Source organism: Sarcophilus harrisii, chromosome 2 (genome assembly GCF_902635505.1).
Source record: "Sarcophilus harrisii chromosome 2, mSarHar1.11, whole genome shotgun sequence".
In the NCBI taxonomy this organism is placed as follows: Eukaryota; Metazoa; Chordata; class Mammalia; order Dasyuromorphia; family Dasyuridae; genus Sarcophilus; species Sarcophilus harrisii.
In genome coordinates, this window is record NC_045427.1 from 103,003,085 (window position 1) to 103,147,263 (window position 144,179).

The window sequence follows — 144,179 nt, forward strand, 5'->3', positions numbered from 1 at the left end:
CCCATCCTCATACCAACCATTTTTCCTGTAACTACTCCAGGTACAGATTATATTACATTACAAATACAGCCCTTTTGCCCCAAATAAAACAAAATACAAGTGAACAATAAGAATGTATGAATTTCCAATCTGCAGCTCATCTCCATTTTCTTGAACAACTGTTTCAAGATGCTAAATCATATAGATCTATTATTCTGGCACTTGCAATCAATGTGGGCTTCCATTAATGGGGAAAGTGCATTTTTTTCCTCTAAATTTCCACTCTCAAAGAACTCATACAAAGAAATTACCACATTTGCACTCCACTCACTGCCCGCTATGAGGTCCCTTCTATTTGGGGTAAAAGATCTACCAGTCTCCATTTTCTGCTGGAAATCATCATTCAACAAGACTTAAGTCACTGGTATCATTGAAACGATGAGCCCCAGAGGCTTAACCATGGCAAAGTAGGTCATATTCCTTTGCATAGTCTAGGTTCATCAAAACATCTCCAAAGTTCTACAGCTATCCCAACCTTCAGTAAACAAACAGGCCACTCTGGACCCTCTCCCTTCATCTGCCCAACACTCCCAAGGAATAGTACAAGATGAAAGGGGGCAGAAAATCTAGCTTCCTGCTCTGCCTGCATGGTATTTTCTCTTCACAAACCCACCTCCAAGTGTCTGAACTCCACAGAGATTTCTTTAGTTTTCCTAGGGGGTCTCTCTCAGATTCTGATTAAAGCTGAGCTTCTAAGGAGGGCAAACGAGGTGGGGGCACATGGGAAGCTTTGGCTGTATGGAGACATGTAGCATTTTAGCCGCAGGATCGGCTTCCACCACCCACTCTGCTATATGACCCCGCCAGCACTCATGATGCATTGTCCCGTCACCTTCACCGTTTACAGCAAAAAAGCTATTTAGCTAGTGCCTGCAACCCTTTAGCCTGCAATGCCTTGACAGCAGAGGTTATAGAAAGAGAGAGAGAGAGAGAGAGAGAGAGAGAGAGAGAGAGAGAGAGAGAGAGAGAGAGAGAGAGAGGAGGGTAAGAGAGGGAGAGAGACAGAGAGACAGGAGAGGGAGAGCAAGAGAGGGAGAACAATGTGCAATCGGCCCTGCATTAGAGATGGAAAAAGTACTTAAAGCCTGCAACATTCATCAAGACTGAATACATAAATGCCACATTTTGAATAAGCCAAGCAAAAGACAATGACAAAGGAAAGGCGCATTCCTTCAGGAATCTCTATCATTTTCATTTGCTGCTGTCAGGAACCTGTTTTTTGCCTCTCACTCTATCAGCCATTATAGCATTAATGAAGTAACCTCACATAGTTATTGACTGGCTTGTCAGAGTCCCTGCCTGATCCCTTAATAGAAACCATTGGTCTTCAGTTAAAAATGGGGTGAGTTGGGAGGTACTGTGGGCATGTGCTGAATTTCAAGTGCACTCCTGAGGTTATCAAAAGCCATGAAATGCAAATTATTATATTTTTTAAACACACAGATTTCATGCAACTGAGCATATAAAATTGACTAATATTGTACTTTATGCATGCCTAATAATGTTTTCAAATATGCTCTGCATATGTTCTTCTCCCAGAAAGTTGTGGGTGGTATTTGAATAAGCAGAGGTGGGCCTAGTTTTATTTGGTGCCTCAAGTAGCTTCCTGCTTGTTGTTAAGCTTGCTCTTCTTTCTAATCTAGAGTCGTGTTGATGCACTGTCTGCTCAAACAATGCTACTAATCCTTTGTCTGAATTTCAGACTCAGATCAAAATCATTTTTCTTTCATGACTCTTTTTCCTTCTAAAAGCATCCCAGTCTCCAAATCAGTGTAACATCCTTTCCTAGTAACTGTAGGTTGGCAGTTGTTCTAGGAACGAAATCCTCTCCTGTAAGGGGATAAATCGGGAAGAGTAATTTTAGACATAAACTTTTTAATTCCAATAGTACTTCACTCCAGAATGGATATGTTAAAAACATACACAAACAATAAAACAGGAAAACTGAGGAGTGGGAAGGGGTGGGAGGGCATAGCAGGAAAGAGAAAGAAAAAGGGAAATTGGCAACAATGCCAGACTGAGAGAGACAGTGGCAAGAGCTGGAAGCATTGGCAAGGAGCTGGACCAACAAAATCCCAACCTTCAAATTTTGCTCATATAAGCAAGACTCACATATGGCATGTGGGGGCTCAGTACTTGGTATGTTTTTGGTTCCTCTTCATGGTAAAAACTTTGACCTTTTGACTTCCAGGGAGAAAATTTGATGTCTATGATCCACTCACTGGTTTCATTACAGCTCCTCAAACTGGCTCCTACTAAATGCTGGGTTATGTGCACTTTTCACATTTTGGAAACGCCAAAAATTTGAAATAAGAACAAAATTTCTTTTCTGAATATTTTATAAACAGCCTTGCTGCCATTCTGTGCCATTAGAGCTATTTCAGCTGAACTGCTTTTTCACATGGACAGGGAGTCCTAGATCCATGGAAATACATTACAACATTTTCTCATTTAGGAAGGAAATTAAAGACCTAGGACTCAGTTACCATATAAATATTGATGGTTCAACTTCAAAAGGTTCAACTTAGTTGAGAGAAGTATTGACCAGTTCCTATTTTAGCCTACTGCATTCAAACTACGATTTAATTAGCTAGGAGATTCTGTGAAAATGGGTTTTTGGGGAAATTTTTCTATTTTTGACTAGGCCCAAATACTTCAAGAACAATATTTCTCCCAGTTATTTCTACATTTCTGCTCCTAGTGAGGATCAGACATTTTAAAACCTCAAAGCCTAAAATTTCAAAGGCTCCATAAGCTGAATGACCTGCAAAATTACCAATGGCCCTTTCACTCTTGCTATAGAAAAGAATTGATCAATTGGTATGTGGCACTGAGCTCCATGTTTTTCAGAGTAAATTCTACCAATAGGGCCCCCAGGCATCTACTACACTATTTGACCAGAAGTGCCACTGAGCTGTATTTTGCTGTATGAGTTAAGTTTCAAAAATGACTTTCATTCCGTGTCTATAGGGCATATCTTCAGAGATGCATCTTTACGAAGTTATGGGATGTTCTAGAACTGAAAGCCATTTCAGATTATCATCATCATCATTAACATTTGTTACATTTTAAATTTTTCAAAGTACTTTGCACACATTATATCATATTTCAATATCCCCAAAATATTTTCAGGTAATGGGGATAAAATTATTCAGGTAAGGAAATTGATGTCCAGAAAGGTTAGATGATTTGTCCTTAATCATACAGCTAGTGAGTATTTGAAGGGAAAATTGTATCCAGCATTTCCTGACTCCAAGATTACTAAGAACAGAGTATGTATGCTTTAATGCCCCACATTACACAACCATGAAAACAACTCAGTTACTTTAAGTCATAAATCATCTATTATATCACCTTGGATTGAATTGCTTCTTAGGAAATGATGTTTTAAAAACTATTTGGTATTGGTACCATCATTTCAGAAGCTGATTCTTCTAGGCTCCTTATGACCACTGATGTTTTTCTTATACCCCAGTGGTATTTGGGGCACTTTTGTATCTTTAAGGATAGAATGTCTAAGAAAACTTTCTCAAAGAATATATTCTAAAGTTTTAGATCCTCTAGATTTAGATCCTTCATTCTATATGACCTGTTGTTTCTGGTGGACTCCAGGTTTCCTGGTTTTCAAGATTCAAGGTTCATTTTTCTCATCTTCATTTCTGGTTTCTAACCACAATTGTAGGTCACATCGAACTCCATTCTAGATCCCTTAAAGAAACAAACATTGAACTCTTTGGCAATGAGGGTTTTAATATCTTCATACACAGACTCCCATATACAACTAATATCTGTTGGCCTTAGTTTTTCTGATCTGTAAAATGAAGAGATTAGACTCAATAATATCTAAGACCTCCACCAGTCTAAAGTTCTATTTCCTAATGTGGTTGAACCTACACAAAGAGCTGAATTATTTTTGACAGACTAAATAAATTAGTGGAATCTACAACAGGGAAATGGAAATCTGAGCCTTATTAGGACGAGAAAAAAAGAAGAAAGACTTCAGAGGAGAGAGAAAAACTCAGACCCAGAGAGACAGAACCTACTGAGAAATTCATAGGCAACATTTCTTGATATATGGTTTGGGTCAAGAAGATAGAAACTGCCTTAACAGACTTTACTGGACATAGGATAAAACTGATACTTGATCTGGAAAATAGACAATGGCTGTGATTCCTTGTGGTTTGATATTATAAGCTGTGTTTCCCTTGTTTATTTTTCTTAATGTGCTGTCAGCAGGATATTGCCAAGTGTTCTCCCTGTAATGACACTATTGCCCACAGCTCTTTGCTTTATAAGAGCAGAATAATGAGTGGCCCGAATAGTGCTGTTCGGCTTGGGCCCATAATTTATGCCTTTTAAAATGTGCTTAATGAGAGGCATGCCCATTTGTGGAAAGGCTGCAAAGCAGTCATGGGTACACTTGGGTCTTCCATTTTAATGAGATGCTTATTCTAAAAGAAACATGGATTTTCATTCCTTTCTCCTAACTTTTTGGGATCAAATGTTTTCCCTGGTCTCGTTTAACTGTTATTTCATGATGTAAAGATGGCTTTCAGTCTGCAGTGGTGTTAACACAGACAAGATGCTGAAAGTGTCCTAAGCCCTCAAGGTACCAAGACTCTTTGGTCTTAGAGGCTCTCGTGTCAAAGCATGACTATACAGCCCGGACACATCCCAGATACCCAGGAAATGTTGCTGACTCCCTTGTCTGGGACTCCAGAGACCTCTCTCAGGGAATTCTAGGATTTTCTTGCATAGTATATATTCCATCACGTAAGTCTCCCAAGGAAAAAGTAAACCAAATCCCTAGTGGCACTCAGCGATGTGGAAGGGGCACAGTGTCAGTTCGTATCTCTCTCAAGCAATGGTTCAGCATATTTTTAACATGCAAAAGGGGTCCCTTAGTTTTATTATTTTTCTTAAGGATTCAGCATGTATTTGTGAGAAGCGATCCTAATTAGCATTCACTTAGCCCAGCAGGGCATCAGTTTAAACTTTTACAAGAAGTCAAAGAGTATGGTGCTACCTTGGCAATAACTTTTTCCTACAAAGGGGATACAATTTGGAATATCCAAATGTTTCAAGTCTTTGAATCTAGACTCTGGGTTATTTGAAACTCTAATAGGTATGCACATATGCACATTCACACAAACACACGCACACACACACACACACACACACACACACTACTGTGGGGAAATTACTTAATTTGTCTCAGGATTTATTGCTATTGTGTTCTGTATACCAGGTTAAAATAGCATGCCTTGGAGAGGTCTCTCTGGGTCGGGAGAGCAATACTCCTTGCAAGTATTTCATAGCTTATTACAAAGTTTTTGACCATGCCTTTAATCCTCAAAAATCATTAAATCCTATGTTCGTACTGATATGCATATAAAAACATTCTACCAAATGAATCTGCTTTACATCCCCCTCAAAATATTGCCACAATGCAGAAAAGGGTATGTAACTGAAACATTCTATGGCTCACAGGGGGACAGTTTATCAAAAGGTGAAGGCGAGTTTGTGTAAAGAAGAAAAGAAACTATTGTGTTGGATTGATTTAAGACTAAATGCAGGCTGTCAGAAAAATAGATTTTTCACCTGTCAGGCAGTCATTTTTACAAATGTATGACATGGGTACTGATTAGTGAAAATGCTCTTTTCTCAGTGAATTGTAACATAGCCTTTGCTTTGCTGCTGTGCGTCTCGGAGTTCCCTCTTTGTGATACTCACTTGTACACAGCTTCAGTTTCCAGGTAAAAGGTTAAGAGATATTCATTGCATAGGAGAGATGCTCTTTGTATATTGTCATGTGGGCTTACAATGAAAAGAGGAGGACAGTTCTCAGTGAAAACAATGAAACTTACACTTGGCAATGAAGCTGTCGGTCTGCAGCACACAAAATTCCCTGTTTTTTAAATATAAAAAGCTCCTTAAAAAAAAGGTTTTCCCTAAAATAGGAACTAGTATTTGGTTTCTCTTTATTTCTTATGGTGTCATCAGTCACCACATCATAATTTATAAGCCTTAAAAACACTTTATTATACATATCTTTTTCCTTAACGGGGGAAGGAAGTGGCTTTTGTCTTACATCAGATTCTTAACCTGAAGTCTGTGGATTTAAAAAATATTTTGATAACTGTATTTCAATATAACTGGCTTGCTTTGTAATCCTATGACTGTTATGATTAAAAAAAACATTCTGAGAAGGGGCCCATTGGCTTCATCAGACATCCACACACGATCTATAATATACACCAAAGATTCAGAACCTATGTCCTTAGACAAAAGTACAACTGTATCGAGAAAAACTCAGATTTGCAAGCCCAAGGAAAGGAAGAGAGCAGGAAAAGAGCTGGGAATAAAATCAAAAAGGAGCTCTGCATTTTGCCGGTTAAAGATATTCAATCGCCAGAAATTCAAACGGATAGCAAAAACTATGGCAAATATATTGACAGCACTCTCAAAAGCATACAGTGTGAATAATGATGGGTTTTTTTTAAGCAATTTGTTTTCATGACACTTTTTTCACCTTACAGAAATTAACAACAACAACAACAAAATCAAGGGCTATTGACATCTCAAAACTGAAAAGCATAAGCTGGCATCATTTTGCAACCTTGCTTTCCTTGGTTACATGCAGAGTAAAAATAAAATATATCTGGCAGTTGAGAAATAGCAGGGTGATCTCTGGAAATTGTATTATAGATTATTTACCAAATGAATTGTTTCTCTATATTAAGATGTGAAATCGGGTGAAGGAAAGCAGTCTAGATATAATCTAAAACAAAGATGTTGACCCCCAAAATCAAGCCAAATTACTTCTGAAAACCCAAGTTGTAGAGCTGCATTTTTGGTAATTCCCCCTAACTGCATTTGAACATAACCAATGACCAATGTCTAAAGGTCTCTTTATAATTGTAGAAAGTTGGAATGAAGATGTTTAAGAAATCTGGAGAGAAAATGTGATCATTCCCCACCCTGTTGCAGACTAAAAAGTCTGTTGATCATTATCTGATGTTTGGGGGGAATACAATCCAAGTTCCTAGAAAAGAGACAAAAAGTCAGAGAAATGAATTCTATTCATTTGCCCAATAAGAGACTGAAAATTATGAGAAACTACAATGCGAAATTTGTTTAGGATACTGTCCAGTTCTTCTTATCCCCAAATGATGGTAAAAGTGAACTTTTCAGAAAATCCTATAGAAACAGAGACTGCATGATACTAAAAGTGGAGGATACTTTCAACCTAAGATGATTTAAAAAGAGGTCAAAATGAAGAAGAGAGGAGAATGTAGCTTCCCATGTAGTGCTGATGGCTCAGGAAAAATTTAGGGATGGAAGGACTGGAAATCACAATAAGGATGAAGAGCAGATTTAGGTATTGTATGTAATAGGATGGAATAGAATAATGAAAGATGATAATCAGGTAAAGGCATTTCAGATTCATCTAAAAGAGCTGAGTAATAACAAAAGTAGAATTTGTAACCTAGGTCTTCCTTCTAAATCCTCCACTCCCTGCTCTGTCATTTAGCAGTTATACATATAGCCCAGTCCAAATAGCAAAGGGATGGATAATTGAAATGGATTATTTCTAAGGTTCCTTTCATCACTATTATTCTATGATATCTAGGCATTTTTGCAATTCAAATGAACATGGAAACATGGTGATTGAATGACCATGGCTTTTTGTTTATGTTTCTAAAACAAAAGATTTTTTGCATTTCTGATGATTAGATTGATTGCAGAATTCTTTGAATTTATAGGATCTGGTTAGAGCTGGAAGAGGCCTGAAAACCAATCCAATCCAATCCAATCCCTCCATTTTATAGATGAATAACTGATTCTCGAAACTTTGTCTGTGGTCTCACAGATAGTAAATGATAGAGAAAGGACATGACTTAAGATTACTGAAACCAATGTTTTCTGCTATACTATACTATACTATACCAAATCAAGAGCCCTGGGATTACCATTTCTCATCTTTTATGCTATTGTTGTGTACATATCACTACAATTACTTATTTTCAAGCAGTCCCAGTACCCTATTTAAACCTTGACCCATTCCTAAAGGATAGAGATGTGTCAACCTTCACATTAATAATATCTGAGAAAGTCAGAAGGAAAAGAAACAATGAACAACCATACTATTTAGATAGCTAACAGTAATTTGTTTAAAAACACCATCCTCAAACCAAAAGATCTGAAGAAAAAAAAATAGTCTATTTTAAGAGAATGCAGAATAATAGGACACCTTCAAAGAACCCAAAGTGAATTAGGAAATAAAGAGAAGGAACAATGGCAAGAGCATATCAGAAAGAGGTCAATGAAACAAAAGATCTCATTAGACTGTAGGTGGTGAGATATACAATGATAGCAACAGTGATCAAGGTAGGAAAACATTCATCATGGAACAGGAGACATCTGCAATGAGTGTTACTGAACACATATACCTCTGCCTGTCCTTCCAAGTTCACATTTCATATAGGTAGTCCAGTGCTGCTGTCTATAGAGAAAGGGAGCAAGAGGATCCATGAAAGTAGAGGATTATTAAGCAGCCATTTGAATCCAGGGGCCTATAAAGTCATTCTAAGTCATATTTTTGCTTTTTTTAATTAAAAAGGCTTTAACTCTCTTCTCATCACTTTGGGGCTGAATTGGTTTGATCCAGAGAGGTAGTTATGCATAAGAGCAACCACTCTATATTGAATTAAGGGATCTCTCATGCAACACATCTCACCAATTACAAGGTAAGGATGCAATTCTATGATTTATAATACATTATACTGTTAAGTAATATAACATTATAGATACAATTTGTACCTATCTCTCTGCAGATTAGAGAGGTGGCACATGAAAAGGGGATCATTAAACAGCAGAGCGAGGGCAAGGGCCAGACACTTCTGTTTAACAAGCTGCTCCAAGTACCACCTCACTAATCCACAGAGACACAAGAATAAATTGTTCCTGAAACTTATTATAAATCACTCTCTTTGGGTTTGGGAGGAGATATATAAATGGATGTACATATGGATATGTATGTGTGTGTATGTATGTATGTATAAACATAGATATGTGTATGTTATATATAATTATATGAGCAAATTGCCTATGTATTCATAAATATACATCTATAAATATAAAAATTTTCTGTTTACATCTTTCTTTATTTTCAGATTCTCTTTTTTTTTTTTTCAGGATCCTGGGAACAATAGCTTTAGATTTATCAGTCATCCAATGAGAAAGAAATCACTTTAGTAGATGTAGATGTAATAGGATATAATTATACTCCCTGAGAATTTTCAGGCTTCCACAGATCTTTAGTTATAGCTTCTCATTTGATCCCCACAACAATACTGTCGGGTAGGTAGTATTATCCCCATTTTATAGATGAGGAAAGTGAGGTTGAGAAAGATTAAATAACTTATCCAGGATACACAGTTATGAAGTATTTGAGTTAGGATTTGAATGCAGGCCTTCCTGACTTTTAAGTCCAGCACTCTATCCGCTATGTCACATAGCTCTCCTACTTAGGCACACAGTAATGCATTTTAGACACACATGCAATAAGTGTATTGCTAGCAGAGCATGAGTTTAGATGGGGCCCAGTATAGCTGAAGCCAAATATTGAGCTTTGATTCTCAAAGAGAAGGGGGAAATAATTTTCATTTATTTCCAATAATTCTGGTAGCCTTTGTGATTTTCCCCTGAAGCAATGTTTCTCTCCACTGCAACTCTTGCTAGGTTTTTTGTTTTGTTTTTTTTTCCTCTCTTCCTGGATTTTTATTTAAGCCCTTCCATTCATATAAGCAGGAGTCCTGTTGAGGACAGTGCTGATAAAAAGGTATTTCAAAATACTGAGTATAACCTTTCCCAGTTCCATGGAGATCTAGGTTCCAGCTGCTGAAAAGGTGAGCTCTTTGACCTCTATCTCTTCTGTCTATATTACCTTTCTAAGGTCAATAAATGTGGACACAAATATCAACCTCGACAGACAATCCAGCCTATTCTTATTAGAAGAGACACTTTACAACCTTCTTTTCTGTAAAAGGGCTCAGAACCACCAGAGCTCCCAGCTTTAATAAACTCCTTTAGACTCACCTTTGTTATGACAACACCCCTTTATAACACTAAAACTGCTTAATGCTGCCGAATGGCAGTACAATGGGGCTAGGCTGAAGATATAAGGACATTGTTAGGCGGCCTCATAAACCCTAACTTGTCACGGGACAAGTCATTGATTTCTATTGGCAATCTCATTGTAATGTCAGACTGTAACTTGAATTCATTCTTCACTCATCTCACTGGTAAACAATGGACTCAAATGGTACAATTCGGCGGGAGTGAAACACTGCAATTACTCTAAGAAATAATTGGGTAACCTGACCCTTCTGGTACCTGGGAAAGTATAGGTCAAATGGGCACAGAACCATACCTGAACTAATTGCCCGCAAATCATTACCTGTCTTTGGATCATGAAATAATGTCATTCAAGCACATGACTAGAGCAATACACTCTTGCAAGGAAAAGGTGAGAGGGGAATGATTTGGGAAATAAAAGGGAAATGTAAGTTCATTATTATTTCCAGAATTCCTTGCCTTACTCCATCCTCCTCTCCACACACACCCACGTCCTGTCTGACTGCAATACTAATTGATCACCTTGCTTAATTTTCTCCTCTTGAGTAACCCACTTCAGTTTTTTTTATTGTTTTTTTTGGGGGGAAGGGGAGTTGTAGAGGGTAAACTCTTAGAAAACTTCATTAATTGTTTTTAGGTTACTGGGGTTTCATTCAGCATTATTCAAAAAAAACTTTGTTTATGATTATTTTATATAAGAGACCAATTCCCTAAAATCAGTTCCGAATGAAAATAGCTGATATCACCATTAGCATCACTATTCCCACCATTGTGGGGCATTTATATAGCATTTTAATGTTTGCAAAGCCAAAACACTTCACATAAATTATCTCACAGAAGTTAATGATCACACAACTAGTAACTAAGGTAGAGCTTGAACACAGGTTTTTCTAATTTCAAGGACAGCACACTTTATTTTCTCTAATCAAAACTTCTCTAACAACTTTTGGGATTCTCATCTATTCTAGATTCCTAAAAGTATTTGCATGCTTTTGTAAGAATATAATTAACCTATTTTCTAAATCACTTCAAAGTTGGACAAATTTTTTCCCTCTCCCCGCCTCCTATTTCCCTTCAACATATAGGAATCATTTATTAAATGTCTATTACATACATAGTCTTGTATTAAGTGCTGGGAAAGATTTAGAGAAATTTATAAAAAAAAACAATAAAAAAAGAAAAAAAAAGAATATAATTAACCTTCATATTTAGGTAATTATTTGCTGGACTTTTGTGGCACAATTTTCTCCTGGTTTTTATCTTCTGAATAGTCCTTCTCTGCGTCTTTTCATCATCATATCACTTTATTTCTTCTTTCTGTTCAATTCTAGATCAATCTATCTAAGATACAAATACATACACATTTTTATATGCCAAATGAGGAGCTGTTAAGATTATATAACCAACTGCATCTATACATACATTCTTCATCTCTTTATCTTTTTTTTTTTGTTTGTTTTTCCTCAATGGATACTTAGGTCAATTTCTTTTGAGTGATTATGGATTTATTTAAAAGGCTTTGCATTACTCCTAAATACAATATGGCTAACACAATGCCTTTTGCAAAAGGGAGCATTCAGGGGATTTCACCATTTATGAAAATTCTTTAAGTTGGAAATTGAAATAAATTTCCTATATGACAATAATGAACTCCATTGCTGTACCCCTGTACACCGCATGTATTATGCCTTACTTTATGTTAAAGACCATAAACTTGAATGAACTTGGTTCTCTTTCTTATTATAACTTCATATGAAGTCATTTAAAGTACCTAATCCTAATTAAAATGTTCTGCTACTTTTACTAGGTGAGAACACCTCCTCTATTGAGCTAAGGAATCAATCAATTAAAGGTATAACTATGTGTGAACAATTCTCAGACTCATCTGCTGGAATCAATCAATCCAACTGTAAACTAAGTTGGAGGAGTAAAGAATTTTGAACCATTGAATAAACTCAGATGATGACATATATTGAGATTGGTTAAAATATTTAAGCAAACACTTTGACCCAGTGTGGAGGTTTAGCCAAGGGTTTTGGAGTTAGAAAGCAGTTAACCTCTGGAGTACTTTGAGGAGTTAATCTTTATATCTATAATCAAAGAACTGTAAGGGGGCACTAAGGGGAAGAGTGAGCTCCGAGGGAGTGTAATTCCCCTATCTTCCAACTGATCTTTTTATTGGAGAGATTTCACCAGTAAAGTTTTAGGCAAGATCTGAGGGAAGACAAATTCAATATGCTAAAGAAAGGCAACCTCAGGGAGTATTATCTCTTTAGGGTAAAGAAAAATATAGCATTAGAGATCCTACACTCAAGGCCCAGCACAGACCTCTACACAACTCAAAGAAGAAAAGGAATTCCATCCAACCAAGAGCTGTTGTTACCCATCTGCCACATGTATTTTCTAAGCTTGAGTTCACTTGTTATTGGCTCTGAACTTACTTGTGTGAGCATATGTCCCAAATTTTTGAGGTGATGTTTCTATACCAAATTTTCTTACTATATCACATTAGTAAATATCTCTGGTTAAAAACTGTTTAGTAACAGAGTGTCTAATAATTAATAGGGACCATAGTGGGCTCATGAATAACAACAGTGCCTTAGGATTACCTCTAAAAACTCAAAAGGAAGAAAAAACTAATCATCTTCTAGATTCTGTCCTGCCAATGTGAAAGTGAATCAAACATTGGTATAAAATGTTTTATTTTGTTTTATTTCTTTAATTTTCAAAATGCCTTTTTTCCTATTTCCAAGTTTTCTTCTTATCACACATTTTCCTTCCTTATTAAGATTAACTACTTAAAAAAATAGCTTTGGACACAGAATTGAGGATCTGTAGAGTTTAGAATGGATTAGCAACAAGGTGCAGCAGGTTTCCATGAGGCAGCCTTGTGAGAGTTATTCTGACCATGGTGCCATACTTCTTCACCAGGACACTTGAGTCTTTTTGCAATTGTTCCTTGACCTGATTGTTGTAGGAATCTATTGGAGACTATAAGCCTTTGTGTATAGGAGGTTGAAGCTAATTCTTTTGCTTGACTTTTCATTATTTCCTTGGCTATCCTGTCCCAATTAAATTATTATTATTGAGGGTGGAAAGGAAGAAAGATTAACTGCTTCAAGACTAATTAATTCTTTTTCTCATAGGCAATTTGTACAAAGAAACAATGCTGCTTACTAAATCATACATTCACAGCAATGCTTTTATTCAACTGAATTGACAGATTTTGATTAAATACCTTCTATGTAATACACTCTGCTAGGCACTAGGAAAGAAAAGCATGAAAAATAAAAACATTCCTGCCATCAGAAAGCTTATAATCTGTTAAGATGGACCATCAAGAAAAGCTAACAAAAGGAAATAAGAAGACTTTGATCCAGAATCATGAATTATAGACTTAATATAAGCATAGCTCTATAAAATTGTCTGTACTTGGATATTTGAATTTTATCAGTGTAAAAATTGCTTTCAAATTTGTATTTAAACTATCTCTACAACTGGAAAATAAATATGTCAGGGGGAGAAATAGACACGCATGTATGTGCACATGTATACATATACATAGAAGCATATGTATGTAGATATATATGTGTATGTTATATGCAGACATGCATGTACATATGTGTAAATATGTGTACATGTGTGTAAATAATAGCTATAAAATAAATCCTATTTCTTTCCCAACATTGATGATCACCTGATATTTTTAACTGAGAAATATTGAATTTTTTTGTTTTAAATTTTTTAAAAATCATTTTAAAATGTCATAAAGTCACTACTTTTTGGTTATGTTTCCAAGGAGACATTTGTTCAGGAAGAAGTTGAAATACACAGCCTCTAAGGACCCTTCCACCTCTGTAAGTATGTGAAATGCTCCACTCCAAGATGGTTAAGAAAACAGTATGGTTTAATGAAGAGAAACCCATTCGGGAAGCTTAGAGATTTTGTTTCTAATCCTAACTTTTCTGCTTCACATAGTACCAGGGAGATCATGGACAAAGCACTGTATCACTCTGAACCTCAGTGTGTTTCTTTACCTTCAGAATGAAAGGGTAAGAAAAAAAAATAATACCTAAGTTACCTTGAAGTGCTAAAATATCATGAATCTCAAAGGAGCTTTTTCACTGCTTAATTTTAATTAGAAAATAAAGACTAAATATTTAAAATTTCCTAAGCTAATCATAGACTGTTAAAATTGGGAAGAATTCTAGAAGCAGCAAAATAAGTAAATAAACAAATTGATATGGAGAGTTGATAGAGAGAGTTAGATAAAGATAGAGAAAGAGAGTTAGAGATAGATGATAGGAAAAATGAATACATAGATAAAGAGAGATGATAGAAAGAGAAAGAAAGGGAATTAAAAATAGATTGAGAAGGAGATTCTTGTCATATAGAGGCATTAATAAATATTCCTGGATGGTAACCAAGAAATATGTTGGATCTCAACAAGCATTGATATCATTCTACTAAAAGAGAACCCTAACCATCCCAAAGCCTCTGGGTTTTTTTTTTTCCATAAGGGTGGGGTAAGGATTGGCAGCTAAGGGTTGATAGCCATTACATGATATTCAGATTTGATTCAGAGAGATGACAAAATAAATTCCCAAATGATTGTGATCATTAATATCTGCTCTAATATGCTCACATATAATTAGGCAAATCAGAAATCCTGCCCAAGCCTGTCTCTTTATTTGGAGCAAAAGCTTAAAAAAAACAGACAGGAAAACAAAATCATTATGCTTATTCTTACTTTACTTGACATTTGCCTTGTCTTTAATTGCTTCATTATTGGAATCTGTCTCTGGACCTGTACCTGACCTTTCCCCATATTGACAATAAGCAAACCTGATCCAAAACATGACTAAAGTGTTTTTTAGATTGCCAAAGCAAAGATAAGACACAGGTACAAAACCACAAATACAGTCCCAATACCCATAGGTTTGTAGTCTCATAGATAAAAAAAGTTGGAAGAGACCTTTGAGACCAGCTGGAATTACTCCCCCCATTTTATAGACAGAGAAACTGAGGTCTTCAAAAATTATATTAGTTACTCAAGATCACAAATCCTATCAGAACAAGAACTAAAACTCACATCTTTTGAGTCCAAACCCAGAAAAATTTTTGATACCATCCTGACTTGATACCAAGTATGATCTGGAAAAAGGACAGGTTGGATTGAAGAGAAGTAATAGGGTACCTTCACCTCCTAAGAGTCCAGTTCCTCTCAATATAATTTCTTCACATTTCCTTCAAAATTTAAAGGAACTATCCTGAACATTTCCCTTTTAAGAGCTGCCAATGTGACCCTCCTCTATTACCCCTTCTAGCACCATTCCCATGGCTTCACTTGGCTATGATCATCAAGAGGGAATGGGGGGAGGGTATCTGAAATGATGCATCCTCCTAGTCCTTCCTGTGGTTTTCCCTTCACAAAGGCCCAACAAAAACAAAATGGCTCCTGGCACTGCCACTCAGCTCCTAAGAGAACAGGAAACAAAGAGAACTGGTTTCTGAGGCCAAGGGAATTTGGATGAAAGCTTCCTGTGGGGCATGTCAGTGATGGAAACCTATTCTTTCTCCTTCCTTTCAATCCAGAAACTAGATTGTCTAAACCACTTTTACATGTGGAGACCCCAGAAATATTCTTCAGTTCAGACTAGCCTTATGAAAATCTCTCATTGTCAGAGATCACTATTAGTGCAGTTGTGAAGATTTGACATAAGGATGAACAGAAGGGCTGTTACTGGCTAGCAAGAGGAGAGAAGCTTTTAGTCCAAAGGGAAAAAAATGTCTATCCTACGGCAAAATGCTGAGGGAAGGGAGCTCTCCTCTCTGTGTGAAGTGAAACCCACAAAATAAAAAACAGAAGAAAATTGTAGAATGTCTCCACATTGAAGCTTTCCAAAATGCATGCCTTATAAAAAGCCAGTAGCCATGCTAGTTATCTACTGAGAAATGGTCAACTCTTGGTCACACTAGCATTTGGGGGTACAAAGAAAGTCTGTTATGGTCTCCTTCTGATGCTTTACTCTATTTCTAGATGGAAATCCCTTAGCTGTCGCACCTAATAAACATGGAAAATGCTTGTTTGGTCTCTGAGATATGACTTAGGAATAAATCACATAGAGCCTAAAAAGGAGAGAAGAAAAAAAAGATGGGGACAGTTGGAAGATTTCATAGCTGAGCTCAAAAGCATACTGCCCAATTGGTATCATTATAAGAAAGTCACAACTCAAATAATGACAACTGATAGGAGGCCAAAACAAAGGACCTCTCATAAAAAAAATCAAATTCTAAGCATTTTCTAGAAGTTAAATTAATAAATAAACATCATGACCTTCTAGGTTTGATAATATTGCATTAATAGTAATAACAATAATAAAGCTGACATGAGCTCACAACCTGTAATTTATAATATTTAGCTTCATACTTTAAGTAGCACTGTTAAAGTATATTTTCATTAATAGGAATGCAAATTACATTTTCTCCTCTCCCTCCCCTCACCCAGTTAAGATTAACTACTTGACCACCTAATCCCAGCTCTTAAATCTGAAGTGGTGCTTTTTATTTTTTTAATTGGCCAGACTGATGATTTCATTGACACAGGGAACTCCTCATAAGGAAATTCTTCTTCCAGATGCAGATAGGCAACTGTTCTGAAATCCTTAGCCTTACAGTGTTTTCCAGAGCACTGAGAGATTAAATAAAAGTAGAATATGAACTCAGATCTTCCTGATTCAAAGTCAAGCTCTCTACCAGTACACCAGTCTTACTGTACAGTACAGCAGTCTTACTGATGTTAAGATCACAGGATCTAAGAGATGTTCCTGAAATCTACATAAGACTATCTAGATTAACCTATGCCTTAACTGAATTATCCTCTACAACACCTGATAAATGTTCTTTAGTCTTTGTTTTCTTCAGTGATAGGGAATCTACTGTCACTAGAAGCATTCTATTACATTTGTAGTCATATTTGTTCAGAAGTAATTATTTTTTTCTTTTTATTTAATACTTAAATCTACCTCCTATAACTTCCAACTATTTCTACCCTCAGGGGTCAACTAAAATAAGTTTAATTCACTTTAATACAATCCCCCCAAATGTCTGAAGAAATAAATTATGTCCTTCCTTTCCCCCAATTCTTTGCCATGCTAAACATTTTTGGTTCTTTGAATTCACTGTTGTATGACATAATTAGCAATCCTTTGATGATCCTGCTTGCTCTCCTTAGGACATATTGTATATAACTTGTCAATGACCTTCCTGAAATGAGTATACAAAACTGAAAAAAAAAAACTCAGATGTTATTTGACTATTCATCCTCTATTATCTGTCCTTATTTTCATCCTCTATCTTTTTAAAAAATCTAAGTTGGTTGATGTTGTTAATTTATTTAGCTAGTTTCTTTTTTATTAAGAGTTTGTGTTTTTTTTTTAGGATTCACGTTTTTAAAGCTTCTTTATGCCTCTTGTACTTTTGAGAAGTTGAAATCTTTGATTCAAAGGTTTCAACTTTCTGTTTTCATTGTAATTTATTCTCTGTATTCATTGTAATTTATTCTCCCAATATCTAAAATTCATAATGGACTATATCTGAATTCCCTGTCCTTTTCTATCACAGTATCCAATATAGAATGGGTCACTTGTGCACAAGGAACACTTGTTCCTCCTTGTTGATCATAATCAAGTCAAAAGTATAATTCTCAGAACATTTTTCCTTTAATGAATGAAATTTTGATTAAGGGAAACCAAAACTATATCAGCTATTCTGCTTTTGGTGAAGACAGAACTCTAGCTGATGTCTAATAGTTGAAGTGCTCCATCACTTCTATGTCATACTTGTGACATTTTTGTGATTTGCTTCTAACTCATCTATTTCTTCTTTCTATCCCAGGGTTCTGTTTTTCCATAACATTATTGTTTCTGATCGATTTGCTGTTGATTCTTACCCAAATTATCTTTACTATGAGTTCTCTCTTTGATCCCTGGATTTCCAGGAATAAAGAAAGACTTAAATGGGATATATGATTTCATCAACGTGAGTACTTCCTCCAACATACTAAAATTCAACCTATCTGCATTTTATTCTGTGTGAATGTTGTCCATAATCTCTTAAATGCCAAGATTACTTCCATACTGGAATGAGTCATAAGAATGACTAGTTTATGGATGCCTCACATGAATGTAGAGACTTAATATGCAATGCTATTCTTGCTATTTTATCTATTAATTAATAAATATTCATTAAATATCTACTATGTTTCAGGCACTATGTATACAAAAAGAGGCAAGAATCAATCCATACTGTCAAAGAGCTTAAAAATCTAATGGGAAGACAATATACAAACAAATATATAACAAAAAGGTATACACAGAACACATAGGAAATAATATTCCATTCATTTTTAACCTACTCATAGCTAAATTTTCATTAGTCACATCCCACCAAGATAAAATTTGACACTTTACATTATGGTAACTAGTTCACCCTGTAACATATCCATATTTTGTGTATTTCTACTACTACAAAATTTGAGTCTGTAGCTCTTATTGTTGATTCTCTTCCTTGATATTTTTCCTATAAGTTAGTTATTTGGTCTACTAATATTCTTGTTCCCATATTATGTCTAGTATTCCCACTTGTGTCTGACATATGAGTAATTTTCTTCCTATTTCTCTGGTGTAATTAGGCCTTGATCAGATATACAAGACTAAGCAAGTATTTTTTTATCATTCCTTATTAGGTATCCTCCATTCCTGGTTAACATATTATTCATATCACTAAGTGTTAAGGTGTGAGCAAGATATCATGTACCTACTCTTATTCAGCAACTGATTTCTGAATCCACAATTGTTTTTTTTCCTTCTGAGGTTACTCCATGCAATTGAAAACAATGACAGCAACAATATTGACTATTCTACTAAGGTAGGTTTTTTCTTTTAGCCAAGAGTCCCAAAAGGGTCAGTAGATAGATTTTAATGGATTTATTAGTTTTGTTTTTTAAAAAATATTTGGATAATTGTATTTTAATGTAATTTATTATCTTTATAATCCTATGTATTTTATTTTTTCATTTTTGCTAAGCCGAGGTTCATAGACTTCAGCAGTCTGGCAAAGAAGTTCATGACATTGAAAAGAGATTAAAAAATAATACTGTCCTAAAGTTTTCAACTTCTTGCTCATAATTTTATACTCCTTTAAAATGTTTTTAGTTCCTTCTGTCCCTCCCTAAATAACCAGGTATGAGAAGGAGATAGTCATTATTAGGCTTGCCCTGTTTGAAATGTTTTCCACCCTGTTCCACATATAAAATCTACAGGATTAATGACAGTAGTCATTCTGGAGTCAGAACACCTAGGTTCATATTTTCCTGTGTGATTTCTTGGAAGTCACAACCTCTCAATGTCTCTGTCCTTCAACAAATAAGGAGATTGTTCTATGTGTCCCTTCGAGGTCTATTCTGGACATAAATCCAGAACATCACTGAAAACAACTGAACAACAAAATCATCATTCTTATAACATTTTATCATATGAAGAAGATAGCTTTTCATAACAGATGATTTCTCCCACTTTTATTTTATGAAGATGTCATGTCAGGCTGACCAGAGGCTAAACAGCCCTTAGAAGGCAATCAAAAACCACTCCTTTTCATCTCATCTTTCCCTGACCATGTCTCTCCTAGTGTCATCCATAGATCTACCTCATTTCTGAAGCTCAGGAAACTACTTCCTCATCAAATGGTCCAACTCCATCCTCCTCAGATTGAGCCTTATACCTATAATTTATTGACAACTATTCAGGAGTCTTTTGTTCTTCTCTTCCTTCTCTGTGTCATAGTCCATCATTTTCCAACTTTCTAACACAGATTAGAATTTTCCTCTGTCTCTTTAAACTCTTAAACCTTTTTCTCTTTGCATTATTTCTTCTAATCTTTTAAGAATCCTCCCTGAAAACCTGGATTTTGGAGACATGCACTTCTACCCCAGTGATTCAAATAGATATGGGAGTCATTAAACCATACATAAGGATCTGTGTAAGCAAATCGACTTAGGAAACCTCATTATCTGTCTTCTGATGTATTTTTATTTAATTTGTGAAATAGTTCTCAATTATACTTTAATCTGGTAGGGGCGACATTCAGGAGTGCTGTGCCTCAAATGCAACCTAGAGTGTCAGGCCTATATAACATATTTGATACTTCTGTTCTACCTTTTACTATTCTCTCACTGGGAGACCAGTCTTATACTTTCTATTCATGTCATTATTACTTTTGGCTGGCAGAAATACAAACATTGTGTATTCTCTGCTGATCGCTGCCAAATTCCTTTTGCCCTCCATACTTATTGGAATCATGATTCTCTATGTTCCATCATTCTTGTCGGTAACTCTCTTGAATAATTATCTTTTTAAAAAATTTTAATACTATTTTATTTTTCTAATTACATGTACTGAAGAATTCTCATAACAAGCTTCTTATTTCCCAACACCATAACCCTTCTTGCCCCTTCTCCATTCCAGTTCATCTGTTCCCCAGATCTTAGGTAGTACTTCACAGGAGTTCCTCAAGTCTCATTTAACCAAATCTATAGGTGTAGCCTTTGGCAAAGAAGCAATGAAGCAGGACAAGGAATGATGACAGGGAGAATGGTCCTTTCAAATAACAGAAAGAAAAAAAGTTATGACTAGATATGGCTATTCCATCACCTAGCTCATGTCAATTTTCAAAAAAGGAATTGATTCTCAACAGTCTTAAAAAGCAGTCTTTTTCATCCCCCAAATTTTGACCCTTATTTGGCCAAAATTGGAGAAGAGAAGAAGAGGTGAGAGTTAGAGATCCAGCCTATCTAAAGACAGATGGCTGATGGTGAATTACAGCTCTCAAGAGCTGGTCACTAAGATTCCATCATCCAGTGGTTTCATGCATATGGACAAAAGTGGAAAAATTAACACAAAGACCTACCAATAAACTCCATAATGTTTGCATATCTTATATACACGGAAGAGTTAGATAAATGTCTAGTAAAAAAATGAATTCAGCTATTAAGCAGCTATAAAATGTTTTGCTCTCTTCCTATTTCAAAAGCTTCCATAGTATAAATAGTGGTCAAAAGTTCAGTGAACTGTCTCATAGTGCGGTGCTCCATTCAAACGGGGCTATTTTCAGAGAGTCTCCTGACACCGTATCTAATTTCCAAAATGAATATGCTTTAATTTTCCTTCTTCATGCATTGTGCTTTTTCCTCATTTAAAACAGCAACAGCCTCTGGCAGTAAAGGACATCACATTTCTGTGTGAGATGAAGCTTTTTTTCCCTATATGCAGGGGAATGGTATGGGTCAGGGGAGAAAAAATATATGCAAAAAACATCACACCCCACTGACCCCGGTATATTTTACATTACAATTTTGCCATTTCCAATATAGGTTCATTTTGCAATGGACCATATCAACCATATTTCACGATTTAAAAAAAAGGCAGTACCCAAAGCATATTCTGCATACAGTATGTCCTAGTACAATGCCCAGATTGTATTATTAGAGTGTAAAGTCACCTACAGAGAACATAGCCACACACAAAGCAGCTCCAGCTATTCTGTAAATAGTATATTTATAAAACATCTACCACATGTGTATCCTGCCAATTAAAGAATACATTAGGGGACATCTATGCAAATGTATATCTGAGAAGAGATAACTGTTTCTGATGACACGGTTGCTACATTTAGTGTTCCACAAGATTGCTTGAATGCATGTCTAACCAATTGGAAGTCTTTCCAATTTTTTTTTTGGTATTCTCTCCTTGAGGGCAGATGCTACCTACTCTGCTAGACCCAGAGTGGGCTGAAGAGTTAATTCTGAGAGATCCCAAAATGAAGAGTCTTACAACATTCACTAAGTTGATCTGTGCATTACATGAAGATACTTGCCAGGGCTGACTTACAAGAGTTCCCAGTTAAGGAAAAGAGACAGAAGGAAGTTAGCAAAATGACTGTTTTTATGCCTTGACCAGAATTTGGCTGGTTCCTCTCCATAGAGCTGAATAAAAATAGGGCAGAGATAAATATTTCTCAGTAGATCATTATTTGTCATGGATAATTATTGTTGTATAATTGTCATGGCTCTATATTGCCAAAGGCTCCTTTAGTCAATCGACTAACAAGCATCTGTTGAGCTTACTATGTGTCCAGCCCTGGGCTTGGTGCTAAAGAAGTTAACAAAGAAATGCAAGAGAGAGAATCTGTTTGAGAAGGCAATATACAAAATGGATGAAAACAATTACTAAACTCAGTGCTATGCACAGACCAGACAGCTCCATTTTTGTGGACTTCAACAAACTACATTGTACAAAATAATTTTATTTTATTATGAATGATTTCTATCTCCAGAAATTAATATACAAAACAAGAAATAAAATTTTGAATTAAATTGTTAAAAGTTCAGAAAGTAAAATTAAATTGAAATTCTGCTACCTCTCAGCTTTATTTTTTTCTTTCTCTTTCCTTCTTTCTTTTTTTATTCATTGTTTTTATCATCATTTTTCATTTTCTCCTTTTTTCTATATTTTCTTTTCTTCTTTCTTTTTTCCTTTATTCTTTTCCCTTGATTATTTCTTTATTGCAATCCCTTTCCTACTTCCTATCTTCTTTCTTTTTTTCTTCCCTTCTCTTTCTACCTCTCCTTGTTTTAACAAGAATAGGGCTAATTGTATATTGTATAAATGAGGCATATCTTCACAGAGTTATTCATACTGATCAGGTAACTTATCCCATCTGGAATAAATCAAAGGAGAAGGATAGGAAGAAAAGATAGATTTGTGAATTTTTTTAATATCTAGCAATTAAGAGGCTTTCCACTCTATCACTCTCACCCATTTCACTTGAATTTTTAGGCAATACATGAATTTTATTGTAAAAGGCATTTGGAGGTTCCCTTTCAGTCCTCAATTTTAGAAGACTCCACAATTTGATTTCCCTACCAGAAAAATATTCAAATTCTCCTTAATTCTTAGGACCCAACCTAAAGTACAGAATGTGCACATATCTGATTAGAGATATTACTGAATTGGCAGTCACTCTTTCATTTTCTTCTTGTTCCACAATTAAGCCAAAGAATTGTCAAAATAGCTTTCCACCCAAAGTCCGGCATCATTTTGAGTAGCCTCTGCAAGGGGAAGAGAGATTGTAAACATATTATGGGCAGAGGTCATATACACAATATATACTCTGAGCTATGATGATAATTGGTGTTCCACAGGGTTTGCATACCATTTCATATATAGTACATGTGCAAAAATATTTATTGATAGATTGAAAGAATGACATCAACTCTGTCACTGGATAACAGACTTTAATTAGTAGGAGACACTTGCCCTGACAGTTATATTGCAGCAACTACACATATGGCTGCACAGAACATATACTCTTCTATTTCTCTATCCTATGCCCCTCTTGAACTTTAAAAAAAACAATTAAAATGTTTATTTACTCCTAACATCTCTCCAGGCCACAAGCAACAATGAATATTTTAATGCCTTACCCATGTAAATGATATGAAGAAAACAAAAGCTTACCTTTCTGGAAGGGAGCTAAACAAGTATATAATTTAGAAGAAAAGTAATATAAATACTGAAAAAAAACCCAAAAATGAAACATTTACCCCAAAGCCTACCCTATTTCTAATTTTCTAATTACTGTCAAGGTCATCATGATCTTCCTAGTCGTCCAAGCTCATAAACTGTGTGTAGCCTTTAACTCCTCCCTCTTATCTTTCCACCCCTTCCATCTGTGGTTGTGTAGTCAATTCTATCTTTAAAACATCTTTTCTCTCCTCTGACATTGTCACTAATTTCATATAGGCTCTCAATATCTCATACCCAGACTATCACAATGTCTCTCCTGTTTCAGGTAAACAAGTCAGTTAGCAATCAGTCAATAAAAAGTTATTAAGTGCCTACTATATACCAGGTACCATGATGAGCTAGGGTTCAAAGATAAAGACAGCACTTGCTCTCAAGAGGTCCACAGTCTAATGATGCAGCATGCAATCATTTATGTACAAATAAAACATATGCATGACAAATTGGAGATAAATCAATGAAGGAGAACACTATCATTAAGGCGAACTAGAAAATGCTTCTTGAAATACAATTTTAGCAAAGGAAACTAGAGAAGCTACTCCATCCTGTTCTCTAGCCAGCTATCAAAGAAGTCTTCCTAAAATACAGATGATCCCTGTCCCCACCATCATCCTCAATCAACTCAAGTGGCTTCCTATTATTTCTAGAATCAAAATCAAATAGAATATTCAGAAGCTGCCCATCAATAAATCAAGAGTGTGCCCATCAATTGGGAAATGACTGAACAAATAATGTAATATGATTGTTATGGAAACTTACTGGGCTATAGGAAATGACAAGCTATCTGATTTCAGAAAAATGTGGAAAGATTTACATGAACTGATACCCAGTGAAGTGAGTAGAAACAGAAGAACATTGTACACAGTAATAGCAATATCTTTCAGGGGACTTAGCTAGTCTCAGCAATACAATGATCCAAGATAATCTCAAAAAAACTCATGATCAAGATGCACTTTCAGAGAAAGAACTGATACAGACTGAAGCTTACTGTTTTTCCTCTCTTTTTCTTCGTTCTTTCCTCCCTCCTTTCCTGCTCATTCATTGTCTGTCTCTGTCTCTCTCTGTCTCTCTCTCTCTCTCTCTCTCTCTCTCTGTCTCTCTCTCTCTCTGTCTCTCTGTCTCTCTCTCTCTCTCTCTCTCTCTCTCTCTCTCTCTTTTTCACTTTCTTTCTTACTCTTTTTTTTAGTGATATTCAATAATGTAACAACTCAATTCAAAAGTCTTCTGAGCTCATTTTATGACCTAGAGAATAGCTTATTGGTGCATAGAGTTAGAGTGACGACAATTATAGTTCATTGAGTTAAATCACCTCATTTTATAGCTGAAGAAATAGAAGCTGAAAATGATTTCATGACTTGACCAAAATCATCCAGGAACTAGCTGGAAACATTGGGGTTTGATTCTAGATCCTCAGTTTCCAAATTTAGTACTCTTTCTACTACAACATGCTTGCCATTTATTACCACTGAGCACATGGTTCTTTATAGGAAACATTTTAAAGGGAAAGGTTGAAGTAGGAGCTGGGAGAATTAACAAAAAAACAAAACAACTCTAAAAAACTCAGGTAGTGAGTGCTATTGCTCATAAACTGATAAAAATAGGTTTGTTTAGTTTTTTCAAAACCATCCCAAAAAGTGAAATCACACAAGGAATTATGGGTTCTTTTAGGTAAGTCAATGAACAACAACAAGCATTTATGAAGCACCTACTATTTGACATGCACTGTGCTAAGCAATGGAATTACCTTAATAATAAAAAATAAAGAACAGATGCTTCAATTAAGTAATATGAATCTTTTGGGTTGGGCATTAAATAGAATATCAGAAACTAGCTATTGGCAGTCATTCATCAAATACTGAGTCCAAAGATAGATAATGCAAAATAAGACCAGGCAACAAGACCTAAAAATATTACATAGCTAGATCTTTCTCCCCTAATTCTTCAAGTCTGCATTCATTTTACCCATGATGCCCCATCAATTTGCAATTTAAATTGTGATATCTGTAGCACATTTATCGCACCTATTGCTTATTCACATATAAATCTATTTTAGAGCTGAGCACTAAGTTAGAAAGATTTGTTATAAATGTCTTATTTTAATATTTTATGCATGTACTGTAATTTGATTCAAAGTGCTGTTTGTCTAAAATACATAACGATGTGTTCTGTGATCCTGCTTCTGTTCTTGAGGAAATATATTTAAGGCAAAACAATTAACTCATCTGTACAGAACACACTCAGAGTCTGCTTATGCTCTGAATCATTCTAACACACATTCATCTTCCATTCCATCCTCTATGGAATTTAGTTGTCATAAGTTAGCGAACAGGTACATCACTTGTCTCAAATGTGGCTAAGAGTCCTTCAACTTTCACCCTGAATATCCTTTTCTTTGGTAAAACCTCCAATGGAAGTCAGTGTAAGTCAAAAAGTTAGATGTTAATGAATGACCCCCTCTCCCTCAGTGACCTCATCCCTCACAAAAGATAAATCAGGCATGCAGAGAGTTTCTTTCATTGTGTGAGGTCAAGTGTGATTTTTAAAGTCCAATGATTTTGTGGGTTTGTGATGAGATGGAACTCTTAAATCATCTATTTATAAGTATATTTCAAAAAAAGTATCTTTCATAATGCTTTAATACATTATCATTTGTTTCCAAAAATAACAATAGCAATCGGCATTTATAGGTTATAATCCTAGGATGATAACCATGTATTCAGATATGCAATTAAGTAAAACATAACATATAGGAACATATATAATAAAAAATCAAACTCAAATGCTTATCTTACATAATATGGCATATAGTAATATAATATGACAATAATATATGTTAAATGTTATGTAGTATATAAATTATACAATATATACAATAATCAGCCAAATGACAATGTTAAATGATATATAGTTATATAGTATATGTTAAATATTATATAGTATATAAATTATATATTATATACAATATATGATAATCACTTAAATGATCTATTTCTATGTTTTTCAATGTATATATGTGTGTAATATTTATGTGCCACCTTTATATAGTGTCTTCTATGTGTCAGGAACTGTGCTAAGTTCTTTACAATTAGTATCTCACCTGCTCCTCACAGCAACCCTGGGAAGTAGGTTCCATTATTATTGTCATTTTACAGATGAGAACACAGAGGCAAACAACAGGAAAATAAATTGCCAGCCTAACACAGCTAGTAAATCTCTGAGGCCAAATTTTAATTCAATTTTTCTCTGATTCCAGGCCTATTTTCTGCACTGCACCCCTTAGCTGTCCTATAGTTTTATAGCACATGTTTTGTTATACTATGGTGTGCTATACCATATTAAGTCATGTGTGTCATCAATGGTGTGTTTATGAGTGTATATTAAGTAAGTTATACTGGTAAAAAGTAAGTTTCTTGAGTTTTTGTATCACTGAGGTCTACTATGAATTTGGACACATAGAATTAAAGTTACTGTTACAAAATCATAGAATTTGAGAATTATAAGGGACATCAGTGGATCATCATCATAATAGAATCTTAATAAATTCAAGTCATAATAAGAATCTTAAATGCTTATTGATTGATTATAAAGTACTTTCTAGACATGACCTTATTTGGGCATCTTAAATGTCCCCCTCAGGTAAATACTTCCCATATTATCCCCATTACAAATGAGGGAAAAGACTCAGAAAGTTAAAATGATCTCCTCATTGAATAAAGCCATTTCACTAATAAGGATCAGATGGAGGATGTGAACTTTAGACTCTCCTGATGCCAAATCCCACAGGCCTTCCTTTATAATAATAATATTTATAGCAACAGTAATAGTAGTAAGAGGAGGAGGAGGAAGAAGAGGAAGAAGAGAAAAAAGAAGAATCAAACTATTTATATAATGTTTTAAGGTTTGCAAAATGCTTTACAAATATCTCATTTCAGATTCATAATGACCCTAAGATGTAGGCACTATTATCAGTCTCATTTTACAAAGAAAGAGGGACAAGCAATTAAATGGCTTACACAGGCCATACAGCTAATAATAATTTGATTTGAACTCCATGATGCCTTATGATATGCATTCTGTGATAGCCCATATGGTTTCCTGTGCCCCGGGACTTCAATGAAGAAGTCATCTTTTGCAATATAGATTTCTACTTTGTTTTCTGACAGTGAATTGCAATTTTGATATTGGTTCCTGTACTTCTCCACAATATGGTTCTGATAAGGAAGTTTTGGATTCCATTAACAATATTGCCAAGACCTATGCTAAACACTGTAGGAAATCCAAGAGATTGGTGTGGATGGGGACCCTTTTCTGTAATGGTTTTCCTCCTTAGTAATGGCTGCAAGGAAGGTGGGCTTTTGGCCTGGGAAGTACTATTAAAGAGCAAAGTTAAAGGGTTCATTCAAAACCCAAACCGGTAAACTTCAATTTAAGTAGGTTGAAAAGTTATGAGTGCAAAGTCATAGATTTCATCTTGGTGAGAAACCCATTTTTCTTGCTACATCACCATAGACTCTACTCTTAGCCTTGGTCTCATTTGTCTGTCTGACTTGACTAGGAGAGGAACCTAAATTACAATGTTTGCTTCAACAACCCATCTTCTTTTCTCACTGCTGATCAATTCTGGACAAGTGGAATTGAGTAAGAAATGAGAAAAATGAAGGGCAACCTTTGAAGAGAAAAAGATAGTCCCCCAAGAGCAGAAAGGGTACAGGTGTGGGAGGGAGTGTTGCCTTGGGCTCTAGGAAGGGAACATGGGAGTTTCTCGTTGTAGATGGGACCTGGAACTTGATTTCAGCACAAGCTAGCCAGAGCCACCTCTCTCCCCTAGCCAGCTGCCTCCTTGAATCACTGCCCAGTAGCCTGGTTCCTGCAACAGTGGTGGGAATAAAAGTGGGCCTCAGGCAATAGCCCTGATTCCCCCATACCCTAAAGGCAGCTCTGGCAGAGTGCATGCCTGCAAGCTAAAACAGAACACAGCAAGTGTTAGGGATTGAGATCACTGGGAACATTTCAAACAGGGCCATATTTACCTGGGTGTTTCTCATCAAATGCTGGAACAATGCCGTACTACTCAGTTTATTAAAAGATTGTTCTAAGGAAACCAAAGTCACCGGATTTATTCTCCTGTGTTTCTCCTTCTTCCGTTGCCACGTTCTGTACTCTTAACCCTGACTTTGTTACACAGATGAATGCCAGACAGAGTAAACCTTGCTGGAGTTCAAAAATGAATGGATGTTTTGCCTTCCTGGGAGAACAGGGCCAACTCCAGTCCAACTTTCTCCATATTCCCTTCCCCCACCATCTGACACGAATTCTTCCTGCCATTTTCAGAGGTCTGGTAAAGCCTACTTGAAGCCACTCATTTGTGGCTATGAACATACTGTGTTTATCCTTACAAAAAAAATCTCTTTTAACTGTTCTATTGGACACATCCTTTCTTTTTAATCACAGTATAAGCTTTTCAAAGGCAAAAGTTGAGTTTTTATCTTTAAATAACTTTATTTTGCCCAACAGCATCTAGCCCATAATTGATGCTCAATAAATAAATGTTCCCTCTCTTCATCATACTAGTAGCTATCCTGTATCCATTTAACATAAATACTTATTTATTTCTTTTCATGGATGAGTCCCATGTGGTATCATGTAAACAATCAACCTTAAAAAAAATAAGTCTGGTTCATATCCTGATTTGGGTACTTATCACCTGTGTGATTTGAAGTATGTCACTTAATCTCTCCGTACCTCAGTTTCCTCAACTGGGAATGAGGACAAAGGTTCCCAGTTCCCTCTTCTAATACAGATTAACTGTTCTGAAACATTTTTATGGAGTTGCCTAAATCACAGAGATTCAGCGAATTGTCCTGAGTCATATAGACAGTTTATATCAGAAGCAGAACTTGACCCCTGGTGTTTCTGATTCTGAGATTTACTTTCTAAACACATTTCTAAAGTTCTATAGAACTTTATGCTCTTTACTGTGATTATTTGTATATTTTTTCATTTGGTTTTCACAAGCCTTCAAGATGGGACAGATTTCTTTACACATGGGAAAATGAGAGTCAAAGACAAGAAATTGGATTCAACTTCAAATATACAAATTTCAGCACAGTGAACTTGAGTGATTCTTGATAAAATTCTAGAACATAGTATTATTGAACAGATGGTCAAAAAAAAGCAGGGCTTACAAAGTTAGCTTCAGCATGATAGGGTTTGATAAACTAGATCAGGAGACCATAGGTTTATCTTGTCTAGATTTTTGCAAATCATTTCCTAATGTTACTTTTTTTGTAGAAAATATAAGAGAAAAAGAAGCAATATGGGAATTGGACTTACAATCAATTGACTAATATGACTGGAAGTATAATAATTGCAACATAGAAGGGGGTCTTCAGTTTCCCATAGAATACCAAGTGATCTATACTTGTTTCTATGTTACTTAATATTTTTATCAATGATTTGAATATAGGTATAAATGACCTGCTTCTAAAATTTATGTACAATTCAAAGATACAAGATATAGCTACCACAGTGGAAGATAAGAATCTAGATCTAAAAGGATTTTGACAGGATGGAACATTGGGTTGCATCTACTAAGATGAAATTTAATAGGAATAAATGTGAAGTCCTCCATTTGGCTAAAATGATCAACTTTACATGAATAAGATGGGAGAGGTATGACTAGACAGTAATTCATCTGAAAAAGTTCCAAGAGTCTTAATGGACTGCAAGCCCAATATGACAGTGGGTTGACAGCATAATGGCAGCCAAGAGAGTTGATTCATTCAGAGAAGAGAGAATTCATGAATAAGGAAATAATTGCTTGGCATATAGGCAGCTATAGTCAGACTATAGCTGGATTCTTGTATTCGTTTCTGGACTTTATATTTTAGAAAAATACATTAATAAAACTGAAGAGTATCTGGAGAAAGGTAACCAAAATGGTTAAGGATCTTGAGTTCCTATCTTATGAAGGTTATAATATATTCATATGTATTATATATCACATTCATGTTATATATGGGTTGTTGAAGGGAAATTGAACTGTATAACTAAGAAAAGGAGGATTTAGAACATGATAGCAGTCTTCATATAATTAAAAGACTGTCATGTAAAAGAGAAATTAGACTTCTTCTACTTGGCTCCATTCTGGGAACAATAGGCAGAAGTTTAAAAAAAGACAAATGTAATCTTATAAGAAGAAAAAAAAATCCTTCCTTGCAATTAAAACTATCCAAAAGTGTATTAGGCTGCCTGGGAAAACCCATAGGATCATAGATGAGATCTAGATCTCATCTATCTAGTCCAACTCTTCCATCTAACAGGAGTAACTGAGGCACAGAAAGAATAAATGACTTGACTTAGACCATACAGATAGGAAATGTTAAAAGCAGATAGGTTACTTTTTCCCTCACTGTAGGTTTTCTCAGCCAAATCTGGATGATCATATCACAGATTTGTGATTCTTGAGGAGATTCTTGTTCATCTTTGGGTTTGACTAAATGACTTTTTAGTTCTCTTTCAACTCTAAAGTCTGTAATTATACTAAGTCTCCTGACTGACAACCTGAGGTAACTGGATGAGAGAAATCCAATTTATTTCCAGTGATATCTGGCCACAGTGGGAAAAATACTTCAGTATTTGTGGAAAGGACTTGGAGTAAGATATCATCACAGTTTGCAAAATTTGAGCCTCTTGGCATAGAAGCTGAGAGCCCTAAGCTCTGGCAGAAAAGATTAAGGAGACAGTTTTATTTGCCAATTTTTGCCTTCAGTCTTCATCCCCTATCATGCCAAATTGGCAAGATAGTATAGTAGTTCACATTTGCTGGTCTACAAAGCCCAAGCTCTTCATTTAGAAAAGATTATAGTTCCTCCATGAAAGCCTATTGCAATTCTACTCTTTCCATTTGAATTGCATGTGAATTACTTTCACTCATTCAGTTATTGATTTCTTTGGCAGAAGTCACTACTACCTACTGAGACAGCCATTTATTCTCTTTGGACCCCAGAATACTTTTAAAAATCACCTTCAAACCTTGGTATATATATCATACATTAAATGATGGATCATTAAATCTGCAAGTGACCTTAGAGATAATATAGTTCAAATAACTCATTTTATATCTGAAAAAAAAACCAAGGTCAAAAGAAAGGAAATTACTAGTGCAAGATCATACAGCAAGTTAGCTGAAAAGATAAATTATGTTTGGGTCAAAAAAAAATTTTAAACGCCTATATCAAACTCTGGGCAAGATATGCCAGCTATCTGGCATTTGATTTCCTAATTTCCAAAATAAGGATTAGATTAATTCCAAATTCTCTCCCAGGTATAAAATTTCCATAAGTTTCTATATTCTATAGGAGTTTGAGTAAATCTAAATTGAAACTCATTCCAAATAGCATGGTAGGTCAATTCATTAGGCAGATTTTTTTTAACGAAACACCAGTTCTTAAAATTCTATCTCCTCTTTTGACTAACAAAATTTTCCCAAGCACACAGTTTGATACATTGGACACATTTTACCAGAGATGGTATTTAATGAGGACTTATCAAAAAAAAAAAACAAACAAAAAACCCCCCCCAAAAAAAACATATTTGACCTTGGAAAGAGAGGACCTGGGTCAGTGTGATAGTAGTATGCAACCATTTAAATATCTATCAAATGAATTATGGGACTCATTCTTCTCAGCAGACAAAAATGAAAATAAATAGAGAGATAAATTTAGGTTTAATGAAAAGAAATACTTCCTAATAATCAGAGCTGTTTCAAGGTGGAATGGATATCCCACAAAGTAGTAAGTTCCCAATAAGTGACTATCTTCAAATAGAAGCTAGATGATAACTTCTAAGGGAAGTTGTTCTGGGAGTTCCTTTTCAGATATAGGTTGGACAAAATGATCTCTGAACCTTTTTCCAACTCTCAGAATTCTGATAATATTGACATTAGATCAATGGCCTAGTGCCCTTCAAACTTAACATTTTGGAGAGGCTGTCAGGGGAGTTGTTGTCCTACCTTCTCCAACGGAAGTTTTACTTGATACTAGTCCTATAGTTATGAAGTTATTCATAAAACCTTGAAGAAAAGGAAGTTACTGATTGAGGCTATTAGTTTGGCATCCTAGGAAAAGACTCCAGAGGAGCTATTTAGTGACAGAATATTCCATGCTCAATAAATTCCAATGCTTCATAATTGCAATCTAGTGCTTTGCTTAGTCCCTTTTCTATTCTCTAGATTTCCCTTTGCTTATATAGTTATTGGTTTGGTACCTATTGGGTGTTTATTCCTGTTATTTGATGTTCTTAAAGGTATAGTAGCAATCGGTATGCTTCCTCACAGATTTATGATTAGTTCGAGGGTTGTCTATCTCTAGAAAGAAACTATGGCATTTTAATGTAAAGCAATAACAGTAATGCAGAATGTTATTTCCTGTCCTCAACATGAATGCATAATTCTATCAAAATGATGGTTATTGGAAAGTGTAACCACTGAATAGCAAATAATTTCTTTAAAAGATAGATTATCTTTTAAAAAAAGAAAGAAATTGGCATCCTGGATTTCTCTTCTGAATGAAAAAGTTCAACAAACTTTTAAAAATGCTTATACCATCTTCATTGCCAGGGATACATTAATGAAGAGAGAGAGAGACAGAGAGGGAGAGAGATAAAGACAGAGACAGAGACAGAGAAAGACAGAGAGAGAGAGACAGAGACAGAGAGACAGAGAGAGAGAGAGAGAGAGAGACAGAGACAGAGAGAGACTGAGACAGAAAGACAGAGAGACTGAGACAGAGACAGAGAGAGATAGAGAGACAGAGACAGAGAGAAAGAGAGACAGAGAGAGAGATAGAGAGAGACACATACAGAGAGAGACAAAGACAGAGACAGAGAGACACAGAGAGAGAGACACACACACACAGAGAGACAGAGACAGAGAGAAGAAAAGAGAAGAGGACAGAAAAGAGAGAAAGGAGAGAAAAGAAGAGAGGGAGAAAAGAGATAAAGAAGGAAAAGAGGAAAGGAGAGGAGAGGTTTGAGATATGTACACACAGTTATAAAACTGTTTAAACACAAATTTAAAATGGTGAAATATGTGGCAGGTAAAATAAATAATAACAACAACAAAAAGTAGGCTGAAATATTGAATGAGAGAAAGATCACTTTTAATGGAAGGAGAAAAGAGAAGGGGATCAAGAAAGGAGAGTAGAAGAGGTTGCACCTGAATTGGTCCTTAACGTTTTCAGTTTTTATTGTTTATTCTGCAGTTCATTAAGACATCTGTCTAGAACATAGTTTTATAAAGACCAACATTTCAGCTTTTAGCCCTACATAGATCAAATAATACTGAGCCCAATGATCAGATTATAGATCAACCAGCTGTTAGATATGAGAAAGACAATGTGAAAATAATAATGATTCCGTTTAAATTCATCCCTCCTATGTAGGGGAGAAAACCCAGAAAATGTTGATGATCATTAGTTACCTTTATATACAAAGAGTAATATATCTTGCAGGCCATAAATAGAAATATAGTGTCTGTCCTTGAAGATTGGAATAGAATATAAACTTATCAAGGACAGAGACTATGTTTTCCTTTTGTCTTCTAATCCACAGCATTTAACACAGTGACTTCCATAGAGGCGACCATTAAGAAATGCTTGTTGGATTCAAAACTGTATTTAAGAATTATGAAGCTAGTTTGTCTTATAGAGTTGTTTCTAGATGGATAAATGATTAAATGCTACTGGAGTCAAGCATTTCAGTTCCCTCCTCTATTTTGTTCTTAATCTATTTCCAACACTTTGAATATGAATAACATTTATAGAATGTTGCCCTGCTGATCTGTTCTGCAGTAAAGTAACCTCTTCCTAAGCAATATTTCAATGGTGGTGTTTTGAACTAGTTTGTTTATCTCACAACAGAAAACTCCACTCAGAGTACTTTGCATGGTGTCAACAGATCCTTCCCTGTTATGTTTCTACCAGTCATGTTGCTATTCATAACTTTCTTGGAATAAACTCAAGTTTAGGAAAACAAACACATTTTCCCTATATTTCTTCTCCTTTCCTTTCATCCAGCTATAGAGTGTAAGGATTCAGAAGGGTGAGAATACATCTCACAAGTGAATGAGTAATTCCTCTGCTATTATTGTCTCTTTCCCCAACCCCTTAGACATGAGCATCTACAAACAGTCCATAACTTCACATTTTGTGTATTTAAAGAAGGAAATATTTTTTATACATTCAAGGCATTATGTCTATACATATGCCAAAAAGTCATGTGGGCCAACTCATAAACTCAGCATCTGAACACAATTATACTAACCTTTAAAGAAATTAGGCTGAGAGCAAAATGGGATTTGGGAAATTCTAGTATTATGTGCTTATGCTTACTGTAATCACATTATGTTTGGAAGGGACTGATAAAAATTCCAAAAAATCAAATATCGGGCCCCTTTAAATTATGGAATCATAATGATTGCATGATGTCAGAGTTGGAAGAAAACTAGAAGGTCATCTGGCATGACCTCCTTGTTTTACTGATCAGGAAACCAAGGCCCAGAGGGGAAAGTTCTTTGCCAAACATAATGAAGCTAGTAAATGGCAAAGCCAGGATTCTCATCCAGATCTTATGACTTAAATCCCAATAAATGTTCTTTTTCTTTTCTTTCTCTCTTTCCTTTTTTCTTCTTTTTCTTTCATTTCTTTTCCTCTGTTTCTTCATCCCTTACTCCTTTGCTCCTTCCTTCCTTCCTTCCCTCTTTCCTTCCTTTCTCCATCTTTCCCTCCTTCCCTCCCTCTCCCTCTCTCTTTCTCCTTCTTCCTTTCTTCTTTCTTTCCTTCCTCCCTTCCTTCCTTCCTTTCTTTTTTCTTTCTTTCTTTTTTCTTTCTTCCTTCCTTCCTTCCTTTCTTTCTTTCTTCCTTCCTTTCTTTTTTCTTTCTTTCATTCTTTCATTCTCTCTTTCTCTCTCTCTCTTTATTTCTTTCTCCTTTCTTTCTTTTGGTCTCTTTCTTTCTTTCTTTCTCTCACTCTCTTTTTCCTCTCTCTTTTTTCTTCCTTTCTTTCTTTCCTCCCTTCCTTCCCTTGTCTCTTTCTTCTTTCCTTCCTTTCTTCCTTCCTCTCATCTTAAAATAACTTTTATTTATGTGCTTTGTTTATATCACAGTCATTTTCAGGAAACAACCTATCCCATAAGCCTTAGTATATTTTTAAGTTTTAATAAGTTAAGTAACTCACACTCCAAAGCTTTAATAGCTTAAAACTGCATTAGATTTCTAGGATGTCCTCCTTCCACTGGAGTTGCATCTTTCCTTTTAATAATAAAAGTGCTTAAGAAAAATAATTAATACAAGTCATTCTATCTGAGGTTTTATTATCCATATATCTCCATAAAAATAATAGCTGCTAAAATCATTTTTAATTAAAAAAAACTTTACCTATGTAATCTTATTTGATTCTTTAACAATTAAGTAGTGTTGTCCCTACAGATATTATTGTCACCAGTTTTCAGATAACAAAGATGATGATGCTATTGATGACAATGATGATGAGGACAAGGATAATGACAATACAATTTTAAAATTAGGAAAGCTTTTATATACATTATTTCATTTTGTCGTCATCACAATCCTGGAATAATTTATTATCCCAAATTTATAAATAAGGAAACTGAGGCAAAAAGAGGTTAAATTATTTGCTGAGGGTCACAAAGCTAAATATCTGAAGTTGGATTTGAATTCAGATCTTTCTCATTCCAGACTCAGAGCTCCATCCACTGTGCCTCGTAGTGGTCAGAACAAAAGTGATTCTCAAAGACATTAAGCAATTCGTTGTGGCAACTTAAAAAGGAAATGTTGGAAGTCAGTACCTTCTAAAACCAGTCCAATGAAATTTCTACTCTACTATTTCCTCCTTGAAAGAAAAAAAAATTTTTAAAAGTTGTCTATGATCCATGATGTTTGCATATGCACCTGCCAACATACTCTTGAGGGATCTTTGAAGTCTTGCATTCTGTATATTTTTAAGCTATAACCAAATTTTAAGTACCTCCAATAAAAATAGAAGTACCTCCAAAAAATACCTCCACTGTCCCTTAACGTACATGGCATGAGCCTCCTTCCACCTTCATACAATTGAAATGAACATGTTTCACCTTTTCGCTACAGTGAAATGTCTTGCAGCTGACAAGTTTGGGAGCCTGCTGGCTTTGTCTTTTGCTGCAGAGCAGGTTAAGTCTGGCCTTAGTGTTTGCCCCCTATTAACTGCAGATTTTACCAGAGGGGGATCGCTTTGCTAATGTGTAGCCATTCCAGCAGTATTCTGGTCTTGCCAGTACTTAGAGAGTCTTAGCCTGGCAAAAACAGAGACAATACTCAACTTAGGGCCTCCAATGAAAAAGGAACAAGAATGCTGATCTCTCCCACCCCCAAAGATTTCCCTGGCATGCCCTCCTCACATTCATTTTCAAAGATTTTTATTTCACCCTCTTGATAAACAAAAACAGATTTCTGGGGGGAAAAATAGCATAACAACTTTTTTTTTTCCAGAAAGCCACTTTCACGGCAGATGGAACTCAGCATGCTATCTCCCAAATCTTTAGCAAACCTGAAACTCGGAGTCCCTTACACCAAGAGGCCATATATCTTCCCAGTCTCTGTCTCTTTAACTGACATTTTGAACTAGTGAACACTTCTTTAATCTGGCCCTATTATCATCCTAATAATACCTCCCGATATTCATAAATGCCTAGCAAGACTTTCAGCTATTTTGCACGAAGGAGAAATATCCAGCTAAATTGAGAAGATTACCACATCACCACATAAATCAGTGACAGGCTGTGTGCTATTACAGTTGATTTTTGTTGACAGTTGGCTGTAGGCAGTTGTGTTTCAAATGCCTTTTTTCACTGGGAAATTAAACAAAATCCCATGCAAAATGCAGGCCCCCAGTTCAAAAACTGTAAATCCCAAATTAGCATTTCATACTTTAAAAGGTAGCACGGCACAATTTTCCATTGAAAGGTCTGTGCCGTTGACACAAATGGGTGCTTCAGACATGACACTAATGCTACTGATGCCTTTTAAGAAAGCCACCTTCCCTGGATATTATTTCCTGTGCTCAATAATCTGCATAGACTATGTCGCTCTGCCCTATGGAAAAAAAGAGAAAGACTAAAGAAAGCTCACTAACCATTCTGAGAAAATTATGTTCTCAGCAATTTCCAACAGATAGGTTAAATTAGTGGGGAAATGGGTTAATTGAAATCTCAACAATCAGAATAAAGGAAAGCCAGGCACTGAAAGGTTAATAGTCCATTATTCCATTTGAATATAATCCAAAATCACCAAGAAAAGACTCATTCTATAAACTAGAGAGTCACCTGTGCAAAGGATAGACTTGATGTTAGGTTCTTCCAACTTAAAAAAAAAATCAAGAGTCCTATTTTCCAAAGCCATTTTGCTCAAAATGAAAGGCTCAGGGATAAAACCAACTGAAGCTGTCCAATGTTCAAGTCAAGAAGGCCTAGTTCTAGGAAGCTTCCAGAACAACAGCATTCAAAATAATGCCTCTGATTTATTCATATTCGTATAGAATTGTACCCTCTTGACCAAAGTACAAAAATCGCGTCCCTTTCATCTATGCCACATTTCAAAGTGATGCCCATTTCATCCTTGATGAGATTCAAAAAATGATGTCCCTACGTCATCCAGACAGAGGGCCAAAACACTAGCTTGCTTTCACAATTCACTTCACTGAGAAACAGAAGAAAAAAAAAAGGTTGTCAGTTGGCTATGAAGAATGCCATATATTTAGAAAAAGAAATGTAATGTTTATTTCTGAACTAAGGAACAGGCATGAAATACCAGCCAGGAGATTTCATTCTGATCCCTTTAAAAATTCTTCACTGGCAGTAACTTGGCAGTTGTCCATATACAGGCCAATGCCCAGTGGTCCGTCCTATTATGTTGAAGTCAAAGATTGGTGAGTACTCTCAGGCTTTCTTCTTGAAACATTTCTATTGTGAGTACTGTTCACTCTTAAAAATCAGAGTTTATACATCATATCAACATTCATGACCAAATGAAAAGAATCAATTCTCTGAATGTTGATTCTTTTATAAGGAAGAAAATATGCAATGTAGAACAGTGTAGAGAAACTCCAACTACAAGGCAGGCATAGTGTAGAATGAATAAACTATGGATTTGGAGTCAGGGGTATGTGACTGAATTCTGTCTCTGTCACTTAATCCCTTGTCAGTTAATCTTTCTCAACCTCAGTTTCCATAACTATCAAATGGGGATTGTAAAAGATGACCTTGAAGGTTTCCTCAAAATTTCGATCATAAGTTACTTCTTAGGATTTAAATCCTTATCCTAGGTCAGTCACTGATTTGGTCTATGATGCTGTATAAATCTTTTGATACAATGTAAGACTCCTTTGGAGAATTGGTTTACATTTTAGCATCTGTGAAATAAAAGAGATAATCAGTAGTGTCAAATTTAAATAGAAACAGATCCCTACAGGCTACATATTGACTTAGAAAACCACAAATGATTATTTTGTATGTTTTATTGTATTTTAATATGTTTTGTTAAACATTTCTCAATTACATATTAATGTAGTTTGATCTACTGGTGTTTTAAAACTGTCAACCCTATTCCAAAGGTCTATAATTCTGCTTTGAAATTATCTTCTGCAACTAAATTTGTGCTAGTTTAATTAATTTATGTAACTAGTTCTTCTGGTAAATGGAACATTTATTTCCAAGAAGCTAAAAATATTAGCTTCATAGATAGAAATTGTCTTTGGTCAAGTAGTTCTATTGTGGAATTCATTCCAACTTTTAAATTCCTGATTACTTAGAAGGACAAGAATTTTGAAGTAAGTATGTTCAACTGCTCTGGCCCCCATAAACCAGTCCAGGAAACAAATCAGCATTGATCCTCAGAGGACACAGAGAAGACACATAAAAATTGTAGACTAGGGTAAAAGGTTTAGCATGGAATTTAGAAAGAGAGAAACCAATTTTGAAGTAATGCATATATTTGGAATGATTTTTAGATATATCAAACTTTTTTTTCAATCCAGCTGTCTGTCTACATACTCAGACACTAATTTCACTAGGTGTCAAGAGGCAGAGTAGGAAATGTATCTGAGATTAGGAGCACATCAAGTTGTGGATGGGATAACTGTGTGGAAGACTTCATCTACTCGATTGGCTATACTCAAAGTCAACTGATCAATTGAATAATTATTGTGAAAGGTTTTCTAAAGAGAGTTCCCCAAGGCTCTGGTCTTTTCTTCTCACACATTCTTAGCAATTATACTTGACCAAAGATAAAGATACTGTTGATTATCAAATTCAAATGGCAAAAAGTTGAAAAGGATAACTAACATCTTGGAGAAGAGCTTTCAGATTTGAAAAAAAAATAAGTTGAAGCCAATAAGATGAAAGGTGTTGCTGTGGTTCAGTTATTTTTCAAATGTGCCTGCCTCTTTGTGATCCTATTTGAGGTTTTCTTGGTGAAGATATTTGTTTTCCATCTTCAGATCATTTTGCAGATGAGAAAAATGAGACTTGAGTATCTGAAGTTAATTTGAACTCAGGAAGATGAGATTCCTGACTATAGATATGGCATTCTATCTATTGTACCAAATACATATAGCTTCCCAAGATGAACAGCACTATGGATTAAAAATAAGGTCTGCCACTTAATGTTCAAATAGACAAGTATAAAAACACAACATTGAGGAAATGTTTCTAGAAAGTATTTCATAAGAAAAAGGCCTAAAAGTCTAATGGATGTAGGCTCAATATATCAATAGTTGTTATAGAGTATCTTTTAAAAAGTGATGCAATTTTAGGTTATGTTTTAAAAAGTGTACTGTCAAGAATGAGAGAGGTTGTAGTTCAGCTGTACTATTTCTCACTCAGATCATTATCTGGAAGAATTGAACCCAATTCTGGACACCAATCTTATGAGGGACATTGAAAAGAGGATTCATATGCAGTTAAAATGGAGAAAAGAACAATGGGTAAGGATATTTAAATGTCTTCAAATATTTGAAAGGCTATCATGTAAGAAAGATTTGTTCAACTTGACTCTAGAGGGCAGGATTAGACTGAATGGGCAAAAATAACAGGTAAACACATTTCGATTCAGTAAATAGAAAGGTTTTTTAATAAATAGAAATCTCTAAAAATGAAGCTAATTCTCATGGGGAGCAATGAGTTCTCTCCCATTGAAAATCTTCAAGTAAAGATTGAGTGACCACTCTGGGGCATAGAATGTTACCTCTTGCCAAAGCTTCACTAACACAATGTAGCAAATACGGTACAAGGCTCCTACAACGGCAGTGGGAAGGGAGACTTTAGGAAGGAATTATAAAAACAATAATTTTTGTAGAAATCAATGTGGCAAACACTCATTTTGTAGACCTTTCTGATAACATGATTCTTGATCTTCATAGTCTTCCATGGCTTGAAACCCTAATATCACTTCTAAATTTCTCAATCTTAGGAATTGCTGGATAGGATAGTGAATAAAATGCTTTATCTGGAGTCAGTAAGACTGGAGCTCAAATATAATCTTGGATATTTACTAATTCTGTGACGCTGGGCAAATCATTTAACTTGTTTGCCCTAGTTTTCTCATCTATAAAATGGATACTATTTTAGCACCTACCTCCTAAAGTATTTTGAGGATCAAATGAAATAATTGTAAAATGCTTATAACAGTGTCTGACACATAGTAAATATTCTATAAATGTTAGCTATTGCTGCTTTTGCTGCTGCTGTAAATACTAATAGTACTACTACTGCTGTTACTGCTACTACAGCTGCTGGTATTACCATTACTACTACTATTGTTACTCTCCTACTACTCCTAACCTAGAATTCCAGATTTGATATTTCATGAAAACTCTAATCTCTTATTAAGATCAAGTTTTACTTTATGCATATATTTTGGACTTAACCATTCTTTCTCCTGGAGATTTTTATTATACATTTAGATTATACATTTTCAGTTGACTTCATGTTTACCTTACTAATGAGTGAGGATAGGTCAAGTACAATCCTTTTGTACTTCTCATGGAGAAGGAAACTACCCTAAATCCTAACACAATCACACCTATTTCTTCCTTGACAATAGTTTGTCCCCTTGAGGAGTCACTAAAAAAAAAATTAGCATATAGATCTATGCTTTATAATGACTAATGCTTTTACCCTAATCATTGGCACAAGATGCCCTTTTTCCAAGGATTATAATAAATATTCTAAAAGGCATTCATGATTTGGTTAAAAGATTAGACTAGAATAGATGACCTCAAAGGCGCATCTAGTGTAGAGCTTTTCTTTTTATCTTCTCTCATCTTATGGAGAAGGGATTTGTTTTATTCTTCTTGTTCAATCCTTCTCCTGCACTCTTTAGATGTTTTCATGGCACATGCTTTTATTTAAGTCAATATTTTATTCATTAGTTATAATGAGATTTTCTTTCTTTCATTCAAAAATGAAGTTATAAGTTCTTATCAAATGAATTGTATATTCCCTGCATCTATTCAGTCAATGATTTTATATTTTTTTCTCTGATAATGTCAAAATGAAGAAAGGATAGCATGCCAGACTTGTCTTAGGAATTCAAGACCTGACAAGATTCCTCATGAGGACATTTCAATCTCATGAACAGCTGGTCCACATTGGTAAGTGCAGTTCTATTTGGATATGAATCCATTTAAAGAAGAATTGAATTTAATGTCTAACATAGATGGTTGTCTATTTCAGAAATGAAATCCAGAAACTACTGTTCAACATGAACTTGGAATCCAATGGGTGGTACTCACTTAACTCAGAAAAGGTGTTTTTGGAGCTTTTATATTCTTTCCCCCCAAAAAATTCTAGAAATATCTCACCTAAGATTCTGGTGGTAGACTTCTATAGATATGAACTCCTATGAATGAAACCTTCCAAAATTTTGGATAGTTGTCATATATCATTTTTGTCCTTTCAACTCGGAAACCATAAGCTTAATTTGGTAAAGAAATCAGGTCATCTTAATGCTGTAATTCACATGCTATTTCCTTGTTTGATACGTGACCAGGAATAAGTGATTGTCAAAGGAGAATTTTTAGACACACTGTCCTTATGAAATGTCATTCTCTAGCTCTAGGCAAGTACCATAATTTGATTCAAAGAAGAATTTCTAAGTATTTTTGCCAGCCACAGTCTTTTCTCAAGAACAAAACAAGGAATTCTATACCATGAGTAACATGATAACTCATTTTTGTAATGGAGCAGAATCTAGATTTTATTTGGTCTAGATGATATACATGTTAAATAAGAATGTTTTTTGTTTGTTTGTTTGTTTCATTTGCAAATGCTGATTTTAGGTTGAGACAAAGAAAGAAGTAGCAGGGCTGTAACTATGGATGCGATACTCAATGGACAAAAGCACCATCTACCCTCCTATCACTGAGTATTCATTTTCATTCTGAGAATTTAGGAACCATTAATAGCAGATTATAATAGCACATTGCAGATATCATGACATCAACATTACTTTCATGTAGAAGAGTAAATGAAATTCATTTCTGGACTCTTTCTGTTAGATTATACATTTCAGGATTGACTTCATCCTTGGGTCTGATTAGCACTACTAACCAACCAATGAGAGAGTATAGGTCAAGCATCACTTTTTACTATTCAACAAGACAAGAGCTGTCCCAGGTGCTAAAAGCATTCACCCATTTCTTTCTTAACAACATTTTGTTCCATTGAGGAGTCATTGAAAAATGATAGGAAATCTATTTATTCCTTGGAGTTTTCTTCAAAGTTCAAAAATATACATCTGGCATTCTTACAAGACTACATTAGATCACATTACATCTAAGAATGGGTATTAGTTTCATGCTCTGGTTTCCTTGTACAATCCCAAGAAGAAACCCACAGAATTTTATAACCAAACATGTATCTTAACCCTCTGAACATTTTCCCCAACAAACTCAAACTCAATGAAGGATAAAAACAATCATATCTAATACTTTAATTATTATTATTACTAATATCATTGTTGTTGTCTCTACCACTCTATTGTACAGAAATGCTACATAAATTCTGGATTTTCTTGTGTAGCACTTTGGTACAATAGAATATATATATATATGTATACATATATATAATATGTATATATATGTACATATATACACACACATATATATATATTGTACTCCAATGTAAAATGTATGGTGAATCTATTTTGTAAAGGAACAATTCTTTTTAATGCAAATAACAAATCAGAATATGACTCTTGTAATCATTATTGTTTTCTGTATCATTCTAAGTCCAATCTTCCAATGCAGAGGAAATTTTATTTTAGATGTATAACAAGCATTTTTACTTTGTATTGTACTTGTTCTGTACTCCAGAATGCACCAACAAATGTTGCAGTTACAGAGAGAAAATCCAAGAAAACTTTCTTCTTCTTCTTCTTCTTCTTCTTCTTCTTCTTCTTCTTCTTCTTCTTCTTCTTCTTCCTTCTTCTTTTTCTTCTTTTTCTACTTCTTCCTTCTTCCTTCTTCTTTTTCCTTCTTCTTCTTCTTCTGCTTCTTCTTCCTTCTTCTTCTTCTTCTTCTTCTTCGCCTTCTTCCTTCTTCTTTTTCTTCTTCTTCTACTTCTTCTTCCTTCTTCCTTCTTCTTTCTTCTTTCTTCTTCTTCTTCTGCTTCTTCCTTCTTCTGCTTCCTTCTTCTTCTTCTTTCTTCTTCTTCCTTCTTATTCTTGTTCTTGTTCTTCTTCCTTCTCTCTTCTTCTTCTTCTTCTTCTAGCTGTATCTTTTCTTAGACTCAAGAAAAAGTATTCCCATATTTCATTTACTGGGGACCATGTAGCTGTGATAACCTTCTTTTTCCCTTTAAGGGGCTGGAAAAAAAGAGGTTAATATGAAGATTTAGAGACCCTTGGAATACAGATTTCTAACTACTCTGGAGTTCCCAAACTAAGAGAAAATGTATTCCATATCTATTCTAGGCATTACAAATATCTAGTTTTGTTATACATCTGAAATGAAATTTCCTCTGTGGGTTTTCTGGCATCTGACTTATACATTGGACGATTGCACTTAGAATAATACAGAAAACAATAATGATTCATATTCTGATTTATTATTTACATTAAAAAGAATTATTTCCTTTACAAAATAGATTCACCATACATTTTATATCTTTTCTCTCTTTTTTCCTCCATTCCTTTCTCCCTTCCTCCCTTTCTTCTTTCTTCTTTCTTCTTTCCTTCCTTCCATCCTGTCTAACTTCCTGCTCTTAGTATATTTTGGGCACAAAACACTATCCTAGGTACTTGGGTTTGTGTACAATGCAGATAAAATGAGATAAGATAAGATAAGGAAACTGAACTTCTGCCAAGTTTGTAGTCTAAGAGCCAGAATCAACTAAGATAAAATACAAGTATACCAAAATATCACTTGATTTTAGCATTAAAGATATACAAATATGTGTGTATGCATACCTACACATAGATAAGAGGCAACTAGATAATTCAGTGAATAGAGAGCTGAACCTGGAGCCAGGAAGATTTGAGTTCAAATCCAATTTCAGACACTTACTAAATGGTGTGAACCTGGGCAAGTTACTTAATCTCTGCTGCCTTAATCTACTGAAGAAGGAAATGGCAAAAACCATTCCAAAATTTTTGCCAAGGAAACTTCATAGACACTATGGTCTGTGGGAACACAAAGAGTCAGACACAACCAAATGACTGAATGACAAATACATAGATACATCTTTATCTTTGTCTAGTCAGAAGAAGGAGAACTTTGCTGATAAGGGGGAAATTAGGAAAGATTTCCATAAAGAAGTGGCATTTGATTTGGGTTAGAAAGAGGTGAAGGAAGGACATCCCTGGAATAGAAAGCAGTATCAGTCAAGGCATGGAAGATGAAAACAGTCCATTTGGAAGCAAAATACCTCTGGTGCATTTAAAATAGGCTTTAAAATTAATAGATGATTAGTCTTTCAAGACATTTATTTTATTGTGATGTACAACTATGTATATGTGCGTGTGGTTTGTATGTTCTTCTTAACACATTAAATATAACCATATTTTTGTTCCAAAACAGCTTATTAAAGTTCATACAAATGATGTCATTTTATGTCAATAACATTCCATGAGATAGGCAAGGGACAAATAGCATCATTCCCATTATATACATGATAAAACTACACTTCAGATTTTACTGAATTTTTTCAACAAATTGGTAGAAAAAAAAAGTCCATACCTTGAGTGTCCAATTTCCATTTGTAGAAAAATTTTACCAGGAAAATACCATTTGTCTTTATGCTTATCTATATAAAATGTTGGGCCTGGACTCAAGAAGATCTGAGTTCAACTCTGGTTAAACTTAGAATTTAACTTGGAATTAAACTCTGTCTTCCTCAATTTCTTCAATAATAAAATTGGGATAATAATAACACCAACTTCCTAGGATTACTGCAAGGATCAAATGAGAAAATATTTGTAAAATGAGGAAATATTTGGCTGGTCCATAGCAAATAATAAATGCTTGCTTCCTTCCCATCCCCCACCTAGAAATAGAACAAAGACAACTCTCTATTGGTACATAGCTATTTATACGTTTCAAAAAATATTTATAATGTAGTAATTTATTTGATTGCTGTAATAACCGAGATTGATAGAGAAGATAATATAATTCCTATTTGCCTAATGAAGAAACTAAAGTTCAAATATATTATATTTGCCCTTAGACTATGCCAAAATAACCCAGAGTACCATTTTCTTTTCTAAGACATTGAATACTTGTTAGATCCAGTATTAGAATTTAAGACTCCTTATTTCTAGTTCAGTGTTTATCTAATTAAGTCATACTACCTGTTCAACAGCTTGTCAAGAGATTTTCATATGTATCTATGTATGTATGTATACACATATATTTGTATGTATACATACACATACATATATATATATATACATATATATGTGATTGTCAAAGAAAGCTTATATGTATACATATATATACACACATATAAGCTTTCTTTAATCTCTTAAAATGTCTCTATATTCTAGGTATAGCAGTTATTATTGTTCCTGTTTTATAGATGCAGAAAAAAAGACTCAGAATTCATTTTAGTTGCTGACGCTCATTGAGCTAAAAAAAGTGGCAGAGCTCAGATTAAAATTTGTGTTTCTGAATTCTCCTTCAGAGTTCTTTCCATTGTACAACACCACCTTTTATCATGATAAGACATAACATATTTTCATCATTCCTTCTGAACAGTTGGCCACTATTACTAATCATTCTATGAATGAAATCACTAATTATTTAACTAGAAAAATCAAAGTGCTGTTTCTAAGAGGAGAAAACCCTAATACTGAAAAACAATGTCAAAACACACAAATAATATTCAACTTCATGCAAAAATCATATACCTGAGTTGGGTCCACATTTACAGAAAATATTAGCTAAAAACAATCAAAATTCAGAGAATGTATTTGTGACTTTTGAGAATAATAACTTTGTTACTGCACTGCATTCCAAACCTGTTATCTCCCTCATAGATGGGGAAATGGCTTTTGCTGATTTGGGCAAGGTGCTTTTGGGTAATAAACAATTTAACTAGAAGTGCCTCTCCTCTCTCCTAGTGAAACTCAAGTTCCTTCTGCCACTGATGCTCCTGCAATTCAGAGGGGCTAAAATTTAACCACACTCCCTTTCAATTAGTCAGTTTTCTGTTTGCTTACGCTGTCCATGGTTATAGCCTTCCCTCATGGACCTAAGATCACTGTTTTCCTTTCTCTTTATGCTTTGTGAGCATCAAGTATCATGGGGCATGCGTGTAATTGTCATTCAGTGTGAAAAAGCCAGCTGGAGGTATTGCAATCATGTCAATATACCATTCAGTAATGCAAGAAAACCTCCAAGCTGATTTTCTGTTTCTGGAATTTGGATATAATATCTCAGATAGAAAATTGCTTCTTCTGCAAACCCCTGAGTGAGATAACTATGTTTTTCATACTTTGGTACAATCAACTAATGGGGGATAAAAATCTGTTTAAAACTGGCACCACATAAAATAGAAGCCATCCTATGCACGATACATATGCTAAAATGTGAAATGATTTAATTGCTAAGAACTTGTCATTGCATGTTAGAATGCTAATGCTGAGAATGACCTTGAAAGGTCATTGGTCCAACTCTCCCCCTTCAGGCAGAACTATAATTAAATCAATCCCAGAGAAATCACTGACTATCCTATTATGAAAAATCCAGCCTTGGAGATCTTCCTTTGGTAGCACACACCCAATACCTTACAATCTTCCCAGCAAGAAATTTATCACTTAAGCTATTAATTCTTGGCTTCTCAGTGGAAACAGAGCAGAGCCTTGGTTGGAAATTCAGAAATGAATTTCAGAGATATTGGGGCTTTATAATCTCTTCAGAGAGGTGTTAGTTGAAGCTATAGGAATGGATTCCAGACATGAGATTGTAGAGCAAAGAGAAGAGGACTAAAGACAATTTGGGGAATGATCTACATTCTGAAGGCATGGAAGAGGGAAGTAGAGGTGAACAGGAAGCCAAATAAATATGTAGGTAGCAGAACTCAGATGATACAGTACTATAGAAGTTAAGAGAAGGTAGAGTTCCAAGGAGAAAAAGAATGGATGGAGATCACCCAATACCAACAAAGAGTGGTTGAAGACTGAGACCACAGGATTTTATAATTAGAAGATCTTTGGGAAAGCAGTATAAAGTGGAATCACAATAGCTCACTAAGCAAGTTATAGAGAATCTAAAAGTAACTGAGAACTGAGAACAAAATGTGAACAACTATTTTGAATTTGGTGCTAACAAAGAGAAAAAAAGAGGCACATAGATAAAGAAACAGAGACAGACAGACACAGAGAAAGGCAGAGACGGAGACAAAAACAAAGACAGGAAGACAAAACCAGAGAAACAGAAAGACAAAGACAGAGAAAAAGATTCAGACAGTGACAGAGACAAAGACAAGCAGAGAGAAGTAGACACAAGAAGAGAAAGAATGATATTTGGAAGGTAGCAGGATCAAGAGGAGCTGTTGTTATCATTGAAACTTGAAGCTGGCATGATATGAACCAAATCAGTTCCAATGGAGCAGTAATGAACTGAACCAGCTACACCCAGTAAAAGACCTTTGGGAGATGACTAAGAACCATTACATAGAATTCCCAATCCCTATATTTTTATCCGCCTGCATTTTTTATTTCCTTCACAGGCTAATTGTACACTATTTCAGAGTTTGATCCTTTTTGTACAGCAAAATAATGGTTTGGATATGTATACTTATTTAGTATTTAATTTATACTTTAACATATTTAACATGTATTGGTCATCCTGCCATCTAGGGGAGGGGGTGGAGGGGGAAGGAGGGGAAAAATTGCAACAAAAGGTTTGGGAATTATCGATGCTATAAAATTACCCATGCATATAACTTGTAAATAAAAAGCTATTTAAAAAATGAAAAAAAAAAAGAAACTTGAAGCTGGTTTGTAGGTAGAAAGAAAAGAACCATTGTAGAGAGAAGATTGAAAAAAAAAAAGGACATAATTAATGGACTAAGATCCTGAAGAAGGGAGGAACCAATGGGAGCATATAGAATTTATATTCTATTCAACAAACATTAATGATATGTCCATTTAAAAATTATTTTAAAATAATATTTCCCAGTTACATGTCAAGAAAAAATATTAGCATTCATTTTCACAAGATTTGGAGCTCCAAATTTATCTTCTTCCCTCCTCTTCCTTCTTCTGAAGATAGTAGGCAGTCTGATATAGTTTATACATGTGTTATCATGCGAAATATATTTCCATATTAGTCACAGTTGTGAAGGAAAAAAGAGATGAAAAGAAAAAAATACGAGAAAGATTAAAATGAAAAAATATGCTTCATTCTGCAGTCCATCAGTTCTTTTTCTCCTTATACATAGTATTTTCCTTCCTAAATCATTTGTACTTGGATCATTGTATTGCTGAGAACTATTGGGTCATTCATAGTTGATCATAACACAATGTTGCTGATACTGTGAACAATGTTTTCATGGTTCTGTTCATTTCTATTTGTATCCATTCATATAAGTCTTTCCAGGTTTTTTTCCTAAAAATTTCCTGTTTATCATTTCTTATTGCAGCGTAGTATGCCATTACATTTATATTCATGGTTTGTACAGCCATTCCCCAATTGATTGCCAATATTTTACCACAACAAAAGAGCTATTATAAATACTTTTGCACATGTAGGTTCTTTTCCCTTTTTATGATGTCTTTCAGATACAGACCTATTACTGGTATTGCTGGGACAAAGGGTATGCTCTGTTTGGATGACTTTTGGGCTTAGTTCCAAACTATTCTCCAGAATGTTTTGATTAGTTCACAACTCCACCAAGAATGTATTAGTGTTCCAATTTTCCCACATCCTCTCCAACATTTATCACTTACCTTTTTTAATATATATTTGTCAGTTTAATAGATATGAAGCAGTACCTCAAGGTTGCTTTAATTTGCATTTTTCAGGTTAAAAGATTTATTCATGTGTCTGTAGATAGTTTTGATTTCTTTATTTGAAAACTGCCTGTTCATTCCCTTTGACCATTTATCAATTGCATATGGATTGTATTCTCATAGATTTGACTCATTTCTCTATATATTTGAGAAATGAAGTCTTTATAAGAAACATGAAGTGTCCATTTATGCGCCAGACTCTGTGCTATATTGGAAATAGAAAGATAAAAATGAAACATCTCCTCACCTAAAAGACATTACATTCTATTAGAGAAATTCAACAAGTAAGGAAGAGAATATTAACAGCCAAGCAATTAACCATTGTCTACATATGCACTAGATTCTGACAAAAGCAAAGAGTATGGAAGAATATTGTACTAAAGGGGAAGGGAACAAGCATTTAATAAATACCTACTATATACCAGACCCTTTATAAGTCTTATCTAATTTGACCCTGGATTTGGCTCCAGAAATAATTCTAAGTCATAGAAAAGTATACATAACAATATAAACCTGTATAGATGTATAGATGATTTACAAATTTAAGAGCATAATTTCCCCATATAGAATAAAAATCAATTGTTTACTAAAAAATATAAAGCCCATATACATATACATATATATAAGCCCATAATACATAGAATTTTTTAAAAATTGAAATGGTATATTAGATCCTTTCTTAGCTGTCCCAGTTATATTTGCTTTAGTCTTCTTCCTTCACTCACTAAATTACCTCAGGTCCCTTCACATTTTTTAACCTAGTCCCGGCTGATTTTTTATTGTTAAGTAAAATATTAAATATTCCACTAATACATTGTTCCCAGTAAGTATCATAATAGTATTAGTGGAATATTTAATATTTTACCATGTTTCTTAAGACCACTTCTCTTCTTTCACATTAATCTTTTTATTTATGCATTTATTTTTGCTTAGTGTTCAACTTTGTTCAGGCTTTTGGAATAATTTCTTCTGTCTTCTTTAATCTAGCTTCTGGTCCTCCTCTAAAAAATATCATTGAAGCTTCATTATGATGCAGTGATGGACACACGATTTTAAAATGTCTTGCCAAGGATGCAGAGATTCTAGCCAGTTCAATAAATCTAGAAAATTTGAGTCTTGGTTAGGCCATAGATTACATTTACCATCAAAGAAAGGATCTGCTTGATGAAATACTTGATGACTCATCACCAAGAATTGGTCAGAAGATTTTTTTTCCTTTTATAATTATCTATTAATTGGACAAAATACAAAACAGTCTTCAGTCTCCTACAATAGTCTTCTTCTTAAGTGACTTTGGTTAAGTAGGAAAAAAGGCATTCTGGGGTGTGATTATTAGTATTTGGGAAGAATCAAGAAAGATATCATGCAAAAGAGTATACCTAAGTTAAAGGTATAAAAGAGACAGATAGAGAAAGAGACAGGCAGAAACAGAAAGAGAGAAACTCTAAGAGGTAGTAATAATTAGGGAGTGCTTTTTAAGTTTGGCACAGACTAGTTATGTGACTAAGGGAAAATCATCTAACTTTCAGATCTCTAGGAAGCTGTTGAGGGACCAATGATTACAGAATGAATCAGTGAAAGAAGTTTCCATATTAGATGTTCCCTACACTGACAAAATCTTAGGTCTAGAATAATATCATTTATTTTATCTACTGCTCAATCTATCTCGAATATCTTTCAAGTGAACCAAAAGCAAGTGGATGACTATATTTCTCTATTTTATTCAATTATCAAAAATTGATTATTTTATACATCAATATAATAATTTGCAGAATATTAAATTTTAAAAATAATAGTTTGATAGCTATTTGTCACGGGACCATTTATATCTGAATTCTCAAAAAAGAAAAGGATATGATTTCTAAGAAGGATTGTGATGTTTATGATAATGGTAATAATAATAATAATGCACTTAAGTGACATAATGGACAGAGCATTAGGTCTAAAGTCAGAGACTTGAGTTCAAATGTGACCTCAGAAATGTACTAACTGTGTTATCCTAGACAAGTCATTTATCCTCTGTTTGCCTCAGATTACTTATTGGCAAAATGATGATAATAATAGCACTTCCCTTCCAAGATGGTTGTGAGGACTGAATGAGATAATGATTGTAAAGGACTTAATGCAGTACTAGTTACTATCAGTTATCATCATAGTCATCCTCAATAATAACATCTTTGAGAATAATCATCATGCTAATCCTTAAACTAAAATAACAAATTTAGAGCTGGAAGAGATCTGGAAAGCCACTGAATGCAATCTCTTTATTTATACCTGAGGAAATTGAAGCATGAAACTTCAATGATTTGTCAAGGTCACACAGGCAAGTATCTGAGTCTGGGTCTTGCTGATTCAAAGTGCTGTTCTGTATTCCCTATACCACATTCTATATTATATGACTCCAGATGGCTAAGTCTCCAAACTATCCATGAGATTTCTGAAATAAATAATCTATACTGGATCTGGACCATTATCATAAAACTATTGTGAACACAGAGGATAGTACAGAACACAAGCCAGTTCAGTAGGAAACAGTGAAAAGAAATTCTGTTTCAGAAAAAGGGAAACTTAATATACATTTGTAGAATTAATCTGCATAGTTAACTCTGTGCAGGGAACTATCTTTCAAAATTCAGGGTAAGAAGACTGAAAATTTGCATCTTCAAGGATCTATCTATGTGACATTAGAAGGAGGAGTATCTAAAAGTAGCAACCAGGAAAAAGACCTTCAAATACAATAAAAATTATATTTGGATAACACAAGACTATTCTACATTCATGTGAAACTGAAGAAAGGAATGGAATAGTGTATTACAAAAATTAAAGTATTTAAGTTGCAACCCAAAATTATATACCTGAAAACATTAGTTTAATCAGTCATCAATGATAAAAGATAAACAGTAAACAAACAAACAAAAAAACAAATTGAAGCATTCTTAGGGGAGAAGGGAACAGAAATAAAGAGATAATTTACTTACTTGTAAACATCATAAGTGACAGAAGCACTAGAAGGTAAATAAGTACAATTATTAAGAAAAAATATGCACTGAAATTAATTACCTGAGGTTTGTAGAGTTGTCTTGTTTTATGAGAAAGACTAAATTATGTGGTAAGAGAAAAAAACAAAGGTGAAATGTAGCAGGACAAAAAATACATAAGGGACTAAATATTTTTTAAAAAATTAAAGAATCATTAAAAGTGAAACTGGAAGACTTGAACATTATGGACTTTATTCCCAAATCAGAAGAAGATAGTGGTGAAGTAGATATAATTCTGGGACTAGAGTCAGGAAAATCTAAATTTAAATATGACCTCAGATACTCATGAGCTGTGTGACACTAGAATAGTCATTTACATTCTGTTTGTCTCAATATTCCCTAATGTAAATGGGGATATGCCATATCACTATTGTGCAGAGCAAATGAAATAATATTTTGGAGGAAAAAAAAAACACTTAGCCCAGAGCCTACCACATAGCAGCCATGAAAAAAATGATTATTCCCTCCCTTCCAAATAAATATATTTTTATGAGAGGCAACAGCAGAGATATTACATAAATGAAGAAAAAGGAGACAGAAGACAGAGGAGAGATAATAATATAACCCTGCCAAACCAATAGGTGAAAAGTGAAGGAACTGCAGCATTTTAGTCTTATCAAGAAGGAGGTGCTACAAGAGAACAAGATGGAAGATATTAAAAGGAGGAACTAGGACAAGAAGATTGATCTTGGGGATCAATCTTGCAGGAGGTCAGGAGACACAAGTGAAAACATTTTTATAGGTTTTTGAATAGGTATGTATCTGTTACAGGAAATAATTTATGTGATAGTTTTCATCTAGCAAGAGTTTGTTCATATATACCTAGTGTGATGCAGTGAAGCTAAATCAAGTTATGGGATGCCATAGTCTTTAGAATAAAGACTGATTATGGTTAGAACCAGTTGTCACTACAAGGTAAATACAATGTGAGCTTAGATAAGTCTTCCCTCATGAATTAATATACTTAAAAGTGAGCATAGCAGAGAATAAAAGAAGAAAGAGTAAGAGCTATAAGAGCAATAATACAAAAATTAAAAGGAAAATCAAAGCTTCTATTTCAGAAGGACACAGAAAGAAAAGAGAAGCATATAGTCCATTAAGAAGAGTGGAAGGACATACTAGAAATTGGTAGATGAGAGAGATGACAATAGATAGATAGATAGATAGATAGATCAGATAAAACATCAGATTCTGTTGAAACAAGGGCATAGGAAGTATCAATAGGCACATCAAGTATGTTTACCCTTAACTTAATTAGGTCCCTTAATTAAGTTTACCCTTAACTTCTTTAGAGAAAAGGAAAGGAAAAGGGAAGGGGAAATGGGAAGTAACTGAAAGAAAAAAAGTCCTTATTCACATGAATGGTGTTACATCCTAATAGTGAAGGATAACATAAAATTGGGGTAAGGAGGAAGGTAGCTGATATGGAGATATAGTAGACCTGACAAGGGCCTGGAAGGGAAATTAGCATAGTGTCTGGGACTTAGGTTGGTATGCTGATTCCCTCAGCAAAAATCAAGTTGTTCTCAAAGTGGAGCCATTCTTAAGGCAATAAGGAGGGGGAGTTTGAGGGTGAGGCAGAGGCAGTGATATGGAGATTATGATACTTTCCTTATAGCAGCTCTATAAAACAAATAGTATCAATATCACTTGGTAATTCCCATTTTATAGATGAGATGAATGAAACTAAAATCATTTTATAAGGTGACACAAAACAAATTTTGAAGTCTTTTCATTGTCATGACTCTTTCCGCTAAGCAGAACTTATGGAAAAGGTGGGGCCTGTAGAAAAATTTGTTCTAGAAGAAGTATAGATTCCATGGGACAGTGAAGAAAAGAAAGGCTTAGTGGAGGAGCAGGATGAATGAGCCTGAGAAAGCTTAGGGCTGAGCTGAATAGAAATAAGACCAGGGAGGAGATAGCTTGGGGGAGGGGTTTGCACTTAGGGCAGTAAATGTGGATCACTCTTTTTACTGATACCCATTGTCAAGACTGAAGGGTGCAATGTGGAAGAAAGCTACTTAATTCATCAACCTAAGGAAGGACTATCTGGAGTTTGAAGGGCGAATTATGTTTTTCATCTCTTTTCAGTAGCTCAGAGAAAAAAATGTAGGACAATAGAAGAGACATTTTTTGGTTTTATTACTATTGGCCACCTGCACAGTACACAAGGAAGGCAGCAAGAGTGGCCAAATCACAGCAGTACAAACTTGTTGCATTTTAAAATCCTGGATCCAAATTTACTATGCCAGATTTTCTCTAAAGAGCAGAAACTCCCTGTCCTTCTCTTAAACAACTAGCCCACAGTGAAGCCATCCTGGTCATAAAGCCTGCTTGAGCTTGGGAACTGACAAAGGAGCCAAAAATGGGGGCCATAATGGAGAGAAACTTGATCCTTAATAAGGCTCTTTAGTCCCTTTCTTGTCCATAGCTACATGCACGGCACCCCATGCAACTAGGGTAGCTAAAATCAGAATGAAAAACAAAGACAAAAAATAAGACATAAATGAGAAGTCCTTGTGATTTAAAAGAAGATTTTTAAAAGGGCAAATCTTGTTGAATATCAGCCCCTTGGCAACTCTACCTGTAGCTGGGAATGGGTTAAGACAAGCTCTGTGGAAGCCATAGCTAATCCATCATGAAAAAGGAGGCAAACTCTACTTAGACAATAGTGTTACATGTTTCCAAGGTTTCTACAAATGCCAAAGGCAAAATAAAGTCTATTAATTGGTGACTAGATAGTGAACCAACAGAAGATGCTCAACCAACCTTCTGTCCTGATGGGTATTGGGAGTGAAATGCTCATGAAATCCAAATCCTCCATATACCCAAAAAAGAAAAAGGCATAGACCCTGGAGCTTCGGTACCATCCTCTGTCTCACAGCTGCCTTCATGCACAAACCCTTCTTCCCATACATTAAAGCCACGCTGAGGCCAGCTTCCAGGACTGCACAAAAGACTATTGAGTGTCATCCAAAAAGTTCTAGCTCTCCAGGAATCTTAATGGAGCAGGCCCACAGTGACAGCACACAGGGCCTGCACAATGGCTGAGTGAAAGCTTCAGTAGCCTGCCATCTAATCTGCCAGGGTGTCTGTGACCTCACTCTGTCCAGCCACACAAAGCACTGTTCTTTTGATAGTGATGTGACTCTCCTAGGAAGCAGGGGAGGTCCTCTTCCCCACCCCCACAACTGCCTTCCCCACCATCACACCACCTGCAATACTTAGACTTACTCCTCCTTGTCACCAGCCATGAAATGGACTCCTTCCCAAGAAACCAGGGCTCTCAGCTCTGCTCTCCACGCAGACCAAGTAGAACATGGTGTGCCCCAACCAGCCTTTGGCTCTTGCTACATCAAGGCGAGGCTACCCCAGATGCACCTGTAGAATTCCCTTCCTAAGTATCATGGGGGCCATCATCCCTCACTGAAGGATTTATCAATCTGCCAGGATTATTAAGAGTTGAGTGTTTTTCAGTAAGAAGGAGAGGAAGCAGAAGGTTGTGTGTGTGTGTGTGTGTGTGTGTGTGTGTGTAGGGGGGGAAGCATAGGAAATCACTGACACCAGAGGAGATGAACATTTAAAGAAATGGATTAAAAGCTATTTTGCCTCAGGCAGGATTTTACTAATTTAGTTTTCTTCTCTTTTTTTTGGTTCAAGAAAATGGTTCTCACAAATTTTGTGCATTTGTGCCTACATTAAAAGAGAGGTAGGGAAGAAGGCTTGAGACAAAACATTCATAAGAGGAGACCGTTTCCAGGTGCCATTGGCAGGAGAAAGTTCCAAGCATTTGAGCAATCCCATCCAGTCAAACTCAGTCCATTTTGTATTCAGGGGAAAATCCACAGTGATGCTGGTGAACTGTTCATTTTAGACCTCTAAGCAGTCAGTGCAGGTCACCACACTATCAGATTTTCTGCGGTAAACGGAATGAATTGATTATTCTTGCCCCAGTCCTGTGGAGTAGGAGTAACTAGAGATAACCTTGGTTTTCCAGAGGCCATTCTAAATCTGCTACTCCTGAAGGTTTCCCTGTCAGACGCTTCCCTTTTTGAAGTCAAACTTCAATTCCTGATTTAGAAGTTTTTGTTATTTGTCTTTGTATCATCAGCTCAATTATTTAGGGGCCAATTACCTTATTCATGAACTATGTAAGCCTGTTGCTTCCTTTCCTCATCTGCCTTTTCCCTTCACTCATTGTGAGAAAAAGATTAGAGTGTCCTTTTGAGAATCCAATGGTGACTGAAATCTTTGGGAAACAGTATAGTACATAGTAGGAAGAGCACTAGCTAGGAGGTTGAAGGACTGGGTATAAAAATTCAATTCTGACACTTAGAGGTGACCTTTGGTAAGACAATTAACCATTGTAAATTTCAATTTCCTCCCTTGTGAAATCCAAACCAAGAAGTCGTTGGACTAGTTGGCCTTTGAGTTCCATTCTTGCTTTGGATTTATGATTCTATAATACTATGAAGTTTTTAGCCATTTTCTGGGAAAAATACCTTCTATCTATAAGTAGATGGGGCAGGGAAATTCATACCATTCAATTAGTTAATTTGATAGCTATTCTGGTGAAAGAGTTTTATAAGAAACAACAGGAATAGGATTTATTTTTAGTTAAAAGATATAATGGAAGTCTTCTAACACTATTTTTCTAGCCCATATGAAACTTTATTTAATTCAGGTTAAAGAAATTTTTAGGTAGCACCTAGGTGGCACAGTGGGAAAAGAGTTGGATTTGGAAACAGGAATGCATGTGTTCAAATCCTGTCTCAGAGACTTAATAGCTGTGTGATCTTGGACAAGGTATTTAACTTCTCTCAGACTCAGTTTTATCATCGATAAAATGGGAGAAATAGTAGCAATCACCTCATAGTGTTATTGTGATGATCAAATAATTTGCCAACCTTAAGGCACTATACAGACTTTTGCTATGATAATTATTGTTATTAATCTGAGATTTTATATATAATGATAACAGATTATATCAGTGTTCCTCAAACATTTCCAATGATAGGCAACTTGTAATATAAGCTCATGAGATACCTTATTTCAGAACTTCTCCTTTTTTGTAATTTCTATTCCATTGGTCTTAGTTTCTGCCTTCTGGAGACACTAGACTAAAGCATAGAAGAAAGGACGTTGGCCTTAGAGTCAGGAAGGCCTGTTTCCAAATCCCATCTTGGACACTTAAAGGCTAAGTAACCCTGGGGTCCACCTTTCACCTTTCTAATCATTATAAATAGAAGCATTGGAGTAGATGGTTTCTAAGTTCTCTTCCAGTTCTAAATCTATCATCCTGTCATACTCATCCCTCATCTAAATTACATTTCTTTAAGTATTTGAGCACTTGTCTCCAGCAGCCATCCTATCTCTAGGTTTAGTATAGCCAGTTACTTTAACTAATCGCCCTTTATATAGTCATCTGCTCTACCAGACACATTACAGTTTATCAACATCCTTCCTATAATGTAATATAATATTCTTGATATGATTTTGACCAGCTCCAGAGTAAAACTGTCATTCCCATTGTTCTACATATTAATGTGGAACATTATTCTATTAATTCAGTCTAACATTACTCCAAATAAATCTGTGACTTCTTTGATCCTTCCAAGGAGGTACAGACCATCATCATGACTGACTATTCTATGCAAGTCTTTTCAGTAATATCCCATAAGTTCATGACAGGGGATGTACTTCACATGCTGGCATCCTTCTAATTCTTGGTGAAGAAGACAATGCCAAGTGTCACTGGCCAAGACTGGCCAGTGTTTGTCTCTCACTCTTGATATATCACTGCCTGTAGTACCTTCTTTGATGATTCTGTATTTTATAGCAAGAATGTCAAGCTTTCACATAATTCTTCCAACAGTTTAACCATTTATTGGTCATGGGACAAGGATCTCCAATTTGATATACTTAGGTTATGGTTTATAGATAATCTAAAAATTATATGATTCTTAATGACATCTCTTCTCCTTTCAGCCACTATGTCACTGTAAATAAAAGAAACAAAAGGCATAGAAGGGGCCTACAATGTACGAGACAGTGTTATATTTTTATTTTTCCAGGAGTTGACATGATCAAAAAATTAATTACAACATTATTAGTCTTCTGATTTTGATCCTTTCTATATTTAGCTAGGCTAGTTCTCAGAAAACATCCACAGTCTATTACCAGCATCATACTTGAAGCCTTCTAAGCATGATGAAATCTTCTGAAATTTACAGTCTATTAGTATACCTTTCAGGACCTAGGGTTACTTCCAATTAACATTGAAGCACTAGAGCAGAATCCTTTGAAGATTCCTAACATAGGATCTTAAAATCAGAGAATTAGAAGTAGAACAGAGCTCAGAAGACACCTTATTCCCCTCATTTTAAAAATGAAGCAACTGAAGTCAATGGAAATTAAATAGTTTGTCCAAGATCATAGTGAGTGAATATCAGGGGCAGAATTTGAGCCTGATCCTTGACAATTCAGTATCAGTGCTATTTTTATGATACACTGTCTCCCCAACAACTATAGTGGGGGGCTTATTTGTTTGTTTGTTTTTTAGCAGTTGGCACATTACACTCTTAATTCATCAAGAGCTAATATGTCCCTGACAAAATTCTTCAAGGTATTAAATATATGATATGTGAGTGCTTGGAAAACAGTGATTAGCAGAAGCAAGCATGGATTCACTAATGACTGACACCAAATTAATTTTATTTCATTCTTTTAATAAAATGGGTGAATTGTACAACAGGAAAAATATTTTAGATATAATTTGTGTTCTTTTCAGCAAAGGGGTTGAAAAATTATCTCAAAATATTCCTTAGAAAAAGTTTAGAACTAACTGTAGGCTGGAGCATAGTAAAGTTACATAATTTCAGAATCAAGCATCTGATTTGAAATTATGCTGAATAATGAATCAACCTGGAAGATTTTATGTTAAGGGCTTTGCCCTCAGACTTATCTTGTTCAATATTTAGATCAGCAGCTAAGATGGAATTTATCTAATCAAACTTCTTCATTTGGAACATTTAAACAATATTTGCCTATATTAAATCCCATGGTGCCTGTCCTCAGTTTCTTAAATATTCCAGATATCAGTTCAGAAATCACATGCTGAAATTCTTACAATATCTGGAAATGTATTTTATCTGGTTAAATGATTTAAAATAATTTGGGAGATCTAGGTCTTCATTTGCTAGTTGTGAAATTTAAAAGCTGAAAGGAATCTTCATGCCCAAGTAGTCTTAATTCCTTCACTTTTGACCAAGAGACTGGCATCTAAAGATGTTAACTGATATATATATATATATATGCATAGCAGTAGTCAGTACCACATTATCTATCTTGGATTTAAATTTCCTAAGAGCTATTTCAATTTCATCTTTCTTATATTCTAATTATTCTTGACAGGAAAGATGGAAGGAAAATAGACATTCAAAAAGTTAGCTTTGCCTTTATCATCCATGTGGATGAGGGATCTGATATGTTCTTGACCACAGAAAGTAGAACCAGAATCAATGGGTAGGTTTGGCAAAAAGCAAGCTTAGGTTTGAAGGAAGAAAAAATTTCCTAAATGAGCTATAATGAAATGGCATGAGTTATTTCTGAGGTTGAAGTGTTTTTCCTCATTTAATGTCTGTAAACAGATGTTAGATGACCTCTTTATTTTAGAGGAGATTCTTCTTCAGTCATAGGTTAGACCAAATGGCCTCTGGAATCCCTATAATTTCTGAGATTCTTTGAATAACATGTCATCTACCTCAAAAAGCAAGACTGTTCATTTCTTTATCTTCTACTTGCCTTGAACATAACTTGAACGTAGCATAACCTATCTTTATTTTTCCTAAACTTGGACTGTGCAACATTTCAAAAGGAGCGTGTCAGATTCTGGCCGACCACATTATAAATATCATAATAGGAAAGAACTTCAATAGCATGACTATAAAAGAAACTCCTGTGTAATATGACTTACATGTGACCATTCAGCCTCTACTGGAATATCTAAACTATTAAAAAAAACCACTACCTCCCAAGGAAGAACTCTACCCACTACCTCTCATACCTTTTTCTTTCCTTTCATTACTTTTCTTTCCTTTTTCTTTTCCTTTTCTTTCCTTCTTTCCTTAAATTTTCCTCTTTGCAACTTTCACTCATTGTTCCTAGTTCTACTCTCTGTTACATCCAAGGAGAAGTTTTATCCTTCGTGAAGGATTCAGTTTTTCTATTTGACACTTTAATATGACTACCAACACCCTTCTAGATCTTCTCTTCTCCATGATAAACCACTCCTGTTCCACTAAAAGATTAGAAATTCTACTGCAAAAAACTTACTCCAAGAAAGTTAGTGACAAACTGGAAGTTTTCATATACATCAAAATATTTATAGCATCACTTTTTGTATTAATGGAGACTTAACAACAAAGTAGATTACCATCAATTGAAAAATGGATCAACAAATTATATATAAACAAAATAGAATATTACTGTACTATAAGAAATGGTGACTCTGATAATAGAGGAACACAGATAGACTTAGATGAACTGATACAAAGTAACATCAGCAGAAACAGAAAAGAATAGGAATGATGAATAAAATAATGTAAAAGAAAAGAACAACCATATTGTGAAATTATAAAGAACAAACTCATCCCAAAATAAGAGATACAAGATAACGATTTCCTTCCCCCTCCCCCTCCCACACACTTCTACTACCTTTTTTTAAAAGTCAGTCAACACTGAAGCTATTATAATGTTGCACCCCAGGTCAGGGATTTTTTTAATGTGCTGGGCAATTTTGTTAATTGTTTTTTTCTGCTCTCACACCTTTCTCTTTTTAAAAAATTTCCCTATTACAAAAGAACAAAGAAAGAAGCTCCTGGAAGGAAATTGGGCAAGAAATACAGAATGAAATCTGGGTTATATAAAAACAAAAGATAGCAATCAAATTTGTTTTTAAAAAACAGCTTGGGGGGGAGCTAGGGGGAACAGTGGATAGACCATCAGCCCTGAAGTCAGGAAGACCTGAGTTCAAATTTGACTTCAGACACTTAACACTTCCTAGCTGTGTGACTCTAGGGAAGTCCCTTAACCTCAATTACCTCAGCAAAAACAAAAACAAAAAACAGTCTAGTTTATTTACTCAACCTTTTTAAGGCACAAACCAAAGACCTATGATGTCATGGATTCCCTCTTTTGGATAATTCTATAATTTCTCAAAATGTGGCTTTTAGGACACATCCACATATCAGACAATAGACCAGATGTGCTAGTATAAGCTAAGTGAACATTCCTGTTGGTCCTACTTTTCCCCTGAGGAGGCCACTAGAAATATTTCCCTTAACCCTGAGGAGAAGGACAAATGAGAATAACAACTTTCACTCCACACCCACCTCCAGGTATAGCAGTACAATTAAGCATGCCTCTGTTCTGGGGGATTATATTTTAATAGACATTAATTATCTATAGAATAGCTAGGAAACTATGTCCCCAAATAAAACACAATACACCAAGGATGGTACCAATGTTCATCATGAGCTAACTCACCTGAGGACAGGTAGGGTACAGTATTATCAATAGTCTTATGTACATACCATAACAATCACCCTATATATTTCATTTGTGGGAATGCCCTAAATTGCTAACTTCTGGCTAAAGTGAATTTTTTGTATTAATGTTTCCACCTCTTATGTCACTGATTTCTTGCACTAGTCATGCTAATACACTCCATGAATGTGTCCTTTTCTCTAACCCCTCCCCTCATCCCCCCCTATATATATATATATATATATGTGTGTGTGTGTGTGTGTGTGTGTGTGTGTGTGTGCGTGTGTGTGTGTGTATACTTATGTCTGTTTGGTTTAGATGAATTCTCTACAGACCTAGACACTGGGACATCTATCTTTTCACACATCCCTGCCTGGGAGAGCTTATACTCTCACTTCTTTTCTCATGATCTACAGTAATAGGATCAAAAGGGCAGAAACTTGGTTCCAGCCTCCCTGATGCTTTGGCTCACCCTCATAAAAAGTTATTGGTGTCAGAGCTGCTCTAGCAATTGACTTTCCCCCACCCCTGCTTCTATAATTTCCCTTCCCCCGGCTGTACTGTACAATAAACTCTAATGAGCTCCCACATTCCCTCACCATCTACTTCCACCTCTGAGTCAAACGGGTAAAGAAAAATAACTTCCTACAGAAAACTTGAATGACCATGAAGTTCTAAGCAACTTAATCAATTTACTTAGAGAATGTTTAGACATTAAATTTCACAGAAATGGAACTTCAATGAATACAGTGAGGTTTGGAAACATAATTTCTGTTAATGGACAATTTGAAACAAAAAAAGTGAATCTCTGGTTGAAAATGCTTCTTCAATGTTTTATCCTGAAATAAGAGATATTTTATTTGTTGATCCAGAAGAACTAATTATTCTAAAGACATTTACAGTTTTTTCCCAGAGTATAATATTAAGATATTTCTGATTTTTTCTTTCATGCAATTACAAGGTTATGTTGTTAGTTCAATATTTTGATCTTTGTGACTATGTTTGTGTGGATGTGTTTGTATGTATATCCACTTGTCTACATAGAAAGTCGGCCGCAGATTCAAGAACACTTGCGTTCAAACCCCAGCTTCTAGCCACTAACAGTGTCATCCTAGGTAAGTCACTTAAACCCTGAATTTAAATTGCATGTAAAACTAAATTGCAAAATACTTATCTGTCTGCTTTGATGAGTTACTTCGACAATTGTTCCCTTCAGTAAAGAACTATTAATTAATCCAGACCTGGATATGTCCATGAGTATGAATATATATGTATGTATGTGTATGTCTGTTAGTGAGTGTGTGTATAATTATGAATATATGTATGTATATGGATGTGTATGGATGGATTATTATACATATATATGTATATGCATACATGTATAAATTCTTACTGAAGATTGAAGCTTTAATGTGCATATAAAACCTTATATAAAATGTCTTCGTACTTTATGATTAATCACCCAGCTCCCCACTTTATCACACCAACAAAAAGCACCATCTCCCTCAATGAGAAATAATTAAGTGAATCCAATAAAGTTGGTTTTAAGAATTTTGTAACACCCCTTTGAGATAACTAGAAATGCCTACAATTTTATGGGACCAAGAGCAGGGAAAATTTGGATTAGAGGCATGAACACTATAAATTTCAAATATGTTATTTTCACTTTGTCAAAGTCTAAGTCTTCTCCTATTGTAAGCTTTAGGTGTTACTGAAGATTCCTGAGAGTCCTTTGGATTGCCAAAGAAAGCAAGTTTGGGCTCCTTATCTCACCTTTACGTGATCTTTTTCAGTTACTGCTTTAATTGAAGTAAGTGGAGATGTCATAGCAAAAGACACCAGGAAAAAATGGAATAGTTTACTTGAACTTCATCTAAAATCATCAGTCTGGTTTAATTTTACTTATCAGAATAAAGTAAATCTTAGTGAGATCCTCCCTTGATTTCCTTTCACTTCACCTTTAGAATTTGATAACCCTCTCCTAGGTCGTCTCCTGGTCTTCAGATCATTCCCCACTTCAGTTTATCTGGCCACTGTCAGATAAATATTGAAACAATACTTTATACAAGTCACTCTTCATCAACAATAATCTTCGATAGCTCCCTATAACTTTAAAAAATAATGATCAAATTTCTTAGTACCCTGGCACTTAAGACTCTACATCTTCCACTGCTTCCAATTGATCTTTCTAGCCTTGTTTGTCTCTAATTTCCTGTTTGATTTTCTGTGATAGTGAAAATCATCTCTTCTGGCCTCAATATGCCTTATACTTCTTGTTTCCTCTCCCTAAATTTCCCTCATTTCTCTGTTTTTCACCATTACAAATGTTTCCCATCCTACAAAATACAACACAGTATTCATTTCTTCCATGAAGTTTTTTATGACTCCTCTAGCTAAAATTGATCTCTCCCTCCTCTTACCTCTTTTAGTCTCTTCACCCTCCTTTTTAATCTATATTTCTCATTTAGTTCTATCTTATTGCTTGGCAATGCTTTGCATATAATAGGTGCTCAGCTGCTTAATTAAAATATGGAAAGTGCAGAAATGTAAATGGTTAAGTTGTCCCCTTTTTGTCATTTTTGGTTTCTAGTTTAGTTTTCTTTTCAATGGAATTTTGTAGTTTAATTGAACTTCCAAAGTACCTGAGCCCTGAAAAATGAAAATCTTTACTGTCAGAATGGCTTATGAAAAATAAATTTTGCCTGAGAACTCATAAAACAAAATGACAAGTGGGTACACTTGCCTGTTTCCATGTGTCTGTCTATAAGCATTCTCCCAGGCTCAATATTTTTAGCAAAAAAGGAAGATGCTTTTTATAGGACATAAACCATTGTTTTTAACTTGCAATGAAAAAATGGGTAGTCTTGTACAACTCAAGTAATGTTTATATGTGCATACGAATTGAGTGTATATATATATGTATGTATATATGTGTGTATATATGTAGAGAGAGATATTTTTATAAATGTGAATGCATATATATAATGCATGTGTAAATGCATATGTTTTATATATGTCTATTTGTATGCATTTATTTGTATGTATATGATTCTCTGATGAGAAGTATAGCCTTCCAAGCTTTGAAACAGTACACAGAGATTGAATTGCTACACTACATGAAAGTGAACCAGCTTGCCTTAAAGCAGACTGTCTATAATTCCCATTTTCATAGAAATTTATAATGCCACTTGAATCCTGGTGGTGTAATAGCTACCACCGTCTTCCTTCCATTTCACACTGGAGTTACATTTTGCTTCTTTCTTTGGGGAGAGGTAAATTTGAGAGGAGTATTCACTGTTTACAGTAAAAGGCTGTTACAGAATTCTTCAGATAAAAAAAAGAAAGAAAAGAAAAGAAAAAGAAAACGTTATAAGCGGGGAAAGTGATGAATGCAAGAAATATTGTACCTTGGGGATCTTCACTAGGATTTTCAGAATTGAACAGTGTCCTTGGGAAAACATAAAGTGTAGGACCAAAACAATGAGGCTTCATTCTACTTCTGGTTAATAGAATAAAGATAGCCATGAGGGCCATGACTGGTATTAGGAGATTGTACCATGATCCATGGACATTTATTTAAGCTTTATATTGTGCTAGATATTAGTTATACTGTTCTCAGTTAGATATTTACTTGAGAACTCTGCTCTCCAGGCTGTGTTCATTGTCTGGACCAATGGAATCAATTAGATGTCCTCAAGTCAAGTCCACTACTAACCCTGAACCAACCTTCATCTTATCAGTATTCATAATAATAGTATTCTTAGTCAAATCAAGTCAACAGATCTTTTATAAATGTTAACTATGTACCAGGCACTATGCTAATTGATGGGAATATAAGGATCCCCTGTTTTCAAGGAGTTCACAAACTTATTGGGGAGATAACATATAGATAACTTTGTATGTACAAGTTACATAGAGAGTGAATCTCAGAGGATATGTACTAGCATTTGGGACTAGGAAAGGACTCTTTCAGAGAGTTTGAGCTAAGTCTTTAAGGAAGCCAGGAGATAGAGGTGAAAAGGGAAAACATTCAATTAGTGAAAAGATGTATCAGATATAATGACTGAACAACAATTTATGAACCTCGCTCTGTAAAGTGCTGTTCCAGCCCAGGTGGAACATACTTTGGCATGTGGCTCCAAGGTTACCTTGGAGAACCCGAAAACTTTGCCAGTAAGGCTACATGTTTACAAGTAACTCTAATGTAAGATAGTCAATGCTAAATGGGTAGTACAAATGGTAACTGCTTTAGGAACACAGGGAAAGTAGAAACTACTCCCAGCTAGAGAAATCAGGGAAGTCTTCAAGGAGGAGGTAAAATTAGTTAGATTTGGGCATGAGTTTCCTCATCAAGAAAATGAAGGCGCTGGACTAAGTGACATCTAAAGGTCCCTCTCAGCCCTAAATCTTGAATATTGTGATTTATACTAGCAATTTCGCAAGCTTCTATAGCCAGTGGGTCTTCCAGGGTATTATATAGTTCAATTATGAAGACAGCCATTGCCCATCTGAAGTGAGTGTATCATGATTATAAGTTATTAAGCATTTCTAGCTGATATCAAGCAGATAGATCCACTTTGTACTCAAAGCCCATCCCCTCAAAGTGAAATTTGTGTCATTACCTAAAACACTACGTTCATCACACCAGCTGCTTCTGGCTCAGTGAACCTGTGAGACTGGTGAAAGAAAGGTTTTTAAACATCGACAGGTACTGATTATTAGTTAACCCTCTGTTTGCAGACAGGAGTGCTTTACCCTCGGGTATAACAGAGACTAAGGATATACCTAGTGCCAGCATAATCAAGAGAAAACACCATGCAGATTAACCCTTTTAATTCATGGGAATATAACAAGAGTTAGTTCATATATAGAGAACCTTAACCACATTAACATATACTATGTCATCTGATCTTCCCAATAATGTTATGAAGTAAAAACTATTATTTTCCCCATCTTGCAGATAAAGAAACTTTCAGAATAGTCAAACAAGCTAGTAGTGGCTAAAGCAGGAATTGAACCCAGGTTTTCCTGACACCTTGTTCATATCCCTTATTCATTGTAGCACAGGTCCAATCAAGTATGGATCCCATATGGTCTCCTAATTGAATTACTTAATGCTATCTTCATTTTATTTTACTTTTTTTTTTGTAGCATCCACATAATTCCATAGTCGTGGATGGTCCAGGTCTTTGTCTTTCATTTGTTAGGCTCCTTTTTAAAACATTATGTTTTATTTAAAAGGGATGAAGGCCCTCAGAATTGGCTCAGACATTTGCTGGAGGTCATTAAGGGGCTACAAAATAGAGCATACTTAATTCTGCTATTCCTTTAGTTTTATTGGGCTTGTTATGTTTTGTTCAGTTTCAAATTCCCTGTTTTCTCTCATGCACAGAAGACAATCAAGACTTAATTAAATTTTGCAATTGCTCCTGAAAAATTCTAGCCTTTCCAAGATGCAGGAGAAGTGTTTTCCTCCATATCCCCTAGAGAGTTTGCAAACAAAGGTGTGCAGAGACAGCAAAGTGTAGACACCTGCTGGCGACTATGTAAATGGTTTCAAAGGCTATTGTCAACTGTTTAAACGTGGTATATCACAAAATGGCTGAGATCCCTCTCAGAGGTTATCTAATATGAGACCCTCTATTTAAAGATGAGGAAACTGAGACCGGCAAAGACTGAATCTCCAGCTGTAGGAGATAGAGTTAGTACAGGGAAGCACCCAAGCCAGCATCCAGATCTCTCATTTCTCAATCCAGCATTCTTTTCACTGTGTAAGTTCAATAAGCATAATGATATTGCTATCAATATTCACATTAGAGTCCAATTAGCATGAATATTAATGCCAACTAGAATTAAAAACCCTAGGGAGTCGCTGCCAACCCCAGTTTGATACTCTACACATCCTGTGGCAGCTAGTTGGGTTGACTTTTAAAAAGTTCCCTGACTCTGGAATCCATGAAGAGAGAAAGAATTCATAGCAGGCAATTTAGAATATGTCTTGTCGTGAAACAATTCCCTGGCCAGTGCTGGGTCTGTCAGTCCTAGGGAGCTCTGCCTATCTCTCTGGAAAGGCAGCATGGAAATATGGATTTTTGTTTTTAAGATATGGAAGACAATATCCCATTAAGGAATATTTCTTTACATTGAGTTAGAAGGCGTTTATCAAAGTAAGACAGCACCAACAATCAGTCCCAGACTCCTTATTAATGAAGAGGAAGGTATAATTTTTAATCTGTCTGAAATCTCTTATCAATTGATCTCACTTGATTTACTGTGGGTTTTATTCTATAAGAATTATGAATCCTGTCTGTGCCTGCAGAAACCAAGGATTTTTATTGTGAACCATTGTTACTGACACTGTGCCTCTCCATCTTAACATCATACCATTCTCTGTATAAAGGGCTGATTTTGTTTTCTTTTATCTAGACACTCTAATCCTGTCTCCATGGACCTTCACAGGTTCTGTCATGAAGTCATTTGATGAATTAAAGTAAATAGGGAATTACAATCTTAGTGAAAACATTATGAAGGAAAACAACTAGATGTGATCTGTAGACCTAGGGAGAAAGGAGATTGGGGTAGCAAACACTGGGAATGCCAAAAAGAACCTGGCTCCTTAGTATAGAATTTTTAATGAATGGCAAGTGTATACATCTAAGCTCTGATCCATTTCTACTTAAGGACACTGAAAATTTTTTTAATAAAGGACATTTTGTATGAAATTATTATCATTAATAATAGGTAAACTTTAAGATTTGAAAAGAACATTACCAAAATAATTTCATTTTAAGCTTATTAACAACCCTCATAGGTAAGTGCTATTATTATTCCATTTTACAGATAAGGAAAATGAGGCAAACAGAAGTTAAATGACTTACTTATAGTCTTACTCTGGTAATCCTGATTCCAAATCCAGCATTTTATCCACTGTGCCTCTTGGCTGTCTCATATCTTGTATTCCTGTCCTATAACAATATAGGATATATAATTCACAACCCCTTGCCAACCCTTACACCTACAAACACATGTACATATACATTCTTTCATTCTTGATCAGCATCCACTAGTCATAAATAAAACTTCTCAGTGTTTATTTAAATAAAATGAAGTATTAATTCTAATAATGCAGTCAGAAGTCTTAAGTATTAATGCCAGGCTCCTTAATGGGCTTTGTCTTTGCTCATATTGGACCTCTCAGTCCATCCAAACCCTCCCCTATCCCTCAAGGCCCAGCTCAATCCCACCTGATGAGAAGTATTTCTATATGTCTCTGACATAAATCCATCTCTAGTCTGAATTCCACTAGTACTTAAACTCAAATCCAAACTCAAGTACTTGGGCATGTATAAGTTTTGCCTGTATTTGCTCCCTCTATGTGCCTTGCCTTCCCCTTTTGAATTTCAGTGCCACATAGGCTCGGCCTGTGAGTAAAATTCAGTTTGCATCCTCTGTAATTCCTAGTCAGTTGACAGGTTTTAGTAAGCACTTAGTATGTATCAGTCATATGCTAAGCACTTGGGGGAAAAGAAATGCACAGAGTTGCTGAACTAAAGGAACTTATATCCTACTTAGGAGACAACATACAAACCACTATGGACATTCAAAATATACATAGGTTAAATGAAAGTGTTGGATACAAGGTAAGTGTTTCATAAATACATCTTGATTGAACTGACAGTGGAACTGGGAGTGATATGGAATATGGAATGAATAGTAACATTTTTCAAAATCCCTCCCTTTCTTTTCTCAAGAAGCTGTGGGATTGTCATCATCTTGATCATCTCTCTCCTTTTCCACAAGATAGGTCTGAGCCCTTTCCAAAGATACTAAAATGATATGTTGGAGAACATCTTCTTTACTTCAACTCAACAAAAACAGGTTAAATGAGCAAATGCAATCTCCTAGTTATCAAATGAAAGTCTGCAAGTTCTAACTCCCAGAAGTCCAAGCAACCTGGGTGGTGATTTAGCCTCTCTTCCAACCTTTTCCCAGTATATTACATTTAATGGAGCAGCAATATCTTTGCCTGGTTCCATTTTCCAAAGAGAGTTTGCTTCTCCATGAAGCACCCTGAAATAGGGAGCCAGTTCTGTGAAAGTGAGCAAAGTAGCCTGACCCTCAAAAGAGTTTGGCTTTCTTGGTGAAGAATATGGAAAGAAACAAGCTGAAACTGAACTGACATTTTTGTAGACATTTCTCATCTCTTACAGGATCCAAATTCTCAAGGAGAAGAGCCTTCTCCAAACTCTATCTGCTCTCACGTGAGGGTGTGTTATGTCATGTTATGATGCCTAGATTTGTATATACTCTAGTTTATGAGTTTCTAGAGCATCAGAATGCCAAGGAAAATGTCAGAAACAAGAAGCAACATGTTAGAAAAGTGCTACTCCAAAATAAAGCCCTGCTTTTATTGGAGAACAGATCTGCTAAAAGCTGTTATTTGAAATATCTGTAGATACTTTGGATCTGTGAATAATTGCTATCTGCACATCTCAAATTCTTTACAGTTTTCTGTTCGACATATCTGTGTGAGGCTATAAATAGGGAAGCACTGTCGCTCACTGTATAATACAGTCTCTCTGCTTTTACAACTCATCATGAACTTCTATGTAATTTATTTTTTATTGAAGAATTCCAATTAATGGCTTCCTGGTGATTTTAAAGCCTCAAATTATCAGTCTCTGAAAACAAAGCAGAGAACATAATTATCATAAACCGAGAATTTTTCATTTTGAAGCTTATCTGTTTGTGCTAAGTATCTTGTCTGTAAGTAATTAGTGCCTTTATTTTTTTTCAGTAAAAATAATGACCATTCTATGCTACACATCCAAATTTTGTTAACTGCTAGATGTACTGTATATATTATATTTGAAAATGCACCACCTTGGACTAGTTTTAAAGTATTTCATCAAAAGATAATGGCAACAACAAAATCCATCTGTTTGTCAGAATAAATTATGTGGCATGTATTTTAAAAACCTATTATATCTCTTTGCTTTCTTTCTAAGAATAAAAGCTGCACAAAAATATGTACATGCTATTTATTACTATGGCGGCATAAGAAAAGACCAGTTTTATCAGCCATTTATAATTCCTAACTGCTAATCAAATTGACCAACCAATCATTGAGTTGTAGAGGGCCTTTCATCTGATCATTTCAGAATGCTTGACTATAGATAGAACTAAGAGTCAAGGAAATTAAGCCAATTTGGCTAAAATAACACAAGCCAAATGTTCTCCTATATTCATGCCAGACTCAACCTGAACCATGTTATAAAAGACCAGGATTGTCCTGATAAAATGGGGAGAGATAGAAGTGATTACCTTTAGACATATATACAAACATTCTTCACATCAAGGAAAGAGAAAGAAAAAAGGACTTATTCTGCTTTTTTTCCCCTTCCCTTTATCCCATCAAACTGGACAGAATTCTCCTTTTAAAAAGACTGTAATGTCAATTCATATATTCATCTAAATGTACACTTGAGAGCAGGGACTATTTTTTGCCTGTATCTCCAGAATTTAGTATAATACCTGAACCATAGTAAATGCTTAAAAAATGTTTCCTGTTTACCTAAACACTGTCCAAACAAGTTAACAAAGGGGGTTGCATGTATGTGTGTGTGTAATTTCAAGGAAAAGATGAGCATGAAAGGACAACTGTTTGAAATATATTTGAATTTGGAAAATATCTATCTTGTCACTGTACATGTTCCTTTGAACAAACAAATCATAGTCCATTTGTGCCTGCCCACCCATTGTGATTCTTATCTATGTTTTCCCACAAGTTCACCACTGGGGGCTCCAAATGACATGCTAGGATTTCCCCCCACCTTCTCCTGGCATCATAGGTATATAAGTATATATATATATAAACATAAATATAAATATAAATATAAATATATTAGTTCTTCTTCCCTCACTCTTGCCATGTAAGCTATAAAGATCACAGTCTATCAGCTTTTTGATCTCATTTGTTTAATGACATCCTTTCCCCCCAGTTATTCTTTGTAGCTAAGCATTGTAAATACTGACACCAAATAAGAAAGTAGTAAAACTTAAAAAGTACTCGACATTGTGCTAAGCACTTTACAAATATTATCTCATTTTGTCCTCACAACTTCACAACTGGAAGTAAAATGGTATTATTATTCTCATTTTACAGATAAAGATATTGAAGCAGACAGAGGATACCTGCCCTGGGGCTACACAGATAGCTGAGGCCAGATGTGAACTTAGAACTTTTAGTTTCCAGACCCAGTGCTCTATCCACATTCACCTCCCTTTCTCTATTTTCCCCTCTGAGTGTAATAGTTTTAATTCTCTGAGACTTTAATGTTCCATGATTCTCAAACATGCAATAAGACTGAAAAGGTATTGCTATTAAAACATGGGTTTTGTATTCAGGAAGACTTTGGAGGTCATTAAGGAAATTGGACATTTTCCAAATGCAATTTGGCCTATTCACTCCACTTCCTTTTAAATTTTGGGCCTAACTTATTGCCTATTTGTCTTGTAGTCATTGTTCAGTTATTTCATGATCCCATTTGGGGTTTGGGTAGGTAAAGATATTGGCGTGGTTTTCCACTTCCCCAACTCATTTTACAGATGAAGAAAATGAGGCAAAAAAAAAAATCCTTTCCCAGGATCATACAGCTAATAAGTATCTGAAGTCAGACGTCACATTTGTCCATTTGTATTATCTCTCTAAGATATTCAGGTAACAATGGTTTTTTTTAATAACTTTTTATTGACAGAAGTCATGCCAGGGTAATTTTTTACAACATTATCCCTTACACTCACTTCTGTTCCGATTTTTCCCCTCCCTCCCTCCACCTCCTCCCCCAGATGGCAAGCAGTCCTAGACATGTTAAATAGGTTACAGTATATCCTAATTATAATATATGTGTGCAGAATGGAACAGTTCTCTTGTTGCTCAGGGAGAATTTGATTCAGAAGGTATAAATAACCCGAGAAGAAAAACAAGAATGCAAGCAGTTTACATTCATTTCCCAGTATTCTTTCTTTGGGTGTAGCTGCTTCTGTCCATCCTTGATCAACTGAAACTGAGTTAGATCTTTTTGTCGAAGAAACCCACTTCCATCAGAATATATCCTCATACAGTATCGTTGTTGAAGTATATAATGATTTCCTGGTTCTGCTCATTTCACTTAGCATCAGTTCATGTAAGTTTCGCCAATCCTCTCTATATTCATCCTGCTGGTCATTTATTACAGAACAATAATATTCCATAACATTCGTATACCACAATTTATCCAACCATTCTCCAATTGATGGGCATCCATTCATTTTCCAGCCTCTAGCCACTAAAATCAGGGCTGCCACAAACATTTTGGCATACAGGTCCTTTTCCCTTCTTTAGTATCTCTTTGGGGTATAAGCCCAATAGAAACACTGCTGGATCAAAGGGTACGTACAGTTTGATAACTTTTTGAGCATAGTTCCAAATTGCTCTCCAGAATGGCTGGCTGTGTTCACAATTCCACCAACAATGTATCAGTGTCCCTGTTTTCCCACATCCCCTCCAACATTCTGGATTATCTTTCCCTGTCATTCTAGCCAATCTGACAGGTATGTAGTGGTATCTCAGAGTTATCTTAATTTGCATTTCTCTGATTAATAATGATTTGGAGAATATTTTCATATGGCTAGAAATTGTTTCAATTTCTTTGTCTGAGAATTGTCTGTTCATATCCTTTGACCATTTATCAATTGGAGAATGGCTTGATTTCTTATAAATTAGAGTCAATTCTCTATATATTTTGGAAATGAGGCCTTTATCAGAACCTTTGACTATAAAAATGTTTTCCCAGTTTATTATTTCCCTTCTAATCTTGTTTGCATTAGTTTTGTTTGTACAAAAACTTTTTAATTTGATATAATCAAAATTTTCTATTTTGTAGTCAAAGTGATCTCCATAAATTCCTTCCTCCTCCACATTTCTGAGAGGTAAACTATCCTATGCTCTTCCAATTTATTTATAATCTCATTCTTTATGCCTAGGTCATGAACCCATTTTGACCTTATCTTGGTGTAGGGTGTTAAGTGTGGGTCAGTGCCTAATTTCTGCCATACTAATTTCCAATTTTCCCAACAAGTTTTGTCAAATAATGCATTCTTATCCCAAAAACTGGGGTTTGGGGGTTTGTCAAACACTAGATCATTAAAGTTATTGACTGTTTTGTCCTTTGAACCTAATCTATTCCATTGATCAACTAGTCTATTTCTTAGCCAATACCAGATGGTTTTAGTAACCACTGCTTTATAATATAATTTTAGTTCTAGTACAGCTAGTCCACCACTCATTTGATTTTTTTTTCATTAATTCCCTTGAAATTCTTGACCTTTTGTTTTTCCATATGAACTTTGTTGTTATTTTTTCTAGGTCATCAAAATAGTTTTTTGGGAGTCTGATTGGTATAGCGTTAAATAAATAGATTAGTTTAGGTAGTATTGTCATCTTTATTATATTTGCTCGCCCAATCCAAAAGCATTTAGTATTTTTCCAGTTGGTTAGATCAGACTTAATTTGTGTGGAAAGTGTTTTGTAATTTTGCTCATAAAGTTTCTGATTTTCCCTTGACAGATAGATTCCTAAATATTTTATAAAATCAGTAGTTACTTTAAATGGAATTTCTCTTTGTAACTCTAACTGTTGGGTTTTGTTAGTGATATATAAGAATGCTGATGACTTTTGTGGGTTTATTTTGTATCCTGCAACTTTGCTAAAGGTGTGGATTGTTTCTAATAACTTTTTAGTAGAATCTCTGGGGTTCTCTAAGTATACCATCATATCATCAGCAAAGAGTGATAATTTGGTTTCCTCATTACCTATTCTTATTCCTTTAATCTCTTTCTCAACTCTTATTGCCAAAGCTATCATTTCTAATACAATATTAAATAGTTTTTTAAAATTTATTTATTTATTAATAGCCTTTTATTTACAGGTTATATGCATGGGTAACTTTACAGCATTAACAATTGCCAAACCTCTTGTTCCAATTTTTCACTTCTTACCCCCTACCTCCTCCCCCAGATGGCAGGATGACCAGTAGATGTTAAATATATTAAAATATAAATTAGATACACAATAAGTATACATGACCAAACCGTTATTTTGCTGTGCAAAAAGAATCAGACTCTGAAATTACAATATTAAATAGTAACGGCAATAGTGGGCAACCTTGTTTCACTCGGGATCTTATTGGGAACGGTTGCAGTTTGTCCCCATTACATATGATGTTTACTGATGGTTTTAAATAGATGCTGCTGATTATTTTAAGGAAAAGCCCATTTATTCCTATACTCTCAAGTGTTTTTAATAGGAATGGATGTTGGATTTTATCAAATGCCTTTTCTGCATCTATTTGAGATGATCATATTTTTTTGTTAATTTGCTTATTAATATGGCCAATTATACTGATAATTTGCCTAATATTGAACCAGCCCTGCATTCCTGGTATAAATCCTACTTGATCATGGTGTATTATCCTGGGGATGATTTTCTGTAGTCTTTTTGCTAATATCTTATTTAAGATTTTAGCATCAATATTCATTAGAAAGATTGGTCTATAATTTTCTTTCTCTGTTTTCAACCTACCTGGTTTAAGTATCAGTACCATGTCTGTGTCATAAAAGGAATTTGGTAGGACTCCTTCATTCCCTATTTTTTCAAATAGTTTATAAAACATTGGGGCTAATTGTTCTTTAAATTTTTGGTAGAATTCACATGTAAATCCATCTGGTCCTGGGGATTTTTTTTTTAGGAAGTTGATTAATAGCTTGTTCTATTTCTTTTTCTGAAATGGGACTATTTAAGCAATTTACTTCCTCCTCTGTTAATCTGGGAAGCCTATATTTTTGGAGGTAGTCATCCAGCCAGTGGACAATGTTAAGCTGAGCTTACATTCTGAACAATAGGCTTTCTTTAACTACTTGATTTTTCTGTGTACATAGTCAGATCAAATTAGTTTAGGGACTTATGGCCTTCCTCTAGGAGGCTCCATAGTGTTCTAGAACTTGATGCAGAATTGTCCACAAACAGGAGCATCTGGAAACCTCATCATCCACAGGAAAACAGTTTTACATTTGGAGCATATACTGGATATTCTCTATGACATTGGTTAACAAGTTTGGGGAAAATAACTCTTTGCTTCATATCTTCCAAGATATATGTTCTCAGAGAGTTATGGAAGACACCTGTTGGAATGAAAGTTTTGAGGAAGTATTTTTGCAGCACTGAAACCATTTTTGTTAAATATTTAATAATCAGAAAACAGTAAATGTGGTAAGATCTTGAATTCTCTTTATCTGTTAGTCAAGATGAAAATGGGAGGAAAAAGTAAAAAATGGACATGATATGCTACATTTTTACATTTTTCATCATCAAATTATTATAATGTAAATCATCTAATAAGTGATCATATAATATCTGATCAAATAACTCTAATAAAAGAAGACCCTCTCACCACTAGAACCATTCCATTCCATTTCAGAAAAGATCTTACCTCAAACCTAAATTTGTTTTATTTGTTTGTTTTTGCAATTTCTACTTATTGCTTCTGCTTCTGCCCTCTGAGGCCAAATAAAGTAAATCTAGTGTCTCCTCTACAATTGCACAAATACTTAAGAACAGCCATCACCTACCAATTCCAGTCTTCTATAATCTAAACATCTCCAATTTCTTCCAACAATCCTCATACATTATAGATTCGAGTCCTTTGGACTTCTCTGTCTTCCCTTCCTTCACCAAGAATCTTCCCTTCCATGTGTTGTCTTTGTCTATTAGACTGTAGGCTCTGGTAAGAACTGTCTTTCTTTTTTTATATGTGTATCTAGCAGTGCTTAGCACAGTGTCTAGTCCATAGAAAGCACTTAATAAATATTTATTCACTGATTAGCTGATGAAACTAACTCTTAACTCCTATGAGCCATTCTTTCAATTAGCTACTATTCCATTTTTTCTTCAATTTTTTCATTGTAGTGAAAATATTAAGATGCATCTTGTTGATGATGATGATACTTATAATAATGATAATAATATAGCTAGCATTTATATAATATAAGGTTTGCAAAACACTTCAAATATTCAATCTTATTTTATCTTCACAACAACCCTGGAAGGTAGGTAGTTATTATCACAATTTTATAGCTGAGGAAACTGTGGCAACTAGAAGTTAAGTCTCTTGCCCAAATTCACATAGTTAGGAAGTTTCGAAGGCATGATTTAAAGCCAAGTATTCCTGACTCAACCAGTGGTCTATCTCCTGGGCCACTTATCTGCTTCTAGGTAATCCAGTTCATCCCATAATAAGTTTGTTCAGGTCATTAGACAAGGCTCTCATATTTGAAGGAGTAACAGTTAAGTTGATTGTTAAGGTTGAAGTTAATAGGTTGTTCAAAAATTATGTGATTTTTGGTGTCATCCACTATCATTTTTATGACTCTGCTATTGTTGCCATAGAAGTAGAAAAGGGTTATATAGTGAGGGCATTTTGTATTTTTTTTTTTATTTCCTAGGTTGACATGGCCAAGGAATTAGCCATAAAAAGCCATTCTAGTGTCATGAGTCTCACCAAACTGAAGAGAGATTGTCCCTTGAAAAGCAGAATCAAGTGCCAGAATTGTACACTAAGCCTATCCAATGCAGTCAAACCTTCAGCCCTCACACTCTGTGAAATTCAACATATATGCACACTATGAGGAAGTGTCCTAAATAATTTCATGGATATTGAATAGGTACAGATTCTACAGCTTGTCAACAGGGAAGCAAAAAGTATGTTGAAAAATAGAATTCATGATTAAGAAATGAAAGAAACCAAAAGTATATAGATTATTATTCATAAAGTTTTTGTCTATATCTTTTAAGCTTTTATTTTGAGAAGGAACAACATTTAGTGAGTCTAACAACTAAAAAATATTATAAAAAATGAGAATGACTATATCTTAATATACAAGAAATGGGTGGTTAATGGTCATGGGAGTAATTTCTGAATTAGTTGTCTATGTCCAGTCATAATTACCTAGTTACAGAAAATCAGTACCAAATTAGAAGAAAAATTAAAGATGAGGAGACACTGCATGTAATTATAACAACTCCCAGGTGACCCAGTCAAGCTAGTTATTGAAACTGAACAAAGGAAAATGGACAAATTTGAAGACAATAATAGATTATCACTATTTCTTATAAAAGATTAACTAGTATAAATGTGATCAGATGATTCTTTATCGACTGATTTCTCCTGACTTAGTAAAATTATAGAATTTAAGTGGCAGCTATCAGAGGCAAGGAGATGGAAGGGTCATTCCAATCAGATTTTTAAGTGGTTCATTTGCATCTTGTAAAAGATGTGTGGCTAGTGTAAAGCAGGTGTCATGAAGTGCTTATATTTCTTGACTTAAGGAAGTATGAAGCTGTTTAGTCAGTTTGATGGAATTAAAACAGAGACTAGTCATTGAATAGCTGAAGATAAACCTATGGATTAAAACAAAAAAGTAAATTCTAAGAAGTCACTTCAGAAAGGAGTTACGGGAATTGAGAAATCAGATATCTCTGAAGACTGAAATCAACTATTGAGCACTTACTTGCTCCTCATTTGCCCCCTCATTCTTGTTAGAGAGTAAAGAGAATGGAAATGAATCTCTCTCTCTCTCTCTCTCTCTCTCTCTCTCTCTCTCTCTCTCTCTTTATGTGTGTGTGTCTCTCTGTTTCTGTCTCTCTCTGTCTCTATCTCTCTCTGTTTCCCTTCCTCTTGGCAATGACATTTTGCAGAAGCACATAGCCATAAGAAATGCGTCATCTAAATGAGAATAGACACAAGAGTTGAGCTGTTGAGTGGAACAGACTCAGAAAACCAGTTGAGTATTCTGTCCAGCAAGTGATCCCCCAGCAGGGGATCAATGTGAGATTAAAACAAGAAGATAAAAGTTATCAGGATACTAAACTGGTAGAGACAAAAACTGTACTGACCATGTGTGTTTCCCAAGGATGTATCATGAATAGCTATGTATCTATGAGTGGTTCTAGTCTTTCCACTGATGCTATGCATATTTGCTAGAGAAGGTTTTCCAGGTTTATAAGGCAAATGTTGCTACTGTTCACACTATGCCAGTTCAGTAAATGGCTTTTTGTTAATTTTTCTCTCTAGCTAATTAGAATAAAGGAAAATACTTTGGTGGGTGTTTGTGAATTATAGAAGTGAGGATCCATAGAGCACTTTGAACCTTGAACATCCCTGAGAGAGCTCAACAAGCAAGTGTAATCTGAGGATGGATAACTTACAAGGATTGCTATATGAAAGAATTATTGTAGAAAAGGTCAAAAGATCCCTGAAACCACAGCATCTAAGCCAAGATGATGATTTTCCAAGAAAAACACAACATTAGTTACAATAATAATAATGATGATTGATAATAATAGTCAACATTTTTATAGTGCTTCAAAATTTGCATATATTTTCTCATTTTTAGAGAGTGAATTAATTTGTAAAATATTAAGGAGGAGAATTGTGGAAGATTATGAGGCTTATCTCACAAAATAGTGAAAAGCATTAGAGGGGAAAACAAGTCTAAATAAAGATCAATGTGGCACCCAACTGTGACAAAGCATCAGGGTGAAAAAAAACACTTATATTTAGAAAATCTGAAGGAGAACAACAAATAGACCCTCCAAATGAACATATCTGTCAGCATTTCAATATTTTATCATTTATGGCAGTGAAGCTACCACATTTGCATTCATATGCCTTAATATATGATGTGCTATGTGACAAAGTAGAAATGGCATCTAAAGTAAGAAAAACTAATGGTACTAGACTGAATACCTATAGAAAAAATCCATGGTGTAGGCAACCCCATTTAAGAGAAGTAAAGTATTGACTTTCAAGATTATCTCAAAGGGAAAAATATCACATTATCCATTACACAATTGACTGCAAGTGAAATGTATATAGAATCCTGCTATGTTTATTCTTTGTTCATTATAAAAAAAATAATTTGGTTTGGTACATCAAAATAAATCAAATAAATGAGCTCCCCCCAAAAGATTCTGCATGTGGTATCTCCTTGATTCCAACTTGCTCCCAGAAGGAGCAAGTGCCTTGGGAAGTCTTTCCCCAAGTCTTCATTTCAAAGTCCTTTCTTTTCTCTCTTTTGAATGATCTCTGACCTCCCTATTCATACTTCCATGGGAGGAAACCCAGAGTTCTTACTATACTGCAATTTCTGGATACATTTACCCCTTCTCAGCATCTGTGAGATCTTGCAACATCCCACCTCACCTCATGTAGGGCAGGCAGACATGCTGCTTGTACAACTTAGATAAACAAGGAATCACCCACTACAAACTTTCTGGTAAAATGAAGGATGACTCGGCCTTACCATCTCACCCTGTCACTGAACATTAAGGTCTACTGGGCTTTTCCATTAACCTTGCAACTGAACTCTCCTGCATTTTTTATTTCCCAATTAGAACATGATTTTCTTAAGAGAAGAAAGTGACTTTTCTATTTGTATAGCTACAGTGCTTGGCTCACAATGAGCTATTAAAAAATACTTTTTAAAATTCATTCATTCCTAGTTCTCATTTCTAATCTTTGTTTCAATTTGGTGCTGATTTTTACCTTTGTTGTAATTAGTGATCTAACTATACATTCAGAAGTATCTCAAGAAAAGCATGGTTGGAAGATAAAGCAATAGTAGGAATACAAGAGTGATGGCCAAAGATCTGTTCTAGTCCATGAACTATTAAAATACTGGAAAGGGCCGCTAGCATACTAGGCAGAACTACTAAAGTGGATTTACAAGCAAAAATCACATAAACATACAATATAGATTGCAATGAGTATTATTGGATAATATACCCACATCAATGAGAGTAAACAACTTCTTGTTTTGGTTAATAAGAAGTTGGACTCTTAATTTAAGGCTTAGGAGGTCTTATATTATTATTGCAACTGAATTTACAATAGGAAACCATCTGTCTAATAAGATATATACCCTCCACTATGATGCCTAACAAATAAGTGGTTCATTTTTAGTGGCTCATTAAACTTCCCCATGTCCATTTCTATTAGCATCTCAAACTCTCATTCTATATTTCATTTTGTAGCCATGTTTCTTGGCGGGGGGAGAAACTGTGTACCCTGATTAATTTGCCTTTCTCACCTCCTACTATTTTAACTCCTTATAATGTGGATTCTCTCCTAACCATACAACTAATATTGCTCTCTTTCAAGGTCAGTGATAATGTATTGTTCATTCACTTTTCCCCTAATCTTTCTTTTTCTAAACCTCTTATGAATAAATTGACAATCTGAACTATACACCTCTTTCTGAGAATGTTCTCCTTAAGTTGTCATGGCATTTCTCTGCTTTGGTTCTCTTTCTGCTTGTCAAGTTGATCCATCTTGATCTCCTTTGCTGAATCATCATCCATCTCCTACATGTTAGGCACAGGTCCCAAGAGTCTCTGTCCTGGGTGCTGTTTTTTTTTTCAATGTCATCTTTCAATGATCTCATTGGTTGAGATATCATTTCTATATAAATAATTCTGAAATCCTACATATCCATTCCTTATGTCTCCTAAGCTGCAATCTCACATGTCCACCTACCTATTAGACTTCTTCACCTGGATTTCCCATAGGTATCTCAAAAGGAATATGTCACAAATATAATCTCTTTTGCTCTAAATACACACAGGACCAACTATGTCACACCTTCCTCTTAACTTCCCTATTTTATCATAGTTCACCACAGTTTTTTTCAGTCACCCAAGCTCACAATCTAGAATTCATACTCAGTTTGTTCCTCTCACCTACTCCACAGAATCCAATCAAGTGCTTCATCATCCCAAATCATTATATTCCCTTTAACTCCTTCTCTCTGAATACAATGTAACATCTTCCCTTAGTTTCTTTTCACTTCTCTTCTGAACTATTTCAATAGCCTTCTACTTGATTTCTCTTCCTATACATCACGCAGTTTTAAGTTGATATTCCTAAAACACAGACATAATTATGTCATTTCCTTGCCCCAGGGATTCTTCATTGCTTTTAAGACAAAATACAATCTCCTATATGGCATATAATACTCTTCATATGTGGGCCCAAGTGTATCTTTCCAAGATAATAACCTGCTATTGTGACACCAATCAAACTGGTCTGCATACTTTCCTTGATTTTAGCACCATACCTGCCAATCCCATCCATCCAGCCATCATTCTATCTTTCTGCCATTTTCCCACATATATACATCCCTTTTCTTATGGCTACACTCATCATTTTTTGTTCCCATACTACAATGTAAGGGCCTTGAAAGTAGATTGTTGGTGTTTTTCTTCTTTAATATAATAATGGTTCTCTCTGGGAGCAGGTTTCTTGGGGAGGTTTTCTGCAGGCAGCCTTAGTTTCAGTTACAAGTAAATAATCACCCAAAATGCAGCCAGCTGATAAAATGCAAACATTTATTTTCTCCTTCCAAGTCTTATCTCTTTCCTTGGGCCCGGTTAGGTCAGAGGCCTATCTCTTTGTTTGGTTCCAAGAGCTCTTGCATATTGTCCCTTGCTTCTACCTCTGCCCTCTCTCCTTGGTTCTAAGAGCTCTTGCAGCTTTGCCTTTGCCTCTGCTTTCTTCAGCCTCCAGATTGAATGAATCTCTCTTGCCTCCGAGAGAGGGCTTCTGGCTCTCAATCTCCCAGAGTGCTGAATCTGGTTGTGCCTCCAAGAGAGTGCTTCTCCTCAACTGAACTGATGCTCCCTTCTCCAATCTAATTCAGCTGAACGCTACTCTCAGTATTTTCAGCTCAACTCCCCAAGAGAGCCTCTGTCTGTTTCTTATATATGAACTCTTCTGAAAGAGACGGATTATGGGTTTCTCCCAGAGTGCTCTCTGGCCCTGAGAGCTTCAAGGGAGGTGTGAATTCGGATATCTCATACTAAATCCTGAAATCTCCCAAACGTGTGAACTCCAGCGAGTACAGGTGTGAACACAAGCATTGTTTCTCAGTTCCACTTAGTACCTTGTTTCAAGCTGAGTTAACACTAGGATTCCAACAGTAGATCCCATACATATTAAGTGTTTAAATTTTTTTTATTCATTCATTCATTTGTTCATTCATTCATAGCATTCTATTTCTAATCTCTGGGGTTTTGCATAGGCTGTGTTCTATACACAGCCTATGCACAGTATAAGCTGTGTCCTATACACTGATGCAGTATCTCTGCTCCCCCCTAAAGCATGAATTTCTTCTAAGAATCACTTTGAATGCTCCACCTTTCAAAAGGACATTCCTGATTCACCATGTTATCAATCTGTTCTCAGCCCTCCCCTACCTGTCCCTACCTCCATTCCCATCATTGTTTGTATATGTCTTGGCTTTAGTTCCTTGTGAACACACTGTACCCCCCAGCTTCTGTTCCTCGGTGCCTTGCACAGTATCTGGCATAATAGTCACTAGATAAGTACTTTTAATGGAGTGATTGAATACTTTGCCATGATTCTTGAGACTCAGTTCCATCAAATAAATGGAAAAGTACATGTCAAATTCTGATGAATTAACAAATCAAAGGTGTTATTTCAAATCTAGTTTTTACCCTTTTTACTATCTCTTGGTTTCCTACTCATTTACATGCATTGAGTCTGTTCCCATATTCAAAAATGGACTTTAAATTAATTTAAGTATTCCTATCTCAATCAAAATGGCATAGTGGAAAAGCATTAGAGGACAAAACTCAAGTCAAATCCCAGTATTTCTTATTATTTATGTGACCATATACCCCTTTTTCTGTTTCACTATATATAAAAATCAGATGGTTGAATCACTTCAGAACAATCCTTTTCAGCTCTGATTCCTATGATTCTATGAATCAGTGTCATCATTATTTTCATCACCATCACCATAAGTATTTATTAAGTACCATGCTACAAACTGTGCTATTCACTGGACAGGCAAAGAAAAGAAAAATCAGGCCCTACTCTCAAGGAGTTAATCTTCTGATGAGAGAAACAAATTTTAAGCAACTATATACAGAGTATAAACTCTATGCAGTGTGTAAACAATATATAATCTCATAGAAAAAGTACTTGGGGAAAGAAGAGACAAAAAAGTTTCAACAAGTTAAATAACAATAACTAAAAGATGGCACTAACCTTCTCCCTGCAGACTCTCTCCTCAAACCAGGAAAAAAAATGTGCCAAATAAGGTAATAAAAATAATGAAAAAAAAGAGAGAAAAGAGGGATAAAACTCCCCAAAATATAAATTCTTGTGACAGAATAAAAGATGGTGATACTCTAGGCATTGGTGTTACTATAGGTGCATCATACTATATTTACAATTAGCCATTCTTTGCTTGTTTTTTTGAACCATTCTTCAAGGTCTACACATAGTCCCAAGTGACTTTCAAGTATTTTATTTACCATGGTACCTTCATATTTATGAGTTTTCCATTTGAAATGATTCAGATTGTCCTCTTAGTAAATTCTAACCTGATGATCTACTGGGAGAATACCATATGAGGAGGGGTTAAACTACGAAGGGAAGATTTTACTTTGCTATCTAGAATAGAAAGTCAAGTTATTTGTGGCAGGGAGGTTGAAATGAAATATATATCCAACAAATACCTAGTACATCAAAACTTCCAAGAAGGCATGATTTGAACCAATTAAAAGAGAAAAAAGATAATGATTAAAAGAAGAAAATGAAAGGGGATTTCTGCAAGATAGTTGAGTAAGATATATTGCCTAATGCCAGTTCCCTCTCAAAGAAATGAGAGAAGGTTGGGGAAGGGTGTAACTTGAGCAAAGCAAATAGGGGGAAAAAAGAGAGAATGAGATTAGATTATTATAAATGAAAAAATGCACGAGAATGAAGCAATAATTTAAAAGAAAGCAGAGTTGGTTCCATATTAAGAAACCCATCAACACAATTGACCATAAAAATAAGAAAACCAGCATAAATCATATGATTATCTTACTATATACTGAAAAAGTTTTTGACAAAATACAGCACTCATTCTTATTAAAAATGCTAGAGAACATAGGAATAAACGGCAACCAATTTATCCATACTCTTTGACCCAATAATAGCAATACTAGTTCTGTGTCTCAAATATATCATAAAAAGGGGGAAAGGACATACACGTACAAGAATATTTATAATAGTACTTTTTGTAGTAGCAAAATACTGGAAATTGGGGGGATTCTTAATTGAAGAACAGCTGAACAAGCTGTCTTTTTATTGTGCAATAAAAAATGATGAACAGGCAGATTTCAGAAAAACCTGAAAAGAACTGATACAATGTGATACAAATGATCTGATGCAAGGTGAAATGAAAAGAACCAAGAAAACATAGTACACAGCATTAGCAACATTATGTGGTGATCAACTATGATTGACTCAGCTCTTCTCAGATACACAATGATACAAGATAAATACAAAAGATTGATGAAAGAAAATGCTATCCATAAGCTAATAAAGAATTGATGGACTCTGAGGACAGATCTAAGCATATTTTTTCACTTACTTTGCTGTTTCTTGTGGTTTTATATCAAGCTGCCCACCATCTTCAGAATAGAGGAGAGGAGGAAGAAAGGTAGGGAGGGAAAGAGAAAAAGTTGGAACTCAAAAATCTTATAAAAATGAGTGCTTAAATTTTTTCTTCACATCTACCTGGAGGAAAAAAAACAAAATATTTTATTTGTGGAAGTTATAATAGCTTTTTATTTTTCCAAATACATACAACGATAGTTTTTAATATTCACCCTTGCAAAATCTCATGTTCCAAATTTTTCTTCCTCTCTCCCCACCATAGACAGCTAGCAATACAAGTTAAACGTGTGCAACTCTTCTAAACATATTTCCATATTTGTTATGCTGGGCAAGATAAATCAGATCAAATGGTGAAAGAAAAAAAAATCAAACAAACAACAAAAAGAAGTGAAAATACCATGCTTTGACCCACATTAAGTCTCCATAATTCTCTCGCTGGGGCTTTTCATCAAAAGTCTATTGGAATTGCCTTGAATCACCTCATTGCTGAAAAGATTCAAGTCCATCACAGTTGATCATCACATAATCTTGATGTTGCTATGTTCTCTTTGTTCTACTCACTTCACTTAGTATCAGTTAATATAAGTCTTTCCAGGATTTTCTGAAATCATCCTGCTTATTATTTCTTATAGAATTATAATATTCCATTACATTCATATACTATAACTTATTCCCCATATGATGGGCATCCATTTAATTTCTAGTTACTGCCACTACAAAAAGGACTACTACAAAATTTTTTGCACATATAGGTCCTTTTCTTTTTTCAATGATCTTTTTGGGATAAAGAACCATTAACGATACCACTTGATCAAAAGGTATGTACATTTTGATAGCCCTTTGAGCATAGCTCCAAATTGCTCTTCAGAATGGTTAGATTAATTCATAACTACACAAACTGTGTAAATGATCCAGTTTTTCCCCATCCCCTCCAACATTTATCATTATCTTTTCCTGTCATCTTAGTCAATCTGAGAGATGTGAAATTGTTGTGTCCTCCTTTCTGAAGCTCCTCTGTCGGGATAACAAAACATATCATGCTGTCTAGAGCCCCCACATCAAGGTGATTAAAATATTGAGTCCTGCTTTCCAGAGCCCCCCAGTTGAGGTGATAAAATGTACCATGCGTTCTAGAGCCTTCATGCTGGAGTAATTAAAATATACCATCTTAATGGAGAAGTGACAAGGTAGGACTCCTGAGGATGGTGGAAAAGTGGAGTCCATTAATTCCAAGGACTTTCCCCTTTTTATACCCTCATAGCCTTATGTAACAAAAACAACACTGGTCATGTGCTAAATATATATTGTGCATGTGGGACCACATAAACAACTAGCTATTATATGTAATTTGCTACCTGGTATCACTCTTTGCCACCTGATATCACTCTGCTTCAATCACAACACTTGTCATTGCCCCTTGACTTCTCAGGAAGGGGAAATGGGGAGCCAAACCAGACATTGTTAGCAGGTTCCCTCTCCACTGAAGGGTCTTATACTTCACCCAGAATTCCCCCACTATTTGTGACCCTCTACATGAAATGGCACCTCAGAATTGTCTTAATTTGCATTTCTTTAATTAATAGTGATTTAGAGCATTTTTGTCATTTGACTAGAAATGGCTTTATTTTTATCATCTGAAAATTGTCTGTTTATATCCTTTCACCATTTATCAATTGGGAAATGGATTATATTCTTATAAGTTTGAGTCAATTCTCTATAGATTTAAAATATTATTTTAAAAAATAAAAGAAAGAAGAAATAATTTTTTATAAGGAAAGATAAAGTTAATAATTAACCTTAACTATAAATGAACCCAAATCCCAATAAAACACAGGGGAGGAAACTGAAAAAAAGAAAACCCAATAATTTGATACATTAAAGGAATATACTTAAAACATATAGATACATGTGGAGTAAAATGTGGGGATGGAACATAATATTTTCTATTTCAAGAGATTTCAAAGAAGTTAAAGTTAAACTTGTGATTTCTGATAAGGCCACAAGAAGTATTGTTAGCAAGAACAATAAATAGTGAAACTCTATCAAATTAAAAGACATCATAATAATAAAATAAAACCATTATTAAATAAATTTATACAAAATAGGTTAACATCTAACTCTCTTAAGGAAATTATAGACAAATTAGATTTAAAAGTTTGTAAAATGGAATCACAAGAGATCTTCATTTTATTCTTTCAGAACTGAATAATAGAAAAATAAGCAAAAAAGATAAAAATGAACCAAATTTTAAAAACTTGACATAAAATATTATTTGTTAATTTCTATTAAGAATGTTAAAGAATTTACATTTCTAATCATTACGTAGAACTTCCACAAAAATATGTTCACAGGGAATAAAAATGATAAATAGGAAAAAGCAGGAAAAAGAAATACATCTTTGAAAATAACGATAAAATATTAAATTATAAAGAAAGGAGGAGCAATTATAAAATACATTTGTATATATAGTAGTAGTTTCCCCATACATCATAGAAGTAATATATCACATTTTAAATAAGAAAAAAGAAAATAAGATATAGCTTTACTAGTTATCAGAGCAAAATGTACATGAGACGACATTAATATCCAAAATATTAAAAAACATTAATGGATTGAAAATAAAATTTAGAAGTTAGAAATTTAATAAAACAAATTTTCTTATAACTATAAACTGCTTTGATTTCTTCTTCTAAAAACTTCCTGTTCATACCGTTTGAACATTTTTCAATTGGGAAATGGCTCTTCTATAAATTTGATTCATTTCTATACTCAGCATATACATTTATATATCCACATATATATACATATACGTATATATGTATATGAGAAATGAGGTTTTTATTAGAGAAACTTGCTATAAAATGTATTGATATTACTTCATTGTCTATGGTAATATTTATCCCTTTTAATTATGTCTGTTCTTACTTTGGCTTTATCTGAGATCATTATTTCTACCTACCTCAGCCTGTTTTTAGTTCAGCTACAAATTATTTATGTTATTATATTATTTACTTTATTAAATATTTCCCAATTACAGGTTAATCTTTTTTGAAGGAGAAGAAATCACTTTCAGGACTGAAAGTTTGACATCTCTGCTCTGGGTCATTGTGGCACATGATTTGGAAACTGGTGTTCTAGATAATAAGAGTTAGTAGCTTTCAGAGGAAAGATAAAGATTCTCATAGACCACTTTGGTCACAGAAGTCGTAGTGAAATAAATGAAATTTGAGAGCAGTAATTTTCTTTCTGTAATTGTGGACAGATGATAAGGAAGATTCATAAAAGACAGAGTAGTACTCCAAAAATCAAGATGCCTCAGAAATGGTAGGGAACTTGGAGGCCAACTAGTATAACATATATGAACAAAATTCCCTTTTATCATGCTTCTAGCCAATGATTATCATTTAAAAGTCTCTATAGATGAGATAATTCACTGTCTATTAAGTTAAACCACTTGGTTGCAGGATAGGTCTAATTAATTGGCTTTTGGGAAAGGAAGAGGCAATTAAGATTAAGGGACTTTCCCAGGGTCACATAGCTAGTAAGAATCAAATGTCTGAGGTCACATTTGAATTCAGATATTCATAAATCCAGGTACATTAGTCTATCCACTGTGTTACCTAGTAGTCCCATAGTATTAGCTTCTAGTAATAGAGATGAAGGAAAAATGAAAATCCTTCATTATACCAATAACCCAATGGGACCCTATGAGGAAGAAAGATGATATCTGGCAGCTTATAGTAACTATCTCTATCCCTATAGCTGTTCCTAATCAACCTACAACATTGTAGATCAGGTAGATAGCCTGGTTCCAAAATGAGTGGTATGTATATATAAACCTTGTCAATATTTTTGCCTCCTCTATTTCTGTTTGCTTTTACCTATGAAAGAATCCAATATACTTTCACTGGCACTATCCCTCTGTAAGACTACCTGAACTCTTTCTTTACTGCTACATTATGGATGATCAGAGAACTGGACAACATCTCCCTTCCTAAGGGCATTGATGTACACCATTAGGTTAATAACATTACTTTGACTGGGCTAGGTGAGGTCACAGTAACAGAGGCCTATGATCAGATGGTGGCCCACATGGAAGACAAAAGGTAGAAAATAAATCCTAAGAAAATTTAAGGTCTATCCCTTTCAATCAAATTTTGGGGAATACAGAAGGCACAGAAATTCTTAAGGATTTCAGGCACAGTCCAGAATAAACTACTAACATTTACTTTCTAATGATCTTAGAAGAAAGCCTAAAAGTAAAAAGAAGCTTTTAACCATGTCAGTTAGAACAATACATACAGTAAGGGGAAAGGAAGGAAAGTAAAAAAAAATTCATTTATTAAGTGCCCAACATGTACCAAGCACTATGCTAAAGTGTTTCCAAGAATTATCTCACAGGACTCTCGTAACAGCTCTGGAAGTAGATATACTAATATTATCCTCATTTTACAGTTGAGAAAACTGAAGCAGTTGTTTGCCTAAATTCACAGGTATCTAAGCCAGTTCTGAGGCTCTGACTCTAGAACTAGCACTTTATGTACTGTACAATCTCACTATATCTGTCCTTTTTTTCTTGATACTACTTTAGAATAATTTTGCACTGTGTGGGATGAAATGAAATTGAGAAAAACTGAAAGCAGAGAGGCCAATTTTAAGACTTTTAGAGTAACCTTACAGAAGATATTAGAAAACTTTAATAGGGTAGTATCAGTAGAAATAGGAAAAAAAGAAAAATTTAAACAATACTATAAGGAAGGAATCAATAAGGTATGGCCATTGGTTTGGTGGGTAGCACAATGAAGATGGAAGTATTGAAGATAATTTCAAGGTTTTCAAGGCTGACTCTACACAGAAACTACAAAACAAAACAACAACAACAAAACCCAAAACAATCTTTTTCTTTAAAATATAATAAAATTTTTATATATATATAATTTTACAGTTTAGAAAGATAATAAAATTCAATAATAATTAACTAAAAATTATATATTTGATGGAGAAGAGAATAAATAATCCAATCTGGATTCAAATTTAAATTTTCCAAGCCCATAATCTTATGGAAGCTGCTGAATTGGGTGGGAGTTTCAAAGAACGCAAGGAAGTATGAAGGGAGTAGATACAAACACTTTGAAAGTAAGGTTCCTTGGAAAGATAAATCAAATCAAATTAAGAGTCATCTCTCTGGTCACTGCCTTATATCTTATCTTAATGAACTTATCAATTAATTAGTCACCTATGAAGTATTTGAGATCAACTCTCAACAAATAGTCCCTATCTTTGAGAAGATTACATTCTATCTCAAATATTTTTATATCCCCTTTATTCTGAGTATAACATTTGTTGGTTTTATTGTAGTTCTTTTCAGCTAAGTCCAGCTCTTTGTGACCCCATTTAAGTTTTTCCTGGCAAAGATAGTGGAATGGTTTGCCATTTTCTTTTCCAGCTCATTTTACAGATGAGTAACTGAGGCAAACAGTTAAGTGACTTGATGGTCACACAGCAAATAAGTGTCTGAGGCCAGATGTGAATTCAGGAATATGAATTTAGGCCCCACACTCTATCCACTGTGCTAATTAGCTATTCTCAAACTTGACATTAAAAACAACTTAATGGATGACTATTTAAGAGTTTTGGATGTGACCATTTAAGATTGTCTAAAACAAGTTTAATTTTTCTCTTTATTTATATAAGCCAGAATTTGGGAAGTGAAGAGAAAGGGAGAAAAGTGAAGGAATGTTTCAGTTCACCACACCTTCACCAGTTGTAGGGCTGGCAAGTCAGTCCAGTTATAGCAGTAATGCACAGTGAGGGACAGTCAGAAGACAGCATGTGTCAAACAAGTGAAATCAGCATACCTTTACTCAGACACCAAAATAAGTTGACTAGGACTTTGAACCCAAAAGCCTAGCCACAACTGTGCCACGAGTAATACTTATAGTTGACCAACTACCAAGAAAGCCTAGTGGAAATGGCAGGCTGTCTCTCCTCCATTCCTTCCTTTCCACTGGTCCTACTTCTAGTAGGACCTATGCCTAGAGTAATCCCAAGGAATAGCCACTATGAAAATGTGACCTGGCATCTTCTGAGGGGTGTTATAGCTATAGTTATTGAAAATCCAGAAAAGAAAATTGTCTTTTTTTACTTTATATCCCAAGTGATTAGCACAGAAAATATGGAAAACATATGTTTAATATTTTTTCATTCATCTATTAAACATATTGAATTTTTATTACTATTAATTGCTATCTGCTATTTATCAGTGCCTTGGTAATATGCTGGAATCCTGGGACAGTTGTTGTTGTTTTAAATTTAACAATACATCAGGTGTGTATTTGAGATTTTGTATCTGAATAAGGTCCATGGAATCTCAATTCAGCATCAGTTCAGGCTAATAATACTTTTGTTTTTGTCTTGTTTCTTCAAATTATTCATATTGAATACACATACACACAAAAAAAATTCTTGATAGAGAGTTAAACAAAAAGACCGTTTATGACAAGAAATGGTCACAGATTATTAACGTACACTTTCTGAAGGCTATTTATACAACACAAATAACAATAATTCTGAATTAATTCTAGAATAATAAGAAATAAGAAACCAACTTTTTAGTCATATCTTTGATATTGATCAATTTTAGAGTGTTTTCTGCATCAGCTTGAATGCAGATATCATATATTTCCCCTCCAAACCCAAAAGTTTGAAATATGGACAGCAAAGCAGACCAGGAGATCAGAGTGCTATTCCTGCTTTTGTCTGCATAGAAATCCTTGGGTTAACTCAAAGTTCTCTGAAGCACTGAGTCAATTGAGGGAATTTTTCAATAATCCTATGCTGCTTCTAAAGACATCTCAAAATTACTGGTCTCTAATAAGTAATTATAATGGAATATTTGACACCAACTTACCCCCAATATTCAGATAATTATTAAAAAAAAAAAAAACTTGTAACTTAGAGAGTTGAGACCTCAGTTTTAACCTTGGGTCTGACACTATTTGTATAACTTTAGAAAAGTCATTTAACTTGTATGGTCCTTTGTTCCTTAATCTATTAAATGAGTGGGTTAGACTAGTTAATTTCTAAAGTCCCACTCTAAATATATGACTCTATGTGAAGACACAGGCGATGTATTTTAATCAATCAATAAGCATTTATGTTCCATCTACTATGCGCTAGAAACCTACTATGTGCAAGGATCACGGAAACAAAAAGGAAAGGAAAAGACCATCCCTATACTCAGGAAGTTCACAGTCTAATGGTGGGGACAACATGAGAAAATATGTAAACAAGATATATACAAATAAACTGGAGATAATCTCAGCTGAAAGACACTAGCATTAATTAGGTGAGATCAGACAAGGACAAGTAAACCCTATACTGGCTTCAGCAACTCACTCTGCTTTCAGGAAGGCCTGAGTTTTAATAGAAACACGCTTGCCTCCCTTCCTCCCAAGTTCCCACCTCTTTCAGGCAGTCTGCCAGCTGAAGCCAAAAGAGAGAATCCTAGCACATTGTCCCAAACTCCAGCCAGAGCACAAAAATAAACTGTCCCAGAATTTATTTCTTTTAAGAAAAATTGCTTATTCAAGCCTTGCTTTTCTCGTTTGCCCCCTCCTCTCCTCTCCAAACACTTTTCTTCTAGCATCATGCTATAATGTTGCCATCTGTCTCACTGCCAGACACACAAAAAAGGGAAATCCACTTACAAGGAGTTTTGAGGGAACAGAAAAATCAGTTTGTTGTAAGTAAATTGGTATTTTTTCCCCAACATCATAATGATGATACTGTCTTACATTTATATGGTGCTTTGCAATTCAGAGTATCTTCATATATATTATTTGATACTCACAACAATCCAATGATGTAAGCAAATACTATTATGCCTTTTCTATAACTGAGGAATTTGAGGTTCAGAGCAAGTGACTCAGCCAATGTCACATAATTATAAACTGGGAATCAAACACAAATGTTTTAATTTTCTAACTTTTTCTGGCCATAGAAGAACATAACCACAATTAAGGGATTCGAGTCCTTATGCCTCAAATGAGCTTTGTAAATGCATACTTAATAGCAATAATTTATTGCAAATTACATGTCAAAGAATAATAATCATACTCTCAAAAGTGGAAGGGATCACAGAAACCATAAAGTCCACCCCTACTGACACAAGAATTCTTTTTGCAAAAATTCTAATATTAGAATCCAATCTTTGCTTGCAAACTTCCAATGAGGGGGAATCAACCACCATTGAGCAAGCCTATCTTCTTGGATATTACTTTAAGAATTGAACATTTTTCCTCAGATCTATACCAATATTTCCTTTTTGCAACTTGTATTGATAACCCCTAACTCTACTCACTGGAGAACTAGGACTAGAACTTTTCTTATCGCCTTTGAAATACTTGAAAAAAGCTATCATGTCTTCAGTTAACACTTCTTATTCAGACTAAACATGCCCAGTCCTTTTGATTCATCTTTATATGGCATAATTTCAAATTCCTTTCACAACTGCAATTATACTCCTCTGAGCACTGCTACTTAGTCAAAGACTTTCCTAAAATGTGGCTTTGGTTTTTGTTCTTCAATAATGTTTGACTCTTCATGACCCTATTTTTTTTTTGCAAAAGGTATTGGAATGGTTTGCCATTTCCCTCTCCAGCTCATTTGACAGAGCAGGAAAGTAAGACAAACAGGGTTAAGTGACTTGCCCATAATCACACAGTTAGTAAGTATCCTAGTAAGTTAGGAATCTTTCTGACTCCAGGCTCAGAACTCTCTCTACTATGCTACTCAGTTGTCAATGTGGTATGTTTGATACCAAACCTAAATAAAACATGCTAGATGTTAATATTAACTCTATATTTCTGCACATTATACACTTTAAAAAATAAAATTGTATTGATGTCTTTGATTTTTATCCCAAATACATTTCTCAACCTAGTATTTGGATCTGGTCAGTTAATAGCTCAAAAACCATTTAACTTCACTAATAATGTAATCGTTAAATATCAGATCTAAATCCAATTTCTCACTACTACATTGTTGGTAGCACTGTGAGCAATCTAGCTATTCTGGAGAGCAGTTTAGAACGATGCTCAAAAAGTTATCAAACTGTGTGTACCCTTTGATCCAGCAGTGTTTCTATTGACCTATATCCCCAAGAGATCTTAAAGGAAGAAAAGGGAGCTACATGGACAAAAATAATTGTGGCAGCCCTTTCCATAGTGGCAAAAAAATGGAAACTGAGTGGATGCTCATCAGTTAGAGAATGGCTGAATAAATTATGGCATGTGAATGTTATGGAATATTATTGTTCTATAAGAAAGAATCAGTAGGATGATTTTAGAGAGGCCTGGTGACACTTACACGAATTAATGCTAAGTGAAGTGAGCAGAACCAGGAGATTATTGTATACAGCAACATCAATATTATAGGACAATCAATGTGACTTTTTCCAACAAAATGATTGATACCAGTTCCAATGATCTTGTGATGAAGAGAGCTATCTAAATCCAGAGAGAGGACTGTGGGAACTGAATGTGAATCACAACATAACATTCTCACCCTTTTTGTTGTTATTTGTTTGCATTTTGTTTTTTTACTTATTTTCTTTCCTTTTTGACCTGATTTTTCTTGTGCAGCAAGAGAATTGTATAAAAATGTTTACACGGATTGTATTTAACATATATTTTAATGCATATAACATATATTGGATTGCTTGCCATCTAAGGGAGAGGGTGGGGGCAGGAAGGGAAAATCTGAAAAAAACAAGACTATGCAAGGATCAATGTTGAAAAATTACCCATGCGTATGTTTTGAAAGTAAAAAGCTTTTAAAAAGTAAATTAACAAAATCAAAAATTACTGCTATTATTTACTGTCAGAAAACTTTAGCAAACATTGTTCTCAGTAAGGTCAGAGCCTTCAAAATGTTTCTTTTGCTCTCCCTTCTCCTCCCAATACTGTGTTTTCTCTAATTAATAAATAAAATTCCAGTTGATAGCATTTTCCAGAAAAAAATCCATGTCTCTCCATCTCTTCAAAAATCAATAAATGTATTCAAGAGAATTAAAGAACAACAATAAATGACAGAGAAGATATAAGAAAAAACCGTCACAAGAAAAAATTCAAAGAAATAACAGAATTATTCCAAAGGACAAATGGAGAAAGCAGGACAGAGTAGTCAACAATTCTGTTGAGCTGAGCCAGCATGGGAAGAAACATGCAAATTAATGGTTTCACCAAGTCATTTTTCAGAAGATTCGGTGGGACTTAAAGCACTATGTACAGATAGAATGGCAAAACCTAGGTTTTTATCCAAGTCTGGTGTACCTTTCACAGAAGATCACATTTATGGTACAGTCACCATGGGCAGGGTCATCTGTAATGAAGTAGCTAACACATTATTGCTTTCTTACATAGAGACTGTCAAAAGTGTCAATGTTGATACCATGACCCACCTTATACTTTCAATCCCTCAGCGTTCCCTGGTACACCAGGCAGAACATAAAGGAGGCCTATTAGGGAGAAAGCAAAAAATAACAAGTTCCCCTTCCTTTGAAAATCTGTTAAGGGATTGAAGACATTTTTCTTTATTTTTCTTATATTTTTGTCTCTTTTTTTCCACAGCAAGTCTTTCATGGATTTATGTTTTGTATGACTATATATTTCCTATGTCAAATTGCTTGCCTTCTCAGTGGGGGAGGGAGAGGGAATAGAAAGGAAGAGAACTTGGAATTCAAAATTTGAAAAAGAGATTGCTAAAACTGTTTTCACATATAATTAGGTAAAAATAAAACATTAAAATTTAAAAAATAAACAGAATTCTGTTGATGGATTACCTTTTTTTTTTTTGCAAGGGTTAAATAAAGTCTCTCCCCTTTCTGAACATAGATAGTCCATAAACTATCTATCTAAAACTTATTTACTTTTTTTTGTTTTGTGCATTAAAATAACATTATTCTGAGAAGGGTTCCAAATATATATCACCAGACTACAGGGTTCATGACAAACTAGTATAGTACACTATTATTTTATATTAATTATTATGAATTAAGCAAAAAAAAATTGGCCCCAGTTACAAGGTAGGTGCAGATCTTGAAACCTCTGTCATTAGATGAATGGCCACTGAAGTCCAGTTGCACTCCAGGTATGGAGGTAGTGAAGGGAAAGACAAACAATTCCAAAAAATGGTGGTGAAAGATAAGGAAATGTTTGTTTTAAGAAATGAGGCCAGTCTGGTTTTATCACAGAGTATGGGAGGTAAAGGCTAATGAGGCTGGAAAGGTAGATCAAAATTAGGCTATCAAGGACTTTCACAGCTAAAGAAGAGTTTATATTTGAACACTAAATGAACAGGGAAATACTGAAGTTAACTGAGTAGGGAAATGATATGTCCAAATCTGAACTTAAGAAAAATGACTTGGTAGCAATATGTAGTATAGGCTAAAGTGGGGAGAAACTGGAGGTGGGAAGATAAATTAGAGCACTGCTACATTAATTTAGGCAAGTGGCAATGCAAGCCTGAATTAAGGCAGTAGCTGTGTGAGTAGAGAGGAATCACAAAAGATATTGTGAAGGTAGAAACAATAAATTGACAACTCATGGGCTATTCAAGGTGAGGGAAAGTAAAGAGCTGAGGATAATGCCATTATCATGAACCTGGGAATGATGGTGTCTTTGACATAGGTAAGAAAATTGAGAAGAGCGGAGTGCTTGGAGTAAAGATAATAAGTTCAGATTTAGATATGTTGAGTTTGAGATACCTATGAGACAACCAGTATAAGATACCTAAAGAATATTTGGTGATCTGGGACCAAATCTCAAGAAAGAGATTTGGACTGATTATTCAGATTTGGGAGTCATCTGTATAAAAATGATAGTTAACCCCATGGGAGTTGATGAGGTCCTCAAGACAGTAAATATAAAGAAGAATACAGCTTGAGGAAGACCCATAGTTAGGGGTGTCTATGTGTATAAACCAGCAAAGGAGATTGAGATAAAGAGGTCTCACAAATGGGAGGTAAATCAGTATAGAATAATGTCACAAACTCCCTGAAACTTAAAAATATCCAGGAGAAAAAAGTAATCAATCATGTCCAATATGAAAGAAAAAGAATGGTGAGGATTGAGAAAGACCATCAGATTTAGCAAATGAGAAATCAGTGGTAACTTTAGAGAAAGATGTTTCAGTTGAGTGATGAGATATAAAATCAAATTACTAGGATTTAGAATTAAAGAGAAAATATCTTTCATCCTGATTTTTTTTATGTTAACTATATTTGATAGCTTAGGAACTTCAAAGGTTTCCATTTGACCCTGTTCACAATTGATAAAGAAGTAGAGGTACTACTGATTCACAAGATCTTGATACCCCTATTTTCATGAGTCTATTCTTTATTACTGCAAAAAAAGTGGAGTATCTTGATGGATTTGTTATAGGATCCCAGTAAGAAAATAATCTGATTGCTGGTGTCCCCTTGTATCCAATTCAAATGGAGCAGAACTTTGGGGAAAGCATTCAATAATATTGATTGATTAATTTGTTATCACATTTAAAAGTTTCCTCACCAACAGTTGCTAGTAGTTACACTAACAGCCCCTAATGATGACGAAGTATGCTTAATATACATTTATTCAATAATTCAAGTATGAGATTTGAAAATAAAATAAGTCAAACAACTCCTCAAGCTACAAATATATTCCTCTTCAAGCATTTAGCCAGTTGTTGGAAATAGCCATAATAAATAGACACACTTTTTTCCCCATAAAATCTTTGTGGATCTTTTTTTTAAATATAAATATATATATATATATATATATATATATATATATATATATATATATATACTCAAAGGCAGACATTAATTTTCAGGATAATTGTATAATACACTAAATAAACTCACTGGTTTCCTTTGATCTGTAGGAGCAAATATTAAATGACTGTCATATTTAAAGCCCTTCACAATCTATACTTATTCTCCATTTCCAACATTATTACACATTGCTAACTTCACAAACACTAGTTTGGCCAAATTGACCTTCTTGTTTATTACATGTATGACTCCATCTCCCCTGTCCATCCATTTGCCTTTGCTGAATTTCCAATGTTGTCTGACTTTTCAAATCCTTAACATACTTTAAAGCTCAATCTTACTTTCTATAGGAAGTCCTCTTACCTACTATCTTTCCCTGAAAATCACTTTGTTTCTATATTGTATTACTTAAATATAGCCTAAAAGTAGTCTCCCCTTATAAATGATAAGTTTTTCAAGAACATGAACGATCATTTTTGTCATTCTATCTATTCCTATTGCTCAGCATAGTGCAAAGTAGGTCCCTGAAAAATAACTGATCTTGTATTGAAACTTTCTAGACTTTTAGGGAACTCTCTGAAGACTTATTTTTATTGGGGCAACTAAGTTTGTTAGCGTATCAGAAATGAATGTGCTCTTAGTCTTTGTCGTTTTTTAGGTGGCTGAGATGGGGATTTATTCCCAATAGTCCTTGTAAAGATGAAATCCTCTTTCAGTCACCTTGAAGACTATAGGTCTCAGTTAATCAATAAACATTTATTAAGAGCCTACTATATGCCAGGCTCTATACTAAATGATGGTGATAAGAAAAGAAGCAAAAGACAGTCCCTGCTCTGATGGGAGAGACAACAAGTAAACAAATGCAAAAGAATAAGGTATAAATACAAAAGAAAGAAAGTCATTAAAAGAAAGAACTAGGATTTAGAAAGGTTCAAAAAGCCTTCCTGGAGAAAATGGGATGCTAGTTGGGATTTGAAGGAAACTAGGGATGTTTTTAGGAAGAGATGAAGGAGAGCATTCCAGGCTTGCATTATAAACAGAGAACTTTACAACTATACAAGTATGGGATGATCAAATTGGTGAAATCTGAATGGGAGGTTGGAACAATTGTGGGTTAGGCAAATAATGCTGACAATACAGGTAAACATTCTGGCAATGGGGGAGAGGAAGAAGATAGCTCACTTCTATCCTTCTGGGTAGACAGAGGCTATGACTCTACATCCTGGGCAGTGGTCAGTCTTCTTGACCTTTGTCTTGCCACTGGACTCTGATTGCCCTGGAAGAGAGAGCAAGGCTGACAACACTGTGCTCTCTCATTCAAATCCAATTCTCTCTCAAATCAAGACATCATCCTCCTGATGTTACTGGAACTTTTCAAGAACAAAGGACAAACAATATCCATTGATTGAAAGGGTCATCATATTTCACATCCTTGGAGGACTTCAAGAACATAAAAGGCCCCTTTATTTGTTTTTATGGGTACAGACCCATGATTTCATCATCTTTATAGGAAATTCTGGACATAGTATCTCTGTCTATCAAAGCAGATGACCAACTATCTTTAAGAGTTTCAAATAGCTGCCTAGGACCCTATGGGGGTAAAAAAAACACACTTATAGTCACACAAACAATATGGATCTGAGGCAGAGATTAACTACCAACCATCCCTGTATTCATGAAAATAAGCTGCCCACAGCTGAGAAGGTAAACTGTTTTCTCTGGCAAACTGACCTGTGTCTATTTCCGTTGTAAGAAAGAAATGCACTGCTCATTACCAGACAGAAACAGACATCTTTCTATCATACCTGCAATCTAAGGTATGATAGTTTATAGTATTACACTTTAAAACTAAGAGTTCAAAAAGAGCACAATAAAGCACAAAAAATATGATATGGGCACACGTGCGAACACACACACACACACACACACACACTCACATATACACACATAGTTTCCTTTCACCAAGATGCCCCAACCTCCACCCCCAAAGACCTTCAAAGGGAATGTTCCAGAATGGCCTTCATTGAGTTCCCTTTGTAGTGGCTACACTCTATTGATTATGTGTTGAGGGACCTTGCTGATTCATTGGGTCCTCTTGAAAGCAGCACCTTCAGGTTGAAAGGGAAACATTCAAGGAGCCAGCAGGCTCTAATTACTAATAGTTGTTCTTTCTGATTTAGTAATGCTTGTTGGGTGCAGGGAGGGGCAGTAAGCAGAGCCAGGATCTTCGAGAAAGCCAATTGAAAACAAAGCACTAAGAAAAGTCACTGAAAATGTCAGCCAGTCCAATGCAAAAAGGTCCAGGGTGTAGCAAAAACACAGCATATACTTTTTCATCTATGCAATCTGACCCTGGGCCCACTGCCATAATCTTTTTAAGGTTAGTGGTGGGAAAACTGCCTCCTGAATGTTTGCAGAGGTCTGCTAACATCCTGTGCCGAGGAACCCTAAACCTCAGGTACTATTTCAGAGGAAATGGACAGTACAAAACACAGACTGAAAATTAACCACAGCAGACCCTGGGCCTAAATCAGTTCCACTAGCCTTTCTGAAATCACTTAAAGGCTGAGGTGGTTGGGGGGTGGGGAGGGGTGTTTTTCCACCTTGGACCCTTGCCCAAACATTTTAATAGGTACAACAGAGGGAGAAAAAAAGAGAGACAGAGACAGAGGAAAAGCAAAAGGCAAAAAAGAGAGAGAGAAAGAAAGAAAAAACTATTTAGCTAAGCAATTTAAAAATTCTTTGCAAAAATAATAAAAAAAAACACTTTAACAAAATTGCAGCTGTAGCAGGTCTGTGAGGGTAACTTAGTAAAATACTCTGTGGATGGCTACAAACCTCTAATGGAAAGTTGTATAAGTGGCTGAGGCCAAAGTAGGCATTAATTACAATGAAAAATCAGTTTAGTGTAGGCCACAACTAAATTGGAAGCTGGTCCTCTAGGTAAAACAAAGAAAGTGAACAGCAGCCTTAGATTTGATTACACGGCAATACAAGAAAAATGTGCTGTATGTTGTCTATTATTAAAGCTGCTTTTGGGCCCTGTGTGGGGTGCCTAAGGGATTTTAATAAAAAATTAGTAATAGCCAGGCTGCTCTAGCTCACGGTGGCTTTTGGGGAGTATTGGTGGGTTCCAGGCTGCCCTGCCGTGCAAATTAAGTCATTGCAGACAAGCAGCCTCAGAAAGTGTTATGTGATAGCTAAGTTCAAATGGGGCATTTCTGCTTTAAAAGGACACAGACCCCTGCTGGAGGCCAATTCAGAGTTTCAAAGAAGCAATAAAATTTCATCAGGAAGAAAGGGGGTGGGGAGAAACACACACACACACACACACACACACATACACACATACACAACTGTTTGGGGTTTTCAAGTCTTTGATTACGCCTGGCAAATAGAGATCCAAGTCCATAAACTCTGAGCACATAAAATATTGAGGGACCTGAAGATAACTGCAGAAAAAGCAACTGTTAACCCAGCTTCTTTTTCCCCCCTTACAAATGTTAACTCTATAACTCTCTTGATATTGATGTAGTGTTATTAATAATATTGGCCTTATTGCTAATATCACCACTGGGCCCATGGCATGACCGCATATATTCAAGCCATGAAACATTAACAAAAGTTCACCCTGATTAAGAAATCAAGACCATAAATCTACATTCTTTCTAGGTTGGAAGTATCTGGTGCAAAAATTGCTTTCTGCAAGTCTCTATGAAGAGAAAATTGCTCAGGTTTCTCCCCCCTCCAAGTGGAGCACATAGCTCTCATGTTTGGAACCTGATGTCTAGTCTTAATTCCAAAATGAATCATCCTCCAGTCAGATCAGAACTGTGGAGGACCCCATACTCATTCAGATGGGGATGTCTATAGAACATAGTCCTACTCCCCTTTCCACCACCCCCAAATAATTATCCCTTAAATATCCTATAAGTAGCTAAATGGATAAATTTCAAGGAATCTGTGATTTGGATAGGAAAAAGTATCTCATTTTAACTAAAATTCATCATTTTCACCAACTTCTAACTAAAATTTAGTATTTCATTCCAGTATTTAAAATATTCCTGAGAAAGATTCCATAGATTTCACCAGACTGCCTGAGGGATCAATGACCAAAAAAGATTAAGTGTTAGTGAATTCTAGTGAGTGTCTGAAAATTTTGTTTATTGGAATTTCATTCCTTTAAACTTAAAAGTTTTGATACTTGTTTAAAAGTGAATGCCTCTCAGAAATGTAAAGTTTTAAACCTTATCAGTCATTCATGGGCTTAATGAAAATGATCTTAGAGAATAATTTGATGCTGGGATGAGAAAAGATACCAAAAGGGGACCAAATCTTGGGAGGGAGGAGGAGAAGCAAAAGGTTGTTGGGTTCTCCAATGACAAACTTCCCCCAAATCACTATTTTACCCAGAAACACCCTTGACTAGCAAAAGATAACTGATTTCTTTTAAGTATAGCTTCGTTTAGGGGCTTTCTGTTCAGATGCAAAGGCATGGAGTCAAGGACTTCTGAAAGTTACTTTATGGTCACAATGTTTCAGTTTCATATAATCTACAAAGTGAAGTCAGATGCCCTTAGGAATCAATCACAGAGCAGGTTTGCATTGGCTGTGGTCAAACAATTCATGCTCCTGAATCACAGGCCCAGGTTATTCCCTGGTCTATACCAAGGTAAAAACAAAAGAAGACTACAAAAAAGGGAAAGAAAAAAATAGTAGACTAAATAGTGGCTGGAAAGGTAAAGCTGTCAAAATGGTGATGTTTTTTGGAAGGTGGCTGTTCCTCTCAGCCACAGAAAGTCTTGATAATGCTGACCTTTGTTCAGAGCTACCAAGAAGAAGATGTTAACAGGTAAGCCTTCGTTTTTTCAGCACCTTGCTCTGGATTGGTTATATCTCTTATTGCAGGTTTAAAAACAACTACCACCTTGTGGCAGTGACTAATGTTTTGTAATGCGGCAACAACGCCAGTGTCAAAACATACAGTGCAATCTCTTCTTGTACTGATAATGCTTTACATCTTTTTTGTTTTTATAAGTGAGGTGCTCTGCATTTCAGAAAGTACATAGTGATGAGCGATAAGGACACTTCAGCTATGCCTCTTCTACTCTGGCTATTGGGGCTGAGTTCTGAAATCTGTATGCATCCTGGATCCTCACCCCCAAATAATTAGATAACAGTAAAAAATTAAGATCCATTCTAATAATACATTTTAATCTGTTTTATACAGATTTTTAAAGGCTAATTTTAAAGCTTTTCCATATAATTTAGGAATTTTCCAAGGTTTCCCTAAGCAAAGAGGACATAAATCCAATTAACTCTCTAAATTGAAGTTTCTTCCATGACCAATGTTGTCTACCAGAATATGGAATGTTTGCATGGAATTATTTAGGAGCTTCTTTATATTTTTATATTCAATATCCAGATAAAAATATGGAAAATTCCTGTCTGATAATATATTGACAAAACTTTTGTCAAAGCATCCCGTGTAATATATTCCAGAACCTTTCTCCTGGTATTATTATGAGGACTGAGATAATATTTTAAAGCATTTTGCAAACTTTAATGTGTTATATAAATGTTAACTTTTTAGTTTATATCAGATAATGAATTATTACAAATATTACATCCCATCTTTTTTCTTTTATACTATAGGTAATCTGTTTCATCATTTGGTTTTTTCATATATACATATTTGAAATATACACACATACATATATATATATATATATATATATATACATACACGCATGTAAATATCTATCCTTTTTTATTTCCCCCAATTACATGATAAAACAATTTCATTTGTTTGTTTCTTTGTTTTTATAAGGATCAAAACAAAGGGGGAAACATAAAAGTTCATGGATCATGATTTTAGTAAGACTTTAAAAGAAATCTAGTCAAATATTCTCTTTTTATAGATGAAAAAAACTAAAGCTTAAAAAGGTTCTATGATTTATCCTCCAGTCACAGAAGCAGAATACAGAGCTGAGCCAGATTCTGAACCCTGGCCATCTGAACACTGGACCATGATACCTCCCATATACATTTTCATAGAGTCCAGACAATTAAAAATTTAACCAAATTCATAAAATTGGCATTAAGTAGATATAGTCAGATATTTATTTACCACTGATAGTCTTTTCAGAGTCCTTTCCAAACCAAAAATTAAAAAGCAATACTCCAAACAGTCTAAAGATAAAACTAGAAATATTTAACATGAAGCTTACAGCTAATACAGCCATTCTCTGACTGTGAATTTGCCTGTCACTAGTCACATCTATAAAGTGTCCCTTTGACTGGACTATTCCCTCACTCCCAGAATGCCTTCCAACCAAGGCTAAATAGTTCTCAGGTCACCTATCAGAAGTATTGGGATAGAGCACACTATATTCACCCAGTGCCTGAACTACCTTCATTGATCACACTGCCGGAGGTGGCTAAGTATTGTACACACTGAACATACTAATAGAGTAGTCAAAGCTTTTACAAAGTTTAGGATTAACCACCTGTTAGATAACTAATATCTATAATGTCATTTTTCTCTGTCTCTGTCTCCTCCCCCCTTCTCTTTCTCTATTCCCCTCTTTTCTTCCAATTATATCCTGTCTTGGTCTCTTCCCCATTTTAAAAGCCAAAAGGAGAATTAGTATAGTCTATAAGATAAAAGTACATATACTATTACATTTCTAATATATTTTATATCCTTTAGATCAATGAGAAATGTTAAATAGTAGTATGACTCACTATGACTAAAACCTATGGATCTATGATGGGTTCTTTTCTTTTTCTAATTCTGCAAAGTGGTCAACTTTCTTCAAAAACTTAATACATCAATATTGATGATCTTAATGATTGCCTGGCCCATATTTTCTAAATGTAATTTTTCTATTTATTTCCCTTTAGATCTGAAGCACTAGCTGTGGGGCTCTTTTTTTCTTGTTGTTTTCATTCTTTTGTCCAGAGTCTTGGACTGAAGCTCTCATGCTGCTGATTTTCTGAGCACCGCTCATTTGGAGAGGCCTGCTCAGAGCCATGAGTGTATAAAAGATTCAGACATAGAATGTGGACCTTCCTTATGGAAACAATTATAGGACAGATTCCACCTAGGTTTCAGAATTGCATTAAAATAGGGACAGAAGTCCCCTTTTGTTTGCAGGAAGAAAAAATATAAATGTAGCATAGGAATATGGTTCAACTTTATTAACATTTTTAATTCTTTGTATTTCTGATTGGTGTTCTGATTAGTTTTAATTTTGTATGTCTTTTTTAAAAATCATATTATTCAACTCCTCATCCCTATGTTAGAATTTTATATACTTATAGATTTAGAGCTAAAAGCAATAGACATGTTGTCCCATCCCTTAATTGTATAGTTGAGGTAAAGTCAAGAATGGTTAAATGACATGCTCAGAATTTGAATTCAGTTTCCCTGACTCCAAATCCAGTCTTTTCCCCTCACAGTATTATACTTCCTATCGAGGGTCATCTATCTAGTTCTGTGTGAGACATCAGAGTCCAGCAATTCCAAACCCTTCATTTACAGATTAAAAAACAAACAAAACCATATAATGGAGAACTAAGAAGGTTGGATAAATGGATCTGCCCATGGTTCCATGAGTAATAAGCACAAAGGCTAGAATTTGAAACCATGTCTTTGGATTTTTCCTGTTTGCCAACCATTCTTGATTTATGTCTGTTTTCTGAGTCAAGAATTGCCCTTATGTAACTGATTGAAGGCCAAATCATTATTTCTGAACAGTAATTCATTTAAGGAACAGGAGCATGGATTTCAGCTCAAACTTACTTGATTCATATTGCCTCTGATTCAAGAGCTTAAGGGTCAACATATATTGCTTTAATCTGCAAACATCCTGCCTTAGGATACTAATCTAGAGACCCACATTTTCAGATCCTTCCTGAAGTCCCAGTTCTAAACTTTTCCACTATGGGCAGTCATCAGGAGCAAAATTTAAGAGTTAAAAACATATTTGAAAAATCAGCCTAATTTTTGAAAAGGTAACTTTCAGGATAGTTTTCCAAGTCATCCATTACTCAATTCAGAAAATCAGCAGGAAAGAAAATGAGTAAAACCACGGATCTACATTTCTATTGTTAACTCTAATCTTTTGTTTGAACTAAAGGTTCCCTGCTTTATTACAATCCTAAGTGGCCATCACCGAGTGATAATGACGTTGAATTTCACAAGTCTGTAAATTTTGTAGCAAGGATAGTCTCAGTCAATATTTTCATTTGACAATTGTAATTAATCAGGGTCTCATTTAAACTAAAGGATGAGTGTCTTTCACAATATAAACAGGACCCTGATATGTGTTCAACGATTATTCCCTGGGGTTGACATTGAGCCTACAGATAGTGTTAAAAGAATTCAAAAAGAACGTAATAAGCTTGGTTTTTGAGAACTTCACCTGTTCCAATGCCCTCCTCAGTCCTTCAAAAAAGGAAATTGAGAAGATATATTAGCTCAGATAGCTAATTCAGCTAAATTCATTTCTCCTCGATGGACCTTGTGAAGAGTTCTGCTAACTGCTGCTGCTGCTACTGCTACTACCATTACTGCTATTGCTGCTATTCCTAGTGCTGCTACTGTTGCTGTTATTATTACTGCTGCTGCTGCTGTTGCTACTACCACTGCTACTGTTGCTGTTATTATTACTGCTGCTGCTGCTGTTGCTACTACCACTGCTACTGTTGCTGCTATTACTGCTGCTCTTCCTCCTGCTGCTACTGTTGTTTGCTGCATCCTGACACTGATATCTTTCAAAAGTTGTTTGCACAAGCTCTTCCAACCAAGAGATCAACAATGCACAGCCCTCCAGACCTGAGAACTCCAGCAAACGGAGAAAAAGCTAGTTTCCTACTCCTTGAACAGTAGCCTCGCTGGAGTTCAACCCAACATTAGAATAAGAGCAGATGACTGACTCAAAAGTGGCAGTTTTATCAAATTCTATTTCCCCTTTATCCTGCTCTGTCTCTGCCCTCGCAGCATCCTGTGATGAATAACAAACTGATTTATTCTGAATAAACATAGTTATCTCCCTTTGCATGCTCCCTCCCAGCTGCCAAATCCCTCTCCAATCCTTGATTAGGATATTGATTCCTTTTTTATATACATATATAGTCTACTGACTTGAGTACAGGACTAGGAACTGAGGACTTTTCATGGAACCCAGTCACTGCCTTGCTCTGTGACTTAGAATAAGCAACCTTCAAGGCATTTAAAGGGTACCTGAGAAAAAGAGGATGGAGAAGAAGAAATCCAAAGAAAGGTGTCACTGAGCTGTGGACTGTCTAGGTGGCACAGTGGTTATTAACATAGCTCAGTCGCTACACCTTAGCAAGGTTCATGAGTAGTAGCTAATAGCCATGTTGATATAGTTCTCGGAGAAGATTTAAAAAGTTGCCTGTAATCACATAGTAAATTTCAGAAGTAGGATTTGAACTCGAACTTGATTGATTCCAAACTTAGTCCTCTGCCCATTATAATAGAGACTCCACAATGTGTGCAATATACTAGTGGGGAACACAGCATCACAGGAGGCTATGTACGATCAGCCAGTCAGAGGGTAGGAGGATGAGTTGCATCTCAGAGAAATATTACCATATTCTGCTTTCCTCTTGTTACTGGGTCAACTCCCAGATTCTTTTCTGCATCAGACATGGGATGCTCAGGGTGGCTGTAATCTAATAATAGAGCACTTGCAGGAGAGAGGCATAGGTACCACTGGGAAAGTCCCTCCTTCCTTCCCTAGTACTACCACCAGTTCTTACCCTCTCCATTTTTCATGCCACCATCTACCTACACCTATGAACTGGTTCTTTGTCCCACCTCTCCACCTGGACACCTCTCTACTATGGTAAGAGCCGAGTCCCTTCTTCTTTTTGTTTTCATTGAGATAGATTGAGTTCCAATGAGTGGACAGGCATGAATAGGTTTTCATCTCCACCCAAAATCTCATTACATTATTTTTCTTTCCAAACCCACACTTTTTCTGAATGCTAACAAGAGCAGCATAATCCCTTCACACTCACCTGGGTTCCCAATGAGTTTCATCTTTAGCTTCTCACTCTCCCTACCCCATATTTTTAATCATCCAGCCTTTTCTATTTCTACAACTTATCTTGCATCTGCCCCTTTCTTTCTACTCACACAGACAATACTAGTTCAGGCCCTCATCCTCTCCCCCCTTGACTACTCCAATTGCCTCCTAATTAGTCCCCTTGCCTCGTATCTTTCTCCTTTTTAATCCACCCTCCACACAGCTGCCAAAGTGATTATCCTGAAGAGCAGGTCTGACCATGCCACTCCCTGGTTCAATCATCTCCAGTGGGTTCCTATTGACTATGATCAAATATGATTGCCTCGTTAGTTTTTCCTTTTAGAATTTCTATTTCGTAAGTTTTATAATATACATAATTAGTACAGTAATATGTGCATGCCATTATAAATAAGCAATTATACATACATTGGAGAATAAGTGCTAATTGTTTTTTCTTTCTTTTTTTTTTTAACTGATGCAAACAATCAAAAAACTTTGAAGACCATCACAAAATGTCTTTTACTTCCATTAAGTCCAAATAGTTAGGCTCTGTGCATTTGGGGGTAGAGGGTTTCTATGCTAGCTTTTCCAGGGATGTCACTATAAACAGGGAATTATTCAGTTTAAATACATCAAACAACAACCATAAAAAGAAGTTGGTTGGTTGACCATGTTTTTCACTTTCTAAATGGCTTTTGGCAAAATGCACACATAGCCAATATATTTCTCAAAGAAATGGCTTAGTTGCATTTTAATCTCTTCTCTATAGGCATATTTGTATGCATTAGGCAATACCTATATTTTGTAAATCTATATTGAGTATACATTGATTCTTTTGAAAAATCAATGTATAATGATGTGTATATAATTTTCTATACTGTACTTTTCACATATTTATTTTATATATGATATATATAATAAAATGCAATTTATATTTATATATGTGTTATATGTATATGTGCAGTCTATCTATATCTATATCTACCCATATGCCTGTGTCTATCTTTCTATCTATCTGTCCATTTATCTATCTCATATCTAGATAGATATCTAGGTATAGATATCTATCTATCTATATGTTTTATTTACTTATTTGTCTACATATCTGTCCATATTTCTATTTATCTATGGATCTATCTATAGCTATACCTACCCATATATCTTCACATCTCCATATATAACCCTCTCTATTTATTCATACATGTACAGCCCTAATTCAGGCCCCTATAATCTCTTCTTAGATTATTGCAAAAAGCTTTTTCATCTCCCAGCCTTGTTTTTCCCTATTCTAATCCATCTTCCATTCAGCTGCCAAAAAGATATTTCTTAAGAATAGTTCAGAGTATTATCACAAAAGCTCCAGTAGTTTTTATTACCTTCAGCATCAAATATAAAGCTCTTTGCTTAGCACTAGAAGGTCTTCATAACCTAGATCTAGCTCTTCTAACCTTGCCATGCTTCTTAGACAGGAAACTCCAACACTCATGTCATTGTCTTGGAAATAACTGCACCCCATGTCTGGAGTGCTGCGTCCCATCACTTCTTCTGTCTCTTACTTTTCCAAACTCCCTTCAAGATTTCTCTCAAAACCCAAGCTCTGCCTCTTTTCCCACTGCCCTCTTCTAATGCTTCTTCAGTCACTAGGGATTTCCAAGGTCTGGGATGTAGACTCCTTGAGAGCAGTACTATTACTTTGCCTTTCTTTATCTCATCACTTAGTAGAGTTCTGGGGTCTTAGCAAGTGCTTCATGTATTTTCCTTAACTAATGATATAAATCAATCTTATTATTTTTCTATACCTACATTAAATACCTAATATGAATTTAGAACTGTCAGGTTTACTAATTTCTTCCTTTATAACAATCTCATGGGAACGTTAATATAAGTATTATACCCATTTTTCAGATAAAGGAACTAAGATTCATATATAACAGTAGGTACCATTTCATTAATACTTTTCTCCAATGAAATACACTGCCTCCTGGATACATTATGATTTCTGGCTGATCTTCAATGGCATTAAAATAAACAATTAAGTGCTTAGCAATTTCAATCTTTTAAAATGAAAATAAATAGCCATTACTAATTTCTTTACTTTGAAATATAGGGCTTACAGGGCTGAAAAGATTAAATTAAAAATGTATGGAAAACACTCTAATCCTTAAGATGCTAAATAAATGTTAGATATTATCATTATTATTATTGCATCTGCATACATTTGTTACCATTTCTTAGTGTTTAAGTGAGCCTATTTTAAATTTCCCTGGTTCCTGTATTCCAGTAATCCACCTCATGTCACATGACAGTACAGACTGAAATATCACCTGGTTAAAGGGGAATGGCAAAAGGCAAAAAGAAGAGAAAAACACACAGTCTTAATCTTCCCAAGTACCATTTCCAAGTTGATTGCTGTTCCTCTTCTCCAGCAGCAACTGGTTCAGTTTAGCAGAGAACCAGACTGGAGTCTCCCAAGCTGATTTTCTGCAAGCAGTGACAATCTCTAGTGTCTGGCAGACCCAAGTGCCCCAGATGAACTGTACAGAACAATCTGAGCACTAAGGTTTGTTTGCAAGAGTTGCAATCGCTGATGAACTACTCAGCATATTTCTAAGAAAAGAAAAAAGAAAAAAAAAAGAAGGGGGGGCGTATTTTACAATTCTAGGCTGGAGATAAGGTCCCATTCTTTCAGTGACCCTACCTGGTACCACCCTGTGGGAAATTGGCAAGATTACAGCAATTCCTTGGGAAAGAAAATGAAAGGGTTAATCCAGGGTATTAAATTTACATTTTCTTTTATCCTTTTCCTCCTATACAGTATTCTTTCAACAAGTTAATATACCAGTTTTTCAACAATAAATTCTTCTGGGTTCTGCCAATTTATTTTTCAGTACTTCTCTGCATCTGCTATTAAGGAAAAATAAAAAGAAAGAACTTTTTGATCAGGTTTAATTTTACTGGATATAATGCATTCATTTAGGCAAGTTTAGAGGAAGAAGAAGAAAGGGGAGGGGGAAACTTTTGTATGGGGATTCAACAGAGTACTGTCTTTGCTGTCTTCATCTACATTAAATTGGTCATGACCTTCCAGGTGTCTTTAAGGTTGAAGTGTTTGCTGGACCATTTCGAGCTCCACCGGCTGGTTCACGTGACCCTCCTGACATCAAGAGACAGGCTTTTAAAAGAACAGGGCCACCTTGTCAGTGCACCAGGGTCACTAATAGCCTGCCTTGGGCCCTCATATAGGTCATGTTCGCCTTGCTCTTCCAACACAAAGAGAAAGGAGAGGAAGGCTGAGGAGGGGGGGATAATTATCATTCTGTTTTTTTTTTTTTCCTCCAGGCTCAGAGTTATACTCCATGTCACTGTGTTAATGTGCCTGCAACCAGGGAGACACATAATGCTCCTCTCAGCCCTGTTTATTAGCGAGATCCATTTGCAAAAGGCCCTTCTTTTGTGCCACAATATGAATGTGCTTTGATGGCAAATAATTACGGCGGTCCTTTTGACATGAGGATCCACAGGCTGCCCTAGTTAAGCCAGTAATTAGCCTGTCCTCCTTTTTTATTATTATTATTGAGAAACTACAAATTATCTTCATATGAGCACTGGCCATTCCCTTTCTCCCTTCTATTCTCATTCTCTCCTCTTTCTCTGTCTCCCTATTTCTCTCTCTCTTCCCCCCTCCTTTTTCTTCTGTCTCCTCTTCTCCCTTTATTTATCTCCTTCTCTTCCTTGATTTCTCTTTCTTGTCTTTCTTCCTTTTCTATCTTTGGTCTCTCTTCCTGCTCTCTTTACCTTTTTCTTTTTCCTCTTCCCTTTCTCTTTTTTCTCTGCTTTCTCTCTTCCTTTCTTTCCTTGTCCCCTTCCTTTCCTATCTTTTCTCTCCCTTTTTCTATCTCTTTTCCCTTTCCCCTATTTTTTCTTCTTTTCCCTCCTCTAAGACTTCTATTCTGCCTTCATCCATCCATTCTTTCTCTCCTTTCTCTCTGTCTGTTTGTGTCTGTCTGTCTCTCTTTGTCTCTGTCTGTGTCTGTCTGTCTGTCTCTCTTCCTTCCCTTCTTCTCTTTCTGCTTTCTCTGTCTCTCTTTTTCTTCCTCCTTCCCTCCTCTCTGTTTTCTCTGTCTGCTATCTCCCATCCTTCCTTTCCCCCTGTTTTCTCTCTCCCCTCCTTCACCCAATGTCCTCCCCCCCCATAACTCTCAGCACTTTGGATAAGCAGAATGCAGCTGCACAAGAGCAAGATAAAGCTCTACCATCAAGATGATGAACAATTTGGATGAAGAGCCTTCGAGACAAACACAAAAGCTGAAGGAGTGCAGTTGATGCAGGCCCGGACAGCTGAAGAATGCCGCGGTCTACAGATGAATAGCCCTCATTTGTGAATATACAGATTTTCCATGATGAATAAAAACTGAGTGTAGGTCACAATAAATAAACTTTTTTTCCCTTCTTCTTAAATAATAATTCAGGTTCCCGGCACCAAACAGCTGTAAATTGAAGGTTGTGCTTAGTTTTCTCAACTCTCAAAGGGGATAATTAAGCTAAGCTCATATTGTTTGATATATTAGTGTAATGATGAGCTACTATATTCTGGCTTGTTTCAAGTTATTTTAGGGGTTTTTTCCATTATCTTTTTTTAAAAATTATGTTTCAAATACATTTTAAATGTAGTAACAGCATCTCTAAAACACAGTTGCCCTATGTTTGGATCTATTTGAAATGTATTCATATAACATTTAATTAAAGCTGCAATACTACCACCCCCCCCTTCAGAAAATGAGTAAGAGGTAGAAATGTCTGTATTAGCTGACTAGTTCTGACATAATCTTGCCAAAAGGCTGATTCTTTTTCCTTATTGGTGCAAGATAATTAGACCATCATTAACCTCCAGAAACATCACTGTCGGTATTTCTTGGCATCGTAAAATCCAGTGATTCAGAGAATTTTCATAATTTTACTTAAGATCAATGCTGAGGCAGAGATCAGTTCTGAATCTGCTTTATATTTCAAAAAACTGCAGTCCGCCGAGCTGTTCTTCACATTGGAACTTAACCCAAGAGGAAAGCTAACAAAACCTTCACACCTGTGTCCCTGTGATCTCTATATAACACCCACTTTGATTTCTGTTGGCAAGGGGAAGTGATGAGCAGAGGGGACAACAAAAGACTTATTCCTCATGAATTTGACAGTGATATGGTCATTCATTTTGCTTCTACTTTTTCTGCCTCTTCCAGACAGTTATAATTTGAAGGAGGAGAAGAAAATAAATGAAAATTTGTTCCAGAATCAGTTTTATGTCAAGGAGTAAAAGGAACTGGTCATCTCTATGTTTTGTTTATTTTGCCACATGGGCCTGAGATACCTGAACTCAGTAAAATTTGCCTTTCTCCTTATTTTTTCTTTAGGGAAGAAAATGCCAGTACTGTTCAGCTCTCCCTTTAGCCATACCTAATCTTGACCTAGCCTTCCAAGTACCCCTCCAAGGAAAATAACTTTCCTAACTCCTTTAGAACAAGAGTCCTACGAAAATGGAGAAACCTTTTTTGCACATGATGTTACAAGTACTATTAAGAATGATAATATACATATTTAAGGTCCTGGTCCCATAGACCTTTAAAAATCATTGAATAAAACAATGATGATAAAGAAAAAGAAGAAATAATCAATTGGGGGGAGGGGTTCCAGAAGGCAGGAGATTTGACCAAATGACTAACCATAACAGATTATTTCTAATATTATATTTATCTGAAAGACCTAAGACAAAATTACTAATCTCTCCCCCCCCCCCCATATCTCCTATTTAATTGTTCTCTCAGTTTATGAAATTACAGAAGCAAGGGCAGAAAAAATAGATTTCTATGTTGACCCAAAAGAGAGTTCATTGAAGTTAATAACTGAACCTAAGCTAATATATTATAGAGTTCACAAGTAAAAGTTTTGAGATTTACAAAGGTCATTTCACTCTACTGCAAAGGAATATAGCCAGAGGGCCACAGAAAGCAGACCTGGAAGGCCCTTTGAAATCACATATTCCAAACTTCTTACATCATAAGAGGCAGCTAGAGGTCTTAGTGAATAGAAATCTAGACTTAGTTAGGTAAACCTATGTTCAAATCTTACCTCAAATCCTTAATAGCTTTGTGACCCTGGCAAAGTAATTTTATCGCTCTCTGCCTCCCTCAGGTCTCTCATCCCCAAAATGAGGATAACAGCAACTGCTTTTCATCACTGTTCTGAGAATAAACTGAAGATAACACATGAAGAAAGCACTTTGAAGACCTTAAATCACCTTATAAATATCAGCTAAGACATTTGTATAGTTATAAGAATCTAAGATTAGACAAAGGAATTCCCTTACCTAAGGGTACAAAATTGGCATTGGAGCCAACACTAAAATTGGGTCTGCTACCCAAATAAAATGGAGAAAAGCATAATTTGTATTGTTAAAACTCTAAGGGTCAGTGTCAACTCTACTCCATAGGTGGTTTGGGTTGCTATGTGGCTAGGGAAATTTTAAGACCCACAAAAATACATCTTCACAGAAAAGGATTTATTTGTACAAAAATATTTATAGTAGTTCTTTTTGTGGAGGCTAAGAATTGAACATTGAAGAAATGTCCATAAAATTGGGTTGGCTAAACAAAATTGTGGCATATGATTGTGATGGAATATTATCATGCTATAAGAAATGGATTTATATGAACTGATGCATAAAGAAATGACAGAACCAGGAAAACATTGTACATAGTAACAGCAATATTGTTCAATGAAGAAACTGTGAATAATTTAGCTATTTTCAGCAATACAATGATCCAACACCATCCTAAGGGACTAATGATGTTTTCAGAGTGAGAACTGATATTGAATGAATACAGGCTGAAGCATACTATTTTTCAGTTTCTTTCTTTCTTTCTTTTTTTTTTTATTTGTATTCTTGTACAAAATAACCAATATGGAAATGTTTTACATTAAGAAATGTTTAAAATCCCTCTTCCACCAATTTCCAGTGAATAGCCCACCTATTCCCTACCTTGCCTCCATTTCTTAAGATCTCACCATTAGTTCAGACTTTGGAGTTAAGATAGTCAATATTGAAAGCTCCTATTAAATTGCACCTCATATGGACATGGCTCTCTTCAGCAATGAGATGATTCAGGCCAGTCCCAATGGTCTTATGATGAAGAGAACCATTTATACACCCAAAGAAAGGACTGTGGGAATGGAGTGTGGATCACAACATAGTATGTTCACTCTTTTTTTGTTGTTTGCTGGCATTTTGTTTTCTTTCTCTTTTTTTTTTTTTGTCTTTTTGATCTGATTTTTCTTGTGCGGCATTATATTTGTAGAAATATATCTAGAAGAATTACACATATTTAATATATTTTTGATTACTTGCCATCTAGGGGAGGGAATGAGGGGAAAGGACCACAAGGTTTTGCAAGGGTGAATGTTGAAAATTATGCATTCATATATTTTGAAAATAAAAAGCTTTAATTAAAAAATTAATTGTACTTCATATTTGGAAAGTATGAGGCATTAACATTCATTTATGTAGTCCTGTATTAATTAAATATTTAGATTAGTTTATGATTTCTCTGTAAAAAGCTTGTTCCTGAGTTAATAAGTCAAAGACAGATAAATTTTGAAGAAGCAAAGACAGGGAAAAGGGTCTAGGCTTGACAAGTGTGAGTTAGGATAGAAATGGAGGAGTGGATATAAGAACAAACTTCATCCACCTTCAAATTTGACATGGGGCTGGCCTTGTATGTAGTCCTGCCTTAATTCTTGAATCCAAAGATAAAAATGAAGTTTGGTCATTAGTTTATTCAGATTTCCTAAACAATAGAGTAGAGATATATCCGAGGATAAGGTTTTCAAAGAACAAATTTGATGACTATCTGTGTTTTTTAGTAACTTTATCATTAGAAAATCACCTGGTATGATTGAAAGTGCCTATTTGCTGTAGTGTTGCATTCTTGGGGGGGGGGAGGGGTACATTGGTGGAGAGTGAGGGAGAAATGATAGATAGATAAGAGATAAATAGATTAATCTCAGAGCTCTCCATCTTCCAAAGTGAAGGAGTAATTAATTTTGTGAATAGATTGCATTACAAAGAGCTACAAGTAAAGAGAGGACATGCTGAAGTGCTTATTCCCAAATTTATAGACTCTGCCTGGGAAGCCCAAGTACTTCAGAACTATCTGTCCTCATATAAACTCATCTCTCTTTTGAATATTTTAAATGACTAAATAAGGGTGGGGGGAGAGATAAAGTTAGTTACTTTCATCAGACCTTGGCACTTTGACATTCTTCACTCTAACAAAATTACCTAAATTGTATATGTGAGGGAGGGATGGGGGAGGAGTGCTTGTGTGTGTGTGTGTGTGTGTGTGTGTGTGTGTGTGTCCATCTTCCTCTCTACATGTGCACACGCAGGGTAGATAGACCCATTTTTCACTGCAGCTCTAAAGCAAAGTGGCATTAAAAGGGGCAGAGAATTACTTAAGAAGAGCCCAGGTCTTAGATTCTTTATAATATTAACTTGGTTATTAGTATTCAAAATGCTCATGAGACCAACAAACAAGTAGGTGACTTTTGGAAGATCAAAATACATCTTGACATTTTCAGTATTTTTTCACTATAAATTAAATTTATGACAAGATAAAGCAAAAAAAATTGAAGATAAATGATAGTTCATTGGTTTTCCTTGTAGAATAGATGAAGTTGGTTTTACCTATGTGGAATTGGATTTATCATGCACCCAAGGGAGATCATTTAATGGTATATTTGATCATTTCACATTGTAATGCTTATAATAAGTAATGGAAAAAAATCAGTATAAAACAAATGAGAAAGATTTATTAAATACCAACTATTAATCCAGTTGCTGTCTTTGTATTATCTGATTTGATTCTCACAAAAACCATGAAAGTTAAGTACTGTTATCATCCCCATTTTATAGGTGAGGACATTGAGGTGACTTGCTCAGTATCACACAGCTAAATATCTGAGTTTGTATTTGAACTCAGTAGCCCAGGTTGTATTTGAACACCGGGCCCAAAGAACCCAATTTCTAGCTACTGCATCATCTTGTTTGTGTAGTTTGTGCAACAAAATTTCTTACACAGGATAAAGTAGAAGAGGTTTTGGAGAACTCAATAAAACCTTCAAATTAAATGAACATATTTGCTCAATGACTTCAATGAAAAGGTAGAATAGGTGAGGAGAGAAAGCATAGATATAGATAAATAGATGATAGATAGATACATAGATAGATGGATGGATGTGTGAAAAAGAGACAGTCATTTGTTGTTATGTTTATTTCTTTGATTTTGCTTATTTCATTCATTGGTACATTCAAGTCTTATTTCTCCCAATTTCTCCCATTTTTATTTCTGATTGCAAAATTATATTCCATTATATTCATATTTATAGGGGTTTTTTCCAGTCATCATCCAAGTGTGGGGGACTATTTTTTCTGGTTCTTTGTTTTAGCAAGTATATTGCTATGAATATTTTGTAACATTTAATAAAAGAACAAAAAACACTAACATGACCCCCTCTTCCTCCCCTAAAAGAAAATGTCCTGTCTTTGAGCTCTGTCAGGTTGTTCCATAATGGGATTGCTAGATCAAAGGGCATGGAAATTTTAAACATTATTCTTGCATAATTACTAACTGATTTCCAGAAAAGTTGAACTAATTCACAGGTCCACCAATAGTGTATTAGTGTGACTGTCTTCCCACAATCATATATTTCTGTCACCTTTGCCAATTTGTACATATGAGCTGAATCCGAGTGTTTTTTTTAATTTGTGATGAATGTTTTCTGGGAAAATAAAATTTGTAGGCACTGAATTTGGTAAGCATTAAAATAACCTTGCAAAATTAAATTGATTCAACTTTACTGACAGAAAATAACTAATGGGTGAGTGATCTCTGACTTATACATAATATAGGTTTTTTTTCTTTATTTACATATATGATATGTATACACATATCATTGTATGTATGCTTGTATATCTGTGTGTATACAAGCACTGACTTGTTAAAGATCGAAATTGATACAAATCAAACTATTCAATCTTAACTATTTCAACTAATTATTGAAGATGAAAAATGGAGTAGGGGTATGAGAGAGGACAAAGAAGCAGATCTTAATGATTTCATTCAAAAGGTTATTTTATTTAATTTGGGAGGAGTGGCAATTGGGCTTATGTGACTTGCCCAGGGTCACATAGCTACTCAGTGTTAAATATCTGAGGCCAGATTTGAACTCAGGTCCTCCTAAAGGACCAGTGTTCTGTTCTCTGGGCCATCTAACTGCTCATAGAAATTTAACTGATGTAAATACTTTGTCATAATCAAATGAAATGCTCCGACTGGCAGACAACTATGTCAGTCAAAGGTGATGACAATTTAAAATACAAAATCATCTATAAAAATGAACAAGGAGTGTTTGAAAATTATCAACTATATCAACTCATTAAACAGAGAGAAGTAAATAATAAAGTAAGAAATAAAACTGATTTAAGGAAAGCTACCTGAGAGAGCCAAATAATCATAGCAACTCCAATGACATTTAAGGATTTAAAAAAATGGAAGGCAATAAAGAGAAGAAAAGTACATTTGTCTTACCAAATTTTCTAACCATCAAAGTTATCAAGGTTACCAGCCTCCTTTTCTCCTCCAGAGCCATCTGGATCCAGTGGCCAGAGTAATCTACATATCAATCAAGGGGATACCTAATGAAGATATTCAGGGGAAACAAAAAAAGCTTTTTGTAAGTGATATTATATGGTGGTCTTCATCTTTACTTTTTTACATTTGACTGGAAGACAGAGAAAATTCAAGATTTTACTCAATTCATCTTTTGTGGACTATTTTTTAGAGTATGTGTTTTTTTTAAAGCAAAGCATTGTATTAAGTCTTCTCTCCTCCTCCACACAAAGATCTACCCATCCATATATCAAAATTATTCATGATTTCATTAAAAATATGACAACAGAAATAATTTTGTTCAATGGCCCTCTGATCTTAGATACCCAATCAGGGATAAAAATAGGGATATTTATTCTCATCAAAGGTGCTTGCCATATTTTGCAGAGAAGGTATAACACAGAGTTCAACTGAAGGATTCCTTTTGGATGGTTTTATTTATATAATTATATAATTGTTTGTGGATGACACTTTAATAATTGGGTCCATCAAGTCAAACTATCAGAAAGATATCTATAACCACTCAAAAAAGTTCAAAAAAGAAAAAAACATGCTTGAGCATTATCTTTGTCTATGCTCCAGATCAGAAGATAGTTATTTGGACAAACCGCAGAGCTCATCCATCTGTGTGTATGTGAATGTGTGTATGCATGTGTGCATGCATGTGTGTGTGTGTGTGTGTGTGTGTGAGTGTGTGAGTATGTGTGAAATAGAAGTGTGAGCTAACTTGTCATTGGGAAATTGAAAAATTCCTTTAATGATAGCAAGTATCTCTCAGAAATAAAGGCCCAGTTCCATAACAGTAATATTCTATTATTGTTGTCATATGACTACAAATCATGGAGTACTGCAGTCTCCAGGGCATTAAACATGTTTACCACATAAGGGACAATGGAGAGGCACATGTGAAGTATAAGCTAGCCACAATATATAACAAACAAGGAATTTCAAAGAAGAAAGGGAGTAAAAGATGTCATAAAGGAAATGTATTCTAGGAAAAAATGATAGGCTGACTATGTTGTAAATATGGGGGATAATCAATGGACACTTCATGTGTTCCATTGGAATATTTATGATGCCAAGAAAAAGAAAGTAATGATGTCCCTATCATATTGAATGGAATATTGGTAGCAAAGTTATCAAAGAACATGATTGCCTTTTGTACTCTTGGAAGGAATAAATTAATATCTTATCAAATTGAGGGCATCCTAAATAATGGTAATTAGGAGACAGTCAGCCTATAAAAGCAAGGAAAGTTTCACACTAGACCATATCTTTACCATCACATATTGGAATAAAACCTATAAAAATACAAGATCTCATACCATGTATTATTTGTTGGTTACAAAATATATGTGATTTATTAGGGGAAAAATTCTTTAAAGGCTCTGTTCCTTTGAAAGGGGCCCAAATGACACAACATTCAAGGAAAGATACAGAACAAAAGTAACTCTGTTCAACAATTCTCCAAAATTTTTCATAAAGATCTTATTAAAGAGATAGGCTGGAATTTAATTTGAAAAATAATTCCTTAAAGTGATGATGCCCTGCAGATGCCTCTGTTTACAAATGACATTGGGCTGATTATATTAATACTGGGATAATTACATATCTTCCTATAAGAGATCATTGAAGTCTTAGATAATTCTTAGTAGTATTCTTCCAGTGATATTTCATGGCTGTGAATCATGAAAGAAAAGAAAGTCTGAAAAACAGAAGTTGGAGATTACCAAAATGATAATGGAAAAAATTCAAGGCAATTTTAAATAAGAAACAACACATTAAAAGCAAGGATTAGGAAGAAACAGAATAAAAGATATAATCAAAAGAAGTGTATATGAAAAACAAAACATGAGCAGGTCATTTGTGGAGAGTGAGGGATAATTGATGAACTTCTTGCAGGTTCTCTTTGTATCCTCAGTATGATGGAGAGCTTGAGGAAGACCTGTAGCACACTGGGGTAGGACCACTTGTAGGACACATGGGCAAGAATTGCGTAAGCAAAACCTACATTAATGAGATCACAAATTAATTTGAAGAGAAGTTGGGGGAGAGAGGGCAGCAAATAGCTATTAAATTCAATCTGACTTTAAATAAGGCTTTTTTTTGCTAGGTTATCTTATTATTATTCTCAAAAAAAGAGAAGAATCCCTTTTTATCAGGTTATAATTTTCCCTTGCTGTTGTTTCTCAAAAAAATCCTTAGGATAGACAAAACCTTAATTTACAGATGAGAAGATAGATAGATAGATATTTACACATACATACCTATGTGAGAGAGGAGCAAAAAATATACAATGTGCAATTGCAATAAATTAGGAAAAGATTTTCTCAATTTATTTTATTTCTAATTTATGGAATAGAATAAGCATTTTCATGACATAGTATAATAAAAACGATGATAGTACATAAAACTGCAAAACTACTATGTACAACTTGCAATTCCTTTTAAATATATAATAAAAATTGTCTTGAATTTTTTTCAATTAGTTTAGATTTGCTAAGTACCTCCAGTGTCTTAGGCATTATACAGAACATACAGGTAATAGAGTTCCTTGCCTCTGGGTGCTTCCGTGCTATGATATTAAGATATACCAACACATCCTCCCTATATGATAAAGATGACAACATTCTTCATCTCCCTAAACTCTAAATATTGTTCTGGTTTATGTCTCCATTGATGTGTGCCTCTCATGCTCCCAAACCAGACAGACTCTATCCATCCTCATCCACCATGCCTTCCACTTCCAGTTTGGTCTTTTCACTCATGCTGCACTTAAACTCCTGATGGATTTCCATTAGTAACTGTGGTAAAGGCAGTGGATTTATTAACTCTTTTTCTTCACTCAATATCCTCATTTATAACAAGGTGTGCACTAGAGAACACAGCAAGGCAGATCAATAGCCAGGATAAAATGGGGAGAAGCACCATGTTACAATTCCTTGACTTCTCTCTTTTCTCCCTCCTCTTCCATTTAGGTTAACTTTTCCCCATCATGTGTGCATGAGGTTTGCTTATAACTTTCATTTCACTTGAATACAAAACAAAGAATCTTTCTTATTTGGGATCCAAGTGAATTCTTATTATATGTGAGTATGGCCAGGTTAGGTCAGAATTCCCTTTTTAAGTACCATGAACAGGAGGAAAGTAGGATTTAAATCTTCCAGGAAGGCTCTTTCACCCTCCATTCAAAACCAAAGACTTGCCAACGGCATCGTCAATCAGCAACTGGGTTTAAAATTCTCTTTAAAATGTTTTACTAGTTCACTTTACTTGGCATTTTTATCACTATTTATATCTGTAAAGTAGTGATATAATTAGTAAAGCTATTAATGTTTCTTATGCTTAGTCTTACAAATGCTACAAATCTCTATAAATCTAGCTTATAGCAAAATAAATAATGATGATAATTCTGTCAAGCATCAGGATAATTGCTGGACTGCCTTTGTGTAAACCAAGCAAATATCAGCCCTGTTAAACAATTTAATCTGGGCCACTTAGCTACCCCCTCTTTGAATGATTCTTGAGCTCCAAAGTAACCACTAAGCAAAGAGACTCCTTAATTTCCATCATTTCCACAGTGCAGGACCACTATCAAGGCTTTATAAAAGCTTGTCTCCTTCAGATACAGAGTCCTTTTTATGCTAACAAAGTGAATATGTGTATATGTATATACATATTGATGTATATCTCTATTTGCTCTCCCTTTCAAAGAAAACCAGTGACATCATGGGTGATGCCTTGATTCGTTTGTGAACTGGATTTAAGTGAGGCAGAGTCATCGAAGTCCAATGGAAGAAAAACATCAAGTTGACTGGCAATGGTCCAGGATGTGATGAATGACCTTAACATCTTCAATGCCTGACCAAGCTCTAAGCATATCACAGAGTCTGCTTCAGCTGCCTTTCTGGTCATTGGTCAAAATTGTTCACTTTGTCTATTCTACAGAAGGAAGTCTTCACATGCTTGGAGTACAGAATTCCCCAATTCACTGATGGCTTTGAGATCCATGAATTATTCTCAACCCAGGTTAACCTGCTTGCTGAGACAGTTAATCTGACTGTGGACAATACATCTCCTAAGAACCACAAGTGAGAATTGAGTGTCAGGTAGACATCAAAAGTAGATAAGCAGCCCTGAAAGTACTTAACAAGACCTCACACTAGAGGTGCTTGTCCTCCCTGGGTACTCCATACACTCCATGTATGTGTATGTATGTATAGTGTATGTGTACATGCATATACCCACATATGTATGTATAATGTCGAGTGTGACCTAGGACTGAGATGTTACTGAAGACACTAACTGTGTATCTGAATTATGATAGCTGACATTTATATTGGACTCTCCATGCATTATATTATTTGAGCCTCACAAATGAGATGTGTATAATGTTAATACTTTAGATATTATTTCCATTTTGTTAAAGAAACTGAGGCTTAAAGAATTTAAGTTACTTGTTGAAGGTCATAGAAGGAGTAAAGGTCAGAGACTCTCCTGACTGAGTTCAGCAGTCTTAATCATCACTAGATTTTAATATGTTTATATATGTTATATATATATATGTATATACATACATATCGATATGGGCATAATAGATGTGACTACCTACTTTCTCTTGATCAATAAGTATCTCTAACCTTCATATAAACAAGTTTCCTCATAGACCAGATGTCAAACAGAAACATCTTTATTTTTATTATGGAACCCTTATTTGCATGTATATCTGGATTATGACATATCACAAGCCTATGAGGTTTTTGAGTATATTTTTACCTAGAAACTATTCCCAGAATTATCATTTTAAGTAACTAGAAGAAATTAAAATGAACAGCCCGACACACCAGCCCTGAGTAATGGGCCTTCTAAAACAAAAGTATTAGACAAATATATCAGCTATGAGATATACCAAAGGCTAGTAGCCCAGTATCAGTATTTTTAACTTTCACTCTAAAGTGACTAGATGATGAGAGTACAATATGTATTAGGAATTCAGGGCGAGAAGATCTTTTTAATATAACTGTTTTACAATGTAGCCATATATCATTTCTTAGCCAAATGCAAAACAAAGCCCAGTTCTGAATCTGAAACACACATGATAGATTTCCATTGTTTTATTTTACTCTTTGAATGAATTTCTCAAGCAAACTTTTGTTGTTGCAATTGTTGATGGCGCCAAAGGGTTTTAGTGAATCTTTCTTTACAGGAAGAACAGCTTCCAGATGAAAAAGAGCTGTTTGGGGTGAATAATAGATGCAGAGCTATGTACTCCCCATGGCAGCATTGCAGGAGGACTATATGAATAGACAGTGAGTGCTTGGCGTGTTGAAAAGTCAGTCTCCTTTTCTATTATATTTGGCCTTGTTGAGCCAATGTGCAAGAGTGGCCGTGCAATTTTTTCCATTAGCATTTTTATGGCACTTTATATTTGCAGAGTGCTTGGCAATTCTTTATTCTTAGCCTCCCAATATTCCTTGTGAAATCATCACCATCACCATCGATTCATACTTATTGAATACCTGGCATGCTAGGGGCTACAAATCGATGACTAACACTCAGAACTTCACAAGTGCCACACTGAATCAGATCTGGGATTCGTCTAGCCTAGTTCTCTGTCTGTCTGACGGGATACTTCAAAAAAGGTAGTCCTCCTTGAGGTCAACTTCCACACTCAGAGACTTGTACTCTCTAAACATCTTTTGTTTCTCCAAATTACTCAGAATGAGGATGCCATTAATTAATTTATACAAAATGGTGCTGAACTTATTCATATTTTCCTCCTCTTTTATCTTTTTGGGTAACAAGGTCCTTAAGTTGACTTGCCATGATGTAAAGTCATTTTCCCCTGTTTTTAGTAAAACTACTTCTCTCACACTGAAAGCTTTATACTTCCACCACCCTATATTTCTAGCATTATATAAATATTGAATTTGGTGTTTACTATTATAGAATATGAAGTTCTCTTCTCTTCTGGCTCTACTCTCAATTTTCTGGCTTTTTTTTTTTAACCTCCTCACTAGGACCCTTATTTTCTTATTAGCTCTACTTCTGATTCTGAACTTTTCTACCTTGTCCCTTCTCTATTCCTTGTACCTCCAGCAGCTTTTAAGCTCCCCTTTTTATGTTTTGTCTTCCCCCCATTAAAATGCAAGCTTCTTGTGAGCAGAAGTTCTCTCTCTCTCTCTCTCTCTCTCTCTCTCTCTCAGAGAATGAATACTCTGCCTTCCTCCCTTGTTTCCTCCTCTCCCTCGCCTCTCCCTGTCTTTCTCTGTTTCTCTGTCTCTGTCTCTGTGTGTTTCTTAAACTGTTGATCCCAACCCTATATGGGTTTGTGTAACTGAATGTGGGGTCATAAAAAAATTTCTGAATGTTCTATGTCCTGCAATATCAAATATTCCACCAAGATTTAATTCTTTATGCAAAAAACTCATTCATATGCAAATTTGCTTTAATCTTTAATAGATGGTAAAACCATTTGTATAACAAAGAATTGTTTTAAAATCACTTTATGATTTATTATCAGTAAACGTCTGATTTTTGTTACCTATTTTATATATCTATATACTTGGAGTTACATAAAAATTTCTCTGGCAAAAAGGGGTTATGAGTGAAGAAAGTTTGTGAAGCCCTGATGTAGAGAACCATTCCCCATTAGTTTGAGGGTCCTTTGTGTGCTTTTCTGATTCCTGAGTCTTATTATCCTGACATAACACTAAAAGGTTAGGGTGGAAGTGCTAGCCAGAGTTACTGTCACTCATCAAGCACTACGTGCCTACTTTTGTGCATCTTTTATGGGTAAACTCTTTTCTCCCCTAACATTTTTGCCATTCTGATAGGGGTCCTCATTTCTTCATGCCTATTCTAGTGCAATATCCTGATGCTTAGTCCCTATGATTTGTCTTTCTCCATTTCAATTTACCCTCTATTGAAGTTGTCAAATTCATCTCCCTAAAATATAAATTTGCTCAGATAGCCCTCCCCCACCATTCAGTAAACTCTAGTGGCTCCCTGTTACCTCAACAATCAAGTATAAAATATTCTGTATGGCTTTAAAAAGCCCTTTAAAACCTTTCACCTTCCTCCCTCCCTTTTCAATTGTGCTCCATCTTACTCCCTTTAATATATTTTATGTGGAAAATCCTGAAAAGTTGGGTTTCCCCAGTGTTGCAAGCTTCCAGGTAGTATGGGGCTGACCAAAAGATTTTCAGAATGTGAAATTAAGGAAGGTTAAGATTCCACAGAACAATTAAGTGATCCAATAGAAGCCTTGTGCAAACAAGGAATTGGGGAGCTAGGGAGGCACAGGTGGATATAACCAATCAGAAAGAGTCTGGTCGTTTTGAGAAAACCACAAAGTGAAGATAATATCTGATCTAGACCAAACTCCTTGGGGTCAATAACCTGACTTGACCAAATCATTATTGCACCTGCTTAAGAGGCTAATTGAATAGTAAACAACACAATCCATAGGAGGAGTTTTCCACCATTTTTTGAACATGTGATATATGATGAGGGAGGGGGAACATGTTTATACATATTTAGCAGAAACATGTAGTGGGCATATCAGAAAGATTGTAACCTGGAAGAAATGAACCAATCTGTTCTCTGAATGGAGGGACTGTGCCAAACTAGCAAATATAAAGTTTCTCCCACTTCTGTGCTTGGGGCTCCCTCTTCCTAAAGAGGAATGGGGCCCATTTCTAGCCAGAAATGTTAAGATGATTCCTTAAGATTCTTCTTTAATAAAATTTCCTCAGTATCTGATTTTCAGTTATCAAGAGTATATTTCTAATACTCTGTGACCCAGTGAGCCTGGTTTCTTGAATGTTTCTCACATAGAACACTTCCAACTCCAAGGATATTCACTTGCTACCTTTATATTCTTCCTCATCATCTCTACCTCTTGGCTTCTTGGCTTCCTTCAATAACTACATATTGGAAGATAGTGATTCAGCCGGTGAGTGAGAGAAAAGATAAAGGAAGACAAAATTAGGGCCAAAGTAAAGGAAATATTTCCCCTTCCAAGAATGCCGCACCCATTTCTTAAACTATAAATCTTATATACTTGCTTTAAGAGTGAGTTACCACATTTCCCTATGTAATCTCAGTTATTTCCATTTAATACCCATAAAAAGTTGCATAGAGCTTTAGTCTGATTTTCTTCCAGAAAGTCTTTTTTGACTTCTCAAATACTCATACTTTCCTTTAAATTTCTATAATATTTTTTTCAGTATCACTCATGTTAATACTTACCAAACTGCCTTGCCTTGTTGCTAAATTGTTATAGTTTGTGTGTGCTGTCTCTCCAAAAAAAAAAATTAAACTCCTTTAAAAGTCCAGAATCATGTTGTACATTTCATGTTATTCATTTAGTGCTGGGAAGTGCAATGAATGTTCTAGATAGCAAATAACATTTTTTGAATGAATAAATGATTCACAGTGTCCAACTACCATTTCAACTTCTCAACCTTCTTTAGACATCTCTCTGAATATTGATGTAACTTAGGCTACCTGAGTTTATAGCACATGACAAGAGACCAATCCCAAGATACCATAGCAGTAACAGATTTCCAAAATGAAAGATTAAGCCTGGCCAAAGATATGTTCTTTCAAAAGTTAACAGAGACTTCCCAAAGTAGAAAATGTGAAGAGATTTTAAATGAGATTTTAGCCCCTGCTACTGATATAAAAGGAGTTGCTATATGGGAAAAGAAAAAGAGAGAAAGAAAAACCCTCATACCTATAATATACCCCAGTTCTGCCTGTTGTTCCTTCAGCTGGCTCTGCAGGCCCATTGACCTTGTGCCAGAAAGCTGATCACGTGGAGCTGAAGCTATCAGACATCACCTGTCTGGGTGCATTCTTCTGACTTTTGTCTGTATTTCTATTACACAAATGCCACAAATTCTGTCTTTATAAGATTGAATTGAAGATTGAACTGACTGAAACTCCAAAGAGGGGAACATCACCTTCCTCTCTACTCCAGTTGGAGACCGGGGCTAGTCCCCAGATCTTTCCTAACAGTACATGGTTACCATGGGCAGATTCCGGGAGATTTATGTTTATCCAAGTTCCAGTGCCTACTGGTCTTAGATATCAAAGGTAGAGTTATAAAGTAAAGAAATTTACTACAAGAATCAAGTGACTGCTGGTGAAATGAGAGCATTTCCCTCCTTTTTAATAAGGTTAAAAATAGTTACAAGTGGAGCATTGGAATAAGGACTTTAAAAAGCTGTATGTATGTCCCTGCATCTGCAGCTGAGGCACAGATTGGGGTTTTACATCCCCATCTAATAATAAAGGTCTCCCCTCCCTTTCACCTTCTAACTCTGCTCCTCCCAGCCTCATTGACTTGGTTCCTGCTTCTGGTCCTCACTTAATACACTAACAGCATATGTCTTATACCTCCCCAAATTTTCAATCCTGATATTTCTCTGGCATTAGATGAACCATTCATTCTGTTTATAACTTCAGAAGATTATTTTAACTAATAGTTGGATAGTTGTATTGTTGCTGGTGGTGGTGGTCCTTTGTTTTCAGAGTACTAATGACATCACTGAGGATGCCTTGACTTACATGTCAATTTGATTTAAGTGAGGCAGTATTGCTCAAAGTTGATAACTGGATAATTTTATATTAAAGATGACAGACTGGCAAACAGGAAGAGGATTCCAAAAAATCTTTGAGCTTTCTCCATAGAATATATCTAACATGCAGAAGAGTTGATTGAAAATAAATTCATAAACCCAGCAATCTTGTTGGTGTAAGTGTTGTTATAGACTAAGCGAAATCCAGGCTTCCAGAGATTAATCAGCAAATGTAGTCTGAATTCAGGGAAATGAGAGGATTTAGGGGCAAGATCCCATTATACCTGCCTGGCTAGTCATACAGCTATGCTTTCCATCTCTTGAAGAAATTTCATGTAGATTCTACAAAGAGGAAAAAAATAATTTCATGGTTTTGTTTTTTGAGGATTTGGCTTTAATTTTTGCTTTGGGGTTGTTGTTTTATTGTTTTGGGTTTTTTGCCATAATAAGAGTCTCATTATACCCTACCTTGTTAGACTCTGCCCTGTCTTATGTAGCGTTGGTGTAGATACCATTTAGAAAGGAATATTTTTATAAGGTGGAGAATGATTAGAGGAGAGTGTGTAGAATGATAACAGTAATCAAGTTCATACTATATGAGGATCATCTTAAGGAAACAGGAAAGTTCAGCTTTGAGAAGAAATGATTTAGGGTGGACATGATAGCTGTCTCTGAGTATTTGAAGTGATTGCCTGGTGGACCAGCGATTAGACTGTTCTAAATGTTTGACAGATTGATGGATTGATTGTGCCTAGAGAGAGAGACCAGGAACAATAGATAGAGATTATAAAAAAAAATTAAGATTGATTTGGGGAAGTTTCTCCTTATAATAGAATTATTAAATTCAAATCAATTCAATACAAAAAGAATGTTAGTCTGTCAAAAATATTACGTGTGTATTGTATACCTTATTCAGTCCCTCCCAGGTTCCAGATTCCTTCTTCAACGAGTTTACTTTCTCCTAGAGGGGAAAAAACCCCTTTTGTACAGATAATCCCAGTTTAGAAAGCTTTGCCCCATGAGATAATAGATAGGCCTTCAATGTAGGTCTTAAAGTAAAGGAGTAGAAAAAAATCATTTCCAGTATAGGTTACACTACATGGTCACAGAGGTTTCTTCTAACTCTGAAATTTTATGAAATGATGACTCAATTAAACCCTAGATCAAAGGTCTAAAAAGACCATGATCCAATGCCACTCAGAGACAGAGCTAAAGACAGAGCTCAATAGAATCCAATTTAGATTTCAGAACAATAACATGCATAATACCAAGATGACAGATGCTGAATTTCCCAATAAAACTTACATTTGACATCCCTGGAATAAAATGTGATTCATCAATTTCTTGGTCACCTGTAATGCACTAAACTGCAAAAAAAAAAAAAAAATTCTCACTTTGGTACTTAAAAACAGTGTGGAAGACATCCAGTGGCTAATCATCACATTCAGAACTCACCAGAAGGTACTTTGATTGGCCTCAAAGAGTTCACTAAATACTTGGAACTTCTTATAAAAAAAGGCAGTGAATCTGGTTGATCAACAGAGATAAAGCATGGGAGGGTTTGATTAGATAATGGCATTATTGAAAATAAAGGCTGAATCCAAAAAATAATCTCTCATTTTAAATATGAAAAAATCTCAGAAAAAGAAAAAAAAGACTCTGAATTTTGGTTAGCCCAATTTATTATCATGAGATTATGTTAACTCTAAAAATGGATCTCAGTCTATATATACCTACCCATCTATATAGGCACATCACTAAAATGCATATTTTGAGCATTTGGCTGTGTTCTTCCCTTGCCTGCTGTGTCCAGGTAGCAGAACATATGGACTGTCAGACTACCCACCGATAAGAGACCTCTTCATTACCCAAGCATGATAGGGGGATGGGGTGGAATTTTAGTTATATAACTTACTTATGGGTACCTCAGCTAGATGTTTAACATACAGGAAATTCATGTTGGCTTTTTCAAAGGAGGATAATAGGATGATGTGAATAACAACAAAAAGAGGAAAACTGCAGTTTTGTAAATAACAAAGTCTTCCTCTCAGCTGGATAACATAGCAATGAATTTACTTATTTGCTCTATTGTTCTTAATACCCTCAAGTTCTCCACACTTTCCTGTCAATCTGACCAAGTTACTCAGAAAAATTTTGTTTGTTTTAGGTTAATGAAAAAATCTTCCCCCTCTTCTTCCAATTCCAACCTTTTTGGACATGTTGAGTTTGAGATGTCAATGAAACATGCAATTGAAAATGTCCACTAGGCAGCTGAAGATACAGGATTAATTCAGGAGATGGACAGAATAGAGAGAAGGTGAGAGATTTTATTCATCCAAACCATTAGTATTTTTAATATGATTTGACTCAAAAATATTTATTAAATTTCAATGACAGATTCTAGGGAACAGAAAGAAAAAAAAAAACTAAATAGTCTCTGAACAGGAGCTCACCCTCTACTGAGGGAGTGGGAAGCAATGAAGATATAATAGATAACACAGATACTTAAATGATAGGGTAATTTGATAGGAGGGAATAAGGAAGGAAGAGAGAGACAGAGAAAGAGAGAGTGAAAAGGAGGGAGGGAGAGAAGGAAGAAAGGAGGGAAGGGAAGGGAAGGGAAGGGAAGGGAAGAGAAGGGAAGGAAGGAAGGAAGGAAGGAAGGAAGGAAGGAAGGAAGGAAGGAAGGAAGGAAGGAAGGAAGGAAGGAAGGAAAATTTCTTTCTAAAAAACTAAGCTTTATGGTAGAAAGGCATTCTGACAGGAAAAGCAAAGAGTACTCTTTTATAATGAACATGATTTTTCTAAGGGAGGTGGAATGCTAAGTTTAGAGGAAAGCCAATGTAGTAAGTTTGGCAAGTTCTTGAAATTATTGGTGGGGAGGGCAGTAAAGTAAATGAAAGAGTCCATGGTGACTATTAAATTATGAGCCCCATTGACTGGAAGACTGATTGAACCCTCTACAGAAAGAGAAAAGTTTTTAAGATATTTGGAGAGAGGGAGGATTATGAGGGATGGTGATAAGCACCATTCGACATACAACAATAAGAAGAAAAGATAATCAAAAGACTCTAAGCTTAGTGGTAGAAGATACCTTAAAGGTCATATAATTGAACCAATACTCAGATATATATGATCTCCATAAAGTAGAAAATTCCTTGCAGCAATGTAGGCTGAATCCATTTATGGCTGATCATCCCAAGAGATTCATGTCCATGTCTTCCCATAAGTGCACAGCCATGTATACTCACTTTCTTTTGACATCATAGGGTTATCAGTATAATACTTGGACAGGGTTTTATACCCTGTCCAATTGTCATCTCTAGCCATTATTATTGGACCAACTCTTCCTTTCCCATCACACATTTCCTTGATGACATCTTTTACTCCTGTTCTTTCTCAAAGCTTCTTATTAGTTATATATTGAAGCTGGTTCAACAATCCATAAAACAAAGAAAAATACAAAATGACACTCAGTTGCTTCCATAACAGTGGGAGAAGGATGAAAAAGGAAGAAAACAATATTGAATCATACCATTTTACACCATTTATAAACTTAAACTTGATAGTTGGCACTCTACACATGCATCTAACCAAATAATAATCTTTATTTTATCCAGTTAAAGCTATTTAGTGACCAAATTTAATATTTTATTTTTGTCCCAAATCCATGCACACACATGGACCCATAAACAACATAAACCCAGCATCTTCAGCTTTCTTGGACTTGCTTTTGTGTGGCATACTCCCAATCTTGCAAAAGTTGTATCCTTGGTGAGCCTAATTTCCATCCATTCTCTTCAACTGCATCTCTTCAATTGTTCACTTTTCCGTGAGTCAACATCCATGCCTTCAGGGGAATGTTGGTTATCTCTAGCAAAAACACATCATAAGTCCCCTGTACAACTTATCCCCAGCACATCAGTCGCTGATGAACAAACATTGTGAAGTGATGCTAATAAGAAAAAGTGAAGATTCTCATTCTCTCTCTCTCTCCCTCTCTCTCCATCTCTCTTTCTCTCTCTCTCTCTCTCATACACACACACACACACACACACACACACACACACACACACATACACCTTTCACCTGGAAGAGTAAAAATGGTTTATATCAACTTTCTCCCCCCCCCCCCCACATCTATACACCAAAGAAATCACTCATAATCTGAGAAAGCATCCTCCACCTTAGTCTGATATTTTTATGCCTGTATAATGAACTCCTGAAAGTAGGGAGTTTATAATGGGAACACTGACAGACCCTTAACTAGAGGGGCATTAGCAGGCGCCACCATAATAACCATTTAAGCCCTCTTTCCTCAGAAATGATCTGCTGGACCAATGAGAACAAAGTAAACACGTCTGATATCTTAATGACCTTTGAGCATTAGCAGATGGCCTTTTTATGATCACAGATTAGCAGTACATGGCCGATTTTTAATGACCCCTAACAGGTGCCAGAGTTTCTTTTCACTTTTTTTTGTTTATATACCTTCTTAGAGAGAATGGAAGAAGACTTTCCATTGAAACTCTCTTCCATCTTTCCATTTTTCCTTGGTTTAATCCTTTGGCTTCAGCATCCATAGTCTATGCTAAGACTATCTCCTGAGATTTCCCTGATCAGAGTAACCCCAAAAGTGATAGAATCACTCTTTCATTCTCTAGGTTCTCTTTCAGGCTTTCCAAATTTTAGAAGTATACATGTGCAAAAGAAACAAATAGGGCCTCCAAATAAGTCTGTCTGATTTGACTTTAGGTTGCCCAGCACTATGGGGCTGAATGATAAAACACTGTAGTGGCTTCTTTCCAAGTTAATTAAATGAATCAACTAGCATGGGTGAAGCCATCAGAACACTTCCACTCTGCCATTTGCAACATCATTCAATTAACTTCACCTGGAAGCACATTTCCAACCTTCTCCTCCCTCCCTTCTTCCCCAAACACCATGCCGCAAGGCCACACACCCTACCCTGTTCATCTTTCTCTCCCTCTGTTCCTAAAAGGGAGGGAAATCAGAGCTGTTGAGACCAGTCAGTGAATGTAAATGATCTTTCCATCCAATGTTTGGGTAAATATCCCTTTACCCTAGTTTATTCTAGCACTGGAACAATTCAGGAGGGCACCAGGACACAGAGTAATTACCAAATTGGTTTCTCTGCGTTTATCTCTGTGGGTGGGGAAAGTAAACCCCCTACAATTAATCTCAGATGCTGTCTGCTTATAAGCAACTCTGAAGCTGTAAACCTTTGAAGCAGATAAAGCCTGCCTGAAAGTTGGAGCAAAAGCAGTATGCGATTGAACTCCAGAGAACATGTGAACTCACTCCACTTGGCCTAAAGGTTGGAGGCACTATCTCTGACAGAAGCAAAGCTGAAACAAGACCAGAGGAAATAAATACTCTTTCAATAGGCAGCATTCCTCTGAGATGCATATATATATATTCCCCCCTTTTTATGATTTTTTTAAAGCTGCAAGTAAGTTTACAGGAAAATGACTTGTTTTCCAAAAGAAACACAGGTTGTCTTTTCTAAAATAAAAAATGTTGCAAGACATGTGTGGGGTACAGCTGCTGTACAAAACAGAGACCGGCAGCCAACAAAATACTGACATAGAATGATATGGGAAGAAGCATTTCATTTAAAGAAACATTAGAGATCACCCCAAAGACAATCATCACTATACATAAAAGAAAATAAGGGACAGTTTAGAGACCTCTTTGGGGCAAATTGGAGGATACTTTTTGGTTTCTGTTTTGATGAAATTGTTCATATTTCCTTTCTGAGAAATTGTTTTTCTGCTGACTATTTCATCAATGTGATTTTCTTGTTATTTCCACTTAGGACAACTTAAGACATGACACACTTATGTTTTGAATCAGTCCCCAACTAGTAAAAAGAAAAGTTCATGGAAGAGTGGCTGCTTCCAGACTTTGGACAAGAGAGGTGCAGAATGGACAGGTGTTTGAAAATGACTTTTCTTTTTGCTATTTCTTTCTCAGTTCTTGGTCAAGTTTCAAGAAAACTCTTTGTCTATGCTATGTAGCTCAGAGGTGTAAAACCAATTAAGAAAATGAATCCCAAGGTGTTGAATTTCTAGATCTAGTGGGCAATTTTTTTTCTTCATATCAGATGTGAGAGGGAGAGGATGTGCTGACTTCACAGGGGCCACTCTTATGGATGAATGAAGGCTAAGATATTCCAAATAATAAAGTATTCAAATTGTCTGCTTCATTTATAGGTATGTCCTAATTGTATAGAACCTGCTTTCTCCTTTCTGAGGTTCAAGATAATGAATGGGGTAAGGGGTAGAATGTGAATATTATGACCTCCTCGTTTCCTGAGCCTCTTATTCAGGAAAGAAGATAAGGACATTTTTCTATGTCTTCAGCAATTGATTAGGAATGGAACTTTTTGATTTTTGTTTCTTTTAAATCTCAGCCCCTGTTGCTTAGGAAGCCCCGTCTTTAAACTATTAATGTGTGAATGTCTCTGCCTGCTCCCAGTCAAATCGGGATCATTTTCTATCAGACATAGTTAAAAAGACAAAATGAAAAATCCATTACTAATTAGACTGTTAAATTAAACTGCTTTAAATTTATTTTATGGGAGGCATAAAGTACATAAAAGAGAAGACCCAGAGTGGTACCAGTGACCTTTTCCAGAGACTTGTAGCCCACCCTGATGCTTTTTGAACCAATTGGCTGAAAACCCCTGGATTTCTTAACACCCTGTATTCCCTCTCTACCACTTTTAAACCTGAAGGATTTATTTTTATCAGTCCCTCGCCCACATAATGACTTTAAAATTCCTTAGGTTCATACCTTAAAATATAGCTGGGAATTAAGAAAAATGCCAATTAACAGTTTAAGCTCAGAGGCACTGATGGAGTTAGGAACGGCTTCTTTCTAGAAAACTGTCATAAGCACACAGAAGAATCTATACAGTCTCTAAGTTCGGTGCATTAGTGTATCCATTCATCACAGTGTGATAAGTGTCGGGCAATATACATAGACAAAGGGAAATTGGGCACCACTTGTTCCAGTGAGAAACTTTGAATGTCAGGCAAAGTGTAGAACATTTAGCTCTATTTAATGCAAAAAGCTCTGTTCATACAACATTGCCACCGTTCTCTTACAAGCCCCAAAGTCAGAAAATCTTTAGTGGATTGGTTTCCCCACACAACATTCTTTTAGCCCCTTTGAACATGTGTGATATCTAGGATTATTGCATATGTTGTTAACTTTGATGCCTTCCTATATTGTACAGTATGGCCAAGTAATGGTTAGGTTTTCCAGCTCGTTTGGTATTAAAAGATTTTTAGATGTCTTCATTGGTGTTTGTGAGACTTTCTTAGAGCACCGAGGTGGAAGGTTGGCTACCCATTTGTTAAATGGCTTTTATCAACTAACAAGATTCCATTTTACTAGATTGCTTCTAAAGGGCTGTGGGATAAGTCACACTCCAAAAGAGTTGTCCTCTACATAGTCAATGAATGTCAAATGGGAGGGAAGGATAAAACTTAGCTCTTTGAATATTAGAGCCTATGTCAAGTCCTCCTGCCACAAAAGCCCTCACTTGACAATATCACTCCCTTTTGAACCTACCTGATCATTAATCATCTGTCTGTACCATATATTCTAATATGTAATGAAATCCTTTTTTTGGCTGGGAAATTGGGGATTAAGTGACTTGCCTAGGATTACTCATCCTAGTAAGTATCAAGTTCCTGAAGCTGGATTTTCACCCAGGTCTTCCTGACTCCAGTCAGTGCTCTATCTATTGTACTATCTAGTTGCCCCTACATGAATAAATTTAGCATTTAACATGTTCCATCATTTAGTTGTTTGATGATAGTTTCATATTTGAAAGTCTGATCTTTCCAATGATAAAATAAATACTTCAAGAGCCAGGACTATATTCTACATTTTCCCCTGTCCTAGGATGTACTAGATTTAGCTCTAACTCCCAGACAAACAATTATTAAATTTTCAGTGTGAACATTTATACTTTGGAAATCATCAAATGCTACAAATCAGGAGTTCATTTGTTGTTGGTTGATTTCAAGGCTTATGTGATATAAAAAAATGTTAATACACAGTTAATCTGTATCATGTGATCAATTTTGATGGACATGGCTCTCTTCAACAATGAGATGATTCAGCAACTTCCAATGGTTTTGTGATGAAGAGAACCATCTACACCCAAAGAGAGGACTGGGGGAACCAAGTGTGGTTCACAACATAGCATTTTCACTCTTTTTATTGTTATTTGCTTGCATTTTTTTCTTTCTCTCTTTGATTTGATTTTTCTTGTGCAGCAAGATAATTGTATAAATATGCATGCATATATTGAATTTAATATTTTTAACATTTATTGGACTACTTGACATCTAGGAGAAAGGTGGGGAAAGGAAGGGAAATTGGAACACAAGATTTCACAAGAATTAAGGTTGAAAAATTATCCATGCATATGTTTTCAAAATAAAAAGCTTTAATAAAAAAATAAAACTGTATCATGAATTTTTTTAAAAAGGGGGAGCCAGTTGTTAAACATTTGCCAACACACCCTTATTCGTATCCCTCATACCTCCCAGTTCAACAAAGAATATATTGAATAGTTAATAATCATGTAATTTAGCTGGAAAATGGTTTCATATTATTCATTCAAAAAAACATTCAACATGAACTTATTGAGCTCTTATTATATGAGCTCATCGGGTTGTTGTTCCATCATTTCTACTTCTCCAGGACCCTATGGACTAACTTCCATGGTTTTTATTGACAAAATTACTGGAGTGGTTTAATATTTCCTTCTCTATTTTTATGCGGGCAGGGAATTAAATGACTCGCTTAGGATAACACAGCTAATAAGTATCTGAAGTCAAAATCAAACCCAATGCTCTATCCATTGTCATCTAGCTGCTTGTATTGATCAGTGCTAGATGACAAAAAGGATTTAAATGAAGTCAACAACAAGAACAAAGAATATACATTCCCTAATTTCACTGATATTTATATTCTAGCTGGAGAGATTACAATCTGAGAATAAGGACATATATAGGACCATGGATTTGATTGGAATAAACTTCACAGATTAACTAATCTAATTCCTTTTCAGGATTGTAAATCAGTGAAGGCCATTAATCCCAATTCTTCAGTCTTATCCTCTGAACCAGTTACAAATTATGGCCAGCTGTCTTAGGCCTGTGTTTTCTCAGGGCTTTCTCCAGAAATTCTAGAGCTATCTTTCAACCAGAGCCTCCCATATATCTTGTTTAGCCACCTTACTTGACATTACTCTCTCTGACCTCCCAATCAGACTCCCCATGGTCATACCTACACACATTTTTGTCTGCTTTGTTGTAGGCATCCTAGGGCCTTACAGGACGCAATTTAGCACACACACTTGAAGTTGGACCTTATACAGTATAATCATTTATTTTCCTCAACGGACCTATCTCAGCCACCAATAATCTGCACTCATTCATTAATGGTCAACATATTCCCACCTTCTCATATTCTTCTCATCCCAATAATTCTGAATGTCCAGTTGCCAATAAATAAAGCTTATTCCCCATTTCCATCCATTTGCTCCTTTTCTCCCAGCTTCGTAAATCCTATTTCCCAAATATTCCACTTGAGATTTGCTTGTCCCTTTACTGTGTTCTCTAAAATGAGGGCTACTGATGAATGTAAATAAATTTCCTTTCATCTCAAAACTTTTTCCCACCTCTTCAAATTGTGGACATTCACTGCCTCCTTCATGATGACAACCCTGACCATACACACTAACTGGTTGCTCTCCTACCCATATGCCCCAACCTACTGGACTGGAGGGAGAGTTAAAATGTTCCTTACTGTCCCCACCCAGGACACATCTAAATTTTTTTTCTACCACCACTACTCAGCAACCTCTCTTTCTTTGAGTTGTTGCCAGTCATGCCCAATTCTTTGTAACCCCATTTAGGATTTTCTTGGCAAAGATGCTGGAATAGCTTGCCATTTCCTTCTCCAGCTCATTTTATAGCTGAAAACAGAATTAAGTGACTTGCCCAGTGCTGTATAGCTCCTAAGTGTTTGAGGCCAGATTTGAACTCAGAAAGATGTCTTCTTGACTTCAGGCCCTACACTTTACCTGTTAGCCTAATTATTTCCTTTTCTATCCTATTTGTCTTATATCTATCTAGTTATTTGCATTGTGTCTCCCCCAGTACTTTTGGGTTTTTTTTGGCCTTTATTTTTCCCTATCATCAGCTTCTATTACTGTATCTGAAATACAGCAAATAGTTTTAAAATGTTTGCTGATTGATTGATTTTGCAAATAAGAATATTTGTGACCCGATATGTGCTCAAGGATACACAACTAGTATGAGACAATCAGAAACCACATTCTCTGACTACAGATATAAGTCTTTCCACTATACTGTGCTGCCTCTCTCAAATAGCATAATAAGTGTAGAAAAGAACCAAAACCAGGACATGCATGATCTGAGTAATATTAACTTAATCAAGACTTCTGAAGAATTCAGTAGAACTTGGACTCAAAGGAAATAATGTTCATATATTATGTCCACCATTATATGAAGGATTGTGGAATGGAAGATAGGATGGATAGGAAGATAGGTATCTGTGAGTAAGACAAGAAGAATTGGTTCAAAGATATTTTGTTAGATGTGGGATAGATGAAGATAAAATGAGTGTCTATGAAGTAGATTCAGAATGCCAGAAAAAAGTATTTGAATTTTGATATACTCTAAATTCTTAAGAGAATAACTGGGTAGTGGACTCTGATGCCAGGTATTAGGGATATGTTAAGGGAAGGGAGGCTAACTAGGGGTCTACTGTATTCATCTAGATACAAGGTCACAAGCACCTTACCTAGAATAGTGTATAGAGAAACAGAAAAAATAAAATAGAATAAGAAACATGGTGGTAGAATGAGCATCAAGATTTGACAAATTAGTTGAGAAAGTTGTGCTCCCATGGCAATGGAAAAATGGCTGTGTTGTTTCCAGAATCATAGACTGTCAGATTTGGAAGTAACCTTAGAAGCTGTCTAGTTATCTGCATGTGAATTTCTACTACAACATACCTGGCATAAAGACTTAGCTTAAAAATCTCTAATAAGAAGGAGTCAACCCTAGGAAATATAATCTACTTTTTGTTGTTATTCAGTAATAGGTGTCTCTTCTTGTTGACAACAATTCTGCCCATGAGGTTAGATGGCAAAGATTTTGGAGTGGTTTTCCATTTCCTTCTCATGTGGATTAAGGCAAACAGAGATTGTGGGACTTGTCCAGAGTCACACAGCTACCATCAGAGACTGGAGTTGAATTCATGTCTTCTTGACACCAGGTCCAGCCCTCTTAACTGCCTTCAACCTACTTTTAAATAGTTATAATTGTTAAAACAAGTTTAGTGCAAATATGTCTCTTGTGAGTATCATTCATTGCTCCTAATTCTTCCCTCTGCTCCTAAACAGAACATCTAATTTCTCTTCCAGTCTTTTGCATACTTGAAGAGAGCCATCATTTCTTCCCTAAGCCTCTCTTTTCCAAAGCTAAATATATCTACCTAATCTTCCTGTGAAATGGATTCAAGGACCGATGGCATTCTACTTTCTTTCTTCTGGACAGTTTCCAGTTTATCAATGTCCTTCCTAAACCATTATACCTATTGGATATTAATAGTAAATTACTAGAGAGGAGTAAGGGATGGGCAGAAGATAATGAAGTTAATTATTAACAAGTCAGAGTATTTAACAGAAATTTAATCTTCACTTTATAGTATCATATAGGCAATTATTATAAAACACTAGGAAGCATTTGAGAGGTCAAACCTGGAGTGGTGGATTTTAGAACCATCAGCACAGAGATAATGGTGGAAATCCTAAGAGTTGTTGGTGCCTCTCTAAGGGAATTCATGTACAAATAAGAAAAGCAGAGGACCAAGGAGAGAACTCTAGGGGATCCCTTGAGAAAGAAAGAGGAAAAGATGTCAGCAAAGGAATCAGAGAGAAAAATGGTGAGAGACATAAAATCTTTCCAACTAAGGTTAATTTGGGACTGGCTAAAGATAAGGAGCTGCTAAACACACATAGGATAGAACTAGAAATGACTCCATGGAGTTCAGGCATTGAATGAGAGAAATATAATCTCAAATAAGGCTGGAGGCTAAGGATGTTGGGATTGACAATAGGTAGTGTGGAGTAAGAAATGTGGCTGATTGCCACATATTCAGGTAAATTCATCAATGTAAATCAAAAAGAGATGAACTCTCTCTCAACTCAGCTGGCTGCTCCCCTGACTAGATGGGGTTTTCCACAGGCACTCACCCAACTCCCCACCTCCTTCCTCAGAGGCATAATGAGCCAGGTGGCCAAGCCCATGGAAAATCAGAATACAGTGTCACAGAAGCCAGGGGAGGAGAGGGTGTCAATAAGGAGGGAGTGGCCAACCATGTCATAATGTCACTGAGACATAAAGGAAGATGAGAACTGATAATTAGATAAATACAGCAGAACATTCATTCTGTTTAAAGCCCAGACTTGGAAAGAAGAATAAGTTCTCCTTCTGGTATTTTTGACTGCAGCAGTACTGATTATCTTGCACCCAGAGGGCTGTTTTTCTTTTAGTACATTAGACCCATTGTTTGATAAGTGGCTCAAGGAAATCAATGTCCTTCCCTAAGTGCCATCGGTCATGCCCATATGCCAATAGCAACTGGAATGGGTCCAAAACTTTGGCCAGATTTGTTTTCTGGGGCTCATCTAGATAAACATGTGAAAGGGATTCAGGAGGAACAGTTTCACTACTTAAATGATATTCACCAAATCTATGATGAGCCATGTCAACCTAACTGAATTATCCATTTGACCACTGTCATCGTATTGGTCAAGTATCGCAGTTTGAAGCCAGGGAGATTCTGCTTCTATTATAATATATTAACTTTCATTTCTGAGATGTCAGTTTATGTTCATCATGTTAACGCAACACATCTCAAAGACCTTATGCATGATATAAAGACATGAGGTTTCTATATATTTTATTAAGTTTTGACCTTCATTTTTTTCTCCTGAGCCATGTTTTCCAAGCTATATTTTGCCATCCTCCCATCTACTAATTTTTATACTGAAGTATTAAATGGATAATAAATCTAGACCAACATTGAATGGTAGAAGGGTTTGCCTTTGGAAAATTGCCCAGAGTTTTCAATGACCCTCAAGCTTCTCCCTCAACAGAGGCTCATCTTTTAAACAACAGCAAGCTTTTAGAGATGCTATATGTCTCCAAGTTATAGGATATCACAAACAATCACTAAAGAATTGAAGTTGAAGGCACCCAAAGGGTAATGGGGAAGTGCAGAGTGAACATTATCAGCTATAACATATTATCAATGAATAAAATGTGCAAGAAAGAGAAGTTTAAGGAAGGTCATTAAAGAAATATATGACATGAAAGGAAAATAAGGCATTCAAGGAAAAAGTGAGAAACAACAGGTAGCTATTGGTATTTATACAACTCAAGAGTTCTGAAAGATCTAAAAGATTATGAGTGGATCCTCTGTGAGAGATTTATGAGAAGACATGGACTATAGTTGCCTGGGATAAGAGGTCATGAACTTGTGACAGAAGCCATTCAACAAGTAACCATGTTAATCAGATTATGGGGATAAAATCAGAGATAGGATTGGTGATTTCATTTGTATAGGGAGCCTCCAGATGAGACACTCCCTCTACTAATTCAGGTGCCTATTTTAACCTCAATTTAATCATGTTAGACTATTACTCAGAGAAATAAGAGGTTATGTTCCTTGCCCAGAGTCACATAGCCAATATGTGTCACATAACTTCAGTCTTCCTGCCTTGAAGGCCAACTGACAATTGACCTTAGCACACTGCCTCTCAGATACCATCAAATCATGTTAATTAAATAATCTTAGAATCTAACACACTACTTTAAATATGTAAGAAACTTAAAACTTATTTGTTGAACTAGAATGAATTTAGGACATCAGTCCAGTCATATGAGCGAGTCTACCTGAAAATAAATCAACAGAATAGTTATTTGGCCCATGTGATCACAATTGGGCAGCTCCCTCTCTACAAAAAAAAAAAAAAAACAGAAATGTTCCTATGGACCATAACAACATCCTAGAATCTCAGTGGCCACTTATGATCACTTATTCCAAGTTGTACCAAAGTAGAAATTCCTTCTACCATATGCTAAATTTGTGGTCATCTCGAAAACCTCAACTGAGAAAGAATTCTACCCAAGGAAATCCGTTATATTTTTGGACAGTTTTAATTACTGGAAGGGCAGCTAATTGGCACAATGGATCGAGCACTGAAACTAGAATCAAGAGAGACCTGAATGTAAATCCAGTCTCAGACACTTCTCAGCTTTATGACACTGGGCAAATGTGTTTGCCTCAGTTTTCTCATCTGTAAAATGAACAAGAAAACA